The 109,208-nt window shown below is 38.5% G+C and overlaps 1 protein-coding gene across 1 annotated transcript; it reads right to left on the bottom strand.

Annotated features, from left to right (window-relative positions):
- Positions 1-20,114: 20,114 nt before the first annotated feature.
- Positions 20,115-108,886, bottom strand: LOC121647077 (copine-8-like). Its single transcript, XM_041996234.1, has 20 exons — positions 108,591-108,886; positions 91,599-91,639; positions 81,524-81,570; positions 78,428-78,531; positions 62,174-62,213; positions 53,518-53,594; positions 46,021-46,084; positions 45,148-45,251; positions 44,398-44,502; positions 43,194-43,235; positions 42,414-42,489; positions 35,013-35,069; positions 33,229-33,290; positions 32,906-32,952; positions 31,363-31,544; positions 26,458-26,585; positions 24,110-24,212; positions 23,077-23,134; positions 22,322-22,395; positions 20,115-22,047 (listed from the first exon to the last, which is right to left on the bottom strand). Exons 1-20 carry the CDS (start codon positions 108,671-108,673, stop codon positions 21,835-21,837), a joined length of 1,707 nt encoding a protein of 568 aa, XP_041852168.1. The 5' UTR covers positions 108,674-108,886; the 3' UTR covers positions 20,115-21,834.
- Positions 108,887-109,208: the final 322 nt, after the last annotated feature.

The raw sequence follows: 109,208 nt of genomic DNA, 5'->3' as shown, positions 1-109,208 counted from the left end.
CTTATTACACATTATTGTTTGGGGCTATAGTAAAACCAACAAGTGCTTTTTGGCTTTACTTTTCAGAATCAGCATCCAGTATTACATGATAATATCACATGCATGTGGTGCAGACGGTGCATTAATTAATTAAATAGTGTACAAATTATATATATATATAAATATATATATACATATATACTACCGTTCAAAAGTTTGGGGTCACTTTAATTGATTTAGATGACTATTACATTTTATTAACTACTGACAAATTTGAGTAATTAACTGTATATTTGATTTATTATATATGATTTTTCAATATTACTTAATTAATGACACATACCTCTGGCAAGGTGGAGGTCATGTTCTCTGTGGCATCGGTCTGTCTGTCTGTCTGTGTGTTAGCAACATAACTCAAAAAGGGATTTTGATGAACATTTTAGGATATCTCAGAAATGCAATAAGGAACAACTGATCTAGATAATGGAATTTTTTAAAGGATACTTTACAATGTGGAGATAGGGATAATTTTGCCATTGGCGTTTCTAACTAAAAAATAATGCCCACAATCATTGGCAAAATAAATAAATAAATAAATAAATAACGTACAATGGCTTGGCAGAGGTCCGCACCCCGAGTCCTTCTATTGATATATCTATTAATCTAAGTGATTATGTCCAATTTAAACAAATTATTGACACATTTAATTATTTATTTCATGCTACATTTATGTATTTTACTGTGGCAATTGTCTCGTTTCCCTTCATAATTGTTGGGTTCAGTTGTAATTACATTATAGTTTTTGTGTGTTGGGATTAAATGGACACTTGCATTTGGATGCAGTCACCAGTAGATGGCAGTGCAATAACATACTTAAATGCTAAGGTGATTTAGGACCTATTTCTCTCAGATTATGGAGGCTGGAATCACCCTGAATCATGATCTTGATGCTTGGGTCGACTTTTAAAACCACAATATCTAACTTTTTGTATGTGAGCATAGCAGAGGCATTCAAAATGACTGAAATAACTTGTATCAGCCTCTAAATTTAACTCTGTTCTGGAAAAGCACAATAATCATGTGAATAACTGGGAAGCATTAAAAAATTCTCCACTGCAGCTTGTGAGATGTTAAAATTTAATCCTCCATTTAACATTTACAGCTGTAAATGTTGATCTGTGACTCCAGTGTGTCTTCCACTGGCCCTTTGAAAGTCATGCCAGTCGTATTCTGTGTTAACCAAGCTGCAAGCATCACCCAAACCCAAAAAGTTCTTTCTCACAAAAAACAAGTGTGTTAAGGTTCTTGAACAACTCTTCCAGCATTTTCCTCAGAGATGCAAACAAAAATCATGTTTCATCACAGTTTGCAGAGGAATTGGGTTTTTGAGTTATTCATGAAAAGGACTGCTAGTTGTTATCTGACCGCTTATCGCTCAGCCTCCCTGCTCCCATCAGATGCTGTGACACCCCACCGAACCCGCCTTCTCTCAGAATTAATAAAAAGAGGTTTTAACATGTCACTTTCCTTCCTTTTCACTCTCAAACAATCCCACGAGACTAGTGAGAGGAGCAGGGGGTTTTATAGGCGTGGGAGGCTACAGGAGACCAGAGAGTCGAGTTGGGACTTTCTATATTTCTCAATGTGGAAATTATTTATTGCTTTTCTTGCTGTGTGCACCTAAAAGTTTAATGTCCCTGTGAAAAGTGGCTTTACATGCAAATGTGGGTGGAGTGTGTTTTTCCTCCCCATCTTTGTCCCCTGTCATTTGCCTCTAAAAGCTATATGAGCAAGGCACCCCTGAACAGCGTTGTAGCAGTTCTTTTCCACATGACTTCCTTTGCAGCACTAAAAATAGATCCATTTACATTGCATTTCATGCCTGAGCTGTCTCTCAATATTTCAAAGACCCACCAGAAAATTGACCATTAATCATTTATTGCTCACTTGCTCATCTCATTTCAAACATATTGGTGCATGTGTTGGTGTTAAAGAGGAATAGCCCAAACACGGATCTGTTTATTCAGTGTTTTCTGTCTGTTAAACACTGCAGAGCCACAGAGAAGATGGGTCTGCATCCATTTCATTCCAGTGTTTGATGCTGTGAGGCTGTGAGCTTCCTTAACTGTATGCATGGTCAGCTGAGCGTGCTGGTCATGTGATTCCTCCTTCAGTCCAGTCTAGAGTGGTCAGAGATGATAGAGGGAAGGGGGAGTCAGTAAACGGTGTCTCTTTGTTTTCATTGCAGTTTTCAGAGCTCTGACTGGCTTCTGTGCTGTACCACCTTTTTCTCAGCCTACTATGTCTGCCACAAAATTACCCAACTCTGTGTGAGTGAACAAGGCATAATGAGAACAGAGTGAGAACAGGAGAGGGACATGCAGCCTCTCTGATCAGTTGCCTCGGATTAATAATGCATCCAGACATGTGGTTGAATTATCAGATTAAGTTCCCAAATGCTTGTTGACACAGCTGAGACTGCAGTAAAAACATGCTCTGACTGCCTTTGCACAATTAAAACAGAATATTACAGATGAAAACCAAAAATAAAAACATACTAACTGTGAAGTTATGAACACAAACTGAAGTACAGCAATCAGAGTTTAGAGGACTTTTTTTCTACAGGGAACAGAATGACTCCACCACACATCATCAGCTCTGTGTGATGGTATACGTTAGACAGTGATTGTTAATTTACACATCTGGTGGATTCAGAACAGCAGCATCCATGTGGAGACATTTTTCAGGCCATATTATCAATAAATGTGTCCTCTTTGTGTTTTGGTTCACTTTTCTCTCTGATCCCTTTTCAAATTCTGCAGGTGGGAGTGTAAGGGTGTAACACATCGATCAACATCAGTACATTGATTCATTGATCAGTGATCAGATAGGACTTATACAAATTCAAAATATTATTTTTCTTTTTTTTTTAATTTAACCTTTATTCAGCCAGGAAATGCCTCATTGGGATTTTTTTTCCATGTTTCTTGGCCAGGACAGCCGCAGCACAGTTAGAAATTGTACATAGAAACAACACATTATTAAGGTTTCAGAACAAAGTAAAAATAAATTAGAAATAAATAAAAAAGCTAGTTAAAATCCACAAATCAAGCAGGACAAAAACAAACAGTAACTGCCTTCAAAACATCCAGCATTAATTAGATGTATAACAGTAATCATTAATTAGACATGTGGCAGAAGAAACTTGTTAAATTGTTTCCATTTATTTAATAACATAAATATCTTGTTTTAACTTGACGAGGAAAATATCTAAAGGTGTGTGGCCTGACTATGATCAAATTAGATTGTACTATATATAATATAATACTTGTTAATATAATATAGTAACTAATATTTGGTTTAGGACTCTAAATATAATAATAAAATTTACACAATTTTACCACTGGAAGAATATATATATATATATATATATACATATACACACATATATATATATGTATATATATATACATATATATATACATATACACACATATATATATATATATATATCAAGAATAAGAGAATTGATGGCTCAGCCTGATTACGAAAACCTTTTTCATGCGTTTGTTTTTAGCAGACTTGAGGGCTCAGATGGAGTTTTTACAGGCGTCTCTGGCTGACAGACCTTAAAACTGGCTTCCTGTGTGCCATAAAAATTTTTTTAAAATGCTGCTGATTGAAATTTTGCAATCTGTTCTGCTGATGCCAAATAAGTCACTCAGACTTCTAAGCTCACCGGATTCAAGCTTACCTTAAGAACTGCCTTAATTCTTGGTGTCTGTATTGACATGACAGCATCACACAGTTGCTGCAGATTTGTCAGCTGCACATCCATGATGAGAATCTCCAGTTCCACCACATCCCAAAGCTGCTTTTTTGGATTGAGATCTGGTAACTATGGAGGCCATTGGAGTCCAGTGAACTCATCATCATGTTGGAGATGATTTGAGCTTTGTGACTTGGTGAATTATCCTGCTGGAAGTAGCCATCAGAAGATGGTACACTGTTGTCATAAGGGATGGACATGGTCAGCAGCAGTGGTGATTAAACCAAACCAAATTCTGAATTTACCATCTGAATATAGCAGCTGAAATGGAGACTCATCCGACCAGGCAATGTTTTTCCATCGTCTATTGTCCAGTTTTGGTGAGTCTGTGTGAATTGTAGCCTCATTTTCCTGTTCTTAGCTGACAGGAGTGACACCTGGTGTGATCTCATGCTTTTGTAGTCCATCTTCTTCAAGTTTGGATGTGTTGTGTGTTCAGATGTTATTCTGCATAGCTTGGTTGGAACCAGTGACTATTTGACTTCCTGTTGTCTTTCCATCATCTCCAACCAGTCTGCCCACTCTCCTCTAACACCAGCAAGACATTTTGGTCCAGATAACTGCTGCTCACAGGATATTTTCTCTTTTTCAGACCATCCTCTGTAAACCCTAGAGATGGTTGTGGGTCAAAATCCAAGCAGATCAGCAGTTTCTGAAATACTTAGAGCAGCTTGTCTGGTACCAACAACCATGCTATGTTCACAGTCACTTAAATCTCCTTTTCCCCATCCTTCTTTTCACATTAGTTTGACAAAGTTAAACAAAGGAAAGATGGCTCAGTTAGGTTTACTTCCTCAAATCTGAAATGAGATATAGTGATTAAAATTTGCTCAATAAAACATTTCAGGAGGGTTAAATGTACTTGCAGAAAGACTGGACAAAATGAATTACTCCTTACCTTTTGTACCTTCCAATGCTAATGTACACTAAATTATGGAGGTACTTGTACTTCAAGAGGGAATACAAATGAAAAAAGTACATTAAAGGGTTTAGAAAACTTCTGAGAAGTACACAAAACAAAGAATAAAAGCCCAGAAGTACATATTTACTTTGAGCTGCCTTGTTGACAGAATTTTCTATTCACATTGACTTTGTTCAAATATGCATTCAGGCGTTTACACTGATCTGTGTTAAGATTATGTAAGCTCTGAAACAGAGCCACATCTCCAGAAAATGCTCCGTGGCACTGTCACATTTGTAGTCTCTATTTTTGCCAGTTGGGTCTTGATGGAGCCGTACATTTGTGTGACATCACAGATGCACAGACCAGGCATGCAAGCTCCGCTGGCTTCCTTCTCACAACGTGAGGATGAGCGGTGAGTGTTAACTGTCCCAAGGGGTAGACGTTATTGCTGAAAATCAGCGTTTTTCCCTCTTTAATGCTTTTACTTCTGCACACTCAAGACAACATGTCTCCCAGCAGACTAACTCATTACCTTTCACTCCCTTTTAACTAACTGAGGATACAACAAGCTGACAAACTGTCCTCTGGGCTGTTAAACCCCGTCAAGATTCCAGCAAACGTTCAGCTTGTTTTTGCAAAAGCAGCCGCATTGCTTCACGGATATCTCATCAGCACATTCTGCATCCAAACCTCTCATATTTCTTTTATCATAACCCAAATTTCTCAGTCATGATTGGCTGATGGAGCATTTCATCCTGCGTCTGGCTTCACACCATTGCACCGTGTTTATTACATAATAATCTAAGAAAAGACCACAACAGCCCAGGAAGGCCTTAGCTTGTTCAAAAATAGATTGACAAGCACGAAACGACCTGGTTATATTTAGTAACATCCCCCCTCCACCACCACCACTATGTCCACTTCTAAGAATAGCAAGGGACATGTTTTATATTCATTCTATAAGGCTTAGCCCTGTATTCGCCAGGACATTTTCATCCTCATACTTTCTGAGTCGAGTGGACAGACGCTGCCTTCTGCAGGGTTGGTGCATGTTTGTGTGCTGGCTGCAGGGTTTTTGAGGTGTGTGTCATCAAAATTTTACACACAGTTCTATATTCCATTACTCATCACAACCTATTTTGGCATGCAGGCATCTCACAGTTGATGAGCTTATGAGGGAGATGAGGGAAATAAAACTGGCAGAAACGGCAGCTTGGAGACCCAAGTAGCTCCAATATCAGATCAAGTGATATTAGACTCATGCTGAGCTTGTTCAAGTCTGCTTTATTGCTTTAGAGTCTCAGCAATCTGAAAAGATGGTCCCTGTAGCCAGAAAAGGTGCTACATGATGATGAGGATGGTGATTCCCTGAGAGGTGAAAGCTAAAATGTAATTTCTTTTTTTTTTTTTTTTGGTGTCAGATAAGATGAAGGTGAAACCGCTGTTTATGAAAAACAAAAATAATAAAATAAACAATTGATTGTGTAGTGGAAAATGTTTTTTTCTGAAGGTTTTTTTTTTTTTTTTGCCTTCAGGTTAGATTAACCAAATCAGTATTTACACAAACTCTTTTCACTAGTTGCATCAGTGTTGTTTAATGTCACTGCAACATTAACACCATGTAAAGGAGCAGTTAAGAGATAAAACAAGATAATTCTTGCAAATATTGATTTTTTTTTAATGCTGTGATGTCTAAATCAAGCTATTATTCATAGATTTTTCAAGTTATAAAATGAAAATAAAATTAAATGATATTCTAAAAATGTAAAGAAAAATTCCTGCCACCTTGCTATGACAACCTCGCCCTGAACGCGCTTTACCACGCATGCATTACCAGTAATGACCACTAGGTGGTGGACCCCAACGCCTTTGGTTACAACAGACTACCATTAGAAAAAGAAGTAATTATGCTGTAATTAGCTTTAATAAGAGTTAGTGATCAACAATAAGAATTTTATATTTCAACAGATTCAAGTCCTCAAAGAAATGCTTTATACCCACATATCCAAAAGTGGCCATCTCCAACTTTAAAAATACTTAAAGGAGCAGTGGGGAAGAATTACTGACATGGTCGTACAAATTCCTTTACTAGCACAGTTGTGAATGGACGGTGACCATCAGTGGCCAAAATTCTTCCAGACAAAAACATGTTTTCATCTGCGAGTGGATCCAGTGACCTCAAGTGCAGCAATGACTGCACTAACTACTTCAGAATTGTGTATGCATGTACTGTCTTCTTCTATGTGTCCTTAAAGGTGTTACCTATCCCAAACAGTACTCTAGCACTGATCAAACAAAGCTGTTACAGCAGTTTTAAAGCTCAGAGGGTTTTCACTTGACATGAGTTTTTTGTCCATTCAGAGACACTGTAGTAATAATGATGGCACAATTATGGCAGCTGCCAGGTACTGTATGTGGACCCATGGCAAGTAGATATAAATGGCTCATTTTAAGACAATAAAAACACAACAGTTATTTTTAGATATCAATAGTAACACAATTTCTAATCTTTGTTTTTTAATTGACCTTTGACATTGTTACACGCTGCACCATTAAGATGTCAGTGGTTGAAAACTGAACTCAAGCCATAAAAAAATCCTCTGTCCTTTTTGAACACCTGCAGAACAAACGATGCATGGTGTAATTCTTTTTAGGGAAAACAGTTATCCCATAACGCGATAGAAAAATTAGCTGAACTTAGAGTTAGTGTGACAGAGCCAACCCAGCTCTGTCCTGTGATGAAACTGCTTCTGTAAAAAGGACCGTTGACCTATCTGTGAGCTTTTTTTTCATAAACTGCCAGCATCAATCAGGGTATACAACAAGAAGTGATTCGAATTCAAATCTGATCATTATGAGTTCACTGAGTAACTGCTAGGATGATGTAAAGGCAGTGAGGTGCCAGACCTTTTTAAAAATCTAATTATAGTCAAAGATAAGTCCTGATCATTGGCCCTGAACGTGTTAGTCCACTCATGTTCCATCACATGGGAACGTATCGCAAATGAGCTCAGTTCTGTCATTATTACAAAAGACAGAGCCATGTCTGGGTTCCTTTGTATCCTCACGCCTCAGTTACAGCGATGTTTTGTTTACTTGTCTTGACTGCCAAGCAACTTAACAGCTCCAGATAACACATACCCACTAGCCAGCATAGAATAAAAAGCATTTCTCACACATCAGCTAATTTTGTCTTCATTGTTGCTTCAAAGATCCAATCTATGACATATTAAAACCTGACTATGGCCTTTCTAAACTCCTTAGTGTCCTTAACTTAAAGATTTTTGGATAAAGTTTCTACTGTTCTGGAGCCTGGGTTTGAAGCTAAAGTAGTTTAGGTTTTGTTGTATTGTCCTGGAGGTAAAGTGACCTTTCCAGAGCTAAATTCTGTTCTTTGACTTTTTTTTCTGTTATGACTGTTAATTTTTGTTTATGTCTTAAATATTATATTATAAACTTATGGTTTTGCCATTTTTAACTGACTTTGCCTGCTCTGTTTTGCACAGAAAAATAAATAAATAAAAAAAAAAGAATCCTGCTTCCATAAAAGTAAATCTGGCACAGTAATTCTGCCTTTTTTAGCAGATTCTGCAGCACCTGTTTTCCTATCATGTTTTTCTACCATATTTTTAAGTGGGTTGGAGTAAAATTCCTAATTAAAGTTTCTGAGTATAGAGTTAAGTGGGAGGTGACCTTAACAGTACAATACCTCATCATGAAGTTAAAAGTAATACAAAGATAAACCCACAGAGCACACAGCTATGAGGGCTCATTAAAATGTTGGACAGGCCTGCGATGAGGAAGAGGAAAAAAAAGTCCACTGCCTGTAATTAGCACGCTGTCACTTGTTACGCAGTAGCCCACGCTCTAGCATGTCAGATCACTTCCCTACAGCATCCACCGATTGTCTTGCTGCATTTCTCACAAACAGAAGGCAAACAACACATATCCACTGAGGCCTGTGTTTGCTGACAATTGGACATTTTTGGTGGATCTGTCATGGGATATTTGGGTGAAAGCATATAACAGCTATGCCAGATAATGAGGTAGAAAAGCCCTCGACTTGTTAGAGCAACATGGGTCTGTTTACAAAGACAGGAGGCTGCTACATTCTGAATCCCTTGCTAGATGGCCAGCTCAGCAAACAACTGAACAATTACTGCACACGAAACACAATATTCACAAGTGATGCTTCTGTGCATGAATAATATATATATATATTTTTTTTTTTTTTGTATACTTTGGTGGTCTGATTTGCTGCACTGTGAAGCAGATGGTACCAGAATGCTTTCTGTTCCAAAAGAAGCCATGTAATTTCTTGTCTCTCCATGCGGTACTAAATAATAAAACAGATTCCATAAAATTAAATTGAACAAACAATGTCAGTGTCATATAGTGTAAAAAGTGAAAGAGCTATGAAGGATCCTTCAGCCGTAAACTCCAGATGGCTCAATGTGAGAGAGAAGCCCCCTTCAGTATTCGTTGCCGGGTGCTGCTGTTGCTATGTGAAAGCTTAAGAAACCTAAACCTCCTTCAAAGCCTTCAGAAAAATCTGGGAAATTTATGGAAATCCCAATGAAACACTACTTTTATTAGTTCCAAGAAAACAGAGATTTTGGACTTATAAAGTTTTCACAAACAACAAAGCAACACTTTAAAAGTGAAACATGTCTTTTCCCACTTTTCTGTTCTGAACACAGAAATGTTGAAATTAGTTGGCACTACATGAGAAACAGTCATGCCAGTGTGATTAATACAGCCATATGAGCTCATCTTCCGTATAGGAAACAACAACAAAAAAAAAAAAAGAAAGAAAAATAATGCCACCTAACACAGCCCATCACTGCATCTAGGAATGTGACCTGAAACTTCTTCATCAAAGGATATATTAACTTTGCAGACACACTGCAGACTTATATGGGCTCATCTCAGATGAACACAAAGCAGTCGACATATTCTATGATCAGCCAAATACACTTCTCAGGTGAGAAGCCTTGTTATTCATGACAAAGATGAGAAAAAACAGCAAAAGCTTGTATGTTATGTTATAGGGTCATTAGTGCCCATATAACTGATATTTCTGTATAGTACCATTGATATTGAGGTATATTTAGGAATTATTAGAGAAACACTTGCTTCCATCATGCTGTCATCTTTCCCTTGGAGGATTTAAGCAGTGTAATGCCAGAGCTCATACCTTGGGTGACTCTTGATTAGCTTGCAAGCAAGCCAATGCAAACAAATATTTTATGTCAACTGACCTTCCCTGGTCAGGAGGAGGTGGAAGAGGGGGAGGAAGACACAGTGTGATGGGATGTTCGGCTCGTTTTAGAGAGCCGGTTCTTTTGGCTCGGCTCCCAAAGGAGAGCCGGTTCTTTTGGCTCCCGAACAGCTCTTAATTTAGCATCTATTTTAGCCCTATAAGTTACATTAATTTCTCAAAAATGAATGAATTGTGTTTTGAAAACCCTTTTGTGTTCAGCATTTTTACGAGAAGCCTTATATTTGCCTCCATTTGTGCATTTATTCTGATACAAAATCCCTTACTTTTGTTTACTATTTCAACAAAAATCTTATATTGCACAAATGAACAAAAAAACAGCAAACATATCCACAAAACAGAAAGAGAACCAAACTCAATGCAGCATTAATGTCCTCAGTACAGGTTGGCATTCAGAAAAATAAGATGCCTCATATTGGATGTGCTGATCTGGTTTCTCCTCTCTGTGAGTAGGGTTTGATGACACGACGCACTCACTCATGTACTCTCCTCACGCCTGTCTGCTGTCTCACTTGCAGTGTAGTGCTGTATTTCGAGCATGGCACATCACTATCATATAGTTAATTGACTATATGAGATCAGGCTCCGAGTTGGAAGTCCTAAATCGTTTCCCCTGAATGAAAGCTAAAAGCCAAAGAATAAAAATGGGCCACACCCTCTAGTGCTCCAGTGGAAAGGCTGTTCAGCCTGGGTCTACTGCTTACCCCCACAAGAAAAAAACATGCTATAGACTTATCTCAAGTCTATGCCTATATAACTATTTTCCCTCTGCTACTATGCACTGTGAAGAAGGCCAGCATATTTAGTTAACATAGCCTTTTCAGTTCTGTGGCTAGTCATGTTTTTAGATTTGCTTGATTTTGTTTAGGCTAAAATGTTTTTGCCTCCAAAATATGTTACGCTATTTTATTTTACTTATTGATATTGTGGGCCAATCAAATGCAAGACATTTTTAAAGGGCCATAAAAGCTAAATTGTTTCACCTTAAAGTTTGCTGTTTGTGCTCTGCCTTCAGACTAAAACAAAGTGTGTCATGAACCACATCTCCATCTATTCCCCCAGCCCCAACTTGCCTCATCTGTGAATGAACATGCAAAGCGCAAACACACTGAGCAAAACCATATCACCATATCGAAGTAATTTATAATTTTTATGTTGTTACTTACTGTCCAGAAGAGCTAGCTCAGAGTCATATTGTACCTTCTTTAACTCTTCGCAATGCTCTACAGTTTGGAGATCCTTTCTTCATCAAACAACTTCTTCGCCATCAGCTGTAGCTTATTTAGAGGTAATGTTGGTGGCTCCTAATGCCTTTTCACCAACAGGTACAGGTCAGGATCATTATGGTGCACATATGGTTTGTAAACCGCAATCTCGTTGCATTCCCACAGCCAACTGTAACCTTACCTGAGAGGTGGAGTATCAGCAGTGCTTTATAACGCCATTTGAAACTTAGATTTACTCACCAAAAATCTAAATCTGTTGCTTTGTTTTTACACCAGGCCAAACGGCAAGTGACTTTGTTTTCAACCAATCAACGGGTTGCAGTGTGTCAAGCTCCGCCCATTTGAGTTGGATTGGTTAGATTGGTACCCCAATGGAAGGTTAAAAAAAGAGTAGGACGGGTCGGGTCAGATATTAGGGTACCCTTTCCAGTATTCGCATGTGGAAACGCAAGAAGAATGCTTCTCGACCTGATCTGCTCCGACCAGTAGTTGATCTAAAAAAGTAATTAGTTACTAGTTAGTCATTTCTTCTGTAAATTGTTATGAAATTACTTTACTAGTTACTGCATTTGAAAAGTAATTTTACTACTTATTACTTTACCATTTCTTAATTCACCGTGTAGACATGGACAAACATCATAGACAAATCATCACTGCCTGTCTGCATAGTGCTTACTGTATATCGTAAACAAAATGGCTTTAAAACCATAAGAACAACATCCCTGTCTGTGGGAAGAAATGGGCACACTTGTCTCATAATCATTTTATCTAGTATTTTTCTAAACCTGGGCGAATCAATAGTCGACAGGGAGAGCATGTCTCCTACAATGAGCCCTGTAACTAGCTTGTTAATTTCTGTCTTACCGGCTGCTGTGCTCCAGGAAATGTTGAAAAAAGCTTAGCTTGTTTAGGCGGGTCGGCTGCTGAAGGATTCCTTCCACTGACCGGCGCCACAAGTTTGGACTGAAACCGGACTGAACTGAAAATAATGCAAAAATCGCCACTGACCAAAAGCCCCTGTCTCTGTCTCCAGCTCCATTTTTCGTTTTCCTTGGACGCACAATCAGCTGTGCCACGCAAATTGATCTCTATGGCAACGTGCCCTGGCAAGCACACACACAGGCAGCAGCGTACCACTTAAAACAGATCAGAACTTTACACATAGGCAAACAATGCTCGAGTAATGTAGAAAAACACAGTACTGCAGTCCAGTAAAGTAATTTCGTTACCGATATTTTAAGTGTAATGCATTACTTTACTTCGTTACCTAAAAAAGTAATATCGTTACTGTATCGCGTTACCCCCAACACTGGCTCTGACCCGTACCTGTTGGTGGAAATGGGGCTATATACTCCCCTTTAAGAACCTGCAGTGGTGTGGAAGGACATGAAGCTGTCTGCTCTCTGATTGGACAGTTTGATTTGTCATCATCCAATTAGAAGTGTAAAGATGTGGCAAAAAATTAACATCTGCAATTTCAGAGTCTTGAGTACAGTTTCTCGCTTTGCATCCACAAAAAAATTGTTTGCAACACTACTTCTAGTTTTCTTTCAATTTAAATCTTTTTTACAGTCATGCAAAACCTTTTCTACACATTCACAAACTTGAATTTGTCAGGCAGATTTTTTTTTTTTTTTTTTTTTTTTTTTTTTTGCAGGATGTTAAAACAAATACAAACTCGAAAATAATTCAAACATTTATTTACAGACACAAAATGATTATGGCTTTATATTAGCCCATATCGTTCCACTCGCCGCCATTTTGCTTCGTAAATAAGATCTGCTATTGCTCGCTTGCTGTAGTCATTTATAGGGAGGGAGGCCTCAGGGTTCCGAGAGAGGAAGCAATGATTCATACGAAGGTACAAGAACATACGGCCAGCTGGTAAACATGGGGCTCAAGATCATCACAGAGAGACGGTGTGTGGTGTCATGCTATACTCTAGATGAAATTACTGTACGCCTCTAGTTCTTCACATAGCAATGTTTCATTCCTTCAGTCTTGAAATGATGGATTTCCGCTTATTGCCCCTTTACTTTATTCTATTTTCTGTTGGATTTAGATGAGCCATGCTTTATTTTGAGACACAAGCCATTTGGGAGTTTCATCATGTTTGTTTAAGGACCAACGTTTTCTAGTCAAGTGCTGTGTTTTAGTATTTTTATAATAAGGAGCTCAAAAGAAATACCAGTTTTGTTCTCCATAGTAGAACTTTATGTAGGCCTACACGTAGCAACAGATATGTGGTTCTGCCGAAAGTTGAGCAACATAAAAGTAACGAGTAACATAAAAAGCTACTTTCCATAAAGGGTACCTAAGTAAAGTAACAGATTACTATTTTAAGTAAGCAAAGAGTTTAAAGCAAGTCCTAGAGACCCAAGATAGCTGGGTCTCTAGGGAAGCTGAAAAATGTAAATTTGGGACTACAGCTAAAAACATGAATTCTTGAAGGAAAAAAAAGACGTATGTTCAAAGAAGAAAGTAGTGATCACTCATTCCCTGTGGTACAAAAAATTCTACTTTTAAAATAATTGCAATGGATATTGTGCATGCAATATCTGGAGTGCACTCATAACAAACTAATGTATGTAAATACAATTTGAATATATGGGAAATACATAGTTAATATTTCACTACTATTCACATACGAACATTGTAGTAATGTGTTCTCTGTTTGGACAGTACTATGTGGTTTAACAGGGCACAAAAGGACACTTAAATAACCAGCTTGTTACTGTAGCCATAACTTTCTATACGTTAAACTGCCCTGTTTGTCTAAGTTAGATTTTCCTCCCTTTAAATTGATTTTTCAAAACGAGAACACAGAAATTCCAACATTCAAATTAAAGTGGAAGTCCAACAGCTAATTTAAATTCCCTTTGCAAGGAAGCAGAGTTATGTTGCAAATATATTGTACCAGAGTCAGAGGAAGACATAAACTACACAGTAATGTATCTAATTTTTATCTTTAATGGCTTTTGTTGATGATGAGAAAATGGTCGATAAAACCCCAGCTACATCATTAAAAGGCCCAGTATAGAAACCAAATGAAAACGTGAATGCACACTTACTATATTATTATAATAATACTGATTCTAAAAATTCAGGCAGATAAAGGCTGTGTTTTTCCTTTTTTTTTTCTTTTGTAAACCTTTGGGAGCTGGACAGCATGTCACCTTGTTATAACACATCAGATCTTGAGACGAATGCTTGGGAAGTGTAATGTGTGAATCTCGTCCAGTGTGCTGGCTCTGTTTAACATAATTTCATTAGCTGCTTAAAAACCAGGCCTGGTGTCCATCAACACCGGCAACGTCTCACGTTGTTTCTGAGTTTGACAGTCTGCCATAAAGACCCATTTGTACTGTATAAATCAACACTATGGATGTATTTATGGCAACATTTATCAACGAAAGCCCACAGAGATTATTTACTTGGCACAGAGACATGAACAACTACAACAACAAAGACTTGATATGAATATTTATTTAAAGACTTCTTACAGAAATAGTTATTTTAAATGAATGAGTCATTTGTGGCTTTCATATTTCCTATTAGAGAGTAAACCCTGTGCTGTCTTGTATTGTCACTCAACCTTAACAACTGATTAGAAATAACATGTTTCAATGGACAAATTATTTGTATTGGTATTTTGTGTAATTACAAGCATCATGCAAATCTCTCCCTTTGAGGGCTGATGAAAAAAAAAGATAATGAATTTGGGAAGATGAACTGTTTTGGTTTATTGTCAAATGTAGCTCTGTAGTAACTTAAACACAGCTGCATAATACTGGATAAAATTTTCCCAGACAAATGGTTTTGTTCTCTAAGGGTGAGACAAACCTGTTTTGTTGGGTTCTTTTTTTGTTTGTTTGTTTGTTTTCTTTTTTTTTTTTTTTTGTCGTTCTCCTGCTTCTTCACATTACTTCAGCTACTGGGTCTGAGAAAGCAATGATGAAATGAGTCTGACAGAGAAGTGGCTATGCATCAATGTACCAAAAGAAAAAAAAGATAAAAAACAAATCAGAGAATAAGTCTACAAACAAAACATCTGAAGGCATTGCACAATTCCAAGATTAATCAGTGAGATTTTTAAGGCAAACAAGTTTTTTGAAATAACACGCAAAGATGTCGTAATACAACTTTTTTGTTGTTTAAACCCACCAGTGCACCGCAGATAGAAAAAAATCCACACATGCAAACTCAATGCATGCTAGAGAGAAAACAAAAACATCAAGATAAAATAGGATATTGATCACAAGCATTCAATTAAACCACTTTATCAATATCATAAATTACAGGAAAAACAGCATTTATGTTACATGTGTGAAGATTGCATGTGCATTCACATGGCCTGCCATGCTGACATAGTACCGCCTCAGCAGAGTGACACAGACGGAGTGGGAGGCAGAGAGGTGTACGCCTATTTTTTTTACGCTGGTTTGTCCACCTGTAATGCAGGGCTTTTTTTTCTTTCTCCTCCCCTCTCTCCTTGTAGTCTCCTACACTATAAATGCTTTGATTGGAACTCCTACACCAGTACAGCCTCACATTACAGATCCATGTGACAAACCCCTTTAAGACTTCCCACGTCACTGGATTTCTTTGCACATCTTCCTGAGGGCAAAACAGCTCATCCCAAAGAAAAGAAATACAGAATTCAATTTCTAAATTGTGGAGCACAGAGTAAAATAGTCATTGTTGTCATCTGGATTCGAGGCTGATGGGTTTACATCGTTTGATTTTAAGAAGAGTGCTTGCTGACCTGTTTTTGATGTTTTAAAAAATTACGTCAGATTAAAAATGAGTCTAAATCAATACTCAGATATCACCAGATATCAACCCACCTAAAAATATGTGGGGCATCTGCTTTCCACAGTCATCAAATCAATGTACAGTTTTCTGACTCATTTTTCATTTTAAAATATCATACTTTTCCATATTTAACTTTCAATATTTCTGAGTTGAGCGTTTTTGACCAACAAAATACATGACTGTATTTGCTTATTAAGTGGTCTTGTAGATTGTAGATCTTAATAACACAGCTCAAATAATTCAGTTGTGAACAAACCAGTGTGAAGCATTTCATTCACGCTGCAATATTAAATTACAGACATGCATCAAAATATGTAAACTAAAGACAAAAATGAACCTGTTACCTCCACGCAGCATCATGAGGATATAATATTAAATGTTGGTTGCCCCACATTCTTTTATAGATTTTCATGGAATAAGTTTAACTTTGTGGAAATCTACAAAGAACCCTGAGAGGGCATCAAACTCATATTGACCCACCATCTCCCCAACAGTGGTGAGGCTTCCAAAGCTCCTTACTTGACCCACCATGGTCATAGACTGTATATAAGAGAGGGATGTTGCTTCCATATCTGAAAAGTAAAGCCACTGAAAAAGTGTTCTGAGTTGCATTCTGTTGAATGGCCAGCAGGGGTCGACACCTCTGGTTGCAATAAGAAGACAGATTGTCCTCTATGAGGAAGTGATCATAGAGTCTTAAGCCAAAAATATATTTTCTTTTATTACATGGTGTTTGCATGTTTGTACACTTTTGCCAGCTCTAAAATGTGATTGGAATTAAGGGAAGCAGAATGACAGCAGTAAATAATGAAAGAAAGTTTTGAAGATAAGACAGCTTGCTTGGTTTAGGGGCTTTACATATCATCTTCAATAATGCTATAATGTAAAAAAACCAAACATTAACCTCCTCAATTATTGCCACAGTTATTGTTTTGTTAGCAGATTTGGCAACTCTATCTGGTCTGAGTTCTCTAACGTGACCCCAAGTGAAATCCAACAACAAGCATAGTACACAAACAATTATGCAAACATGTTAAAAAAAAATAGTATATTCTCGGCCATGGTTTAGGTTAGATACATCTTTTATATACAGTCTACTTATCTATACACTCAATTAAAAAAAAGAAAACAGAAATTCTGAAAACCTGAGTGGGGAAATATGTGTATAGGACCAAATGTGTAAATTGATTCAAATCTATCAAAACATGTTTTCTTTGCAATTTTTTAATCTATTTTAAATCTCCACACTAAAATTAATGCAAGAAATCTGGTTCATGTGTATTCTGATTGTCTAACAGTGTTTGTATTCTGTTTAAAATATCCAGATCCAGGTGTGAATACAAATAAAAAATCTTCATCCAATAGAAGCTGCCTTTAATTTCTCCACAACAAAGGCTTAATAACAATTCTCATGAAGGTTTGACATTTATTACCCAAACACCATTGTTTTCCACAAACCTTAATCTTCACACAGTCCCCACTGTTATGCAAGTGTCATGCATGTTTCATATACAAATACATGTACTTTATGTAAAGCATATACAAGTGTGTTGGCGTGAGATGAGGGTGACATCTTGTCGTGATTAATAAATGAAAGTCCCTGCCTTGTGTTTCAGGAAGAGAGTCACAGAGTCGTGGCAGTTTGATGCAAGTCAGGCCTCCAGAAAACATATGTACGATATGTATATATATATATATATATATATATATATATATATAGACACTGGATATTTACAAGTATTTGTAAAAGACTGTTCCTGCTTGATCTGGTTTAGTCTGGCTTGTATCAGTCTAACAGCAGACTTGAGATCAGTGCTACATTGTGCAATTCAACATCCCCACTTTTGTAAACAGGGTCCCCGCCATGACACAACATTGCCACCATCAGGCCATGTTGCCCTGCATGGAGGGACCCTATTCAGTCAAACCGAGCAACCACATTTTCTGGGATGAGACGCTACACTTAGCACTATGTCAGATTTGGCAGAGAAAAAGTTGCTACAGTGTTTTTTATGATCACTAGGTCTATTTTCCAACGTCTCGCACACAGGAAAACACATAATTTTCTAACTGTTTGCTTATAAAAAATACAGGCCTGTCGTTCATGATTTAAATATGAATAACTTATGTAGAAACGTTAATAAGGCCTGTTAGTCATAATTTAAATATGATTACAGGCCTCGGTATAAAATGTAATACTTATATGAGCAGTAAAGAAGCAGCATCACACAAACAGTAGTATGACCAACACACAAAAAAGGCAAAACTTTGTACAGTGTATAAACATCTATTAAAATGTCCCACAAGCAGATTATAAGTAGATGTTCTGATTAAATGTTATCAACAAAGAAGAATATCGTGAGTTTGAGGCGTGACTTTAGAAAAATGCTGTAAACATTCTTTTGTATTGATTACTTGACTGAATAGGGCCCTAAAAATGCAGGTAAAACCTGCTTTACAGAAAGATGAACACAGCTATACAGTAAAAACATTTTTTCCTCACACATTTACATGATGTAAAAGGGACCTCTGGATAAAGTAGCTGAAACTTAACTGGTAGGAAATGGTTTGTGCTTTGAATTGAGAATAACATTGTAAAGTTTTCATACACCCAGAAGTGGGTACAGCAGCAGGCCGAAACTTGTCTAAAAGTGACAGTGCAATTACCTGAAAAACTAGGCTTTTATTATCAAACACTCACCTCTTGTGGGCTCAGAAAAGGTTTTGGATGACTTTAGTTTTTAGTGGTGGTAATAATCTTGCATTTGCTAAATTGTGTAGCCGTGTTTCTGTACACCAGCAAAGCAAGTCTTAAATAATTTTAAGTTGGACGTGTTTCCATCAATTTTTTTTAAGCAATAAACTTGGCTGTGTTTCTTCAAAAAGTTATGGTATATGCAACATTTTTAATATCTGTAATTCAGTAGTAGAAGTAATCAACAGGAAACAAAACTTGAGGATTAAAAACAATAACTGTGGCGGATATCTATGGCAGGAAAACAGGAAAAGCTATATGTTAGCACAACGGTGACTCATGTGCAGCTGCTGCTCCGCTTACCAACTCAAAACATTTGTCACATAAGATAGCATAACTTCTTGTGTCTGTGTGCAGTGTTGGTGGGGTTAGGCAGGAAAAAAAAAGATTCCATTTCTCTCACATCACATCATGTAAACCCTGCCACTTTATTTAAAAATGGCTGGGTGTAAAAATACATAATTTAGTGAAGCATTCAGATTTTCACGGCTCTGTTCTGTCACCGTAGCAACTTAGATAAAAATTAGCCTTAAAAAGACTAAATTAGTCTTACTTCAAAGGTGGGAAGCCTAACTCTTGTTTTTCCACTTTTTCACTTTCTAACAGCACATTTTAAGGACTAGTAAGATACTGTACCTAACTAAGGAAAGAAATGTAATAATGTTTTATATCTCCAATCAGGCTTTTAAGGTGGAAATTTGGAGTTCCTATATACACTATAAGTAGAGCAATGGAGGTTCTGCTATTACAAAAAAACAGACAACATCAGTTAACCTATTTAGGCAACAGTTCTTAATGTTAGCTTCCAATAACTTAAAACAGGGTTTGTTGAACCTATTTTTGACAAAGTAATTGATCTATTATCTCCCAAAGCTTGCTTTCCTGTTACCTCAGTCTTCCCGTCTTTAATGCAATTTGGGCCAGTTCAGTGTATGACTTGTTATAAAATTGTGCCTAAGAAAAAGGATCATCACTAACTGCCCAACTGCAGAAAGCTGCTATTAACAGAGCTGTAAACTCATGCTTTAGAATAGTGCTGTAGTACTCTCATTTTACTGTATTTTTTTACTAAAACATGTGGCACAGTTTATAAAGACTTGAGGATACAGTGTCAGCTCATTAAAAAAAAAAAACATATCCTTTGATTTCAATAAGCAAGGCTTGTTGTTTTTGAAGCAATTAGAGAAAAACAATCTCCACCCAAAAAAAAAGTGTTGCACATTTTTGAGCCGTAAAGGTTAGTGCAAATTTTCAGGGAAAATAAGCACAGCAGAACTTCCCTCTGAAGGTGTTTGATCCTGTTGTTTACCACATGTTTTTTTTCTGGGAAGCCAGTTTGAAGATGATCTAATTGATCAGATTCTAATAGCTCAAGCAAGACAGCTAAAGATTGACCTGGTCAAGCAGTCACCCTTTATCTATTAATTTTAATAGTGTAAAAAGTGAAATAGTGATAAGTGAAATAATTTCTTAAAAAAAACTATGAAATGTCAATGCTATACAGTACTTTGCTTTTTTAAACGTCAAGTTTGGAGCAACCTTCAATGCCTGCAGGAGGTGAGAGTTTAATACTGGCACATAGGTTTTCTAATGAGTATCCTGTGGGGAGATGTTTCGCTACATGCTTTGAAACGTTATAGATTACTGATTATTACTGGTTTTATCTTTATGCTTCAATACTGCTGTACAACACTAAAAACTGTCCTCACAGTCTTCATTTTAAACCATGAGGAAAGTTTTTCCTCAGAGAAGTAGTTTGCATTTTTTCTACTTATTAACTGTTTTGTGCACATATTCACAGTGTGTTGCTACCACTAAGGTGTGAGTCACCCAAACTGATAGCAACCAAAGTGCTAAAAACTCTAAACCTGCAGTTTGGCAAATGTTTTGTGTCATTATTGAGTAAGGTAAAACTGTGAACTTTACAGGCTTACCAAATATCACTGAACACACTTGTTCCAAAAACAAATAAATAAAATTGGCAATACAGAACAAAGTGAGAGGTAGAGAGACATAGAACAAAAATAAAAAACAACATACCTCTGAAGCACAGTGTAATATCAGAAAACATAAAGAGACTGTAAAAAGCAACATACTGTCAGGCTCAGTAATGAGATGTGTGTTTTTGACTTCTGGGCTTGGAGATCCACATTTCCAGAACCCACAGTGGACACAGTGTCGGTTAATGTTATCAGACAAAACAGTAAGGCTGGTTCAAGTCCCTGTTGCATTTGATTTGACCAGACTCGCAGGGAGCGCAGCTTCCCTTAGAGTCAAGGCAGGTGGACGGAGCTGAAGGTAGGAGCGTGGGAAGATCTCAGGTGATGATGGGTTTCTTCGTAATGGAACATGGCAGCAATGGTGGTGAGATTGTTTGGGAGGGACAAAGCCCTGAGTGCGGAACAACAGTGCATGCTTCTTTTGAACTAACACATGCTTCACTTATTAAAAAAAAAAAAAGAAAAGAAAAGAAAAAAGGAATACGTACACTCTATAATAAAGAATGTGGCACCAAGGCCTAAATGTTTTTGTACAAAGTCATAACCTCCTGTTAATGCAGCTGAAAAATAGGAATCTAAAAGGTTTTCACATTGATCGGTATAAATATCCTCCTGAAAAAAGACTCCACTCTCCACATGTAAACATTTATATATCAAGAGATGTGATCTTGTGATGGATAAAGGAAGCAGAAAAAGAAAACAGACAGTATTTAAAAGAAAAAAAAAGAGCTTCCCCAGTTTGGACTCTTTTCAGTCTGACAGCTGTCCAGTTCTCTCTTCCCAGTGTGGCCAGGAAATCTCAAACCGCCACTATTACCCATCAAAACCACTAAAGTCCACAGAAAGTCTCCTCCCTAAAATTTCCCAGTTGGGGTCATCTGTATCATCGTTTATGGCCGAACTTTCCCCGAAGTCCAACAAAAGAGAGCAGGCGTAGATCGCTAAATGCTCTAAAGCTTCCAGTGAAGAATAGCTAGAAGAGGAAGCTGAAAAAAAGACAGCAAGACTCAGCAGAATTGGCCGGCCGACGCCAAGTGAGGGCCCTTCAGATTCGGCTTACCCGCCTGGTGAGGAGAGGGTGGATCGCTGGTGGCAGACAGGGGGTGTAAGGAGGTGGTAAGGGGCCAGGTTTGATCCCCCGGGTCCTCATGTAAGACAGAAACTGGTCTGGGATTTCAGCTAGCACTTCTTTAGCCAGACGAGCCATGCTGAGGATGTGGTTTCCCCGCCGGTCGATGTAATCTCTGAAAGGGACGAACTGAGGTGGGGGGGGCAACAAGTGGAAAGGAGGGGAGAGAGAAAAATAGTTAAATGAAAAATGATTAAGAAAGCAAAAGTACAGAGCAGATTGAAAGGGAGTCACAGGAGGGAAAGAAGGAAGGAGGAGATAGAGGCTGACTCAGAGGAAGAACGGAGCAGAGGGCCAAGCATCGCGACCTTTTCCCATCAATCACAAGCCCCACATTTCTCGGCATTGTGCCAAGCCAACAGCCTCACAGCCAGTCAACCGTGTCTGTGGGATTATTCTGTACCTGAACAATGTCCCTCTCTGCGTATCGTCCTTGGGATGAGATCCTCTCTTCATCCCCGTCCAGCTCGATCATTTCTATGGAGGAAAGCACATGAGTTTGGTGCTGTTGGGAGACTTGGAGAGAGGAAAAATGGTGTGGAATATGTGCATAATGTTTGTTCAAATATCCTGGGAAACAATGCTACATCTGGAATGATTGTGAAGAATATGCATCGCTTAAGGTTATGCCATAGGCCTGGAGGTTACACATAACTGCACTAAAGAGAAACATGATGGAGTACGTGTAAGCAAAGCCAGCGAAAAGGACCACAGGGAGATAACGCAGCCATGTACACTGGCTTCATACTTGGTTTAATTGTCGAATCCTATTGACTTTGCAGGCTCATTGCTCATTGGAAGTGAGCCGTTTTTGACAGAGGACTGCTCTGTCATTTGTAGGCTAAACATAAATGTGGGTGCTACAACAAAAAAGTCAGGTAAGGGATGTGTGAATAATTTATCATGGAAAAAAAAGAAGAAAAACATCACTTCTGGAAGGACAGTAGAAAATTCCCACATCGACTCTAGCTTCGTTTCTGTGGGGGAAGGGAAATTAAAAGGAGGGAAAGCGGAGGAGCAAAGAAAAAGAGAAGAACTGAACCATGTGGGAGAAGAGATAGGAAGTAAAAAGAAGGTCGGAGGCAAGAGATTACTGCATGCTAATTAATGCACACACAGAACAAGAGCATGCACACACAAGATCTTCACCCTGCTTACCATCAAACTCTGCTGGTCCAACCCCGACTATTATAATCGACATGGGCAGAGACGCAGCCTGTACAGGGCGGAAGAGGACAGAGCATGCACATCAAAGGCAGAAACATACAGTCTATTCACCATTTTGCTATCTTAAACACCGCAGGCTGTCGGTAAAACCCCCCTGCAAATGACTAACTGTATGGTAAAAGTAATTGAAAAGGGAGCTCAAGTGAAAAAAATCTACGCTATTGTTAAAACAGACGGAGTTCGCCCATTTCCATCTGCCCTCCACAGCGTGCTTCATGAAGAAGTTTCTAATTTCATGCATCTACAACTTTGTCTAAATCTCCAAAAGCTTGACAGCTTAAAAATGACTCCCATTTACGTCTCCCCTGGCCCCGAGGCTCAGCCAAACAACTGCCTGGCATCGCAATATTGTTTATTAAATCTTTGTCGAGTGGGACAGCAGAGTACAGTTCAAGTGATGAATGATGAATGAAAGTTTATTTAGCGTTTCATAACTTCCTGTGGTGTTAGATAGAGGGCCCAAATTGCTTGAGAAATTACAGGCGTATAACCTCCGTGGGCTTGTAAATAATTATTCTCAAATCTTGCTTTACTATATTGTTATATTACATGAGGGCACAGGAGGCAACCGGGGTTCCAAAACTATGAGCTTACCCAAATACCTACATTAACTCATTTGGAGGAGGTGGTAGCAGAGGAAGGCAGAGAGGTGACTGCGCCGACACCGCTCATCCCTCATCTCCCTCATTAGTGAAGATAAGAGAGTAGGAAGGCATAGCTTTTTATAGTGCTCCTTTCATTTTGTGTGTTTTCTAGTTTATCAGGCTCTCCCTTGGTGTCTTAATTATAGTTAGACCTCCAGGGTACCTCACATGTTTCACAGCGACATGCACAAGCAGCACATGGACCACTGCTGTCTGTGATATTATGAACCCCATTTGGTAACTCATTGTATGCTTAAAACAAAGGAAACATAAAGCTTAATCACACATAAATTGAATTTAAATGAGATGCTTTACTGTACATTGACTATGGACTCCTTGGTCTGCGCCATGTCTGTGATCACGCCGTCGGAGATGATGAGCAGGATGAAGTACTGCGAGCCGTCTGTCACTGCTGATGCGTACCTGGCATGTGAAAAGACAGAAGGCCAGAGGTGAGATAGGCTGAAATGAAAAATAGATGCACACAGATGGAAAGCCTGCATTTGTCCATAATAACGTTTCATCAAAGAAGAGAAATCTGACTTTTTACTTCTCTGCTAAAACTCCCAAGCATTATCCAACGCCTGGTACGCTCTCTAGTTAATTTGTCCTGGGGATTAAGTTTATAGAAGCATCAATTTTATGAATGTGCAGATATTAATATGTTGGAGTAGCCCTTTAAGGAGGCCTCCAGTCTTAATTACTTTACTGCAGGAAAGCTCATAATCGGAAATTACACATCAGAGATCAATAAAAACCCAATCTTGTTTCACTGCAGATTAATTGTTCAATTATAGTGTTGCTGCTTCTGTCAAATGTAATGTGTGTTATGTGAAATGTAGAATGAGTGTTTTCTGTTGACTGACTGCTCAAATTATTTTTCGAAGCACAATGAGACGCAACAAATGAAAATCCTCTGATGCTTGCATGTAACAAACGCAGGACACGGACTGATAAAATCCCAACACTCAAAGGTTTATTTGGCAGAGCACAGATAAAACACAAGTCATTAGTCCAAGAAGCAAATTTACAGCAAACCTTTCTCCATCTATACTCAATTGACACTTTATTAGGTACACCCATTCAACTCTTTGTTAACACAAATACTTGATCAGCTAATCACATGGCAGAAACTTTATGCACTTAGTCGTGTAGAGATGGTCAAGATGACTTCCTGAAGTTTAAAACGCCCCTCCTGTCAGCTAAGAACAGGAGACTAAAATTCACAGACTCACCAAAACTGGACAACAGAAGATGGAAAAACCTTGCGTGGTCAGATAATTCTCCCTTTCAGCTGCAGAGTCAGAATTTAGTGGAATCATGGAAGCATGGATCCATCCCCTATGTTGTAACAGTTCATATGGTGGCTGGTGACTGAATACAGAGTGAGTAATGATTGACTTCAGCCAGTTTTAGAGAACGGGGGTAGTTACTAAACTAAACAAGATGTAGCGCCTCACAACTGTGTCACCCCAAAGGAAAGAGATCTGGTAGCAGCCCTGACAGTTAATATGTGAACACAAACATTTCTGTATCAGGAGAAATAAAAATTTCATAAAGCACATCAGATGCAGCACATTCCTTTAAAGTGTATTTCATAACAAAATAAATATTAGAAGTACCGAGGTTTGTGACTGAAACAGACGTGCATTGTTGAAACTTAGGCTCTGGTCTAGTTTATTTCGCTTCAAGCTAAAAAGCTGTTTCTTTGTTAGATGAACTTGCATTAAACACTTGAAGAGATGTATCAGGACAATGTTTTGTGAGTTTAACAACACTCTCATGCCACACAGTCAGCCAGTTAGGAATTTGACATGACATAGAGTCTCTTTTTTAGCCAGCGCCTTCCTGGCTTCCAGTCTGATGCTCCACAGAAGTTAGCGCCTAACAATGCTGCTATTCTCAGGCTGAGTGGGTGGACGAAGCTCGAGGAGAGATGGGCTCTGAAAGGCGATGATGAAAGGTGGGAAAAGTGCTTGTTACAGTCAGTCTTGAGGATCATCAGACAAGATCTGGCAACAGGGGACGTCAGGTGGGAGTAGGAAGAAACTGTACGCTACAGAAGCCAAGAACTGTTTATCAGTTGTTAGGTTGGTAAATTAAGAAGCTGCGGCTGACAGTTTCTCTTAGTGTTTGCTTGACTGTACATTCATTTGTCTAAATATTTAAAAGAATGGAAGAGAAGCTTCTTTGCCCCAATAGAATTTTAAATTCCCAGAGGGGATCGTATGTCTCATATTATTCGGGTTAAAGTTTTTCCATGACTCTACAGGAATTTCTGTACTTTTTATCTGTAAAAAGGTGTGAGGTTTGACATTTAGTTATTCACAGATCTGCTTCTTCCTTTTTTCCCCTTCTGCTGCACTTCAAGGCAGCGCACCAGTAACCATGAAGACTGCCTACTCCTCTAAACCACCGTGATGATTACCCCTCATGTCCGAACCATTACAGCAGGCACTGATTTCTCTGATGTGATGGAGCTATTTGCACACCTATTTTAATCTCCACAGATCTCTGTACAACAGCCAACACACACGGCTGGAAATGCACCAAAGCTGACTGATCTAACGGGATATTTTTCCCTGCTGAGCTTTATATTTCATCGTACTCTGTGCTATTTTCATGCGTCAGCCCACACATTCCTCAGTGGGGATTTTAGCGGACTTACCTGGCCACGTGGTTAATTACAGGGGAGAAGTGGGTGGGCCCATAGAGACGCACAGATTTTAGACTCTGGTAGTATGCCTCCATCACACCATCGATTCCACTGCAGTATGGATTCTGTGGATTTCCATTCTGTGTGAAAGTGAAGAGACAAACGGCATGAATGATGCGCAGGACTAAGAAATTCAGACATTAAGTAAAACATTTTGCCAAATCAGGGTAAACCTCTTCACAACAATGTCTACTTTTGCTGCCTCCTATCTGAAATGACATCTCCAAAATGAATGAAGTGTATCTTAACAACTAGAAGGGCTATATATCTCATTTTGGTCTGAAATAAAAGCCATGACATGTGAAATTACACATCAGAATCAAGATATGTGTTACTGTGTTAGATTAAAGTCACCTGGAACAAAGTAGAAAATTTTAATAATTATCTCCTCCTAAAATAAAAACTTACTTTCAGTAAAAAACCAGAGGATAGTAGCCAAACTCATCTAGGAATTAGTAATGTTACAAAAAGTGAACTTGAGCAGTTTTAAATCATTTCTGTATGCAGTTCTTCACTTCCTTTATAAGCTTTACTTTCTCTGCTGCCTTTAATTCTGTGAATTTTACTGTAAAGCAAGTCTTCTCCTTCCTAATTGGTGCCGCTTCCTCTTCTGTGGGCTGAACAGCAGGAGCAGCGGATCCAGCCATCGCCCCCAACGGCATCATCCCAACATCCGGAATGATGAAAGTTTTCTTGAGGAGCTCATTAAGGTCTGACACCTCTAATAAGGTGAGGCTGGCTATGTCACTGACAAGTTGTTGGATTTTGGGGGAATACTGTTTGGATGCTCCATCTAGTCGGGAGTGGCAATAGCATCTGAGTGAGAGGCTGGACTAGTTTTGGGAAGTCTGAGAGCACACAAGGCTGGAGACCGCCACTGGCTGGCAGAGAATTTCCTACAGCTTAACCAGGACAAAACTGAAGTTTTAATGATCAGTCCTGAAGACAAGAGAGAAATCATTTTTATCAAAATGACTAAATTTTAATACTTTGACTCTTAGCTGAAATGTCACAAAGACATGACTTTTAAAGAGAGACTAGGATCATGTGGGTGTTTTTAAATAGCTATTTTATACTCTTTGGAGTGTGAAGGTTTGTTTTATTTAAATATTCATAAATTGTTTTTATTATGTAAAGCACTTTGTGTTGCTTTTGCTGTGATAAGCACTTTATAAATAAAATGTGATCTTTTTATCTTGCACATATGATATCATGCTGTCCCTTGTACAGGAGCCTTTAGTCAATAAGAGGTTAATATTTGAACACAAACTGTTGGCAGGTCCGCAGGAGTAAACAGTAAAAAGAAAACAGTTTGATTCTCTTGTGCATAGGTTTGATTACATTTTTAAGCCATTTCTGGAAGAGTTAAAAGGTTAGATCTCGTTTGGAGGTCTGAAAGTTTGTACAGATCGTCACCTTCACTGATTTAGTGTAAGAAGAATGAAATATCCTTTTCTCATGAAGAGGAATATTTACTTTTTAATCAAGGGGACAAGGTTGGGACAGTTACATAATAGGATTACAGGCAACCATACAAAGAGGTATAAAAAATGTCCACCGCTGGGCCTACACCTCAATAATAAATACTCCAATATTATCCAAAATTAATGAAAAAAACAAACAAAAATAAAAAACAACAACTTTGTTTTAGCAGCCAGTGTACGAGACACGCAAGACATTGACTGTTAGTCCATCTGTTTCAGCATTTTCGCTAATAATCTCCTGATAAATATTGTAAATACTGTACTAAAAGTCTGAAAAGACAAATCATAATTTGGCTTGTTGGATTTAATGTTTTGGTTGTGGCATTGCACCTATAACCATCAAATTAATGTATAGTTGACTACCAGATACACAAAACAGAATTAAAAATAGAAAAAATACATTATTATTATCTCAGCAAGAAACCATCTTGCCTAACACTGCTTGGTTAGTTGCCATACATAAAAGTAGTGCACATGGACTCCTTTGCTTTGTAAATGGAGCTTGCATAATTACTGTAGATTCAGCAGGGGCCTTCTCCCACTGCTGCTTGCCAGCTGTAAGTTGAATCTTTAATGGTTAGATTAATTCATATCTGCCTTGTCTAAAGGTTCAGTGCCTCTGGGGAGGCTGCTACCCAACGCTGAGCAGCTGTAATGGAAGTAAATGCCTCTGGAGAAACATCTGGATGTGATAGTCGATCACGAAGAAGATTATTGAAAGCGGAGAAAGGGGTCAGAGTTGGCAAAGTGGTGCAAATGGATGGATGGAGGATTAAGAAAGTGAAGAACACGAGAAGGAAAGTTAAAACATTGCACAACTATAAGTGTTCATTGGAGAATAAATAAGGGTCTTTTTCTGATTCCAGTGAGACTTAGATTGACATTATATTGCCAATAAATAAATAAATGTGGCTTGTTCAAATAACTGAAGTGGTTTTTTTTGTTTGTTTGTTTTTTTCCTTCTTCTTTTTTTGCTGCCAATAACAAACCACCAGACTTGGCTTTCATCAGCACAGAGTGTGCAGTCTGGTTGGATGAGTTACTTCATGTTGGACAGCATCATTCACCACCCACCAATACTCTGTTGCCTGTAATTAGTCATGAAAGTGTCTGGATATTAGATGTAACTTTACAAAGATTTTTAAAAACATAGTTTTAGTAAATCATATTAATTTAGTTTTGCCTTTGATGGCTGATGAGCTCTTCAGTTGCTGTTAAGGACAATAAACTGATGTACAACAAACCCAGTTAACACCACCAGGTTAATGCTGTGTTGTCATTTTGAATGTGTTGGCTTGATAAACTTTAGCTGGTTTGGCATTTGGCACATCTGCAAACAGGTTTCTTCACCACTTTCTTATGGGTTTGTGCGGTGACTATGTTGCATGAATGAATAAAGTTTACTGGGATTTTATGTTGGTTTATGTTGTTGCTTTTGTGGATGTGGATGTGATTTTGTGGATGCAACAACAAAGCATGTTTACTGACAATTCTGGGTCCATGCAGTGACTTCCATGACAGAATCCACTCTGTTTCTGTTTTCAGTGTTGGACCACCAGAAGTCAGCCACTCAGTGCTGGTTGTTAACTCTGTCCCTTATGTAGAAATTTCTCTAATTTCTCTAATTCTTCCATTGAGTTCCAGATATAATTAAATGAATTAAAATGACTTTTTTTCTTATCTTAAGTGAGTTAATGTAAAGTACTTGTAGTAGACAACAGTCCATGGTTTCAGTTAGGGAAGCAGAAAGTACTTCTATCAGGTGAGGCAAGTTAACCGTTGCTCAGACCACAAACACCAGAAGAAAAAAATTGCGCCATTAAAAATGCTATATTGTAGTTGTGCACACCCAGACTATTTATCATCAGGCACTGTAACTATAAATGTGATTTAAGCTGGTGGTGAGCATGCTAAACGAGGCCATGTTGTAACATGTTCCTTAGGCGAGGACATGTAGTGAGAAAGTAAAAAATGTTAGATTGCAAAAGTGAGACATTTATAACATATTTTTTAGCATAAACCGCTAAAAACAAAAATCGTTTTAGGTCTGGGTTGATTTTGATGTTGAAACTCCATCTTCTGCTTGCACTTAGCTTAGTCTTGCTCCTCAAGAATCTTTCCTGACTCTCAAAAACTGAGAAAGCTCTGTCTGCTGTCCGCTGCACATAAGAAACTACTCTTAAGTACTTTATATAACCCCACTTCCTTTAAATAAAAATAAAAATAAAAATGATTCTTAAAAAAATCCCTTTAAATTGTTGAACTATTTGTCCAGAGAGATGACCACCATCTTTACTTGGGAAAACCTCTTGGGCCTGGTACACACATAACGATTTTTTGGCTGCGTTTGTACCGATTTAGCCTCTTCCCAACCTCAGACGGCAAACGCCTGATCATCGTGAGATTTCTCTGCCCAATTATCATTTAGTCTGTGGTGTGTTACGAGCCGATTTGTCCCGATTATCCGCTCCAAAATGGGTCGTAGCCGACAATTGGGAACATTGAACATGTTTAATATTTCAGAGCGGATATCTAAGGAACGCCAATGACTCGTGCATTGGGATTGCGTGGGTGGTGACTGGTACAGAATGTAGCCAATCAGAGAGCGAGCTGGCTGGGGAACAAGGAAGTAAATAAAGTCCGTGTTCACACTGTCTCCAGTCTGTTATGTTTTTCAGTTCTGGCTTTTTCTGTTATCAATAGTCCCAAGACCATCATCATTCCCTTGTCCTATATATCCCCTTCCATGCTGTGTGTTGTGTTTTCCGATTGTTACTATGTTTCTTCTTCTTCGTTTTTTTTTTTTTTTTTTTTGCATTTTGTTGCCATGGGTTGTTGCTATGGTTCTTCTTCTACGTTTCGACGTTTGTCCAGCTCGGAGGACTAGATTGTAGATGAGTTGCAAGACAGCATCTTTATGTTTATGCTGTTCTGTAATTACATTTTCAGAGCACACCACACACAGTACGATCAAAACTGATTTTTTTATCTTCACGTGTGAGGTGTCGACCAGATAAAAAATCTCATAAAATGATGTGTGTACCAGAACGTAGATGCTGGTCTTATACTGAATCACATTTTTGTTGTTGTCTTGCTGAAACTTTTTTAAAAATGTGCTTTTCATCAAGTTTCCCAGTTTGAGCATTTAACAATCTTTTCTTTGTTATGATTCAATTTAACACATTTTTTTTAATCCTCTCTAGATTACTGCATTCTGATATTTTATCAAAAAACATTTTGGTTACAGAGCTGTAAAAGTTTCTTTGTAAACTACATGTTATGTACAATACATGTACATATAAATGGAAGTATAATAAGTGGGAGATTTTCTGTACAGTATATGTGCCAGATGCTAAGTACATCATCTACTCACCAGGGGAAACTCATGAGAGACTCGTCCATCTGGGGGAAGCTTGGCACCAAAGCCCAGTGCAGGAAACAACTTGTCGCTATCGTAGTCCTGGATGATCTCTCCGACAGCCCGCAGCGCCATGGCGTAGTCATTCAGCTGGTATGGGCTCATGTAATGGAGTGAGGTGGGCTGGGATGGGTTGCCTGTGTTGCAAATGCACAATAAAAACCACATCAGCATCACACTATAATTATATCTGCTCACGCTGGGCTTTGATTCATATTCATGTAAAAATAAGGGGAATACAAGGTAGGGGGAAAAAATGGACTTTTAGTTGCACAAAACATTTGTCAAAGGCGCAGCTGGATGCACAAATAATCTCACTGCTTAACTTAAGCCTGTCTGGGTAGTACCAACTACTACTGCAAGTAATAAATACTTTAACACTAATAGTTTACTGAGCTACAGCTACACACTGACCCAAAAGGTATTTATTCCAATACCCAAAAGTGAGTAGTTCAAATATATTTTATAATTACTCTAAAATGGAAAACAAATTAAATGTAAAAAAAAAAAAGAACTCTCTAATTTCACTGCTGATGACTTATCAGCAGGGAAGTGCCACCTTGTCTTGATGTTGCTGAGTAGATGACAACTAGCTTAAAATGATGTGTTAAGACCTAGCAGGCACCAGATGTTTGGAGTTTTTTTTTTTTTTTTATGTTCTGATTTGTGAAACGTTATCATTGAAAAGGGTGCAATTTCTTTGTCACATGACTTTAGGTACAGTTGTTTTCTTGTTAAAATGAGTATGTAGCCTTGTGAATGAAGATGCTATGGAGCTTCAAGGCCCAGACTGACATGATTTATTAGATTTGGTTACAAAGGCAATATTTTGCATGATTTTGATAAAAAGAATAAAAGATTAATGAGGCCGATGTTATATTCCAGAGCAACTTCTGCTTGTAGTCTTTGAAATACATGATAAACTGATGTAAATATTTTGAATTTATGGATAATATCACCATCATTTCAACCACTCTTGGAGATGAGAATGTAAGAAACAGATTTAATGACGGTACAGAAATATATCCCTTCCTCCTGTGACATAATTTCCTAAATTGCATAACACATTATGAACTCACTTCTCCCACTAAAATGAGATCATCACTCATCTGTGACAATGTTGTCTTTGTGGAACAGCTTATTTATTCTATTCGTCATTATAACTGATATGAACTGTTGTGTACCTGTAGGAGTTCAAAAACCTTCACCACTGGGTGGAAATATAATTTGAAAAATGTGGGTGTAATGACACAAACTTTACACTCATGAGCGCAGAAGTTTAAAGCCGGAGACTAAGCTCTGACAGCCATTTCAATTTCAGCTGCTTTGTCTTTTCTTTTTCTTGTTAAGTGGGTGAAGTGTCATTACATTGAGATACCTGATAAGAAATGCTCAAAGACTTCTCATCAAACACATCTGATTGTTACCTGTCACACTTTTATCTGCTCTATACACTTAAAATATTTCATCTATATGAGCGGAGCTTTAAAACACTCACCATTTGAGGCTGTGAAATCAATTGCCACTGTGAAATTAATCTGTGTCCTACAAAAAAGAATAGATCACATGAGGAGAAACATGGAACCATCAATCATGTCAGATTATACCACAGCATGTTTTAAAATAAGCAGCGCAGCGCAATTAAGCAGCAGGTTATCGGCAGCTGTCGGTCTTAATATTGTAGCAGAGAGATAACACGGAACAGTAATCCTCTCAGCTGAGTCTCTGCGAGGCTACGCTGCTAACTGCAAGTGACATAGGATCTAATGATGAGAGTAATGCTGATGCCTAATCATTTGCTAACAATTACTGTGAACTTACCCGCCTCTGATGTAGTCTAGGAAGGACAGCTCAGTGTCCACCAGACATGAGAGGAGGGTGACCTGTCAGTCAGACAAATGGGATCATTTTAATTAAAGAGCCCATCACATGCTTCATTACAGGTTTAAAACTTTATTTTGAGGCTCAGATAGTAGAGCTTTATGTCCTTTGTTGTCCCAAAAAATATGATTTGTTTTGATTTTCAGCCCTAATTCCAAAAAAAGTTGGGATGTTCTGTAAAACGTCCCTAAAAACACAATAAAACGATTTGGAAATCTCATAAATGAAGTGGTTGCTACCTTTTAGTTTAAGATGCCAAACACACAACAAGGCAGGCACTAAGACAATGTATTTTTAGGTCATCTTGTCAAATGAAAAGTGTTTACTTTGGGCTCTCTTCTGCTTTACATCTTTCAGTAAACAGGATATTCACTGCAATTGTTCTGTCCATTTATTTCATATAGAATTAATAATTTGCCATTAAACTTAAATTAAATTTACCACTCATTGCATTTTTAATAAATGGTAGAAATCAGCCAATCATTAAAAAAAACAGAATTTTGGAAAAAAAGGATTACACTCAAACACTCAAAAACAAGAAGAGGTACTACAGCTGTTTACATGGGAAAAAGTTGTTTACATGGCTCCCACAGAGCACTTACTCAGTATAAAAATAATGACACATGATAAAAAAGGAAAATGGTGTGGGATGTGTTATACTAAAAGTCCACCTTTTAATCTCTGAGACAAGTTCAACTTAATAACTGTGGCTGTAGTTTGGGGGTGGGAAGGTTAGCTGTTTCCATATCCCTGTCAGCTGCTCCAAAACTGTTAAAGTAAAATGTTGAACACAAATCTGTCAGTGTTTATCTTTGCCAATAGATCAGTTCTATTAAATAAAAAAACATGCACTATCACTATCCATATGTCTGTCTGAAAGGGTGCTAAAAGTTTGCCATCTGCAACCCTGCAGGATCTTTTACTTTTGCTGAAGCTCTAAAACAGAAACGAGGAAAGAAAGAAAAATTACAAGTGTGATATGAGCTCTTCAGGTGCTGTGGTCTGTTTGTCATGAAATGTCAATAATTTCCATAATCCACTAGATATTTTGTTCAGAAATCAAAGTGTCAAATATCTTTAGGCTGCTCTAAACAGCTTTTGTTGTTGTCTTTAATTCACAGATATCTGAATATCATCAGAAATGAGCAAAAGACGTGGGCAATGTCAGGGACTGAAGGTTTTAATCATGCACAGTGAAGGTGCAGAACCTTTCCACGTGGGTAAAAAGATGTAAATTTTCATTTGATTCAAAAGAAAAATCTCTTAAAGTAAATCAAATATGTTCAAGATGCAGCATAATGAAGAGTATTCCTAATGATGGAGGGAGATTATGGTGAACTATTTCTGGAATCGTATTCACTAATCAGTTTTAATTGGAATATTAATCAGTAAGGTAAAAAAAAAAAAAAGATAGCTGGAGTCTTAATTACAAGCATGGCCAAGAGGCCTGGTATGCACAGCAGGGGTCTAAATTTGGATTAATTTCCCTTTCATGTCACATGTTTTTTTTTTTTTTTCTTTTCATCTTTCCTTGAATGTGAGCTGAAAAAATTTGCAAAAGTGCAGTAAAAATCTTATCACCCTGATGTTCTCAACTTTCAGTGATGCTACAAACATACATATTTAACATGTTAGAGAGATGAATCATTTCAGCAACCAGCACAGACTAAAACAAACACAGATAAAGAGAAAATGTGTAGAAGGATAAATAAGTTCAAACTCACGGTTCCTGAGTTTTGGTACTTCTTCTTCTTCTTCCCCATCTTTTTTGGATTTAGAACCTGTGAAGAAATCATTACCTTGAAACAGCTCTTGGTTTATTTTACCCTAATTGTTCAGCGAAATTAAACTAAATTCTCTAAAATAAATGTGTCAACACAATGCCTTTCACTATATAACAGACGGAGTAATTAGATTAGTTTCAGTCAGTTTCCTGCGTCAGACTATTTTCGTCTACTAGCCTCAAGACAACACCAGGACAGAGCTGTAAAATATTTCTTAATAATCTATTTTTTAATCAAAAATTTTGTTTGATAATGTAATGAATTTTATAAAAAAAAAAACAAAATTTTAAATGTAATAAATCAAATGAATTTAATTCAATTTACAAAATATTTTAATAATATTTAATATATTTAAAATTTTCCTTTCAGGGATTCAGAAAATATTTCTTTCCTATTTCATTTATTTTACCACATGCTCCTTCAGTTTCTAGGCTACAAAACTGAGGTTGTGCTTCATAAGAAGCTTTACGGAGTCTTAGCCTTCTGTGATTTAAGCCGTGCCTTAGCAGGCCTGACGAAACGGAAAATGAACTGCTTAAGGACAAGAGGAAGTCACAGAAGTCAGTCTTTTGAGGTACTGGTGCTGGCTTAATTTCACGCACTCCACATGATAATAAGGGATTTTAAACCTGGAACTTAGTATTCCCAGATAAGATCACTTTCTGACATGACATGGAGTGCTATACACCTTATTAAATGCTGAGATGATGTATGTGTACAATTGAGTATTTTTCTATCAAATTTTTTTTTTTTAATTTAGAAAAATATGCATGTCATTCTGTTGGTTTCATGTGCATTTTCTGGTGTTTTGTTCAGATTTAACAAAACATTTGTGGAGAAAATGCTGTGTGCTTAGAGTAATAATATTGGTTAGCCTGTTGCTGTGACCTGAACATTATCTGAGATTTGTTATATCCAGCATCTAAGAAATATCTGTTGGTTTGGGTAGCTCTGGATGAAGATATAGAGGTCAATGGATTCTACATATTTTCAAAAAGTATGAAGGGAAAGTTTCCCATATTCAGTATAACTTGGAATAGGCAAATTTATTCCATGAATGATTGATTTTGTTGGAACTATGTTAGCTCTCAAGATGTTTATTATTAGGTTTATTTATTTAACCAGGTAAAAAAATGTTTGAGAACCAGTTCTCATTTACAAACATGACCTGGCCAAGAGGCCCCAACGGTTTGTTAGTTAGCTACACCCTTTTCAGTCAGTCATTAGTAATTTTTATGGATAAGCTGAGAAGTCTGCATTGCTCTCACACAATGCATATATAGCCAGCGGCTAATTTTCAACTTTTTGTTCCAGCAATGTGCAGGATGCAAGAAAGATGCTGAATTAGTAATTGTTAGGGGACGCCTTGGTGAGAAAATCTGCCAAAGTGGCTTTAATGGTGGGGGTGCAAATCTTTTCAGTACTTAATAAACAAGACAAGCATCCTGCTAAATTTGAAAACTGTCAAAATTAAGGATGTTGTATCTGGCTTTCCAACCACCTCCATTTGCAAGAGGAGCCCACACATCCAACCAGCATCAAGTGAACGTGCATTTACAAAAATGAATTTAAACACAAACTTCTTTACTTCTTTTTCTTTATCCTTTAAGGCAGAATAAAGAAATTCAATAGAAAACTCTTGCTTAATATGTCAGTGAGTTATGAATGATTAAATTTTCTTTAAATGATTGAACAGTTGTTTGGCTAGTCTTAGTCTCATTCACACCAGGATAGTCTGTGGATTCTTGGTTTGCCTGGGTGGGAGATTGGGAATAATTTTGCACCTTTGCTTAGCTTTCATACTGTACTTCAAGCTGGATTTATACGGTAGGGCCGGTGTTCTGTCAGTTTATCAAACATTGTCAGATCAGCATACGCATAGTGCAAACTGACGACTGCACCTAACCCTAACCCGCATGCGCATTAACGTAATGTTTGCTGCTCTGATGCGTATGCTAAACTGACAGAACACCGGCGCAGCTTACACTTGTGAAATGTGCTCTCGCACTTGAGTGTATAGTTATGGCGTTTCAGTTTCTCCTCCGCAGTAACAGCATAAATACAGAAAAAAGAGGTACTACTTGGCCAGTAATGTGCACAGTAACTCTTGATTGATATCAGACCACTTTAATGTAGATTCTGCATTTTAAAAACAAGAAATGTACTCTAATAAATAAAATAAAATAAGTCATGAACATCAGTGGAAATTAAACTTTGTAAATCAACACACAAATCATATACTTACTGGACTTTACATACTTTCAATAAACAAGCATGAGACAAACGCATGAAACCTAAACAGTGAAGCAGCAACATGCCTGGATATCGTTTCTGATTACCGCACGTCTTCATCTGCAGTGTTAATAAATCCGTTAAAGCACTTGCAAAATCATACTTTCTTTGTTAATTTAGACATATTGTCACTTGCATTCGCGTACTATGTCGGTTTTACACCGAGAGGAAGAGCGAACAGAGAGAAGCTGAGCGAAATGACACTAACAGGCAGCGCAGTGAAGTGGTATATTGTCACTATTTGCTGAACACTGAAAACATATGCAGCAGCAAGTTCTGCTTATTTTCGAAGATGAATACGTGTAAATTCCGACTTTAACATTGTTCATTGTTCAATTCATTTTCTACAATTCAGAGTCTCAACCACTAAACCCATTGTTAACATTTTTTTTGTTTGTTTTTTGTTTGTTTTTTCCTGAATCATAGTGCAAAGCCAGAGGTCCGGAATACTTTAATACTTTAAGCCCTGAGTGTGTGTTTGTGTGTGTGTGTGTGCGTGTGCTTGTGTGTAGGTACGTGTGTTCATGTGGTAAAAAATAACCAAACTGTGAAACATCATTTTAATTTAACCAACTGGGGGAAAAAAGTTTTCGTTTGTTATTTATTTGTTTACATATTTAATTAAATGTGTTAATTAAACAGTTGTATTTAATTAAATGAAGTGTGTGTGTTTAATATTTTGTTGTTTGTTGAGATCTTCTGTGTTTTGCTGGGAGTCATTTTGGTGAAATGTGTTTATATTGGGACTGTTTTGTGTGTGTGTGTGTGGATTTCTAAACCTCATCTTTCAGTCCAGTATGACACTCTATTCCTGGTTTAGTGTGTTGTGGTTTGTTTCATTTATTGGTTTTATTTGTCTTTAATGTTTATTCCTTTAAAATTGTTTATTGTTTTTAAACTGTTGTAATGAACAAGTATTTTATTATATTATTTATTTCCTTGTTGATTGTTGTATTTTCTGTGTTGCTTTGTCCATTTATGTACAGCACTTTGTTTCAACTGTGGTGGTTTTAAAGAGCTTTAAAAAAAATTGAGTTGTGTTGAGCTGTGTTCCTTTAGTTCTTGGAAATCCTCTCTGAGTTTATGATTTTGTTCCTTGAGGTCCCTATTTTGTTTCTTCAGTGATTTGATCTTGTTTTGCATCCCATCACATGAGGATTCAACATACTTTAGTTTGTGCAAATCCTCTCTGAGTTTCAGATTTTGTTCCTCGGGGTCCTCATGTTGCTGCACTAGAGTGATCTTGTTTTGTATCACATGACATGTGGATTCAACATGCTTTAGTTTGTTCAAATCCTCATGGAGTTTCTGATTTTGCTCTTTAAAGTCTTTATTTTGTTTCTGCAGTGATTTGATTTTGTTTTGCATCACATAACATGAGGATTCGAGGTGTTTTAGTTTGTGCAAATCCTCATGGAGTTTCTGATTTTGTTCCTTGAGGTTCTCATTTTGTTGCTGTTGCTTTTGTCCTGAGCAGCTTCTCGAATTTGCAGGTCCTTTATCAGCTGCACATTTCTAATCTCTAGAATTTCTTTTTCAGGTTTACCATTTTGTTCCAGGGTTTTTTTTCTCTCTTTTTTGTAGGTTTTGGGTGTTGATCTCTGTTTGCAGAGTCTTGTTGGACATTATCATGGCGTCCATTTCAATTGTCTTAACTGTTAACAGATGATCTGTTTCAAGCTTGAGATCCCTTACTGTTTGTGTTTGTGAGAGCTCCAGCTCTTTGCAATGCTGTTCACTTATTGTGCAGAGTTCTTCATTTTCAATTTTAAGGTTTTCATTATCATCCTGGAACTCTACTTCACTGTTTCCAGACTCCTGCTTATAGCATTCCAACAGTTTTCCAAACACCTTGTCAATATAAAATCAAAAAGTTGCTGTTACCTCTTCCAAACTTTCTTGTCCTGAGCAAAATGTAAAAACGAGCTTCAGAATTGTTTTATACTGATCAGCTCTGGACTGACATTATTAACATGTTGTGATTGTTTCTGAACATTTTGCAGTTTATTCATATTAAATAATGAAAAAGCTGATTTCTTTATATGTTTCCATTGCTATGCAGAGTTTATCTACCAAAGGCAAGAGAGGAAAGCAGCTTTGCTCTACATGAAACACATAATGCACCAAAGTTTTGGTCCGCTACTCCAAACGAGCCTTACTATCCGTGGAAGCAGATCAAACAGCACCAGTGTGGATGTGCCCAAAGAATATGCAAAGAAACTTTCCTAAAAACTTTAGAGAAACTTTACATAAAACAGAATCTGTTTTTAGTTGGTTTCGTTTAGTGACTTCTGAGCTGTGGAGAGGTTGAGGATGAGGAGAGTTTTTAAGGATGAAGACTAAGAGAAAAAACATGAAATCGGGGGTTAAGATTATGTCACTTTGACTCTAGGCCAAGCCACTCCTGAGAAAATTGCAAGAGCTTATACGTGATTAGTAGCACCAGTGTGTAAAGAATCTGAAGTTGCATAGGAAGCTTCGTGTTATGAAGCCCAAGTTTTCTCTGCTTACAACCACAGGAGTACTTTGAGGAGATAAAAATAGAGAAGCAAGAGGGCTCCGGTAGCTTTTCTGATGGAACTCCTAATTAGTGTATAATCACCAGCAAATTCCTCCATGTCAGCGCATACAGAATATAACCTTGAAGTGAGTTTTTTACACTTTAACTAATTAAGCCAGCTTAATCAATAAGAAAATGCTGAATAAGTATGAGGTGGTAATGAACTCCCAAGAGGAAACAATAATCAGATGGGAAAATCCAGCTCATCTTAAAGATGTGCCCACATTAGAAAGTGCTAACAAAATATGAATCAAACAGAGGATCATTTCTGTGCTTCAAAATAAGTTATTAATTTAGAATTTACTGGCAACAGATTTATGAGAAAGATATTCCTCAAAATAAAACAGACTCATAGAAAACTAATTCCTCTCATTTATGTTTTATTGCTCACTAGAGGTGTGTGGTGGTGAATTTCTCTGCAAGTACACCTCCATTGTATTTTCCTTTGTTCTTCTTCTTTGGTTATTTTCCTAATGTTTTGTGTGGCTAACTTTGTGTGCATACACAAACCTTAAAATGATAATAATCAGCTTAAAGATGTGTGTTTTCCCTCTGCTGAGCTCTGTGGTTACAAGTCTGTGTGAGACATTCAGGCGCTGTCGTGTAATGAGGTCACAACTCTGTCTGACATCAGGAAAGCTTCCTGCAGAGATGCATGGAGCTGTGGACTTCTTTGTTCTTGGAAATAATTGATATTTTCTGTTTTGTGGCTTATTGCCGCTGTATTATGTTGTAAATGTACATTTGCTTCTATGTTGACCATCAGCTTAAATAGACCACAGAACCTTTGTAGCGGTTAATCTTATGCTTACGTTTTCTGAACCTAAACATGAATAAAATTAGCATTTGCAGTCAAAAACACAATCGGGCTAGTTTTCTGTCTTTAAACTGTACATAAACTGTTTCAATATGCTTTACAATCAGAAGTAAAAAGCTTCTTACATGATTAAAGTGAAATAGAAATAGTTTAAATATTTGGACTTGTTTTGGGTTCTCTTAAATTTTGAGGCTCATATTTGGAAAGTGTCTAAAATCATCCATCCATCCATTTTTTTCACTTATCCGATGTCAGGTCATGGAGGCAATAAGGTTTAGGAAAGAGACACACATACCCCTCCCCTCAATGATACTCTACAGCTCCTCTGAGGTGAGATCCTAAAAAGGGGGTTAAGGGCCTTGCTAGGGGGCCCACAGTGGTTCACCTTTGTTAGCACACCGGTGCCTCCAGACCCAAGTCCACCTCTGTAACCACTAGGCTACCACTTCCCCATAAATAATCCCTCCAATGAGTCCTGGGTATGCCCCAGGGTCTCCTCCCAGTAGGATGTAGCCAGAAAACCTCTAAAGTGAGGGGACCAGGATGCATCCTAATCAGCTTACTAAACCACCTCAGCTTACTCCTTTCCATATGGAGGAGCAGCTGCTCCAAGCAAGATCCCACCAGATGTGTGAGCTCCTCACCCGATTTCTCAGTTTGAGCCTGACCACCTTCCAAAGGAAGCTCGTTTCAGCTGCTTTTGGACGTTACCATATTTTTTAGATCATTTCCCAAATCTGCTGGCCGTATGTGAGGGATAGAACATAGATTGATCAGTTAATCTAAAGTTTTGTCTTTTATCTCAACTCTCTGGTCATTACAGACTGGTGCAGTGCCCTCATTACTGCTAACAAAGCACCAATCCGTCTGTCTATCACTGCTCCATGCTTTCATAAAAATAAAAAATCCTACCATTTCACTGGTGTTACAGCAGCCTCACTTTCTGTCATTATACAAACAAGCTTTGAAAATGAGATCAAAAACCAGTTTCATGGCACCAAAAACGTAATTTATCATTTAAAAATTGATGTAGTTCTCTTTTCTTCAATAAATTTTTAAATGTATTAATGGCCTTGCTACAGAACTAGTTAGAGAAATGATTTTTAAATTTAGATGTGCAGGAGCCACTACAGGGAACTCCCTCACTGGAACCTCTTTTAAAGGTCCTCAACTCTGGAACAGCCTACGAGCACTAATAAAAATGCTAACAAGTTTAAAAGCTTTAAGCTCTCGGGCAAAACAATGGTTGAAACAGAGTTATGCAGGTTTTCACTTGTGTTCTCCAAAGAACATTTTCATTTACCCTTGTCTTCCTTTTCATTTGGATTGTTAACTGCTTTATATGTTTGTTTTCTTGTATTTCTAATGTATTTCTTTTTCTTCCATTTTTTTCTTTTCCATTTATAGCATGTGTGCCTACCCAGCCTACCCAGCCTACCTAGGGAGAAAGCCTGCAGATCAGCCATGGCTCTAAGTCCTATAAACATACGTGCATCCTTACGTGTACCAATGATCATGTCAGGTTGAAATGATCAAACTAAGTCAGAAAATGGCAGTTTGTGAATTATCTGAGTTGGGATGAGTTTCAGAGTCAGGCCTGGGAAACCAGAGAATGACAAACTCTTCCATGTATGAAAGTACATCTGTATGAGTATGTGTGAAGAAAAATTACCTCATAGATGTGGAACTGGGACTGGCTTCTGGACATTTCTCTGTAGCTGGTGCTGAACTCGCCGATGAAGTCGTGGCTATAAAAAAAAAAAACAAGAAATAACTTTAAAATAAATAATTAATTTTTTTTTTTCCTTTGTATTTTATTTTAAGTCTTTAAATACAAGACTATCACTAATGAGGTCCTTGGTTATAGTAGTTGTGTGTGTAGCAGCCACTTTTATAATTTCATGGAAATAATCCGTGCAGTTACAATCAGGATCAGGTATTAATGGGAGCTCAGGGCAACGCGCCCTTGAAATGTCAAAAACTGTGTTCAGTGAACAATTAGAGGCAAACTGTTTCCCTGAATACTGAAAATTCCCAAGTTTCAAATGATAAACTTTATCGTTATTCCCAACTGACATTTTGATGGTAATGTATAATTAATAGTAGCTAATAGTGTTTAAAGTAAGCAGGAAAGCTGTCATATGAAAGGCTCTGTGGTGCTATTTTCAGCACACCAGGCTGCATGAGCATAATTTGTGTGTGATCTTTGACTAGAATCCCAAAGGCCCTTCTTTGCTTTGCATTTACACTCTTATCAGAGCAGATTTTTACTTTTCAGCAGTGCATTCTCAGAATGTTATTGACTGAACATGTCTCTAAATTATAAAATGGGATTTGCTGTTAGAGATAGATTACATGATACATACATGTAGACGCAAAGAGCATCGTAACTCACACTGCTGCATAAACAATGGTCACTTTAACATGCACAAACAGAAAAATGCTCCCTCACCCTCCATCTCTGTCCCAGTCATACACTTCAACCTTAATGCTCCTGCAGAGAAAAAGAAAAACATGGAGGACCTCACCTTTAATTTTAAGGCCAGTATTGGTATATTCTTGTTAAACAAGCAGACATTTCAAACACTTAGGTAGTGTATGTGTCTACTGCTGCTTCTAAGTGGTGGAGACATATGTTATCCAGTCTAATTTGCTATTACCTAAAGTATCAAAGGGACTTTTTTGTTGTTGTTTTTTTATAATACATTTCTTTGTCTTTTCTGTTGCCTGGACCAAAATGTCTTGTTGACGTCAGATGTGAGAGAAGAGTGGGCAGGTTGGTTGGAAATGACAGAAAAGCAACAGGAACTTAATTAACCACCACAATCAAGATATGAGGAATACTATTTCTGAATGAATCACAACACATCAAAGCTTGAAGCAGAGGAGCACTCCAGTCAACTGTCAACAGGAAACTGAGGCTACAATTCACACAGACTCACCAACACTGGACAATAGAAGGTGGAAAAATGTTGCCTGGTCTGATGAGCCTCAGTTTCAGCTGCAATATTCAGATGGGTCGGAATTTGGTGGAAACAGCATAAAAGCATGGATCCATCCTGCCTTGTATCAATGATTCAGGCTGCTGCTGGTGTAACAGTGTGGGGTATATTTTCTTGGCAAACTTTGGGTGCATTGATCCCAAATGAGCATCATTTAAACACTACAGTATTGTTGCTGACCATGCCCATCCCTTTATGACCACAGTGTAGCATCTTCTGGTGGCTACTTCCAGCAGGATAATGCACCATGTCACAAAGCTCAAATCATCTCCAACTGGTTTCTTGAACGTGACAATGAGTTCACTGTGACCTAATCAAGTGACCGTTGAGTGTATGACAATAGAGCTTTTTCTAATTGTCAAATTCTGGCCTGTTAAAATTAAAAATGACGATTTTTGGTCAACACTTCTGTTGATGTTTTGTAGCTTGCTTCAACATTTCTGCATGTTGTCAGAAACACACCACACAGCAGGATTGGATTTTTAATTTACTGAGGACTTAATTAGGTCTTAGATGTCTGTGAGCTTGTTATTTGCAAGAAATATCATTAAATGGTACTCAAGTGTTACTCCCCTTTTTCTCCCTTTTGAAACACAACCATCACCATTTCATGAATATTTGTGTTTACAGGATTCATGCTGTGTTTCACTGTACCTGTCATAGTCTCCATTGCACAGCGCCCTGACAGGAATTTTAAAAGCCTGCCACACAGGATCCAGAGTATTCTTTACCACCTCTGTTTTGTGGCAGATGGTATACCTATGAGACATAAAAATGTATTAACAGATTTAATAGGAAAACAATGTCTGCACTTCTTTTTTATTATTAATAAAAGATTTATTTAAAACAAAAAAGAAGCATTTTGATGAGGTGCAGCTAAATGCTTCCTGTTCTTTTCATGTGGCATCCAGCCCGGCTCTTTGTTACGAAGGCGAGTTGTTGTTATACCCTGCAGCACAACATTTAAGCTGCATCAGTAAATACCCAGCTGCACTGCACTGAAAGAAAATGTGGTAAGTGTGAGATGTTGAAGTCAACTTGAATGAAAGTATCTGCAGGGCAAAGAAACTAGGGCCTCCACTCAAAGTTTTCACTTAACTCCATCTTATCCATCCTTTCCCTTTTTATTTTCCACTTGTCAGCTCTGTCCTATTTTATCCGCTCATCTTCTGCTTCCTCTTGATGATGGATGGAGGGCATGTCATATATACATCAGCGGGCGTTACGTAACATCACATAGACAGTGTAGATACTATATCTGCGTATGAGCTTTTGGAGCATGAACAATCGTGCTCAGAATCTGTATACATTGCTGACATCTCCACATGCAGTGTGCACATTTTTGTCTGTTGAATCGACAGCTGCATTTCTTCATACAGCAAGTTGATGTCACAGGGAACTTACGATCCATCTTCATTACTGCGATAAAAAACTAGAAATGGGTCCGATTTTCCAAAGAAGTCCTTCTTATCCAGCTTGTTGCCACAAAACTGAAGCATCACTGATTCCTAAAGAAGAATGAGGCATGAAAACATAGACGTTACAATATAACTTGCTGATATTGAAGTATTATTGATGGTTGTTCATCAGCTCTGCATATATTCTGAATTCCCCCACTGAGTTACATATTTTGACCTCTGTAACTAAAAATGTGTATCTGCAGGTGCCAAAAGCACAGAGCTGGCCAAGAATGGCTTTTGTCCAGAAATAGCTGTTTTCCAAATGCTTTGTCCCTTTTAAAGAAAGAGGCATTTGAAAAGACTCCCAGCCGCAGCCTGGCTCAGCTCAAAGTTCAAATGCAGACATAACAGTTTCAAACACTGTGCTGTGTCTGGAACTAACAAGCAGTTTTTTGAACTGGCTGACAGCTGGCAGCGTGAATATTTTTTTCTTTTTTTGCCTACAGGGCTAACAGACATAAAACAATCCCAAGCCACCTGTGTGCAAAAAAAACTCAAAATGATATGTTAAACAAACGGAGTAACATAAAGAAAGATGGGGAGGCAATGCTTGAGGCTTTCGTGGCTTTCAACAGCAAGGCGAAAAAAAGAGAAAGAAAAATATCTCTACTTCATAAATTTGCTATTATTCATGACACCAAAAATGTAATAACAATGGCATGGCAAACTTGATTCAGATTTTTTTATAGTGTTAATTGTGCAGGGTACATTTAGGTGAGAAAAAATCGTAAGCATTGACTGTAGCTCAGTGGAGGACTGTCTAAAAGTCTAAGCTTCACTGCAAATCAATAACAGAAGCAAATCAACAGACTCTCACCCTGCAGTTGCTCAGCTCCTCCGCTCTCACTATGAAGATGCCACATTTCTTTCCAGGAATTCCACTAGAAAAAAAACAACAAAAACATGAGGATAAGAAACAGAAAAATAAAACACAGATCACACTGGCATCGCTTATTGTTTATACTATATATGAAACTCACAGTTTAAAAAAAAAAAGCTGGGGTGGATAGATAAGATGCTGTGTAAAGCAGAAATAAATAATCTATGCAATAATTTCTTAATGATTAAATACTTGAATACTTGAATGAAAATTTCTACACCCAATTATTCCAGTTCAAGATGTCAGTGGGGCAAGAGCATTTCTCAGCTGCTATCAGGACAGGTTGCCAGTCCACCACAAGGCCAACAAGCACTTAGACTCAATTCTAGGAATAATTTACACCAACCAGGCTAACATAAATGTTTTTGGTTTGTGAGAGGAAGCCAAAGTATCCAAACAGATATACAGACACATATATATGGAGAAAACACATAAACTCCCATTACCAAAATCCCATATTTAATTAAAAATGGTAAAAACACAACAAATCAAATGTCAGAATGAATGATGATGCACTTGTGCCACATAACCTCCTCTAACAGCATTTGGGAACATGCCATAGTCACAGTTTGAGCCAGTTTTGTCACAACTTTGACTTAACAGTGTGGACATTTTTCAAAAAGGCAACAGAAAAGTCTGAAACACTGTCTGGACTTTTCAGTTTGTTTGTTTTTACAATGCTAAGCTTTTGGAATACATGCAGAATGTGGTTTGTCTAAGTTGAGATCTTCCTTAAAAAAGACATATGAATGGGTAGCATATGTTGCTACTAAACTTACGTGATTCAGCAGTAATGACACTGGTGAGCAGATGTGCCAGTTAAATACGCCATGTGCACTAAAACATCTCCATCCATTCGCAGAGTTTAGCTTTTAAACTGTGTGCTGATAATAAGCTGCCTGCTCTTTATGGAGTACAGGACATCTATACAATCCAAACAAAACAAGAAGCTGTTTTCCATCTCTAAATCTATATTAAGTCACATTGGATCAAAGAAAACAGCCAAGTTTTGCACAGTAGAGTTTTAACTTTCTCGTATACACTATGGTCTCCCCCACAAATCCACCACAAGAAAGGAGCGAAGCTAGGAAATTTTGAAATGACCAAAAGTCAATGGTGTTTTTATTTTTGTTTGTTTTGTTTTTTTTCTTTTTTTTACTTTTTTTTTTTTTTTTTTTATCAAGCAAAAACCTTAATTACTTAATTGATAATCAGAAAAACAACAACTTTGAGCTGTTGTTTTTTTCTGTGGTCATTCAGCACTCCAGGTCAGTTACTTTGCACAGTCATCACATCTGGTGGTTTTCTGAGTTTTACATCCTCTTCATAAAATGTGAAGAGGTCAGACAGACAAATATTAGTGCCTAAGAAAACTGTTGACATGATGATATATTCAAATGTTGCCCTAAAATAAAGACTGTGGTTGTATGAACAACCATTTTTGTGAAAGAAAAACAAAAAAAAAAAACAAATCTACACCTGATTAATTGTGCTGGCATGGTGACACTGGCAAGCCAGATTTCAGCTGATTACAGCAAGCACATTTTACTTCACCCTTCTGATTTAATTCAGCTAATTCAGCATCTGTTTTGCATCCTGTTTTTCTCTAAACTCTCTCCAACCACTGAAAGTCCGTGGTTAAGTGGTGATGTTGACTCTTTTCATATCTGTTGCTCTGTCCCTCTCTTTCGTCCCCTTGCTATTTCTGATAAAGTCTTTTATTTCTTTTATTTATCAGCCTTTTTGCACAGTGTGTTGATATCCATCAGCTGCACAGTGTCATGAACTGAAACACATATTATGATGCTCTGGGCTGGAAAAAAAAAAGTGAAGTGCAGTTTCTCGGGATGCTGCAGGGCAACAACGGCTCTGGGAATGTACTTAATGAATGTCAGTGTGCCATTAAAACAAGTCAAAAGCACAGAGTTTTAGGGTTGCTTTAACATTTCATAATATTCTATATCTTTGAATATCATGCACTGAAATCAAACTTCATTTTGACACTTCCCACCAGGATTTTTGCACCTGACAACAGATCAGGTTTTTCTAAGTATATTATGCACTTAGTCTTTAGATATTTACCATAGACTGAAATATGTGTTATAATTTAACACACTTTGCTGGTTTAGTCAGATTTTAGGAGTGACTCATGCCATCTCAAGTTGCCATTTCAGTCACAACACATTACAATGTTCAAAAATAAAAAAAAACTACTATTCTCAAATAAAACTATGCATTTAAAGGATTTGAAACCATTTTTTTTAGATTTGACACTGTGTACCAACTCTGTAAGGAAACAACATATTATAACAATTATATTGATTCTGCTGCTCAGACACAAACACAACATACCAGCTTTCCTCAAGTGGTTTTATCAACATTTTATCTAAATTATGTGCTCTTAAACCATTTCAGCATTAGGATTTGCTGTGAAATTAGTAGAAATTACGCAGTCTACATGAATGATACTGTTCCTTTCTTCATGCAGGGAATAGTTATCACAGATGAAGAATCAGCAAAATGGTTTATATTAGAAATCATACAATGCAGTGTTGTAACATCCTCGCATCTAATTTCTCTCAATTTTTTTCTCTTGTTTCATCCGTAGCCTGATTGTCGAAATAAATAAAAATTAAGAGTGAATTAAAAATCCTCAGCAAAGAACTATTCGAGTAATGTAAGTAGATCAAGTGACATTTCAGTTGCAATATTTGTTTGCATGCTGAGCAGGCGAAGCGTAATATTCATCCAGTAAAGCCAAGGGAGACTGGCCACTAAAAATAGATCAAATGAATGCCACAGACTGCAGGCCTGATTCAAAACAAGGAAGGGCAAAGATAATTTCATTTGGCCAAGTACAGTCCAGTAAAAACACAGAAAGAAAACAATAAAACTGAGAAACTGCTGGCAAATTGAAGCAAAGCTTTGAACCCCTCCACACACTCACCCACCCCATCACCTGAGACTCACTGCCATCCTTTGATGAGCAGGGGAAGCAAGCAGTGAAATTAATTTGCTGTACGAACAAAGAGATTATTCAGTAAGGGGCAGATGGGAAGAGTGTGAGACAGAAGCACAACAAAAAAGAGAAGGACAGAATCACGGCGGTAAAGAAAGGAAGAATCAAGTCCCTATAAGCATCGAGGGCTGAATGAGAGGTTGTTGACTGAATTGAAAGTGAGCCTGAAAGCGTGCATGATCCCGCAAGTATCACCGAAATGGATTTTTTCATTACAATGTCTTTGCTGCTCATTATCAGTGCCTTGTACATAAGAAAAGAGTCTACATTTTATTTTCAATACAGAGTCAGGCATCCACGGGTCACCTTCAACCAATCATGCATCATATATATATATAGATATATATTTATATACATATATAGATATATATATATCTATATATGTATATATATATATATATATGGTCTCTCAGTCTATTTCAGGAGAACCTGACAGTTCTGCAAAAAAACCATTAGTGACACCCTCCACAAGGAGGGAAAGCCTCAAAAGGTAACTGCAAAAGAAGTTGGATGCTCTCAAACTGCTGCATCAAAGCACATCAATAAAAAGTTGAGCGGAAGGGAAAAGTGTGGAAAAAAAAGGTGGAACAACCACCCGGGATGACCGCAGCCTGGAGAGAGGATCATCAGGAAGCTTTACAATGAGTGGACTGAGGCTGGAGTTAGTGCTTCGAGAGGCACCACACACACATACGGATCCTGGACATGGGTTTCATATGTCGTATTCCTCTTGTCAAGCTGCTCCTCAACAAAACACAACGTCAGAAACGTCTTCCCTGGGCTAAAGAAAAAATGAACTGGCCTGTTGTGCAGTGGTAAAAGTGCTCTTTTCTGATAATCTGATGAGCTAATTTTGCATCTCATTTTGGAATCAAGATCCCAGAATCTGAAGGAAGAATGGAGAGGCAACAATCCAAGACACTTAATGCGCAGCGTGAAGTTTCCACAGTCTGTGTTGATTTGGGATCCGTGTCATCTACCGGTGTTGGTCCACTGTGCTTTATCAAGTCCAGAGATAATGCAGCCATCTACCAGGGGATTTTAGACCCCTTCATTCTTCCATCAGCAGAAAAGCTTTTTGGAGATGCTGACTTTATTTTCCAGCAGGACTGGGCACCTGCCCTGCAGTACCTCCACCAACCCCCTGGTACCTACAGCCATCTTCAATTAAAACCATGGCTTCTTAGATAGATAGAGGTCTTGGTGCACTGAAATGTAAATATCAGTTTTCTAAAAGACTGAAACAATTTTTCCACAATAATAAGTCTTTATTTTATCTGCATCTTTTATTCCTTTAACTTTAACCTTTAACCTGCTAAAGGAAAAACCTTCCCAAAGCTTTTCTGTGCGGTTAGTTGTCTTCGGTTTCGGAGAGGGGTTGGGTTGGATTTGGAACAAAAGCAGTTGGCTTCATTGGCTTTAAGAGTCTCCCAGAGGATTTCGTCTTTTTTTTTTCTTTAGGCAACAGCTTTCTTCTGCCCACTGTTCTCCTAAAGTCCAGTTTTGTGGTGGACCAGTTTCAAACTGATCCTTCTGTGGAGTCTTTCAGCTCCTTAAAGTTTATATTCGGCCACTTTGTCACCTTTATGATTAATGCCCTCTTTACCTGCTCCATGAACTTGGTGGCAAACTGTTTCTTGGCAGATTTGCTGACTTGCATTCCTTCCAGCAAAGGTTCTCCAAAGGATATTCCAAGTCTCTGAGATTATTCTGCAACATAAATCTAATCTGCACTTGTCCTGAACTTTATCCCAGAGCAGTTCGGAGAGCATTGTGGTCTTCAGAACATGAAACACTTTAACAAACATGTGGATTCTTTTGAGTGAATAATGTCACGTTTAAAGGAAATGGCCTACTTGATGGCGGTGACTGTAAACACGGCAAAAACAGAATACATTAACGCATGTTTGCTCAGACTCCAGCAGACAATCAGGCGTTACAGAATAATAAAGAACATCTAAAAATATCCAAATGTATCTGCAAAAAGTTAAAAATAAAACAAGAGCGTGTCCATGGACTCACAACACACAGAAAAACACACAGATTTGAAATAAAGTGAATGACTGCAGGCTGAGGTGATTACATAACTCTGAGACGGAAACACATTCTTACATCATATTTCTCGTGTATCATTCCTCAGCAGACCCATTGAGTTGCAAGTGTTCATTGATTCTTACACACACACAGGCAGACAGATAGTAATGGCTGTAGACGCCTGTAGAGTCACTTAGTTCTAGCTCACTCGGCTTCCCTTTCTTGCTCTCTTGCTATCTGACACACACGCATACACAAAGTGGACACCAGTGTGGGGATATGGGGGATAAGGTGTTGTTTGGAATACTGGTGCTTTGCTCCCTCAGGAGGCAGATAAACACAACCACAAAGTTTTCTTTAGTCCACTAAAAAACTCTGCTACCTCTGCAATTATATTACTAGTACCATACAGGGCGGTTACAGCATGGCTTGCTTTGTTTTTATTTTCTCTTGCAGGGAGTGCCATGGAACGGATACTTTCACATTATTGCTTTATGTTTTCTGGGGGGTTTTTTTAGGCGAATGGAGAACTGCTCTCAAAGGACACTTGGAAATTAAAAATTTAAGTAAATACAGTTGTATCTCTGTGGATTATTAAGTGGTGGATATAAGTTTTGGAGGGCAAGACAGCAAAGATAAGACAGAATTTATGATTATTTTTTTCAAAAGTGAAGCATAATTTTGTGAATCAGTGAATCTTGGTTGAAGCACAGTGAACCGTGTGCTACCAGTAGAGGTGTCATTTCTCAGTCTACATGCTGTAGGGCAGGGGTGCCCAAGTTCGGTCCTCGAGATCTACCATCCTGCAATTTTTAGATGCAACCCTTCTCCAACACACTTGAATAGACTGTCATCTGCATGTCAGTTTAGCTCTGCAGAGGCCTGGTAACAAGCCAGTCATTTGATTCAGGTGTGTTGAAGAAGGGTTGCATCTACAAGTTGTAGGATGGTAGATCTCGAGGACCAAACTTGGGCACCCCTGCTGTAGGGTGAACATAATTTGTATTTTTTGCAGAATTTGTTTACCTGCTCTTTTAATTGTCCATTGTCTTAACTGGGTTTAATGGTCATAGAAATGGCTTTAATGAGTTTTTAGCTGAGATTCTGTACTTTCAGACATGTCTATATTTACATACCGGACCTCATGTTACACCCTGTGAAACTAGATATTTACCCCAACATGCCTTAAATTAAGTTCAAATTTTATGTTTTAGTGTATATTTCTATCACCACATGTAACATGTAGAAAAAACACTGACAGACAAAAATCTTAACTTTAGCAATCCCCAGACATTAAATTGTGGGTGGAGCCTGCTCAGGCCAGCAGCCCAGATTAATCTGACCCTTAGTGGCTTTTGTGTTGTGTGTGTGTTTGATGGGAAGGGGTGGGGGGTGGGCTTGCTGCTCTTGGGTTGGGGTTCTGGGGGATTTTACTCTCTGTAAAGCACCTTGAGTTGCTATTTTTATGTATGAAAGGTGCTATATAAATAAAGTTTGATTTGATTTGATTTGATTTTCCAGAGACAAACCTAACTTTTGTTTTTACACAGAACATGTAAAAACTACAGACACTAAAAGCTCCCAAACTGCTATTCATGCAAACCTAACTGTTTCTGAACAATTCTATATAAAAAAGATATTTGATTTTAAATTGTGCATTTTGTCTTAAGTCTTAAAGTGCTGTTAGTAAGGTGAAAAAGATCTGCATACCAGCAAAAAGTAACAGGAATTGAGCTGCCCGTTTAAAGCGTGTGTAGTATTAGCATTTTATTTGCAACATGTAATTATGATTAAAACTTGATTCACTAAGCGATAACATGTTTAGTGAGGGTATATGATCCAAATCAAAAATCAAAAGATCTAAAATCAGACATTAATTCATTTGAAAATGTTTCTGATTATATCTTCAGGCTTCATCTGAGGTTTCAGTTCAATTTAGGCTTCTTCAGAAAATACGCTGGGAGCTCACCATCGACGTCGCTTTGGGAACTGTCCCTCTTCACTGCACACTGTTTACCATCTCAAGATGTTTACAATCTGCCATTAGGCCTGCTGCTGTTTATCTATTCATCTCATTTGACTGATGGAGACAGCGTACACTTTCATCAGCATCTTGGCCCATTTTCATGCCCTGCTTTACTTTGCTTCAAAGACAAACACTGGCAAGTGATCTCCAGATCACATGCTGGTTTGCAGTCCACACCTATGAGGAAACTGAATCTGAAAGGCAAACATGAGCCCAATAAGCTTTTAGGAGCCCCAAATGATAGTGACTCCAGTACAAGTGTGGCCAATTATGAGTTTTGACTTAAAATAGCCTAAGAACTTTTGTGTGAGTGGATTTGCTTGTTTGTTGGTGCATGCTGTGGTTTGCTACTTACGTCAAAGGTTTTTCCAAGCGGCTTCCCAGGGAGCCGACTATTTCACCCAATGTACAGAATGCCTGGCCCAGGAAGTCCTGTATGTGGGAACACATGAAAGAAGGGCTATGAGCTGCAGAGATTAAAAATGATGTTCTTCATATCTATTCATTCAATCCCAACTTCACCATGCTGAAGTAGACATTTTCCATTTGCTAAATCTGTAGTCTTTAATTTTTCTAAATGGTTCTTCAAACCATTTATAACGTCACTCGTGCATGAAGAAATTAGTTTATGGAAAATTTTAATTGTTAATAGTTGGACATTTCAGGACGTGATGCAGAACATTGTGCTTCTAAAGCAGAAAAGGATGCAGAACAGGTCTTTTACATGGACAGTTTAGCTTTAAAGCTCTGAAAGATTGTTATCTAAACAAGACTAAGGCCATTTTTATCTAATGTCAATGTGAACTGAGTTACTGTCAGTGCGTTGCATCTCAAATACCACCTGCCATGCAGCACAGCTTATTCAGAAAGCCTTCCTCCTCCTCTAAAGACAGACCATGCTGAATAGTTTCCAGCATATACATCCTGATAATTCTATTTCCTTTCAACAGCTGATCTGGAAAAAGTAAAATAGTTGGAAACGGTCCTAGAGCAGGCAGTTTACACCTGTTGATAAACTGTTTGCTTCTCATTGAAGGTGAAGCTGTCAAAGCGGCATGAGAAAGAATGTATGCGTGAATATGTATGAAGTCATTCAACCTCAGGTGAGTAAATATTACAAGTGCCTAAAGTGCCTTATTCTATAATTGCAGGTACAAAACTGCTTACAATGAAATGCAGATTCAGCTGAAATTTAACATTTTTTGATTGATGTGCTATAAATTTGAGTTCTGTGTTTCAATTCCTGTGCTATGTTAGCATTTAGACAATGTTAGAAAGTTCTGCCCTGTTTGAATATTAAAGTTGGTACCATGAGTGAAATGGAGAGTACAGGAAAGGAAGACACCACCAACTGCATTTTTGATATATTTCATCATAGGTATAAAAGGGGATGGTTACTGACATAACCCACTGTCACCTTTTCAGCAGTTCTGGACCTTTAATCTGTTGCAACGATGCATCTAGAAATTGTTATCATTGGTGTATGACAAAGTTTGGTGATCAACCTAAACAATTTGGGTAAATCTCATTTAGGACATTTCAAACAACTAGAGAGTATAAAGAAAATTAGATAAGTGAACTAACGGGTTTGAGTAAAGTCTAATGGTCGCACATGTTGATATAACTTGACATATTTCAGTATTTATAAAAACTAGAATGGTTTAAGGCAACGAGTTTCATCCTAATTCCTAGTAAACTCAACTAATCCGAATTTAGAGTGTAGTAAGTTCACCCTAAACTACAAGACTGTTGGACACAACCATAGTGGAGATACCCCTATGCACAGTGCTATGTTTGGTGAGACCCAAACACAGCATATAAAACTAATTTTGAAGTACTGAAGTAATATTGTAAAGCAAAGTCAACCAAAGTAACTCCACAACTATGTGAGGGACTGATAACATTATCCGGAATATTATTTATGTTCATTTTGCAAAATGTGATTCCAGAAACTACTGATGCATGCAGAGTAGTTAGGTTTTTACACACAGCTTTTCCCCTATTTTTTGATAAATCAGTAATGAAGCAATGTAATAAAGATGCATTATTGTTTATCCAAGGTTATTTTTGTCTAATTATAATACCTGGTAAAGACACAATTTTTTAAAATTATATCCTGGTGGATAAAATATTAGAAATGAAACACTGGAAAGAGAGAAAACAAACAGCCATTACACAGATAAACATAAAGCAGGGGCAGCCAGAGAACTGGCCAATGGGAGGAAAAACGAAAAGAAAGGAAACAAAGTTGGGCCAGCTCCATTTGTGCAATTAAAATTAATACACTCACTCAACATATTTCAAGTTCTTGCTCAGACTGCTTTGAGCTGATGTGTCAGATAAACAAAACAACCAAATTTATTTAAATTTTTCTCATTCAACACCTGCTATATTTTACACTTAGAGTCACGTATGTAGAGAGACTTGAGACCTTGCTAGTTGCTGTAGGGTGGCCACACGTGAGGCGTCAGCTTAAGAAAGAAGAGCTCTTGGCCAGTAAGAAGCGCTAAACAGAGAGAGTGGAGGCTGTATAAGAAATCTGTTTACAACAGGCCAGGACCAAGTGTTCATACACTGATACTGGAGCCACCCCCACCAGATTGCACATGCATGCGTGTGCTAGAATAAGTGTACATATGCGTGTGTGTGGATGTGTATGTTTGTGTGAATCAGTGTAAAAGTGCTTGACAGATGAGCTGTGTTGAGCCTGGCAGGCAGAAAGCTGCTCCAAAGATCTTTGCCGGTGCTGACTGAATTTCTCCTCCAGCTGAGGTCTTGAAACAAAAAGAGATGACAAAAACACTCTGGTTCTTCTGTATGAAATGTGCTGCTAGCTAGCTAGCAGCCCCTGTCCAGCGCCTGCTATGCCTCACAAAAAATGAGGCTAGAAGTTGAGGCAGCTTACTGTAGATAAACAGGCTCAGCTGTCACAGTTTTTACTAAAGAGGTTATTTAACCAGAACAGAAAAGACACAAAAATATAATTCCATGACCTCTAAAGTTCATCTTGTGATACCTTTGAGCAGAGAGGTCCAGTATCACTGTTCAAGGGCTGTAGTCCTGCAGGTTGTAGATGTTTCTCTGCTCCAACTGATTCAAAATAAATGTATCTACTTAACAGTTTGTTGTCAAGTTCTGCCCAAGCCTGCTGATGAACTATTAATCGGAATCAGATATGTTGAAGCAGGAAATAACTAAAAGCTGCTGGACTGCAGCCTGTGAGGACTGGAACTCAACCTTTTTACCTTATAGGACTCCTAGACCGCTAAGTGTGTCCAGTTTATTTTATCTTTTGTCTTGGGCTTGAGTCAAATGCAGTTAAGAAATCCTTAAATTCCTTTATTATCCAGAAAAGAGCCTTTTTTGTAAAAGCCTTGTTTAATATATTATGTGGGACCCGCTCAGAAAATAAGCTAAAGTTACATTTGTTTTCTTACCTTAAAAATGGAAGAAACTAGCAAATAAAATCAGAGGACAGTTATGATAACAGCAGAAGCTGTGATTGGAAGTTTGTGGAGTTTTACAATGTAAAGTAAAGGTAAATGGTATTGTAAAGCCAAGCAAAGTAATTTTCTTGCTCTATTTTGTGTAATTCTGGGGATTTTTCTAACTTCTGGGGTTTAGAGAGACAGACTTTATTGTCATTTTGTTCACAGCAGGTATATACAAAATGAAATATTGTTTGCATAGGCTTCAGTTTACAGTATAAAGATGCGAAGAAGCAAGGATACATTAAAGTACAGGTGATGATAAGGTGCAGAGATTTGAATATTTGTATTTTATATACAACACTGCTAAAATAAATTAAAATTAAGTAGTAATAATAAGTAAGAAAGAAAGGAAAATGCAGCAGGTAGAGCAGTGATGTCCAATAACAGTGATTTTAAGTGTTTAACAGCCTGATGGCCTGTGGGACAAAGCTGATGAACCTGGCGGTCCTGCATCGAATGCTGGAACCTCTTTCCAGAGGCCAGCAGGGTAAACGGTCCGTGGTGGGTGAGAACTGGTGCTATCTGGTGAGATGGTTCGAGCGTGGGAGGTAGTCTGGAGATGACTTTACCAGCCTCTCAAAGCAGTTCATCATGATGGAAGTTAGTGCAATAGGCCGGTAATGGTTGACAGAAGTAATCTGAGGATTTTTCTGTACTGGGATGATGGTAGCAGACCTGAAGCATGATGGCTTGGTCCAGTGATGTGTTAAAGATGTCGGTAAGGACACAAGCTAGCTGGTCTGCACATTTCCTAAGCACCTGCCCAATAATATTATTGCGGTCTTTATATAAACAAGTCAACAGTCAGTGTTCAAAGTCTGACACCTGCTATTTTGCAGTCAGAATAGGCCATACGATCATAAAAAACAGCAAGTCATACTGGCATCTTCCATCATACCAATTCAAAGTCACAGTGTGTAAGAACTGCTGACATCTAGTGGTAAAGATGGGCAGAGAAATTACTTAAGAGCCCAAGCACAGTTGTGGAGGAATGGTAGCCGTCAGCTGTGCATATATTCATCCAGACATAAACATGTTTTAATCTGTTTACTAGTAGATTTTGCCTCTTAGATGGTCATTTTGCAAATCTTTCTAAAATCTGTAAGTCATAAAATAAAGATATCATTTAAAAAAAATCGCAATTTCTTGAAAATGTCTGCTAGTTAAGGAAGTCTTTAGTCACCATTTCATACATAACTATAGAAACAATGATGCACTAGGAATTCTGTGCATTAAAAAAAAAAACATGTGTGAACCTAAATAGAAAGATAAAAACAAAGATGTTAGCCACATGGAGTCTTCCCATTAACTGAATATTGCCATCAGAAATTTTAGTTACCCACCGAACCTCAGTTCCTCAGATGGCAGGAGTGCATGTGGCAGCCAACAACAGACCATTTGGCATGCTTTATTAGAGCCTGAGGGATTTTAGAGTCAGCAGATATGGCTCTAGCAAAGAAATACTGGTGGCCCCTAGCAGCTGCTCCCTCTAACTTGCTTCGTCTGAGGCCATGCCAAGCTAGCTGCTACTAGGGCGTGAATCAATTGTTACAGGACGACGTGAACAAGAAATGAATTAATTATTTAGACAGTTCTGTTTTCTTTTAATATATATTTTTCTGTTTTGTCTGTTAGTTGCTTTGTTGCTCCGTACCAACAGCTGATGTATGTTTGCATACGCAACACTGCTGCTGTCGCTGCTGTTTGTCGCGTCCCATGTGTTGGGTTTCAGCTGGGTAGCAATGAATTTCACCTGTCGCTGTCGTTTGTCAGCGGGATGGGGATGTAAGTCCTGAGGGAAGCAAACTTTCCTCCAGAAGGTGAGTTGGCACAGTAGGCACCCCCGTTCCCCGGGAGGCCACCCAGGGCAAGATAGGCCAGGAGCAGCCGTCCCCCACGACCAGGACACACAACAACTTTAGCCAATAAGCCGCCACCCACCCCAGAAGGTACCCACCCCCCACATGTCTGGTAATCTTAAATTTCAATAGATTTGAACACAGTTTGAAGTAGAATTGTGATACAATTTACTAAGAATCATAAATAATGGTTGAATTATACTGAGAAGGCTGTGACAACAGCCTGTCATAACGAACAAACAACGGCGACATTCCAGCCCCTAATTAAATTCCACTTTATGTCACATCTCTGCTCTTCCTCCCTGCAGCTATATCTGCAAAAGGTATGTGAACCATATGGTGCAGGAAAACATCTGCTCTGATGGGAGGAAGGAGTCATCCTCAAGGGTTGCCACTGATGCTGCCACTGGAAATACTGTACTTGTGTGCATTTGCATTTTTCCCTCCTCTTTTTTTTCGTTATTTATAGTCATGGTACTGAGGATGGACTGCCTGGACAATGGAGCCATCACCGTGTGCCAGATCTCCAAACCCACACATCCACAGTGACGACAGGATGCATCCAAGCGTCCTCAGCCTTCATGCTTAGAGGGAGTTCCTGCTCTCACATCGCTCAGCACTCACAGAGGAAGCCTGGGGGCACACTGGGGTTGGGGCTGAGAAAAAGAGCTCCACCAGCAGTTGGCAGTGAGGGTAATAGGAAGAGGGGGTGGGTGAAGAGGTGGAGCTGGGGATTTAGACAGAACTGTAGCAGAAGGCTGCTGAAACTTTTGTGGGAACTGAAATAAAGGATGGGACTGAAGACGAGTCACATATTTCATCAAGATGCATGTTAAAAAACAAACTCAATAAGCAAAAACAGTTAAATGTCTGAAATGAAATACCCTGCACCTGCTTTATGCTTAAAATACAGTCATTTTAATGCAATCTCTGTTAAACTATATCTTAAACTATATAAAACTTTACTTAATAAAGACAGACCCACTGCATATTTTAACTGACAGGTCAGCTTTCCTAACCAACAGAAGCAGTAACAAGCATGTGCTAGTGCTGTATGTATAAATTACAAAAAGGGTTTATTGTAAACTATTATGTATATTTACTATTAAACTTAACTGCCACTTCTTTCTTCAGTCGCTCCGCCCTGTGGCTTCTCATCAGCCACAGGCTCGCTCACTTACTCATGCGCAACCAGCTACGCTACAGGGCTGGCTGGGCTGAAGGATGCAGCACTGATCAGCAGTGACGTTACTGGGTGTCATGTTACACCAGCGGTTCTCAAACTAGGGTCAGTACCCCCATTATTTCAGGGGGTCACCAGATAATCGTAAAAAATATATACCCTACATTTATCAAATAATTTTAGGATTTTTACCAGGGCTGTCAAAATGAAACCATTAATGAAGAGATAAAATTAAATTAGCACCTTCATTTTTTAAACACATAAAGTTCGTACACATGCAGTATTAATAATCTGAGTTTGACATTTGGCACAAGAGAAGCTGATTTAGGTATGGAGGTTCCTTTTCATAGCAATGAACCACCAAAAACCACTTTATCCTTCCTATAGATTAAGATTCTGACAGTTTTTAAGCCTTACATTTAGAGGATGGGTGCATGATGACCCATTCGAAACAATACACAATCAAACAGCTTGGGGGTGGGTGAATACCAACATGTTATCTTGGGGGTCTTGACTTAAAAAGTTTGATAACCACTGGGTTACACTACATTGCAACATTAGCGCCAGAAACACAAACCCCTCCCCTCCCCTAACCATACATGTCTGCTCCTTTACGTGTGCACGTGCTGAACGGCAGAGCAGCAAACTGGGATGTAAGTTAATTGTAAGACCACATGATAAGATAACACAGATATTACATTTCTTAGTTTAGGATAAATGTAGCGAGACCAGTGCTACTAGGGTCAAGACCTGACTTAACACACAAATGCAGTGGCCAGTGTGAGAAATAAATTAGTCCTGAATGAGAAACTTAGCCCCCTTAGTATCTTCATTAACACCAAGATAATAAGGCTTATAGTTTGCAGTTTACTCAGTGTCATAAAGTAGAACAGGCTAGCTAGCACATTATTTCCACTGACTGAATAGCCATTAGACACCCAGTATCAAAAACTAACTAAACTAACACTGTAAGAAAGATCAAATAAAAACAAAATTAGTCGTATGTTCTATGTTGTGTTTTTTTCCTATTATCACTACCCCACTGTCAGTGGAAACTATGAGCTAATAAAGAAAAGCTATAATATGCTAGCTAACAGAGGCTGCTAGCTAACTTGTTGCATTTCATTGTAAAATTGTTTGTGTGAGCTGTGAACTATCAGCCTTAACAAGACAGTTGGCAAACTAGAGGAAATTAATAGTTTTTTATTTGTTAATCAGGCCATCATCACCATTTTTGTTTGCATAACACTTTTAATTATTCATATTTGTTTATTCCACTCAGTGTACTGATGTTAGCATTTTAAAGTAGTAGAGTAAGAATAAAGACTAAAGTATCTGTAGGTGCACTTTATACTTTATAATTTTAAATCCTTTTTAAAAACCCAATCTTTCTACAGAAAATCTAAGAAGAGGCAGCTTAAATTGGCCATCATGCACCATTCTTTTATTGCAAAAACCCTGCAAATAAGGGTATGTGCTACCCAAAAATATTCTGTTTTTTTTAGATATTTTAAATGTTTTCTTCTTTGCATGCTCATACTCTGTCATTGTTTTAATGATTATTTCGTAACTAATTATATGGTATATATTTATAAGCAGTAGCCTGTATGCTAGTATTATTACTTAGTAATGCTAGTTCTGACTTTATGTTGTGTCAGAGAAGATATTAACATTGGCCTCTTCATGAGATCTGTCCAGGTTAGACCAGTTCCACAATTCCACAGGAAATACCAGCTCCTCACCCTAAAAAGATTTTTCATTTTCTATGTCTGTCTTAATATTAATTTGCCTGGTCACCTTTTTAACTCTTCATATTGAGAGTATTAATCTTCCTCAATCTTAATGACAGAACCATGCAAGAACTCCTATGTATGCAAGCTGAGCCACAAAAATTTCTTTTAAATTACTTTGTGAAAAAACTAGTCTTTTACTTGTAATGCCCATTATCTTGTCTCAAATTCAATGCACAGAAAATTGGTGACATTGGGTTGAGTTTTTTTACTTGATCCGTTAATTTTTACATGTAGCACCTACTGTGTAGAGGATGAAGTTGCAAAATGCAACCACCTGAATACGCTCAACATCAATTTTCCCCTTTATTTTCCGACATGTAAATGGTCATGCCTTGAAAAACACAATATCCCTGCTTTAGTAGCAGACCATCATCTGGGCTGCTGGAGCAGCACAACAAAATGGATTTCACTTGAGGTTTGAAAAAACTCATATGGGACAAACTGACCATGCAGTAAACAACTTATTGACATAAAACTCCTCTAAATATCTTTGATATTACTTTCTTTATTTTTTAAGAAATGACCTAAAGAATTTAAATGCCAAGATAAATAATTTATTCCTTTTACCCACAATATCCAGATTCAAATGAAGCTGACTTTGTATCACATAGGTTAATATGGTTGTAATATATTGAAATCAATGCTTGACTGATTGTTGAAGAGCTGAAGTGAAGAAGACACTCACGTGCTTGGAGAGGTTGTCACTCTTACAGTCTAAATCATACCTGCGGAGAAGAGAGAAAAGATGACACATGAGAACAGCAGTCACAGCGGTAAGGTCGTGACTGAAAAAACTACCAAAACACAAATTAGTAATCTATGACACAAGCTTTTCTTACTTATCATCTAGCATTAATGCAAGCCATGTCTCCACTAATCACTGTAAAGAAGCTGTTCAGGCTTAAAGAAGGTTCGTGATCGTGGCACCAAAAGCTTTACTGATCTGATTTCAAGCATGAGGGCACAACAATATTTGTGGCCTCACTGTATTTACTGTTTGCCAGGTTGAAAATAACATTTAGAGCACCACTTTTTGAATATATATATATATTTATATATATACTATTAATATCTCAGAAACTCTTGTTTTTGAGTCAATGTGTGAAGTATTCTACTGATTGTGTGAAAGTTAACCCTCTGCCTATATTTTAGGCTACCAAAATAGCATATCCATTATGAAATGAGTATTCATCTGCTACTACAATGCCTGTTTAAATACTTTTCCAGTAAAGTGAACACATGGGATTTTTAATATGTGTAAATATTAGTATCCATATGTGTTATTGGTGAAGAATAAATGAAGATGGCACAGCTCAAATAAAAAATGTTTCAGGCTTGCCCAAAGAGGAAGAAGAAAAAAAAGAACATTTTTAGAATGAATATGACTATAGGGGAAGAGTTGCAAACAGTCACAAGCATCACAGGTTTAGGCCTGGTCTAAGCACCAACAAGGAGTCGTATGAACAGGATGGGCTTCATATTTGCGATATCTTGTTTGTAGGTTTGCAGCAGTGCCATCTGCCATTTTTTTGCTTTCACCTTCCTATTTCTTCCTTCCTAGTGTCTGTGGCTACATCTACAATGTAAAATGTGAGAGTTGACATGATTACACACACCAAGAGTGAAATCCATAACACAGCATGAGATGTTGATCACATCGACTCAGTTGTGTGTCAAGCTGTCTTTGTGTGAGGCTTCATGAACACCTTTAAAACTCCCTCAAAACTCTACTTTAAGTCCTTTGGTAGTCCAGCATTAGAGAACATGTAAGGCAAACCTGTATCCAGGATGACAATTAAAATTGACATAATGTGAAACAAGAAAAAAAATCAGGTATATGTGTGTTAAATTGTATATACACACACACAAATCTAAATTTAATTCTACACCTTTTTTCTTTCCTCGGCACTGCACAACCTTATTGCCATTTATTGAAATCTGCCTTGAATCTATAAGGGAACTGTAAAGCCTTCATCTATGAGTAAAGCTTGTTCAACCACTCCTTTCTGTTTTTTTTTTTTTTTTTTTTTTTTTTGTTTCTCCCAGCACAGGCTATCTCCTGATACTGTACCCTAACATTTACTACTTGAGAACATTTATGAACCTTTCACACCCTCAGATGGGTGCAAATAGTTACCATGAGAACCAAGGTTAGTGGGAACGTAAGTCCAGGTTGTACCCTGAGGGACAGAAATGTCCTACTATAATACCATGTTTACTGTGAGTGTAGAGTGAAGAAGAACACAGAGCTACAGGCAGAGGAGGGTAAAACAAGCATCCAGCTGTCACCTATGAAGTACCATCTACACCTGCAAGAGGATGTAACTCTCCAGTGGAGAAGGGGATGTTAGTCAATTTATGGCATTCGGTAAGTGGAACTGGAGGACCAGTCAGTGCTTATTAATCACTCCTCTCTCACTGGTTAGAGATAACTTTGTTGGCAACGTATGCTGGCAACAATAGTCCTGTTGGTTGTGGATGAAGATAGGAAGAGGCAGAGACTAAAAATAAGAAGAAACCACATTATTTGGGTGACAAAACTTGGATGCTAAATCAATGCTGAACAGCCATTTAGAATAAAACTTTTCAACCAACAGACCTGACGCCAATTCCATATGCCGAACCAGCTAAATATAACGCTGACGGGGTCCGGCAGTGCAGAAAGTGCATTACACAACAAAGAGACAAGAGAGACAGACGTCCAGTGATGCTCCAGACATTCCTGACGGCTAATCGTTGGGTGGTGTACAAGGCTCTCAAAATTTCTTCTATTAGACTGGCCATGGTAATCTCAGTCAAAATATTCACCACAAACACAACCATCTGCATGGTGCAGTGACTGAACATGACATCAATTTTTAGCTACAACTTCAGCATGTGGTCTATGAAAGCTGTGCCAATAGTGGCTCAACATTTTTGCTGCAATAGCAAATATTATTGTTCCTATCAATATTCTACAAATATTATAGGGGAAATTTATAGAAAGTATTTTTATAGGCTTTGGCAGAACATCCGTCAGGCCACTTTTGATTTGATTTGTACAGTAAAAAATCTTGCAGCACATTATTGTGCACAGTATATCTTCACTACATTTGGCTCAGCTCCTGCCAATTTTGTATTTAAGTATAATAGATGAAATTCGGCGTTGAAGAACAGAACTTTATTTGGTTGATTCTTTATATTGTAGAAATGAACATGAGTGAATGCTCTTAACAGTCTTTTTTTCCGACTTTTGGAGTTTTGCTTTCCTTTATTTGTATTCTTTCACCATTTTTCTTCATTCTGTAGACTTCATACTTCTAATACAACTCTGAGTCCTGTCATCTGCACAAATACTCCGATGACTCTGCAGCTGTGGGGTGTATCAGTGATGGATAAGAAGCTTTGTACAGGAAATTGGTCAGTCAGTTTGTGTGATAGTGCAGAGAAAGAAGAAGTGAAGGTGGTGGAGCACTAAACCTTGGAGTGCAGCTCGACAACAGACTTGACTGGAAGCATTTACAGGAAAGGGATAGAGTGAAGAAGCTGAGCTCTTTCAAAGTCTACATCTAAATGTTGCCTGCAATGTCTTTTATACGTCTAAAGAGTGGAATCAGCATCCATATATGGATAACTCTGGTGCAGCTGGAGCTGACTGTCTAGAGGAAAATGCTAATATTCTTGCCCAAATATGCTGTGAAAAGCCTCCACCTGATCCAAAATCCTGCAGTGAGGGTTCTGATGAGAACTAGCAGAAGAGATCATTTTTCTCCAGTTTTAGCCTCTCTTCTTTGGCTTCTCACATATAAAGCATTCCATGACCAATCTCCACTGAATATCAAAGATTAATCTTGTAGTTATGGTGGTCTGGCCATCCCCTTGTTATGCTCCCATAGGCTTAGACTACTAAGGGATATCCCATGATGCACTGATCTCTTCCTTCCATTTTCATCTCTCTGCTATTTATTTTTAATGTATAAATTTATGACAGTATTGGCATCATTAATTTATTATTTAGTAATTCTAAATACTTATTTCTCGTCTTTTCTCTCAGCAAGTCTCCGGGGCTAAAACTTACGGTGCCTGTTCATTTATCTTTCCTGTCCTTTCTACCCTAACTTGTCTAAGTAGATGGCCGCCCTCCCTGAGCCAAGCTCTGCCAGAGGTTTTCCTTCCTGTAAAATGGGAGTTTTTTTCTTTCCACTAAGGATCGGGGATTGAATCAAAGTTGAGATTCTATGCAATCCATTGGCTTCCTTAGCTGGCTTTAAGTTTTTATGAATTCCCTTATATAAACAATGATTGCATCACGATGAATTGTCTATAAAGTGCCCTGAGATGACGTTGTTGTGAAATGTTACTATACAAATAAAACTGAACTGAGCTGAAGCTGTGCGATGGGCTGGTGACCTGTCCAGAGTGTACCTGCCTCTCACCTACTAATTGCTGGGATAAGCTCCAGCTTCCCCGCGACCCTGAATTGGACTAAGAGGTGTAGAAAATGGATGAATGGATGAACTGAAGCTGTACTTAATTTCAGTTATTCTTTCCCCCCTCTACACAACACAGTGAGGAAACAACAGAAAATGGAACAGACCTGGATTCTTCCATTGACATTAATTTTTAATCTTTAAATACTAAGTTAAATTTGTATTCTGTAAGAATTTTAGCTATGATTTTTATTTTTTTGGAATGGAAAAAAACATGACAATAAATATCCCTGAGAACATGAACAATATGTTTGAAAATGTATGTTTATATATGCTGTACCTTATGGAGCACATCTGTAGGACTATGTGCTGCACGTGCTTTCACTTAGGACCTTGCCAAGATAATCATTAAATAATTCATGCATTCCTTCGTCTGAGTGAATTTGTACACATGATTTATAACTTCTGCTCTGAGATGTTTTATACCTGTTTGGCTTTATCTCCTGATCACATTTCAAAAAGTGAATGTGATTATAAGACTACGTTCACACTGGTCTCAATGCTCAATTCCAATTTTTCACTTAGATTGGATTTTTGTGGTTGTTTACATTAAAATTTAATGCGACAACCATCAGATTCCAGTATAAACCATCTATGGCCCTGAAGTGACAGCATGTGCAGAGGACAACGTGAGGCCACACGGCAAACACTGTGTATACGGAGGTAAAAATGAATGCTTCACTTGTTACCGTTTCAAAGTTGTTGTGCAATCAGAGCTGAAAAAATTATAACATTATTCTGCCCATTGTTTACTTTTGATTTTTGTGCAGAATTGTGATGTCTTTCTCACTTCAATGATGTAAAAGTCAGATAAAATGCGACATCAGACAATCAGAAATTTGTCCAATTTAGTACCATATGTGAAAGCGGCCTGAGTCAGACTTGAAAAAATCGGATTTGTGCTGTTCAGACATTCATGAAAAGATCAGATCTGGGGTGCAAATAGGCAAAGGTATCAAAGGATAATTAAAACTGATGCTTAGACATTGAGAATTTTATTCCATGCACTTCTCTTCTCATACATGATCTACATCATCACACTAATTCACCAATCAACAAGCCAATAGCGTTGGTCCTAACAGAATATTTCAACAAAGACAGATTGTTTTCAGTTGCTTTGTTCTAACAATAAAAATTTCCTCTTATAACCTAATGAAAAAAATGTATGTAGCTATGATAAAGTCCGACTGTACTATCTTGGTTATTATAACTAGGTTGCAAAGTCATTTGGTTGGAGACTAGGATAAAGGTAAAAAATAGGATAAAAGTTTCTATTATATCCTGATTCATTGTCTACAAAAAGAATTTATTCTTTCAGTTTTCTTTCCCATAATGTGAGCTTTTTAAAGATCAACATAATGTGTCACAGTCTATTTTTGTCAAAAGAAATTCTTATGTTTATTTAAACTTACTTCTTTCTGTGACATGAATAGGAGCGACTGTGTTAAATCAGCATGTGATATCATTTCATTATCCTGAATCAAATGGAATCACAATCATATTGTGCCAGAATCAATATAATGTCCAGTACCTCCAGGATTTCACTCCAATTTTTTTGCGATTGATGTGACATAAAATGGCTGATCTATGGCAGTTTTTGTGAAAAGTTGTGAAAAGCACCTGAAAAATAGTTTGAACAATTATGTAAAAAATAATATTCTGATATCCCAACAATATTTGTTATTGGCAAAAGCACACTGGGGGAGTATTGTGTCTTTCAGAGTCCTCTTCACTTCAACTTCTTGTTCAATATATATATATATATATATATATACATATAAAAATAAATAAGCACATCTGAATGTGCTCTATCATGGTAATTTGTCTTGTTTGTTTGGAAAGTATCCTGTAATGTACTTGGCAGTGATTTCAGACAGCAGATGTGACATTTCTCTAACATGTATCTGCTTCACAACTTCACAACTTCCTGGAGGGACTAAACATTTTATCATAATCATGACCATGATTACGTTACCCATAATAAAACACCTGGATGAGTATTTTGGGTGTGTCATGCTAAAAGTGGCAAATGTAGCTGTTTGCCTCAAGCACAGTTAAGGTGTGAGCTGCACATCGCTCAGATACACTTCATTTTGCATACATTTTCAGATTTTCTAGTTTAAGTCTTCAAACATATAATCTAAAAGTAACATGGCACCTCTTGGGCTCATTAGAAGCTTCAAACAACTGTATCCATGATATGTTAACTAAATTCTGATGACAAACTTAAAAAAATACAGTTTTCTGTGTCTGAACTTGAGATCTTTGTGTAAGTGGCGTTGCAAGGCTTACATTGTATTTTAAGTATAAGTAAATAAAAACAGACAGTTAGTTCATCTACAGCTGTGATATTTGTGCAGACCATGAAAAAGGACCCATTCATCAAAAACCATTAATAGCAGCTACCCCGTGCACACCACATAATCTACTTGCCTCTCCAGAGAGCAATTTATCCAGCTTTATTTACTGCAACACAGTACCGTCGGTGTGTCAGGTGTGCGTCACTATGTGTGTGTGGTGTGTGTGCAGCAGCGTGCAGCGGAGTGAGTAAATGGGAGAGCCTGAGCGGTTCTTTCTACAGACAACATGCCATGTACGATAAGGAGCCCACTGACAAAAGTGGGGGATGCTTAGTGTCACGGCAGGATGGGCCGGAGAGCTCCACTACAGCGTAGCTACTAATGTAATTCCATAAGAGCAAGGAAACACACTGGCGTTATGCAATGTGCTGCCAGCTAAATGCACAGGTGCGCTTCATGTTCTATTCGCTCCTTGCCTCTGTCGCTCCCAAATGGTCATGAATGATTCATTTAATTTTATTTAATTATGAGGGAGAGAGTAGCAGAGAGAGCCAGTTAAAAAAATGGGGGAAAAAACATGCTACTCATGTATGTATGATTATTTGACTGCACATGCTCGCCCACACACAAACACACACACACACACACACACACACACACACACACACACACACACACACACACACACACACACACAGAAAAGCATTTGCTAGACTAGATGTCCCTCGGCACCTTGTGAGTGCACATTAGCTGTGTGTGTGTGTTTATGTAGATGACATCACTCTGCATCGGCACTGAGCCAGACAGGATTTCTCTTGGATCTGCATGGTTATTCTTGCAGGGGGGAGCGGCTGCTCAGAGCTCTATGTGAACAGAGCAACGATGACTAATGATGGTGCACAAACAAATGGGGCCGGAGAGGCAGGGAAACAACAGATGACAGCACGCTGACACTTGAACTTAGTTTTCTAACAGCTTTTTCAGACCTCTCGTAAAGCCTTCAAACTGACTGACACAAGGATTGGATTAGCATACAGGATATTCAAAGCTGTACTTTCTTCCTCCTATTGGGGGATTATCAAGAATATAGTTTTCTTCCAAAAAAATACTGGTATTGAGGGAAAGGGAAATGGATCTTCCACTGCTTATGTTGTAAGACAAAAGGGATTCAAAAGTTTTGCCATATTTGACCCAGATCTGATATTTTTATTAAAGTCTGAATGGCACAAATCCGATTTTTCAAATCCAACCCAGGCCACATTCTTATGTGCTACTAAATTGGATACATATCTTTTTCAAAGCGACCTCAGTCTAAATGGTGATGTCGCATTTCATCCAACTTTTACATCATTAAAAGTGAGAATGATCATCTGAGTAAATAAACAAATGGATAAAATGAATAAAATCTGAAAAAAATAAAATCGTTATTCCTCTTGTCTTTCTTGTGCGACAATCATTTAGATATCATGTGACAGCTACACTCAGTTGTGGAGTCACATCACATTTTCTAACCTCATCATAGACTAATTTTCCATGAATGACTGAAATACTGTGACCAAAAACAAAGAGGACAGAAAACAGTCCAACTTCTAAAATATCCTGATGAAGTAAAAATAAAGGGTTATACTTAGTGGAGTTGCTAATTCTTAAAGATCTCAGATAACGTGCTGACGTTAATAAAACCAACAAAGAATATTGGAGCCATTCATGCATTGAGTTACTGCCATGTGATTAGCTATTTGTGTTAACAAGCAATTAAATAAGTGTACCTATTGAAGTGGCTGGTGAGTGTATATTTAAGTAAACACCTGTGGCAAGTGTTTTTTTTATGAATATATTTTATATAAAAATTATATATAAAAATCCATAAAAGCTTCCTTAATGAGCTACTTGCACCACATCAAAATTGAACATTTATTGCTAACTTAAGACTCCAGTGAAAAACAAACTCAGTACAGCTCTATCTTTCTTTTGTTCCACTTTGTCAGGCATTTTCCATTATTTCTTAAAGTCTGATCCAATTTACCACACTTGATTAGAGAACCACCTACCCGAGGCTTTCCACTGGCTTCACTGAGCAGAATAAAAAAAATAAATAAATAAATCAGAGTGTGTTACCAGCAATGAGATAAGGGTTAACAGGATTTCCAGATGTGGATAGCAGCAGAGAATGAAAAGTGTGCTGATGAGCATATGTGCAGGCAGTTTGTAGGAAGCTTGGTGCTATCAGAATGAATGGATGACCTGACAAGATGTCACCCCTTCTGTAGCGATAAGAGAGGTAGCGGTAAAAAAAAAAAAAAAAAAAAAAAGATTGCAGGAGCTGCAGGAGTTACTGTGAAGACAACTTCTACACCTCAGGACGGAGTCCGTGGAAAGGAAGAGGGAAGAGTAAGCACTCATCCGATGATAAGAAATCTGAGAAGTGCATGTGTCTGCAGGGACACGTGTGTGTGTGTCGGATACATGCATGTTACAACTCAGCATAAGTGCAAAAGAATGTCTAAAATAACAAAGTGTAAATGTGTATCTGTGTGTAAGGAAGTGTGTGTGCGTGTGGGCGTGTGTGTCATTTTGGACATTTTCTTGTTTTGAGGGTAAGAGTTTGTGCGGCAGCCATGTCTTGGGAGTGCTGGGAGTGATCATAGGGCCATCAGACCAAAAGACAGTAACAGGGCCTGATGCTCACCCACTCACTATTAGGCCCTGCAGGGAGTCAACCAGGCCACACACACACACACCATCATCGTCCTCCATCACCCAGTCTTTACTGCTTGTCAGGTTTAAACATCTTGCATGATACTCTAGTCAGTACTCACACACACAAAAAATCTCTCACCAGTAATTCATACGCTTGTATACAAGATATAAAGATACACATATATTGAACACTACACAAAAAATACACACACTAGCTACTTTATTACACCTGTTCTATTGCTTGTTAACAAAAATAACAAATCAGCCAATCACATGGCAGCAACTCAATATATTTATCATATAAACATAGTCAAGTTCAAACTCAGCATCAGAATGAGGAAGAAAGGGGATTTAAGTGACTAAACGTAGCATGGTTGTTGTTCTAAGTATTTTAGAAACTGCTGATCTACTGGGATTTTCACACACAACCATCTCTAGGGTTTACAGAAAATGGTCTGAAAATGAGAAAATATCCAGTGAGCAGCAGTTGTCTGGACTAAAATGACTTGTAGAGGATGTAATAGAACAGCAGATTCTCATTATGGATGTGCAGCCGACAAATCTGCAGCAACTGTGTGATTCTGTCATGTCAATATGGAGTAAAATCTCTGAGGAATGTTTCCTTCGGTGAATCTATGCCACCAAGACTTAAGGCAGTTCTGAAGGCAAAAGTGGGTCCAACTCGGTACTAGCAAAGTGTCCTTAATAAAGTGGCTGGTGAACACACACACTTTACTTTCTAGAAAATAGAAACACAAAACTGATCCTCCCAGGCTTAATGCTTACATAAAATCTCTAATAAAATTGCCATATACTGGAATTCTATTACAAACAATAACTGGCCCAAACACAGTCAAAATCAAACAGCCACACCTCCCTTGACCTTCATGGCAACCCCCTACAGCTTGTAAGCACCATGTGGCCATTTGACAGTCCAACTAGCAAACAAACAAAGGGACCATTCCATATTTCATGAGCTTCCTTGGGACAATGCAGCAACAATTTCAGAGGTGGCTCTTAATTAAACAGTTAACGTCAAATTTCATTAAAAAATGTAGATCTCAAAATAATTAGCAAAGCTTTGGCCAGAAGAATAGGAAAAATATCCCCTCTAAAAATGCATCCTGACCAAACAGGCTTTAGTGAAGGTAGACATTCCTCTACTAACATGCATAGATTAATTAACATCATAGATTATTCTCTACATAATCTGGAATCCACAGTCATTTCTTTAGACGCAGAAAAAGCATCTGACAGAGTAAACTGGAAATTTTTATTTGCAACGTTAAACAAATTTGGGTTTGGGTCATCTTTCATAGATTGGATAAAAATATTATATAACAACCCAAATGCATGTGTGAAGACCAATGATCAAACTTCTCCAAGCTTCTGTTTGCAGAGAGGCACCAGGCAGGGATGCCTGCTTTCTCTATCACTTTTTGCTATTTTTATTGAACCCCTAGCTGCTGCCATAAGACAAAATAAAGAAATTAAAGGAATCCATGCCAAAAATATAGAACACATGATAAGTCTTTATGCTGATGATGTATTACTTTTCCTCCAGAACTCACCGGCATCTCTCCCCCAGACAGTCACTCTAATTAACACATTCTCATCAATATCTGACTACTCTATTAACTGGTCCAAGACTATTGTTATGCCCATTAACTGTGACCTACAAAACACACCCAATACTAAGATACAGTCTGGAAACATTAGATATTTAGGCATAAACATTTCCCCCAGGTTATCAGAAGTAACAAAGCTAAATTATGTCCAGCTACTTAAAGCAATAGAGGATGATCTCTCACGGTGGAGGCACTTACCCATATCACTCATGGGGAGGGTTGCCACAGTTAAAATTATGGTGCTATCTAAAGTAAACTACCTGTTTTCAATAATACCCACTAAACCATCCTCCAGCTGGTTTAAGTCACTGGACTCACATATATCTAAATTTTTATGGAAAAATAAGCCATCACGTATCAGTCTAAAAATTTTACAACAGACTAAAGATAGAGGTGGATTGGAGCTACCCAACTTTAATTACTTTTTCTTAGCTAACAAGCTGCAGTATATCTCCAAATGGCTTAAACCTAGCGGTCTGGATGAACCATGGTTAGATGTAGAGCAAGCATTGTGTGAGGATCTGGTTATCTCTGACCTGCCATTCATCAGCTCAGCCATCAAAACACATAAGTGTTTTAAAAGTGTCAATATCAGTTCTTCTTTAGTGGCTAGGTGGGAATTTCTAAAAATAACCAAATCCTCACTTTTTCCATGTAAGTTTATACCTCTCTGGAACAACCCTGACATCCTGCAAAACAAAATGCTTATCAATTTCACTCAATGGAAAAATAAAGGAATAAAACAGTTAGAACATATAATAGAAAATGGAAACTTTTTCTCATTTAATATTCTCACTTCACAATATGGAATCATTAGCAAAAAAATTTTAGAATATCACCAGCTTAAATCTATTATATGTAAAAAATATACCATTAACCAATTAAACTTACAGCTACCTATTAAGGTGGCAGAATTCATGAATCTCAATGCCCCAAAGCTATTTTCAAAAACATATAGACTATTATCTAAACTAGAAGACTCAATCTGTCTTCCAACTTCAAAATGGAAGGCTGACTTATCCAGTAACTTTAATAAAGATGAATGGTCACAAATATGTTTAAACACCTTTAAAATGACTAAGAATTCAAATATGCAACTGATACAATTCAAAATTCTGCATAGAACTCATTATATAGGACAAAGGATGTTCAGGATGGGTCTATCACAATCAAACATCTGCCCACACTGCAATGAAAACACAACTATCTCCATGCCTTGTGGTCCTGCACACCTGTCCGCAGGTTCTGGCTTCAGGTATGTGAAGACATGTCAACATGGTTTAAATGTAATATTCCTGCAAACCCCGCACTTTGTCTACTAGGTGACTTGGGTGACATTAATATGGCAATTAACTCTGCACACATGATAGGCACAGCATTATGCATCGCAAAGAAAACTATCCTTGTGAACTGGAAAACCAAAAATAATCTGTGTATTCAGCAGCTTAGGAATCTCTTAATACACCACATCAATAGTGAGACAATGTCTGACTCCTCAAAGAACAATTTAGCTGAATCTCATTCCCTCTGGTCCCCTGTGCTTAGCTCCATCACTTAGTGTAGGTTGGGGTCGCCTCGTGGCGGGGGGTGAGGCCACTGGTGGTGCCTGGGTCGGTGGGCGTCGGTCCTGGGCTGGGCGGCCGGGCTATTCTGGTGCGGGCTGGGCGAGGGTTCTGGGCTCTGGTGCCTGGGGGTGGTCCCCCTCCCTCCGAGGTGGTGGGGTCCGTATGTGCCAGGGGTTTAGGCCTGCCCGGATGTGCTGCCATGGTGTGGGTTGGTGCATGCCCTGGTGTCTGGTTGCCGCCCTGAGACCCAGGGTATGGCCGGGGGCAGGAGGGGTGTAGGGGTTTGAAGGGGGGCTGAGGGGGCTGAGGGGGATTCGGCGGATTACAAGGGGAGGTGCTGGGGTGTAAGACAGGTATGCTTATATGTTGTGTGTGTGTCTATGCTTTGGATGATGTTTGTGTGGGTGTGGGGGAATGTTTGTGTGTGAGCGCGTATGCATGTGCAAGGATGAGTGGGAGTGTGTAAGATCATAGGTGAGTAGGTGGGGTGGGGAGGAATGACATGACCCTGTGGGGGGCCTCGGGGTGGTGCGCCGTGGATCTGGGCTTTCCCGCTATTCTCCTTCCACTCCTCTCCTTCCCCCTTGGGTGTCTGGTGGGTGGGTGTCTTCTGGGTCGGTAGCGGCTCGTTGGCTGCAGTCGCTGCGTGGCCTGGTCGTAGGGGGGCGACTGTCTCTGGCCTGTCTTGCCCTGGGGGGCCTCCTGGGGAACGGGGGTGCCAAGTGCTGCTGGCAGCTCACAATTTGGAGGGAGGTTCTCTTCCCTTCGGACTTACATCCCCGGACCCCTCTTCTTCCCTGCTCTCTCTATCGCTCTTGCATACACACATAGACACACACATTTGGGATTTGGGAGGCATGCACGTCATGCGGGGTGTAGCCGGGGGGGGCTACCCAAGTGGCTTCCTTAGCTGCACCCTGTGGTGACTCGCCTCTCTGTTTAAATTACACTTAGACATCAAAACACCAACACAACACGCAAACAACGTCTGGGGGGTGTGTCTTGTGGTGCATGAAGGGCGGGACTACTAACATGACCTTGCTCCCAGCACAATATGGTCACTGCCCCCCAGTTTTACTTGCAAAAAACACACTCACCACAAACAGTCATGAGCGGGGAGGGAGGGGGAGGATGACAATGGGGACACCTCACACCCGTCTTCCCTGTGGCGCCGCCGGGAGCGGGCAGGGGAGGTGGTTGCCCTGGGGGCCGGAAACCGGGACGGCTGCGCTAATGAGGGGCTGCTGATCTTGGGGGATGCCCGGTCGGCAATAATTGCAAACAACACACACTACATAAACAGTCAGGAGCGGGGAGGGAGAGGGTATTGGGGACCTCTCACATCCCTGCTCTCCCTGGGTGTGGCTGGGGAGGTGGTTGCCCCAGGGGCCGGGTCCCGGGGTGGCTGCGCTGGTGGGCAGCTGGCTCTGTGGGTACATCGTCGGGGGGGGGGGGGGGGGGGGGTTGTGGTACAGTACAGGGGAGAGTGTGAGTGTGGGGTTATATGGGGTGCAGATTGGAGTAGGTGGAGGGTGGCCCATAGGCCTCCCCTTGGCAGAGCAAATTTGTTCAGCACGATACAGCAACCAGATTATCATTTTGCTTGCTATGATGCTGGACAGGACAGGTTAAAAAAAAAAAAAAAAAACAATAAGAAATGGGATTCCTCTGTTTTAGGAAAAACTGTTAAAAGCTATGAAAGGCGCACGTTAGGCATCCAGTGTAACAAAGAACTGCACAGGTAGATTTAACATCAAATTAGGTAAAAGAAAAATTGGAAAATAATGAGTATTTTTATTAAGATAAATGCAGTTCTTTTAAAACCACAAAATTCAGATTGCTGCACTGGCAGCTATCATGACTCTGAGCTAACTACCCAGGAATGAGGAGGACCCATGATTTCCATAATGTGGAATACAGGGACAGAATCAGAGAATTTAACACTGGAATCAATTGTAAACTATGGAATATCGTAGAATTTGTGGACATGATCTGTTATACCCACAAATGTATGAGTTTTTCACGTTGCCAGAGCCAAATGAACATGAAAAGCTAAATAAGAATTGACTGCATTTCAACTACTGCAGCTTCCCCATCTGTGTGACGTCACTTGCACTAACGGGGCTCACGTTTCCCCCAGAAGTTCAGCACAGGCTAAAAGGCTGGTAGAAACACCAAAGTTGTCCAAAAAATTTATTCAACACTGTGTGGCTCTACATAAAATTAAAAGGCTGCATCTGTTTCAGGTGAAGCATCAGGCTGAGGATACACTGACTGACTAACAAGGAGGAGTGTCACCAGAAATTGAGAGCAGCCTCCATCAAACTCACCCTGTAAGTGTGAGCTGCACCTGGAGGCTGTCCCGAGGAAGATTCATGGCAAAGAAAATATCACTCATTGTTGACTAAACTAGTGAATTTGTATGTGCTCACATACAAAAGGGAACAGTCAGACCAGATCCAAACCCAGTCTAAGTCCTTTGCTTTATGTGACCCTATCTTCGCTGACCCCCTTTCCTGTTAAACAACTGCCCAGTAAAGGCCTCTGGAGTAAAAAATAAATAAATCTTAAATAAATACCCTAAATAAATTTGATATTTACCGTATTTTCCAACTGAACTGTTGAAATTTTGATTTGACATTTTTCCCTGGAAAACAAATTAGGCAGCATTATAAAACACAAAATTCAATCCAAAAAAAATGGTGAACACAAAATTTAGGAAAAAAATAAATGGCGATAATAGATTTCATAGAAGACTACATCAGTTTCGCCAGTCTCTAAAAGAAATGGCACCTGACTCAGAGCCGGAGCTCGAACTCACACAGCTCCCAACCAAACCTTAAAAAGGCAAAGCTGAATACTTCCAGAACAGACAAGTCAGTTCAGTTTTCAGGGCTCAGGTAGAATAAAAAGGACGCTGCATGTACTGTAGGGAATGCAGTGAAAGAATGGCCAGAAACGAAACCTTCATTTGTAAATTCACAACATTAGACAATGAAACTTTGAAAAAGCACAACAGCTCAAAAAAAAAAAAAAAAAAAAAAAAAAAAAAAAATCAATAAAAAAAACAACACACTGCATGCTGTGATGAGTGTGACCAAAGCGCCCCCCCTCCGTGCAACACTTCAACGACAAGCAGCAGCAATCACAAGCGCTGAGGAATCGTGCATTATATTAAAATTCAACGTGGTATATAATACAGCCAAAGAATTTTTTATAAAATTTAAGTCTAAGAAGGTCATTTTCACAAAAAAGAATAACCCCCTTTCCAGCGCAGGAAAATTTTTCATTAAAAAAAAAAAAAAAAAAAAACATTGGCACATTTCCACAGACATTACCCAGTTAAAAAAAACTTTCCCTGCTTCACTTCCTGATTTCAAATTTACAGATTGTCACAAATTTCTTTTCATTGGCTGAATAATGAAGTGCTGTTGGGTCAAATTTCCAGGGCTCAACACATCTATGAACTTTGTCAAGTGTTAGTTCATACCACTCAAGAATATGAATTCTGAAATTTTAATGAACATGCAAGGTGCAAAATATGTAAAAAAAATAAGAGAAGAAATAAATAGAAATAGCAAAAAAATATAAAACACTTGGTCAAAGATGGGGAAATGAGGCACACTGAGGTTGTTTATTGCTGTAGGAGCTGCAGAAATGCCAGTTTTAACATAGTAGGTTCCAGATGAGTGGTGAGCTCTGGGAAACTGTGTGCTGACCCACAGATACCCAGTCAGCGCTTAAGGCAGTCAATTAAAATTGCATGATCAACTGTGTCAAACGCTGCACTTAGGTCTAAAAGGATTAAGACTGAGCAATCTTCTGTATCTGCTGTTAAAGCGAGGCAATTTTAACTTTCATGAGGGTTTTTTTGCATTACATACCACCATAAAAAATGTTACTTAATGTTACTTTGTAATTGGCTAAATGAATTAAAAAGCGCACAATTAACAGTCTGTTTAATACATAAGAATCATAAGAACTGATGGCATTAGTACTGATTTCTGAAAATAAATAATATTTCATCACAAAACCCTTTTTTGGGGTGGGGTTGCTATCTGTCTTATTTCGAAGTATTGAAAGAATTGTTAAAAGTGACATGAAAACTTGATTTTTATTTAAAGAAAAGAAGACTTCCATTTACCTTTGCTCAAAGCATGAATATTTCACTCATAACTCAACTTTGCACAACACAAAGCAGCACTTCTGCACCACAATTTTCACAATAACAAAAAAAAAGAACAACATATGAGCACACATAAGTCTGGTTAACTCACAGGTCAAAACGTAGATTCTGTCTCTCCTCAAAGAAATAGTCCAGGATGAATTTACGAACAAAGTCAGGATTGAGGGTGTTGTCTATGACTTCTGTCCTCCCAAACTAGAAAACAAATAAGAGCGATTGTATTTTCATGCTGGTTACATTTAATAAACACTTTCTAACCATGCATTTGAAAACATAAGCATTACTTGCATTATGACTTTTGACAGCTGGATCTTTATTGGTCATTTACAACAAGATTAGCTTGTTTAGGCAAATAATTTGTTTAGACTGTACAAACAGGCTCTGTCCAAGAAAAATGTCTCCAAAGGGAGACTAATAAAGATACTTTGACTTCAAAAATTAATTTGTTTTGACTAAAACTGGCTGATTTGGATTGACATTAGCTTCTTTAGAGTAACAATAGTTTCTAGGACTCAATTACTCAATTACTTACTATTTGTGCTGTTATTAGTCATTACTAGCATTAGCTTAGGCTAATGCAGACATGATGTCAATAGACTGCTGCGATTACTGCAAACTGTCTAAATATAATAATCATAATCCACATATTTGTGTCTCAGCACACTGTCTTAGCATTTTTTCTATTTTGTTTTTAGCAATAATTAAGAGTTCATTTTAAAATTGAATCATCATCAGCTTCTGTCTGTGGCATCCTTAATGAAAATATTGAATATTTGAAAACCATCCTGAAATTTACCAAATGCTGACATCTAAGGCAAGGCAAGTTTTTTTGTATAGCACATTTCATGTACAATACAATTTAAAGTGCTTTACATAAAACATTAAAAGCATTACAGCGGGGTGCAGTAAGCAATAACAAGGGCATCAAAAGTAAACTTTAAAAGAAATAACAGAAATTAAATAAAAACAGAAAGAAAAAAGCTAAAATAAAATAGATTAAGTGCAAGAAATAAAGTTCCAGTGTGGGGAACAGTTGTTTTGATAAAAGCAGCAAATAGAAAAGTTTTTAACCCTGATTTAAAACTGCTGAGTTTCAGCAGACCTGCAGTTTTCTGGGAGTTTGTGCCATGTTTAAGGAGCATTAAAGCTGAATGCTGCCTCTCCATGTTTAGTTCTGACTCTGGGATCAGAAAGTAGACCTGACCCTGATGACCTGAGTTATCTGGTTGTTTCATAAAGAACCAGAAGATCCTGAATGTATTTTGGTCCTAAACCATCCAGTGCACTGTAAGCTTATAGCAGGATTTTGAAGTCAGTTCTTTGACAGACAGGAAGCCAGTGTAAAGATCTGAGGACTGGAGTTATTTGATCTACTTTCCAGTCCTGAGGAATGGAGCAGCAGCGTTCTGAACTAACTGCAGCTGTCTGATGGATTTTTTTAGGGAGACTTGTGAGGACAGAATTACAGTAGTCCAATCTACTAAAGATAAATGCATGGACAAGTTTTTCTCAATCCTGCTGAGTCATCAGTCCTTTAATCCTTAATATGTTCTTTAAGTGATAAGAGGCTGACTTCACAACTGTTTTAAATGCTAAAATTCAGGTGTGAGTCATGACAATTACCAGATTTCTGACTTGGTTGTTAGTTTTGAACTTAGATGTTTGAAGCTGGGTAATGACTTTTAATCTTTCTTCCTTGGCTCCAAAAACTATTATTTCGGTTTTGTCTTCATTTAACTGAAGGAAGTTCTGGCACATCCAATCTTTAATTTTAACGATGCAGTTGATTAGAGTTTGAATAGGACTGTAGTGTCCTGTTGAGATGGTTATGTAGATTTGTGTGTCATCGGCATAACTGTGGTAACATATTTTGTTGCTTTTAATAATTTGAGCGAGTGGCAGAATGTAGATGTTGAACAACAGTGGCCCCAAGATAGAGCCTTGGGGAACCCCACATGTTATTTTGGTTCACTCAAATTTATAGTTACCTATAGACACAAAGCAGTCCTGGTCTTTTAAATAGGACTCAAACCAATTAATTACTGTGCCAGAAAGCCCTACCCAGTATTTCAGCCAGTCTAATAAGATGTTATCATAGACCATGTTAAATGCAGCACTGAGATCTAAAGCACTGAAAGTAAAAATTTAAAAAAGCCTTTCAGGGTGAAGATTTTCACATACTGAACGTGTTGAATGTGAACTTAAAAATATTCGCAATTTGGCTTGTAATGCCAAATTGTGCACCACTATTTTCTTGTTTTAATTTCATAAATATATGCCAATCTTCCTTTTGTTTAGATGGCAACGGTGGCTTTAACCACCATAGATAGCGCTGGCGCTAACAGGACTTTTGATCTTGATTTGAAGTCAAACCGACTGTGTTAATGAACAGAGGTTTTCAAATGGTGTTTAGTAATATGCCACTCTATATAAAATAAAACTCATGACACAACACCTGACACCAGCATCCCATGTTTTGGACCAGACATGGTTAGACCATGAACTGGTGGAACAATTTTGACAATGACGTGGTTTTCACAAAGGAAAATTTGCTGATTTCCAGGAAATTGCTGTTGATTTGATCTATGTTTGCAGTTAGTTTGCAGACCTCAAATTCTACAGAATTTGCATGGACCCCTTAAGTGCTGACCCTGACAAAACTGGTCTCCAAATAAACACTACAACTTCATAGGGTTAAGAAGTTTACAGTTTTTATGTGTTCATTTGAAAAGTTAAGTGAAGTAAGATGGTTGGCCAGTCTGAATGCAATTAGGAAGGATATCGGGACCCACAGAAGTTAAAAAGTTGGAAAACTGAAGTCACTTTTTGATCCTGACTCACTTAAAGGGCCCAGTAGGACTTCAAGTTTACATTTCATAAACTAGTCTCGTATGGCATATCTATGTTGTCTATGTTGTTAATCTTTAAAACTAAATTCTCTGAGCAGTGCTACATGAAAAAATGCATTGAGAGTCTCCCTATCAACATCGCCACCAGAAAGGGTAAACTTGTATAAGTAATGCACATAAAGACACAAACAGTTTTATGTGAATATCCTAGGAGTTACAGAGTGATCGGACAAAACATTTTCCAAGCTTCCTGTAAAAAACTAATACAACTGAATCATTAAAATATTTCTTATGACCGCTGCCAACAATCCCCACCACCATCTCAGGTCTGTACTCACCTCTCTCCATTCTCTGTTAGCTATTCCTTGAGTGTACAGGACACAAACTGTTAAATAAGAAACAAAGCAGAGAGAAACAAGGGTTAGATTGAAGAGTATTTAACAGTGAGCAAGCAACACTGAGAGGTCAGCTGAGAGCGTGTTTATTCCCTGAACCCTGTCATCAGAGGAAAACTCCCTAATTAAATGTCAATAGACCTTTGCCTTACAGCACAATGGTATTTCAGAGAGGACAAGAGGAGGAAGTGAAGGGCAGTACGTGGAGGGGACTGGTGAGTGCTTGAAGGAGTCCTGGATTGTATTTTGAGGACAAACCAGCACTGAGAAGAGAGAGAAGCAATCAGCTGACACTAAAATGGCATTTCATTTGCATTCTAGCAGCTTTACAGTATTCACATACGAGTCACATGTCAGCCACTGGCAGCTCTGAAAAACCAGAGAGACCAGACACTAATAAATTTGTTACCTGTGTTTGCATAATGAAAGTGAAAAGTGAATAGTGTTGAGGTAAAAATACAAACTGAGACAATGTTTTTAAGCCCGGCAGTCATTTTTATCACAGTGTGATGAAAGGTGTGCCATTTTACCTTTTGTCCCTATGCTTTAATTGTTTCATGTTTTCTCTGTACGTTGGCAAATGACTCTCCAGATACAACGTTTGATCTCAGTGAGATTACACTGATAAGCATGGGTATGGAGCGCAAACTTCATTTTGTAGAATTTAAGTATAAAGCTTCCAGTCATGCATAAGGGGTTAGGGGTGGACTTTGAATGTTTTGTTTAAAACAAACAAACTAAACCTTTTGAATAACGTATTCCCGTCCTCAACACAGTCAGTGCTGAATCAAGACTTACTGAAGGAGAAGACGAGACTACCAACAAAGAGTTTAAATTTCTGCATATCTCATCTATTGGTGAATGCAGAACAACTTCTGTTTCCACCAAATAAGTGCAAAACATGGAGCTGCATCAGATTCTAGCGGTCCTGGGTTGATCGTATTTCCATTGGAACTTTTATTGCGTTCTTCTACATCTGACCACAAGCCATTTTTCCCAACTATTGCTCTACATGTATCTATTATTTGGTTGTGTTTACCCACAATACCCTGCATTTCCCCACAATGCTCTTTATGTTGTAGTCTGCCTCCTGCATTTGGTTCCTTCAAAGCGAACCAAGACCTACATTTGTAGCTGGACCAGAGTTTGCTTTTTTGATCTGCATCAGAGTTTGTTTGCACGTTCACACCTACCAAATGAACTGGATGTTCCGAAGAAAACAAACTGGGATTTGAATCAGACAGGCTGGTGTGAATGTACAAGTCCTTCTTCTTTTTGTCACAGGCTAGTGGCTAGCGGAACATTTTTGTTAAAAAAAAAACTGACTGATGCATTGCCACCACCAAGTGGTGGGAAGCTGGATTGCAACTGAGCTTGTAATGGAACAAAATAATATTTCCTGTGTCTCAAATTGATAACCCATTCAGCCCTCACGGCCCACAGTTGCAAAACTGAATGTTTCCTGCAGCATTCATGCTAGTCCAGAACCACTGCAGTAGTGTTTGTTACAGGTTGAAACCTAGGTGTCGTTATAATATAGTCATAATTAATTGACATTTACACTCACTTGAAGTTATTGTAAGGAATTATGAGCCATTCTTTGTTAAACATTACTTCCGTTTATTGGTGAGTGGCTGTAGACCTATATATAATGTATTTGTTTATCGTTCAGCTCAGAAGGACGAAACTAGCTGTTCATGGTTCACACTGTCACATATTTACCCCAAAAGTATTGTTTTTGGACACGCTAGCTAAAGTAAGTTAAATTTATCAGTCTCATATCAAATGAAATCAATGTCACTGTCACGTGAAGCTGAAGAATCACAAAGTTTTTTCAGTTAGATATTGTTGCCTTTATTTTATATAACTTTCAATATTAATGAGGTTTGCTAGTGACACAGCTGTATAATCTACTAGACATAAGACACATCTATGAAGACAGATCAGGTTCAGATATCTAGTGAGAATAAAACAGGAAGCAAGGGGACGTCTTTAAATCATTGGTGCTGTGCAGATTTTGGAGAAACTGGTCTGATTATTCAGGGGCCATAAATGTAGTGAGAGAAATTATGAACAGGTTCTGAGATTCAAATCAGGGGAACTCTATAATAAAGTAGTTGACAGGTGGTAGAAAGGATTTATACTTCAGATATGCAGGGACAGGTCTAGAAAAGTTTAGATGGGGGACCAGGCACGGGCACTGACCAGGAAAAGGGGAAAACAAATATCAGATGTATTTATTAAGGTTTTGATTTTATGTAATATTGAACTGATTATTACAGCTAAAGCAGTCATCTAATTTAAAACAAGGAAGAAACCCCCAAGTGATCATTATCTTGCTCTTTCTGTTTATGCAATACAGTAAAAAATAGGCATATTTCAGGCATAGTTGCAAATGGTGATTAATCATGATTACTTATGATTAATTTGTAAGCTGTGATTAATCTGATTAAAAATTTCCAATCACTTGACAGCACTAATATATATAAATGTTGTCATCTATAAAGTGATTTAAAGTGATGCTTAAAAGAAGTATGTGCAGCATTGTTTGGATGTGATGACCTTATTATCAGATAATAAAGTTGAGGAGCCTGCTTCAAATCATGTTCATGAAAAATAAATTGTATTTATTTATTCTATTTATTTTTGCTGCTAAAAAACAACAGTAATATACACAATAACCACTGAACAACAACTTTTGCCTGTCCTTTTCCTGTGTGGTAGCAAAAAATGAAAAACAGAAGAAACAAACATTCAGCAGACATGGGCTTGTCAGCTTATGTTACTTGCAAAGGCAACTCTGAGACGGTAAACTGGGCTCCTGCACTAGCATGCATAAAATAAATAAAATTGATCTTGTGACATGTGATTGCGATTATGCCTTCTGAGCCAACATTCATCTTAATTAACTGCAGCACTTATTAATTGAAAATCTATGCAGGAGGTAATATTTGGCCTGTTTGCTACTGATTAAATAACTAGTGAAACAATAATTTCATTTAATTTCATTTCATTAAACTTTATTTTATTTAGCCTGGAGAGCAAACACAAAGAATACATGAGCTTACTCCTCTGCCTCTGGAGTAGCCACAGCAGAGTTCAAAAGCAGCAGATGTGTGTTACTGAGCTCATGTCATGGACGCCATAGAAACCACTGCCAGGCAAAAATAATAAGCTTTACAAGGGCACTTGTCAAGCAGTAGATAGTATAAATCAACAAGAGAGCAGTCAGTTGATGTTGATGTGTTACAAAGAATGAGCAGCACTGACAGAAACCAAATTATTATGGCTGGAGGACTGGGTCACAGCATCTTCAAAACAACAGGTCTTGCGGGGTGTTCCAAAAAGTAGTCCAAGGAAGGACAACAGCCAGAGTCGTGGGTGCCCAAGGCTTAGTCAGGCATGTGTGGAGTGACAACTGGCCCATGTAGTCCAATTCCACAGAAAAAGTTATGGCAGAACAGCAGAAAACCTTAATGAAGACTGATAGAGAAGTGTCAGGACACATTTGTTTTTCAAATGTTGCCTACTGTCCACTGCAGACACAATCTACAATGTTTATGTAAGTATCTAATAGACAGTGGAGATCTTTAAAGGAGCCTTTTTTCTGTCTCCTGCATCTTTATTGTTTGTAATTTGCAGTAAAGGGGCAGTACCACCAGAAACTGTCACAGCTAGAACCTAGCCATTAGAACTACGGGTGGCAGGAACCATGGTGGCGGTGTTGAGCAGTATAGCTGATGTGCAACCAGCGAAAGGAACAAAGAAGAAGAAGAACCCGTGGCGTTTAACGGTCGCACAGATCAGTAGTGTCTACTGCGCTTCTTCCTTTTATGTCTCTTTCTGTCATGATCTCATCCACTGTTACCATGTTTGCTATTGTCTGAAACTGACATCGGAACTTGGAGGTGAACGCTGAAAAAAGTTTGCACCTTCTTTTGGTTTAGCCTTCACACTGCACTTTACTCCACTTAGACAACATCACGCAGTTACATCAACTGTTTGCTAAACGCGAAATTGTCTGAAACAACCACTTACCAAGATGAAAAATGTAGGATTAAAAAAGAAAATCCAGCCTATCCAGTGGCCAGGACTTAAAACAGAAAACTCTGGTGTTTAAACCTAATGCAGTTTTTTACAAAACGCTGCCCAGTAAAGGCAGTGAGCTATCCAGTGTGTTACTTTAAGTCAGGGCAACTTAATTCAGTCCTATTAGGGCCACAGTCCAACAGGTTTTCAATGTCTTCCTGCTTCAACACACCTGATTTAAATTAAGTGGATCTAACAGCCTATCAGGTTCTACACAATGACTAATTTGACTCAGGTGTGTTGGTACAGGGATACTTGAGTAGCCCTGCTCTACAACCTATTCTACATCAGTTCCTCTCTTTGGTTCACTTAATGGCTTGTACACTGCAAGTGAATCACACCAGGTGTTCGCTTGCAAGTCAAGCAAGACTCCCAGTTTTCAAGCAGACAAGAGTTTGCATCTTTGGTCCACACCAGAGTGTTAATGAGTGCTGATGCTATCCGTGGAAGAGGACCAAACAGCGGCTGTGTGAATACACCCTAACTCACCCCGTTACTCCCTTGTGTACTCTTCTCAGCCAAAAATTGCTACCGCTTGAATTTAACTGAGCATTTATCTAAGAGCCCCCCCTTTGCAAAGTCCTGTACATTGATGAAAAGCTGACTAATCCAATGCTCAACGTGATGTCAGTTTGGATCTGGTGTCATCTGTTTTTGTCTATGGCAAAATAAATTGGAAACATTCCCATACTAAAAAGTTAATGTGTGCCATTACATCATATATCATAGTAAAGTTGGGAACACACTATACAACAGTCAATAAATCAATTTCTCTCCTGATTTTTGTGGCACCGTAAAGCTAAACCATTAGCTTAAGTTAAGTGTGGAGTCAATATGTATTCCTTAAGGGTTTTATTGATGGAAGTAGCCTGTTTTTTTCTGCCACACTGTAGAAAATAATGTCCAGAATCACTCCAGATTCACTCCAGATTTTCATTTTGATCACAATTCATCTTCTGCGGGATGGGGATGTTGTGGAAAAACAAGCTGGATCCATCTCCCCTCTCATCTGGGTTTAAGCAATCTGCTTCTGACGTCTTTCTGTCGGTTAACAGACGGCACCTTTAGAGGTTTTTGAGGAACCCATCCAATGGGAAACTTACAGCTGTTTTAGTAGAAACAAAAAGGACCAAGACTATATAAGGCAAGCAGGTTTTTTATTATGTAGCTGTTCAGGTTGTTGCATCAGAAACGTTTTGCAATGAACTCGTTAAATAAATTCGTTCTTTAATGTTTTCATGGTACTCTGGATGAGATGTCTTCTTGCACTATTGTTTAGATTGAAAGGCAATACAACAGTCACCTATAATGGAGATGAATTCTTTCCAATAGTACTCATAAATTGTCACCTCCTCCTAGTTATCGGTCTCTTTGTGAATGTAGTACATTTGTTTCATTCTGAAGGTGCAGGCTCTGACAGTGTTCCTGTTTGCTTAATGCCCCTTTCCAATCTGCTGAAGCAGAGAGTAGCTACAATACACACACACACACACACACACACACACACATGCTCACAAACATGCAGAAAAGTAAAACACTGGATTGCTGTTCAGCTGTATAAGCTAATATGAATATGGTCCATGAGCTTGCCCAAGGCTTTGGAAGTGTGCACCATTGTGTGTGTGTGTGTGCGTGTGTGTGTGTGTGTGAGTGTGTGCATGCGTGACTCTGCCGAGGCGGTCTAATGCTGTGTGACTGGGGCCAGTGCTGTCAGCAGAGCAGAGACATGGACGCAGCACAAGTGCCTCCTTGCATAAACGTTGGGGTGGGCAGGGATGCTCGTCCTCCCTTTCCCACCATCTGACATTTAAAGGTCCAATCCACGATTCAGGGGGCTCACCAATTATGGGTTTGCACACAGCCAACCATGCTTAAAAACACCAGTGGGTTATCACTCAGGGGCAAGAATGAGGACTAAACAAGTTAAGAAGTAAAAGAAAAAATGATATTTTCAATTACCATTATTTTCCTTCACTCTTGGTTATTTTTATGAGGCAGATTCAAAAATTTATAAAGGAATGACAACAAGAGACTACTATCCTCAAGCTTGTCTGTGCAAGTGTGCTTGTGTATGCAAGTTTAAGAGGATCAGAGCACCACATTGAGTCAGGATGGAATTAATTGTTTTGCAACAACGAGGCTGATAAGCAACTAATTTCATCATTCACATGACAAAACGCTGTGAAATCGTCAGTGATTTGTGCTTTTTGCACATAAGCAGCCAAACAAGAGTGTTGCTCAAATAAAACAGTCCTGACTCAAAAGTTTTGATCTGAGATAAAGCTCAAAATATAACAAAATATAAGTCCTTTTAGATATTTACTGTTTCATCACTGCTTGTTGTCTTCCGCAACTTCCATGTAGTACAGAGCTGATCGGCAAGGTGATGCCAGGGATGGCACCTGACTCTTCCATGTGACAGCTATGAAAGCTTTCTCATGTAAATGTGACTTAATGAATGGCAGCTGAATAAAACATTAGATCTGTCTTCGTCCTGGGCAGCCAGTGCACAGAGAGGTGACTGTGCACAGCGTCCACAGCCATACATAAAAGTAGAATGTCATCATATCCACAGGTGTGAGTCATATGATGCAATGCTCCTAACTTGGAGGTTTGGGTTAGATGGTAACCAATTCACGGCAAACTTTCCATTTGAAGAGCTTTTATTTAAACATCCACCGTCACACAACACACACACAATTAATTTGCATTATTTGTAGTTCACTTCCATCACGTTGATGTGGTTTTTAACCGTACGGGGGTACCAAATTTAAAAAAATAGTCTAGTATTGATTTAAACTTTTTACTGTTTAGAGTGATATAGGAGTGTGGCATACACTTATATTCAAAAGTAAGAGAGAACGTCAGCAGAAAAAAGATTTTTAGAGTTAACAAGTTATTGAGTTTAATTAGTGCAAAACATTAACATAGTCTTCCATAATGAAAAGCTGTATAACCAAAGCTGATTTTTCCTTGACTTTTTAAAACGTTCCCATTACTTTTTACAGAGGCAGTAATTTGCAAAAGGAATTGATTAAACCGATATTATTTGGCTTGCAACCATGATTGAGGGTTTGTATGTATTACCATTTTTGATTAAATTATTCAGTGATATATATATGTGTATATACACACACACAGTATACAGACAGAATTTATCACTGATTAAGAGGAAAGCATAATTTAAAAATGCAGCATGTCAGAACAACGTTAAGAAGTATGGGTGTTTCAGTGTCAAGGGTAAAATTATGGAACAACAGAACAGATCAATGAAAGGAAAGTAAAAACATAAACCAGTTTAAGAGAAGGTACAAAATGCAAATATGAAATAAATATAAGTTGAAGCTTGAAGAACACTAGTTTAACAAAGGACGGTGATGATGGTGTGACAGTGTTTGAAGCCAGAAATATTGTGGTGTTTTGTCTTTTTGGGAGGAGGAAGGAAATTGAGTGTGTATATTTTTTATTGTGAAGTATGAAATTTGAGTTGTGAAATAGAGTTGGAGTGTTAGTATATTGCAGAAATGGTGTAGGGCGTTATAAGCTTATACTTCTGCCTACTTCTTTTCAGACATGAAATGGGAAAATGTAAATATTGTAAATGAAAGAACATGTTGGAAATAACCTTTGAAATGAAATGAAATATGAATGCAGTATATAAATATTAGGGATGGGCGCGACTAGTCGACTAATCGATTAGTCGAAACTGTGAACAAAGTCTATGTTTTTTTTATTATTATTATTTATTTTTTTAAAGTTGACGTTTTGTTTGGAAGAGTTCTATCTCCATTCTCTTGTTTGCATGAGCGCCTCTAGTGGTCAGTCAATATTGCAACTCGAGCATGCATTCCCACTTGTCAACGCAAGTGGCCTACATGCCAAAACAAGTTCTAGGAACGCATGGCAGCCATGATACCTACATGGATGAGTTGCTACCAGCAATTATGTCCCAGTACTAAGAAGAGCTGGAGAGGAGCAGAGATGCACAGCGCAGTTCAGAGCGGTAAGGAGGGGAAGGGAGGGAAGGGGGGAATGTCAGAGCAGATAAAGTCGCTCTGAGAAACTGCCTGTTTAGTGGTGAAAGTTTTGTTACAAGCTTTAGCAATAAACACCACACAGCTCCTCTAGTTCCAGCAGAGTCCCCTATCTGCTTCACCACTGCTGGGTAAAGTTAAGGGAGCGAAACATATATTGTATATAAAAGATGGACGGAGCCTCTGTCACACCACCCGTAGGTTTTTGAAGAGCTGAATTGAAGCTCATTGGGCCGTTCCCACCATCACCATCTTGACTGCTTCACGTGTGTTGTGATTCCTGGAAAATCCAAAATTGGGCAAAGAGGTGGAGCTGAGAAGAGACTGTGAAGGTGGGGGTGGATGATTGACACCTATCAAACTCCAAGCTGCCTGTAGCTAAGAGCTAATCGAGCTAACCTAGAGCTATTGGTAGCTAACCAGCTAACGGAGGTAGGCAGGCTGAAGTTCGCTGTTAGCCGGCACTCTCCCTTCTTGCCACAGATATTGGATACCTGTCAATCAAAAGGACATGCCCCTAATTATGCCAAATTTCAAGATTAAACAGATGAGTTAGAAAAAAATTCAACCCCCTCACAGTTGTCTTAAAGGAACTTGAACTTGACCTATTAGTCCTAAAATGTTTTTTGTACCAGGCTTTAAATGTGTTTATTTCTGCTGTGAAGTTGGTCTTTTTAACATGTAAGTCTATGGGGATTGACTCTGTTTTGGAGCCAGCCCCTAGCGGATGATGGGTGAGGTTGTCGCTTGGAGCTAACCCTGAAACTAGCTGCAGCTTCACCCAGGAGGAATCACCTCTCCTCCGCCTCCCGACCTCGGTTTGGAGGCAGAAGGTTTACCGGCTGTTTCTGTTGGAGTTTTCATCGATAGTGGAGGCACCAAACCAAAGCAACATGGTTAATAAAACAACAGAAATGTGTCTTCAGGAGAGAAAAGACCAGACGGAAAGACAAGGAAAATAACTGATTTTGTTGTTGCTGAACTTTCCTGTGGGTGCGGTATTTAACTCACGTAGCATAACAGCCTTCATATAAATGCAGGTTCAATCTCCCTGACCCCCTTTCTCATCTACCTGCTGAACAATAAACAATATCAGAGCCCACTCTATGTTAGAAATATAGCAATGTTTTCTTTTCTTTCTTTTTTTTATTTCATTATTGATGGCATCATGATGAAGTCACGACTAATCAACAAATCGATTTTGAAAGGCCTGACTTAAAAATAACCTAAATTGCCCAAACTTGGGGATTCCCTGGTGGCATGGGGGGAAGGGGGGCATAAGTGGTGCCAGTTAAGATATGTCTTGGGCCGGCTTTGCTGTACACAAAAATATTAAAAAGTTAAAAATGCTTTACAATAACATGTTGTAGACTTTTTTTAAAAAACGAAACCAGACTTAAGAAAACTAAACTGAAAAGCTATTTTTATACATGGTTTTTTAGATTTTATAAGATTAAGTTGAAGGTTAATTCACAAATTTGAGTTGCGCACCTAAATCATTTTGGCTGCAAGTAATTTTTTTGCCAAGTGCAACAGTGCTATATTACTCAAAAATGTATTTCGAGCCTGGCTGGTACATGTGTGGAGATGATCTGGCTCCCCTCACTCACATTAGGAGAAGAGAACAGTGACGAATACGACCCTTGACATATGCAAATGACTACTGATTCACCAGGAAAGGCACAGTGTGTATGTGTGTGTGTGAGTTGTAAATCCAAGCCTGTTTGTTCAGTTAAAATCTGTCAGCATGTTGTGGATGTTTGTCTGCAGGATTTAATGTTGGACTCTACACATGTACTTAAGTATGTGGGTAGCTTTGTGCGTGAGGCCTGCTGTGAGCTGTTGTATGGACATGTTGTGTGTGTGTGAAAGAAAAAGAAAAGAGATGAACTTACTTGGATCAGACTTGGAGAATGTGTCTCTATCCAGCAGGTTTCTGAAAAACAAGACAACAAAGAGCCACATTGACTTAAATTAATTACACAGCTCTCCTACCTTAACAATGAAAGAGCATCTAGTAAGTTATTAGATCATTAAAACTCCTCTAATTAGCTTCCCCACCCGCCTTGACAACTTGCTTACACATAATCCTCTCCTGACTTCATTAACAAAAGCCATTTCTTCCAATCATCCAGGCAGCAACATAAAGCAGACTACAATATCAAACTTAAAGTGGAGCTTATGTATATTTCAAGCATACAGATAAAGCACTAGAACCAAGGACCTATTTTTTTTTTTAGTTCTCTGCACTCCCCCGGTGCCAGAAGCAACAGCAGAGGCTGCCATCAAAATTACATGACACTCCAGTCATGGCTCTTTGCATGGGGATGGATAAATGCACAGATGAGTCCCATAACAGAGCAGATGCCCAGCACTAGTGAGGTTCTCCATGATTGAACAGCTCTGGAAGAATTAAATATGTGCATAAAAATGAGGCCCAGTTTGCCTGAGAGCTGACAAAATGGAAATTGTGGAAGAACTAAGGCTCTAGGAAGGAAAACCTGGCAAGTTACATAACCAGAAGGGGGCTTCGCAGCTTGAACAAACCTCTGAGGCAGGAAGATGATGCCAATGATGCTGAAGTGCCAGCCTTGAGTGCTCCTTGACTGGCCATAATCACCTCTAAGTATAATTCAAAATGTGGTTTTGTAGTAAGCATGGGTCCCGCATAATCTTGACAGGATGAAATGAAAACCTTACAATCTCTGACTTTAGGACATCGCCAGCTATTGAGGAAAATGCAGGGTTTCTGTGTATTCATCCATAGACCAGTTTGGACCTGTAAAGATAACAGGTAAGTTGTTGTTGTTGTGTCTTCCTGAAAGCAACAGGAGGAGGTCTTATGTTTCTTATTTAAGGCTGAAAATTAAAAAGCCCAATACCAGACTAGCATCACATCTATCATGTTCAAATCAATTAGATCAGGCATTATTTATAGAGCACCAATCAAATACAAAGCCATCTCAATCACTTTTAAAGATACAGTCAAATCCATTTCTAATCCAGTTCACTTCAACTGACTGCAATCCCATAATTAGTAGCCCCATCTCAAAACTGAGTCCTATTACATAATCTGTAGCTGAGGGCCGAGCCTATTAGTCTAATGATAAATAAAGTGTGGATTACAGCTAATCTCTTTGCTAAGTCACAGTTAAAAAGAGGTTGTCCAGACAGAGGTCCTAGTAGATTTTGGCTAATCTTAGCAGATGATATTTACACAAAGCAGACCCTTTTAGATGTGAAAATGACTCATTTGGTTACAAATTTTTAAACCAGTTGGAGTTAAACTGAATGTTTCCCCTGACATTTAAAAGATTTCCCTTAAAGCACCCAGTGATGCTTATTGCCAACTCAGGGGAAAAATTAGGAGAATTTTGTGTCATGTCCAAACGAAGCCAAATTTAGTATCTGCTGATGTTTTCCACAAGAAACTGTATTTTGGGAGCCCGAAAACTCTAATTATTTTTAAACTAGTCTCAAAGTGAATAAATCTGAAAACACCACATTTCATTTCTGTGGTTTACAACTTATACACATTTTTCCTGAACTGATGACACTATATATGAAGGTAAAAATGTGCCAAAAACTTGTAGATTTGATGTGAAAACCTGTAGAATACAATGTGAGAAGTTGCGCATCAAAAATCTGAAAAAATAGTCCATCTGACAAATTATCTTCAATAGTTTACTTATAATTAAATTTTTTTTCAAGTGTTCATTTTGCTTTACAACCTCAACTTAGCGATTACAACTTCCTGAATCTGCTGCTGCAAGTCACAAATGTGCTCTCGCGAGTCACAGCGTGATAAAACTGTGGCCTGACTTTTGGCTCATTTCTTGCGAGATATTTGTGCCAAAACTAACTTGTGTCTGAAGATGTGAGAGCAGAGGAGGGGGGGTGGGGTGGGGTGTGGGGTTCGGGGCTTAACCAATCAGAGTGAATGGTTGTGAGCCCAACGTGGGTCATCAATAGTTGAGCCAATCAGAGTGAACGCGGGTCATCAATAGTTGAGCCAATCAGAGTGAATGGTCGTGAGACCAACGTCTCCAGAGTTTCTCTTGTCGGACCTCTTGGCAGCTATCGCTATTGCGCACCAACCTGGGGAAGGTTACTTCATTAACCATCGTTTTGACTACTCCATTGTGTGTTTTCGGAGTAAACCAACATATGCTCTAACAAAATGTATAAAGAATTACATTAAGATCAAGTGAATACGCTCTTTGGTGTGTATGAAAGGTGACTGCTGGCTAGCTGAACAAATCTGAACAGTTCTAACTTATAAATGACCAAAAACTCGCCCTGCATGGTACCCATGTATAAAATCTACATTCTGTACCATTTGCGTTTAGTCATAATTTGACTAGTATACCATGTAAATGTTGTATTGCTGTAACACTTGAATTTGCACAAAAGATATCATTCCATATGATTATTCTTATTGTTTTGGAGTGCCTGTTGTGGTCTTTTTCACCAGTATAAAGTAATCACAGCAGGCTGCAGTTGTTTCACTGTTCATATTTTCAAAAACTGTCTAAAAAAAAAGATCTACTTATGGATGCATTAATGTTCACTTGTGTTCATCTAACAAGCTCACTTGCCACGACCACTTTAGCAGACGCACTGACATAAACAATAGAAAAGCCGCTTAGCACCACCTCTGGGAACGGGTAAACATAATTTAAAAGGTTCATGTGAAATGTTGTAACCTCCCTCCCGCCTTAACGGAACTGAGTGCCATTTTGAACGTGGTCTATTAAATCAGTTTGGGTACCATGCAGGGCGAGTTTTTGGTCATTTATAAGTTAGAACTGTTTAGATTTGTTCAGCTAGCCAGCAGTCACCTTTCATACACACCAAAGAGCAAATTCACTTGATCTTAATGTAATTCTTTATACATTTTGTTAGAGCATATGTTCGTTTACTCCTAAAACACACAATGGGGTAGTCAACACGATGGTTAATGAAGTAACCTTCCCCAGGTTGGTGCGCAATAGCGATAGCTGCCTAGAGGTCCGACAAGAGAAACTCTCTCACGACCATTCACTCTGATTGGCTCAACTATTGATGACCCGCGTTCACTCTGATTGGCTCAACTATTGATGACCCACGTTGGGCTCACAACCATTCACTCTGATTGGTTAAGCCCCGAACCCCACACCCCACCCCACCCCCCTCCTCTGCTCTCACATCTTCAGACACAAGTTAGTTTTGGCACAAATATCTCGCAAGAAATGAGCCAAAAGTCAGGCCACAGTTTTATCACGCTGTGACTCGCGAGAGCACATTTGTGACTTGCAGCAGCAGATTCAGGAAGTTGTAATCGCTAAGTTGAGGTTGTAAAGCAAAATGAACACTTGAAAAAAAATTTAATTATAAGTAAACTATTGAAGATAATTTGTCAGATGGACTATTTTTTCTCTGTAACTTCAAATTCAGTTCACATGTGTGTGAGTTTTTTACAGCAGAAAATTTTGACATACAATTTCAGATTTTTGATGCACAACTTCTCACATTGTATTCTACAAGTTTTCACATCAAATCCACAAGTTTGTTCATTTTGGCACATTTTTACCTTCATGAAACCTGTCAAAAATCCAACATCCACACATTTCTTTTTAACTTGATTCTCCACCATCATCTTCTTTAAGATGTTTGTTTACATTGCATGTGTTTCTGCACATGCTCCAGGCCTTGCTCTCTGTTTTTCATGCATTTCTGTGGCAGTGTTAAGGTGCCACTTACAGGTCTAGGATATGTACCATAGTATTTTCAGTGGTTTTGTGTGAATACAAACATTTCTTGAAATGATAATAAAAATTTTGCACCCTTCTTTGATTTACTTTCATACTGCACTTTACTCAAGCGGCTCAAACTGCCTGGACAACACTGTGCAGTTCCAACAACTGTTCACTAGGGGCAATATTCCAGAAACGACCACTGCTTAGGTAGAAAAAAAGCCAGATGAAAAGGAAAACCCAGCTTACTGATTGACAACGACCGAAAATGGATATCCTTCCACTACAGCTGGCCCGTTCACCACAAGTAAACAACTGAGCAACAATGAATTTATGCAGCCTTGGGGTTTCTGTTTTATGGGGTTAAAACGTAATACGGTTTTCACAAGAATCTGTCCAATATGAGTAGCAAGAGAGGCAGAGAACAGTACAAAATTTCTACCTTACCTCTTCTCTTTGGTTCATTGGATAGCCCATTTGCTTTGACACTGTTAGCAAACCACACCAGGTTCTCCTAGAAGTTAACCGGAGACAGCTTTTTAAGCAGGCCAGAATTTGCTTCTTTAGTCCACACCAGAGTTTGAAGAGCACTCACACTGCAAAGGAACCATACTATCCATTGAAGCGGACCAGGGTTTTTTTTTTTAAAGTATACCAAGCATTGTCAGGGTGGCTCGATGTCATCATGTCGGCTTTATCTTAAAATCCAATGCAACTTCCACAAACTGAAGCATAACTGCTTGGGTCCATTTTAGTTCATGTCTGCAGAGAAACAACCTACATCTCATAGCGGCTTCTAAAGCTTGTGGGTTACATTTTTATTCTTTAAAGGGGTATCACTTTAAGATGCAATAATCACAACAGCATGACTTTGTCCATATTGCACACTGCCAAGAGACACAAGAAGACAAAGAGGGGGAGTGGAGAGAGGCTCCTGCTATCATGCTAGCTGCAGGGTGAGCACTCTGTCGCCCATCCTGTCCTGTATGACAAGCAGCGAGCAGTCTGAAGCCGTTGATGGCGAGTGATGTATCTAGATCAGGCACTCATGTTGTGCTGATCCCAGTGTGGCCCAGATGGTGAAATGCCACGCTCTGCTGCTTCCCTATCAGGGAAACGCCCACAAGCCCTTCTCCAGCTTTGAGACCTTAGATAAATGACAATAATCGTTGAAATTGACTGAAGTCCTATCGAGGCTATGTTTTGTGACTGGCAGAGATTCTGAAAGATTATGTAGCAGCGAGAATAGGGAGACTTCACCTGCCAAATGAGATAAATGTCCATTAAAGAGAAAAACTGGATCTGGTTGGCTCCCAGAAGAGAGTGAGTGGAGGCGGAGAACAGGATGCTGAGACGAAAGCAAGGGGGAAAAAAAGTCTGAGTTGTGTATAAAAGGCAGCTTGCAACGTGTTTGTGTGCGTGTCTGCAGGCGGCGCGCACATTTCTATGGATATGGTAACCTCCCTATGATTCATGTGTGCCCGGGGGCTTCCACCTGGCCCTGACAGAGGCGAGGGACTCTTTAAAAAGCCCTTTCCTCCACAGGCAGCCTCAGAAGCGTCTGGGTGATGCGAGCAGAGTGCCTCATACTTCATCAAACATTTACGATAGCGGTCCCCCCTCGACACCAGAATTACATTTGAAGTCCCACCAGTTACATCACAGCTTCCTAAAAATGGCAGCTGGAGCTTTAAATACTTCTGTGAGGATGGGAGGGGGGACTTCCATCTGTGAGAGCATGATGCATCATGTGTTTCGAAAAAAATAAAAATAAAAAGGAACCTTATATGTTTGCCTTCAGATGGTTGCAGCCAAACATAAAAGGACAGCATTTCATCACCAAAGGAATGAGACCCCTTGCTTGAAGATATCACCTCTTCTTTGTCTTTTATATGGTAAATTTAACAGCTGAAAATAACATTTAATTTTTTAGCTGTTTTGTTTTATAATTATGTCTTAAAATTCTCTATTATATGCAGGTTCACAGGACAATGTTTTCTCCTTACAAGTACATAATGAACACCAGCAGAAGGAAATTATTCCTGCTGGAGAACCACACAGTGACTGAGAGGTCAGAGGAAGTAAAGAATTATTCATCATCATCATCATCATTATCATCAGCTGACAGTTAGAAATGGTTCATTTTAAGTTAAGCATATTAAAGAGGTTCTTAGACTTTATGGTAAATTGTCTAATGAGCTAATAAAAATCAAGTAAAAAGTAAGTGTCAAAATCATTTTAAGTATTCAGGAGTTAAATGTACCTTTAGTAAACATGGTTAATTTCCCCTGCAACATGCAGAAAGCAGCATACATAGCTGAATAAAGTGGCCCTTTGTTAATTACAGATGTTTCCGAATTTCTGACACTGATTTCTGTTCATTTTTCCAGATAATTTCATATCACTTTACAGAAATCACAACAGATACAAATGAAAATCAGATGCCTACTCAGCAAAAAGGGTCTGCAATAATGCAGAAAAATGGTTGCAACCAATGATTATTATTACATTTTACAATGACGTTTCACTCTTATTTTGAGATGGATGTGAAGAAATGCATTTTTGCTGGATCGAAAGTGTTAATCCTGGAAGAGTATGTGTCAGCTTTGCTCACTTGATTCCTCAAGAGCCCATGTGGCACCTTCCCAAGACACTGCCCTTGCCTTCTAGTCGCTTAAAGTCAGAAAGTTTCTGATTAAACTAGGTGGTCATTCGCAATTTGTAACCGCACGTAAGCCAGCAGGCAGTCTGAGATTCTACAGGGCTCTGTTTTATGAAATTGTATTTCTTTTCCATCTTGTCCATGGCTTTTTGGGAGTAGGGGATTTCTGCAGGACAGGAGGCTGCAGTTTCAGGAACATTATATCAAGGTGCAAAATTTTCACAATAGCTACTTCATTATGGACGACCAGGAGGGTCTGCGAAATAGCAGAAAAGCATTATGATGATGACTAATTAATTGTGAAATAAAAATATAGATTACTAAATATAATTTTAAATTTAACAATTGATTCAGACAAAAAGAAATCAAATCACAGCTACTCATCTTTAAAATGCTGTATGGCTATTTCAAAGACCCTCCTGGTCCTCCATACTTCATAGGAGTACAAATTAGCTCAACTAAGAGTACGCTACGTACTGTGAGTGAATGACAACCCCGTCCTGCACTTTTACCCTAATCCTTACCCTTCTGCAATGCTTGCAATGTGAAATTAGCTGGCAAAAGTTGGTGTTGAAAGTGATGTTGAAAATGAGGGCTGCGGCCACACTTCTGAAAATGCAGCCACCTGTGCTGCAGAAACCTCTATAGGAGCTGAGAACAATGCACAAATACATCCACGAAGGTATAAATTGTACTAAACAAGAAACTACAATAACTTAAAGGTTTAACATTAAATGTTTTATATGCTGGTGTGGACCACAGTTATAAATAAACATGACTTTCGAAGAGAATCAGGCTTGTTTATTCGTTTTATCAGTCACTTAGTAAAATCAGGGGAAATCTCCTTTAATGTCTTCTCATTTTGTCCACAGCTTGTTGGCTGTTTCAAAAAGTCCATGTGAGAAGTTACAGTCAGTGAAAATGTGCAGTATGACAAAAGCTCTTTATACATCTGAGTTTTGACTGCAATCTGAACGGTTTAATTGCTTTCTGTTGCAGGTCAGATGGTTTTGCAGCCATCATGGATATTTAACAGCTGTGGTTGTGCATCGATAGGAATGCAACACCTAGGTAGCCACAACTGTGAATACACAATAATAGACGAATTCACCTTTCAGTCAGATAAAACGAAGTCAGTATGGTAAATTAAGGCTAAATCTTTGAGACAAAACTATGAAAGATTTAGTCATATTTTATAAGCCTTTAGGTGAAAGTTATGTGTGTCCAATACTGAAAGGACCTTGATAACAAAAATCTGCCGCATCAGCAATTCCTCCCTTCCTAGGATGGTTTAATGCAAGTAAAATCAGAGAGAACAATTATAGCATTTAACAGCATTTCATGGGTAAATTAATTAGCTGAATGGCCTGAGGCAAGTCCTATTTTTATACTTATAAAATACTGTCAGAAACTGCTGAAGATATTCTACTGCTGTTAAAAGACAGCTTATTCTAAATTCTGTAGAGTATATCTTAGACCATTTCTTTATATGGCAAAGTGCTTTAGAGGAAGCAACAAGGCCAAACAAAACAAGATTTTACAGAACCTGAGGAGTGGCGAGTAGGCTCAATATGTTTTTTTTTGTTTTGTTATTCAGTCTCAATCTCAATTTCATTCGAAGCAATGTTTTGTTTTTTTTTTCTTTTCTTTTTTGTTGTTATTTGTTTCTTAGAGCCAGACATCTGATTATGAGCAGATCTGCTTGTTTGTGCTGCTCTTGGTAGATTCTTTCAGTAATGATTTTGAAAGATGGCTGCATCTGTGTTATTAAATCAGTGGTTTTGTTGGAGCCATTTCTGGTTGCACTGCAGGAATCAGGGCCTCAATTAACAAAATATTACAATCAAACTACTATAGATATCAACAATTTTTAGTTTAATTATTATTTTTGGTTACTCTGGTTGCACATCAGCTATACTGCTCAACAATTCCCCCACAGTTTCTGGTGGTACTGCTCTGTTGCAAGGGCCCTAAATACAGACAAAATCACACACATAAAGGAACGAGAAGACGGATGGAGTGTTCTGTGTCTTTAGCATAGATCATATAGGGGCCTTACGGCCATCACAATAACCCAGAAACAACAGAAAGCATTTAAAAAACATCAACTCTAATCACACTCTAAGCCGGTGTGATTTCACTCCCTGCTGTTCAAGTGTAACATTAGGACATTCAACTACAAATCCAAACTGCTGTATGTGTGCTTTAAATGAAAAATATAGCACTCCCTCACACTCCCTCATATGTCCTTTAGTACATAAACATTTGAATTTGAAATAATGTACAACACCAATGTATGTTATAACATGTGTTGCACTGCTTTAAAATTCTAAAAGTAGAGTGTAGTAGCTTACAGCTCTGCATAAATCTGCATTAAAATCCTACATTGTTCTCAGCAGAAAGGCATCAAACACTGGACACTAATCAATGTGATGTTTTCAAATCTGTCTGCTGCAATCACAGAGATGTGGGAAAGTGGCTACACAAAAGATGAAAGCAGAGGAACAGAGGGGGGCAGAGGGCGAGTTGGTTAGTAATGTAATGGAAGCATGTCAGCTCCCCAAGGTAACCAGGTGAAGCTACAGTGGCGGCTGGTGCCTTAATTAGACTAAATGACTGCTTCGAAAAACTCATAAGGGCAGCTGCTTTGCATGTCGCTTACAGGGACTCCAGTGGTTGAGACACACCAGGCCAACTTGATATATTGGTTTTATTCTCTGTTGCACCCAAATTATTAGAGTTTCAAAGAGAAAAATCACAAAGTGCATTAGGGTGACAAGAAGTTAATTCGGTCAGGATTCATTTGTATTTGTGATTTGAGTTCTACTAACAGATGTTCTAAAGATCAACTGATTTGATTGGTAATAATATGGAATTAAGCAAAAGTAGAGAATAGCTGAGCAGAAAAACTGATAATTACATAACCGAAGTGCACCAGAAGGAATGTTTAAACTTCATCTTAGAATAACTCTTTCTCCCTCAGCCTTCTTCTAGTGTAAATACAAACTGTATAAACAGTTTTCTTTAACACTGTACTCTAATAGCCTCCACTGTCACCAGATCTCAATCCAATAGAGCAGCTTTGGGACATGCTGGAACGGGAGATTCTCATCATGTATGTGCAGCCGACAGTTCTGTAGCAATTGTGTGATGCTGTCATGTCACTATGGAGAAAAATCTCTGAGAGACAAAAAATCTGCATTAATGAAGTAAAGGTTCAGCTGAGCCTTAATTCAGAGAACAAAGAGCAATTTGAGCATCTTCAGGATTGTAAAAGCTGCAACAGTCATTTCTGTCTATCAGATTTGACAACTCATCAAAATGCATTTTCTTTCATTTTGTTACAATGAGAATATCTTTTTTTTCAACTTTTCTTAACTGTTGAACTATTTCTTTTTGGACTGTAATGTGGCAAAGCTTCAGCTGTGATTGACATTTTTGACATTGCAAAAATCAGTAGTGACAAACACTTAACTGAACAAAACTGCAGTGGAAATAAGGCTTCGTGGCAGCCTGTCAAACCTGTTCTTATCATCTCAGTCATTCTGTTTGTTTGCAGATCTAAAACATAAGATACCTGCACACTGTGGATTCCTTCTGAGCTCTTTTAAGTGTTTTTCCTTTTCTTTTTCCCCCTTCCTCGTGGAAAATGCAACATTGGCTCTGACACATCGACCGACCTCTCAGCAGGTCAGTGTCCGGCTTCAATGCAGCCACATCAGGACATGTCAATTCTCATGTGGAATACACTTTCTACTTTTTGTGTCCAAAGGTCATGACTATCTCTCCGCTGTGGACCACTTAGATCAGTAGACAGTCACGCCGGCATGAGTGCCTACATCTTTCTGCACAAGTATTCCCCGAAGGACCGCCTGTCTGCTTGGTTTCTTTATTTTGTTTGTTTTTTTTTGTACTGGTCTAAATGCCCGCTATGCACACTGTTTATGATCCAAACAGAGAGCAAGAAGCTTCATGTTTGCATGTCATCAAGGGCTTGTGATCAGGAGTGAAAGGCCCTCATCAGCTGTACGGCTATTTGCAGCAGATTGGGGGATTTTCTTCTCACTAACACACCATATTGGATTTGAGTTAATCAGTCTGTCAGTTCTGCTGCTTGACTGCACACGAATCCTGAGATGGTTTGGAGTTATTGAGCGAGGGAGAGTTTTCACTTGAGGATGGGCTCTATCCAGACTGAATGCTTCAGTGGTTTACAGAAAAACCAAAGTGGGAAAATCACACCGCCCACAAGTTGAGTGCTGGGAGATATCGTTTTGGTGCAACTGTTACTCGAGAGGCGAAAAATGCAATAATGGTGTTGTTTTCTCTTTTAAAAAGATTAAACTTATGCAATAGATGTGGCTGTCAAATAGTATGTTGGTCTCTCTTTGTCTTAGGGATGTATACATGAGAGCATCAGCATTTAAATATGTGCTTCAGCTGGATGGACATTGGGAAAATGATGAAAAATTTTGGCCGATACCGATATTAATATTGTTGTTATGGCCGATAACCAATATTTATAGATTTCGATATATATATTTTGTTTCAAAAGGTTTAAGATTAGCTAATTCTGTACAAAGTGAAAATGATGCAAACATTAGGGGCATTAGCTTCCCGCCATTGTTTGTTAGCTTCTGGAAGGTATTTTTTCATATTTGTGATGTTGAATGATTTGACACAGCATCCTCCTCGCATCACTTCGACTTTGCAAATATTGCATACTGCTTTTCGAGTATCTTCTTTTCACACTATGAAAAATTTCCGCACAGCTGATATTGCTTCTAGCTTCACTTACATCCCACAATGTAGTGCTGCATCGCTGTCACATGTCCAAACATGGCTGCATGGCCAAACCCCCTCCTCCTCCCAACACACGTACACAAACAGCAATTAAAGGAAAATAAATATCAGCTGTTAATATCAACCTAGTTTTGCTCATTGAACTGATACCGATATGTTAAAAAATTACTAACATTGGCTGATATCGATATTAATCCCAATATATCGTGCATCCCTAATAGAAATCTAACATTTTAGCACAATAGTTGGAAATTTAGCTTTTTTTTTAGATCTAGTAAAGGAAAAAATATTTAATCACTCAATTGTAAGAGGAAATACACTATGGAATCACTAAAACAAATACTTGCACAAAGCTACATATGCAAATGAGTGTGCAGCAGCTGGGAGGAAGCTCAGCATCTACATGGTCCGCAACCAGAAAGGGGTGGAAGAATGGAGCAGGAAATCGACAGGCATATTGTGCTGACATCTGCAGTGATGTGAGCTCTGTATCTGTCTCTCGTGGTGAAGGAGCTGAGTCCAGAGGCAAAGGTCTCCATTTACCAGTCATTCTTTGTTCCTATCCTCACCTGTAGTCACCAGTTTTGAGTAGTGACCGAAAGAACAAGATTGCAAATACAAGTGGCTTCTTCTGCAGGGTGTCTGGCTCTCCTTTAGAGATAGGGTAAGAAGCTTGGTCATTGCCCTGCTCCGTTGTTTTGAAAAGGCGTCAGAAGAGATGACTCAGCATCTGGTTAGGATGTCCTCTGGATGCCTCCCTGCCTAGTGAGATGTGCCCAGGATTGCATGGGGAAGAGACCCCAGGGAAGACCAAGGACATGCTGGAGGGACTACATCTCTTGGCTAACCTGATAACACCTCGAGACCCCCCCCCAAGACAAGCGTCAAGAAACTGGTGTGGAAAGGGAAGTATGGGCTTCCCTGCCCAGACTTCCCCTACGACATAACTGCACATAGAAGATTGGATAAAACACATATTCACTGATGAATAATAAATCTTTTGTTTGGTGCAAGGTCAATTACACATATATAGAACAAAATAAGCTAACAACAATACATGATGATGGGATAATGTCAGGTAAAGCACCAGGATTTGACTGCACCAGGAGCACCAGAAAGATTAGATTTCAATCTGACTAAAGATTTATGGAGGAAATTTGAATAAATGGCCCATAAGAAGGCCCCGTCCTGCAAAGCTAATCTGTTAAATGCTTTATGAGAAAGTGGGAGACTGACTGATGAAGACCATTTTTATTAATGAAGTCCTTGCTTAAAAGAATTCAAGCTGCTATAAAAGCCAGAAAAGAAGCAACAAAGTACTTCTGTTTTAATTTGATTATGATTAATTGGTTCCCTTTATTTTTATTTCACTGCTTTAAGCAAAAAAAAATTGACAATAATTATTGTTTATGTTTTACAGATTCAGAATATTCAGCTATTAAATAAAACAGTTTTGAGTTGTATCCATGCTTTTCTTATGTTTTTTTAATAAATAAAAAGCTAAATGAACACCAATACTGATTGGTTATTCCATCATTATTTTCCAGGGGTAGCACACCTGCAGTTTTTAAAAATCACAAGCTTGTAAACAATATTCTTTAAGCACGAACAAAATTCCCATTTTAACCAAGGAGTCAGGCTTGGGATGGAACAGTACGGTACAGTTTGGTTCGATTAATCCTGATCTCTGTCGTGTTTTCACAACCTTTTCCCAGTAGGCGGCATATAAGCTGGATAGCCATAGAAGCATCAGTGGTGTAATAGTGACATCATAAGGGCAAAACACTTTTCTTACATTATAAAAGAAGGAGGAGAATCCATCAGTTTGTGTTCTTTCTTCTTTGTATGTGGCTTTAAACAACAAAAATCAAACATATATTGAAACATGGCGCTGTTAACGCTTTGTTCTTATCGCCAAGTTGCACAGGAAATGACAATTCTTTCGACCAATCAACAGACTCCAGTGTGTCAAACTCCACCCTTTAGTATTAAATTGATAAGTCTGGTACCCCAGTAGTAGGGTCCCAAAGAAGTAAGGCAGGGTGGGCTGGATATTTTGGCACCCTTTCCAATTTTTGTCAGTGGAAACGCAAAGGAAAATGCATACTGACCTAGACTCATTGGTGTGAACAGGGTTATAGATGCAAAGCCACTAAAAAGTTGTTTCCACTGACTAAAGCTCGTAACAGAAAACTCTGTTCTTGTTCTTGAGGCGGCAAAAAGAAAATGACGTTATTTTGATCTTACAGCCATGGCTTGGGATTTCTGCAGCCTGTTCTCGACACATCATATGGGCATAACTATTTTCTTGTATTGCAAACTATTGTGTGAGTGGTGAAATTTGGAGTGTTCGTGGTTAATGCAAGAAGCAGAAAGTTGTTGTTTCTACTCTTACGCTGACGCAAAAGAATCAACAATGTTGAACCGATAGTTTTGAGGAACAGCTGGTCGAAGTGATGAGCAAGTACAAAAACCTATACATTGCATGTGACATTAAACATAAGGACAATACACTGTTCTTACAGAGTACAGAACAAGCTTAAAGGCATATTCACACTGCTGCTGTTTGGTCTACTGGACCCTTTCCATGGATGGTACAGCTCATTTGGCTTATTGGTGTGTATGCTCATTAGCGCATTAGATCTGAACAGACACTCCAAGACTACATAAGCTTGGTGTTCCTTCACTGTTTACTTGCGGTGAACGAGCCGGTGAATGGGAAGGATTTCCTGGTCAATTGTCAGGTTTTTTCTTTCTTCTACTTTTTTTTCTTTTTCATTGGTCGTATAAATAATTGCCCCAAATGAGAAGTTGTAACTGTGTGACATTGTCCAGGCGGTTTGGTCTGCTTGAGTAAAGTGAAGTGATAAAGCTAATCAAACCATCAGAAGGTGCAAAATATGTTTTAAAATTTCCCAGTCCAATTAAACCAAACCCCTCGGACTATTCTGGTGTGAATATAAAAGTTTAAAATCCTTATTGAATCCATTTTTTTCTCCTTAAGGAGACTATGAAGAGATATGAAGATGAAAACTAAGGGACTATGTAATTTTTTTATTTTTATGTAACATCACATGTGAATTGCTTGAGTTCAGATCCATTCCAGAGACGGTTGCCACAGAGCTATTTCTCTGTTCTTAAAGGACCCGCTATGACTATTTGTATTGTAGGTTGAAAAAAAGCAGTGGAGTCCCGCTTTGAGATTCTCTTTCTGACTCATTCTGGGTTTAAAAAAAACCCACTCTCTGGATTCATGTCGTTGTTTTCCACTCTGGGACTCCTCATTTAACAAAGTAGCCAGGATCAATTGAAAAACAATAAGGCAGCAATGCATAGTGTGACTCCCAGAGGTGCTCTGTCCCTGAGATTTCTGCCACCGCTCTGATATCAGGTTAATTGAATTTTACTTGTGCCGCTCACAACACTGAAAATCAGACATGTAACTTCAAAATGTCATACATGGAACAATATCATGGTTCTACAAACCTGGCAGCAACACCTGAGCCACTTTTTGATAAAGAAATTGGACTTATGAAAATGGCTCTGCACATATCCTGCTCCAATCTGCCAGGATACAAACTTAAAATGTTTAAGATTATTAGAGCCCTTAGCCAAAGTTATTGCAATCTAATATTCAATCTCCTTTTTCATTAAGACTGCAAACCATACCACCTATTTAGATTTTATTATTATCTATTTTGCCAAAAGAGACATTTGTTATTTTACCAATCGCAGGCTTCTATAAGCTGTGAAAAAGGAGTAATTCCCATTTCCTCATGACAGAAACAATGCATTACTTAAAGGTCCTGTGACTCGAAAATGCTTTTACACCCATTAAAGAAATGCCGCTGCACTTTGTCCACTTTCCATTCTGCCCATTTTCTATGACTACATGCCCCTATTAACTGTCAGGAATATGGAAAAGCCTGAGCTTATACATTATGTTTGCATGAATAAAAACAGCATTTGTTAGAAAACCAAGATGAGTCACAACTCAGAGTGGATGAGCTTTTTCTTTCTTGCCATGCCATCAAAGAATGAATAAAAGAAAAACAAAACTTAGCTTTTTCATTTTGAGATTTAAAAAAAAATTAAAAATACCCAAATCTTTGAGGCCATCACTGGCCTGACTTCTGCCTAACGGTGGAGCCCTTACTGGGCATTTATTAACATAAAGCCTTTGTTTTTTTTGTTTAGCAAACGTCTCAAATCAGTTTTACAAAGACAATTTTTTTATTAAAAAATGATAGAAATAAGACCAAACCTATCCCTAAGGAACTGTGACAAAACCAAACCTGGTGATAGGTGACTGTGCCTAATTTATAATATCATTTGATTGTACTTGGTTATAATGTGGATGATTTTCTGGGGATGAATCTTGCTTTCAGTGCTTTGACACACAACAGCTGATTGTTTCCTTTGTGTTTCACATGTGTAGAAACTCCCAATCACTGCACAGATTTTTGCACTATCAAGATATCAAAACACAATATTGATTTCTGTGCAGAGAGCTGACATTTTCAGGAAAAACCTCATTAAACGAGAACAGAAACATAATGGATGCAGATGCTTTTATTAAGGGTGTCTGTGTGAGGCTGCACCCACTCATTTGTTTCTGTCAGAATTTTATTTTCTAAACAAATTGTCTTTGTAAAATGTAATAAACAGACAGGTTGGGGTTTTTGTTTTTTTCATACTATCTGCTTGATGTAAAGTTCCTGTAGCACATCTATGAGGTTCCACTTTGTGTGATGTGTGATGTCAATCAGACACTACGGATCTTTATTGCAACTTTGGATCGTTAAACATCTTTAGGAGGAATGTTTAAGGAGGGGGGAATGAGCGATTCAACTTCAAATTTATAGGATCGAACACAAACACTTTGTGTGAGAAATATAATAAATACTTTCTTAATAGCTAAACACTTGCTGACATTTAACTGAAAGAACGTTGCTGTTCTCAAAGTTGATTGTGCATCAGTACCCCACAAAGAATCTTTGCAGATCTTGAATGATGCTGCAAAGATATGCATTTGTTTTTTGTTTTTATATATATATATATATATATAATTCCTTATCATTCCATATAGAACATACCAATATATTTTCAGCAATGCAAAACTTAAGAAAACAGCAGATCTACACACTTCAGAAGCTGCAAACTGATTGTGGATCTTTTTTAAATCAGGTTGGATAATGCTCCAACATCCAACCAAACGCTTGTGCATCCTTCATCCAGCCTAACATGAAGCAAATAGAAATAAGAGATAGTGGCATTATGATCGGGAAGAGCTAATCTGAGTAAAATAAATTCCCATAACTCCGCATTAGATAGCTATATCAGAGCTTACAGCAGAGTAAAAACATGTCACTGACCTCCATGTGCCACCAGACACACAAAATGCAACTGGATTTCCTTTTGTCTCCTTGTGCAGGTTGCAATATCATTATAATGTCATATAAAAAGAAATTGTTTCTTAAACTGGTGCATTTTAGGCTGCATTCCGTGACAGAAAAGTGCTATTTGCCTTAAAAGAAAGGGGAGTTTCTGTTGTGTTTACTCTACCGGTCAGCTCCAGTGACCGACAGCTTACCGCCCGCACTCCAAACCTGCGACACCACAGGACAGTTTCACACATCCAAACATGCCTCTGCACCTCTGCTTCTGCAGCAGCAGCATTCACTCACCTGCAAGAAACCGTGAGTTCAACTTTGGTGGCAGGTATCGCAGCAGTGAAGGGGTCTGCGTCCCCGATACACGCCATATTCATCGAGCGGCTGTTTGGTCGATCACAAATCGTCCCTTATCCAGCACCTCGGCGGAGGCATGAGAGGGGCAGGGAGAGAAACAGAGGAAGGAACGGAAGAGCCTTGCAGCGAAGCGTCAACGAGCCGTTTTTGTCTTCTGGAAGCGCGAAGCAGTAGTGGAGGGAGAGGAAACGCACACGGACGCGATGCTGCTGCAGCGCGCTGGAGTCGCGTCTTTGTGCGCTTCCGTGCTCCGGAGGAGAGAGGATGGTGAGGAGAGGGTGGGGGGACACACATTCTGACACACACAAAAACACACACACATTTCTGCACACAGGCACGCTCATAGTGGAAATGCACGGTCGGTGTCCATCTTTTATAAATACCACAATAATACCCCTTCAGAGGTGCGTTCAGGTTCAGAGGGTTTGATAAGGATCAGATTTTATCCAGCTTCTTTTTCCTTTGGTTTTACGATTAATCTAGGATTACAGCAGCTAAAACAATAAAAAAAAATAAATAAATAAACAAGTGCCCACTCGTGCATGTAAACCAGAA

This window comes from Melanotaenia boesemani, chromosome 10 (genome assembly GCF_017639745.1).
Source record: "Melanotaenia boesemani isolate fMelBoe1 chromosome 10, fMelBoe1.pri, whole genome shotgun sequence".
NCBI lineage: Eukaryota > Metazoa > Chordata > Actinopteri > Atheriniformes > Melanotaeniidae > Melanotaenia > Melanotaenia boesemani.
The sequence above is the reverse complement of the archived record's forward strand: the minus strand, read 5'-3'. Positions and strand labels throughout refer to the sequence as shown.

Coding starts and splice junctions, on each gene's coding strand:
- LOC121647077 (XM_041996234.1), bottom strand. CDS start 108,673: ATGAATATGGCGTGTATCGGGGACGCAGACCCCTTCACTGCTGCGATA. Junction 32,953..33,228: donor CTAGACTACATCAGAGGCGG/GTAAGTTCACAG, acceptor TCTTTTTTGTAG/GACACAGATTAATTTCACAG. Junction 24,213..26,457: donor GTAATTAACCACGTGGCCAG/GTAAGTCCGCTA, acceptor TTCACATGCCAG/GTACGCATCAGCAGTGACAG.